This window comes from Littorina saxatilis, linkage group LG1 (genome assembly GCF_037325665.1).
Source record: "Littorina saxatilis isolate snail1 linkage group LG1, US_GU_Lsax_2.0, whole genome shotgun sequence".
Lineage (NCBI taxonomy): Eukaryota > Metazoa > Mollusca > Gastropoda > Littorinimorpha > Littorinidae > Littorina > Littorina saxatilis.
In genome coordinates this window covers 14,798,301-14,921,113 of record NC_090245.1, presented here as the reverse complement: position 1 = coordinate 14,921,113, position 122,813 = coordinate 14,798,301, and the positions used below count along the sequence as shown (strand labels likewise).

Genomic DNA, 122,813 nt, shown 5'->3' with positions numbered 1-122,813 from the left:
AAAAGACCTTGGTCATTCTGCCATAAGTGCAGGTGGCTGAATACACCTAAACACGCAGACACCTGGGTAGCGCGACTCCGTTGCTGCTAGCTTTCCACTGGGAGGAAGCGACCCGAATTTCCCAGCGATGGGACAATAAAGTAATGAAAATGAAAATGAAAATGAAAAATGGAGCATAAATTTGGAATTTCGTATCACACAGTTTAAAGTAAATTGCGTGCGATCTCCCACTCACTCTAAAACTAATTAAACTCAGTCTGGGATACCAGGAGTTGTGTTCACCAGAACCTAGTGCATACCACCCCAGATCAAACTCTATCGGGTCTCCGATTCCCTGCTGTCCTGCCTGGCCCTGTCTGGTTCCTGTTTGATTCCCTCTTCGTGTGGGATGCTAGGAGACCATTAAATTTGGTTCTAGCTTCGCTGCCACCTCGCCCCAGAATCAATTGCTCCCTTTTCCCTCATTTCCTGCTAAGGGCTGTCCTTGATTGCAAATTTGACTTCGCGAAGTCTTTTTCACAAGACTTCAGTGCCAAAGCTTTGTGCACCGAGCTTCGTGAAGTAGAAGTGTGTGTGTGTGTGTGTGTGTGTGTGTGTGTGTGTGTGTGTGTGTGTGTGTGTGCGTGTGTGTGTGTGTGTGTGTATGTGTGTATGTGTGTGTGTGTGTGTGCGTGAATGTGTCTGCGTGTGTGTGTCTGTGTGTCTGTGTGTGTGTGTGTGTGAATACTTGCCTCGATGAAACATGGTTAAAGGCAGCAGTCTCGGAGGACATCATGTTTGCAACGAGCTTTGCAGCGATTTTATTTTTCTTCTCTTTTCGCTCTGTGTGTGGTTTTTTTGTTTTTCTCTCTTTGTATTAGTTGTTCTTTTTTGTTTTGTTTAGTTCCCTTGGGTGTTTTTTTTTCTCCCTTTTGGCCGCCAGCTCCCTTCGACTTTTTTCATTATTGTTCTTTTGTTTGTGCGTATTGCGTCAGTGATTTCCATGTGAGAATGCAATAGGCCTGTGGTTTAGCCGCGTTAAAAGCCTTCGAGCCGCTCAAGGCCGATAGAAACTGAACCTGTGTCCTTTTTCCGCGGAAAAGACCGATTAGTTAACACATTGCGTTGACGCACTGTCTCTATGTGGGTGGGTGATAATTGTACGTCATACGTTTCTCACTTTGTTTTCTGCCAGGCCCGGTATTGCGTAGTTGTCAGGAAAAGCTTAGAGGCCCCCTCGTGAGGAAGTGCGTATATGAATGCTCGCAGGCGGTGAACACGTACACGCACAGATACAGATATACAGGCATTGAACGCACGCATGCACAAACGCATTTACGCCACGCGCGCACGAACCAATTCACACACACACACACACACACACACACACACACACACATGCACATGGAGAAACACACACACACACACACACACACACACATGCACATGGAGAAACACACACACACACACAAACACACACACACACGCAAACCCACACAAACACATCTCTCTCTCTCTCCGGAGTCTCTCTCTCTCTCTCTCTCTCTCAGTCTCTCTCTCAGTCTCTCTCTCTCTCTCTCTCTCAGTCTCTCTCTCTCTCTCAGTCTCTCGCTCTCTCTCAGGCTCTCTCTCTCTCTCAGGCTCTCTCTCTCTCTCTCTCTCTCTCTCTCTCTCAGTCTCTCTCTCTCTCTCTCTCTCAGGCTCTCAGTCTTTCTCTCTCTCTCTCTCTCTCTCTCTCTCTCTCTCTCTCTCTCTCTCTCTCTCTCTCTCTCTCTCTCTCTCTCTCTCTCTCCCTCTACCATAAAGAACACTTTGTCAAGAAAACAACATATCGAACATAGTAAATATATCGAGTGCCTGCAGGTAGTATATATTCTTAGTCATACCTACACATAAAGTGCAAATGAGTACTGGTTTGCGCCTGCATGTGATAACTTTGTTTTGTATAGATATTCCCTTCATATCTATATGTAGCTGTTGTAGTTGTAACATGTCATTTAAACAGCGAATAAGACATCCTGGTTTCCAGGAAAACATTTCCAACCGGGAAGAAGGATCAAGCACTGAAAAACAGTGATATGGAAGAGAAGTAGAGCAAGATCAGGTAAAACAAAAACAAGTCGCGTAAGGCGAAAATACAACATTTAGTCAAGTAGCTGTCGAACTCACAGAATGAAACAGTTGATCAGCAAATGCGGTCACCTCCACCTCTCAATAATACGATATGCGTATATCACTAAGCGTTAAATAAAATATCTACAGTCTAGGGCTACAGGACTCGGACGGGGAATTTTTAAAAGGGGACACGGATGTAAACCGAAATCTGACCAACGGGAACCCTCCCTGCACAACTTTATCCGGTTTGCATATAAATACCTTGACTGTTACCCCACCTCAAAACACCGCATATTGGATTCACTTTTGTCGTCTGCATGTGAGAGGAACAGACAACATTGTTCACTATTCGTTTTTGACTGAGACAGGCAACTCCTTCGGATTTAAGAAGAACAGATTGAAGAAGGTAGGCTATTTTATTTTGGTTTTTGTCCTTTTAACCAACTGTCAGTGTATTGTATTTGAAAAGAGTGTGTGTTTGCGTGTACGCAAGATTGTTCACGCCAAACAGAAAAATTATATTGCATTAGGTTTTTGCTGTTTGGCGAATTAAGTACTTGTTCTTGCTCTTTCGCTTTTGACAGAAACGCGTTTCATCTTCGGATAACCCGATCGAAGAAGGTATGTCACTGAATTTATTTCAAGTCGATTTTAACTAACTGTCAGTGATTTGTATTTGTAAGTTGTATAGGCGTGTGTGACAACTACTCACCTTCACCAGTTTACCAATAACATGTATGTTAGACCAATAGATGTTTAATTGAACTCTTGATCTTATTTTTCTCCTCACGCTTTTTTTTCAACTTTTTGTTTCACATCCTTTATAGGTCCGCTCTACGCTGTGGTAGAGTTCAAATTCAAGATGTCACGCAAGGAAACTCTCTCAGCTTCTCTTACTCTTCTGCAGCGAGTATTCCAAAAGCTAGGATATACCCCAGAAACGACAGGTAAGAAGGCTGATCAAACATGCGCACGCCTATAGAATGTTTTTACCCCCTATTTAAGACCTCCACACATCTGAGAAAGCCAGGTCTTAAAAAGGAGGGAGTCTTAAAATGGGGTAAGTTTACAGAGGTTATGAACAGAAAGTGGAAGACCAACCTGAAAACAGTGTCAGCTTTAGTGAGCAGAAGACAATCATCAAGGCATTGATGAGGCCAAGGACAAACAGAGATAATGACTACCACACAATGTCCAGAGAGCAGCAAGTCCGCAACCTCATCAGGCTGCGTACTGGCCACAACAGGCTCAATGCTCACATGAACCGAAAGTTCAAGCTGGCGCCATCACCAACCTGTGCCTGCGGTCAAAGACCAAACAGCGGAACACATCTTACAGCGATGTCCCTTACTAGATGAGGAACGAAAAGAAGTGTGGCCGTCACCGACTCCCTTGCAGACCAAACTATACGGCAGTCGACAGGAGTTGGAGAAAACGACAACATTTATCACCAGTGCTGGACTGATCGTGTAACCTCTGCGAACGCCAAGAAGAAGAAGAAGAAGATGAACAGATTAAAAGTCTGAGAAAACAAGGTCTTAAAAAGAAGGAAGTCTTAAATTGGGGGGTCTTAAAAGGGGGTTCCATTGTATGCCCTCGTGTCGTCAGTAAATAAGTACATCTTTTTTTCTTTATTTGGTGTTTAACGTCGTTTTCAACCACGAAGGTTATATCGCGACGAGGGAAAGGGGGGAGATGGGATAGGGGAAAGGGGGGAGATGGGATAGAGCCACTTGTTAAGTGTTTCTTGTTCACAAAAGCACTAATCAAAAAATTGCTCCAGGGGCTTGCAACATAGTACAATATATGACCTTACTGGGAGAATGCAAGTTTCCAGTACAAAGGACTAAACATTTCTTACATACTGCTTGACTAAAATCTTTACAAACATTGACTATTATTCTATACAAGAACCACTCAACAAGGGTAAAAGGAGAAACAGAATCCGTTAGTCGCCTCTTACGACATGCGGGGGGTAGAGAAATAAGGATGTGGAAAAGAAGACTTTTGGTAATTAGTGAAATAAAGGTGATGGATCCAGTCAGGTAGAAATAAGACAACAAGAAAAGAATTGGAAAACTGCAGGGAATAGTAGGGAGAGTTTTCTTGGAAGGAAATATAGGTGAAAGGACTGGTAAGGCAGAAATAAGACAAAAGAAGAGAAGTAAAGGGGTGGGGTAGCTCTGTGGAAACACTCCCGCCGCGTGAAGGCGACCCCATGGGAGCATTAATAAGTAGGCTACATGCAGACAAACGAGGAAGAACAGGCTGGCTAGGCCCATGTCATTTTTTTCGTAGCGGGGTAGCTCGAGACGGATGTAAAGAAAACAGTCATTCAGTCGTGCGCCTGTTTGTGTTTGTGTGTACTGATGTTCATGAGTGAAGCAACCTATCTGGACACTCTTTCTATATGTTTGTCTGTCTGTCTGTTTGTCTGTTGGTCTGTCTGTCTGTCTGTCTGTATGTATGTCTGACTTGTCTGTCGGTATGTATGTCTGTTGTTTGTCTGTCTGTCTGTCTGTCTGTCTGTCTTGTCTGTCTGTTTTTGTTCATGTGTGTATTTGTTCCGTTTGTTTGCTTTTTCAGTTGTGTAGTTAATTGCTCCATCTAACTAACTTTGATTTGTGTACTTTCTTTACCCGGGCCATTTTTGTTGTTGTTGTTGTTGTTGTTGTTGTTGTTGTTTTTATTTGTTTGCTGTTGAAGTTGTTGCTGCTGATTTAGTTCTTGTCAGTTTTCTAGGTCTTTGCTTTGGTAATTGTTGGTGTTTGCGAATGTTTAATACGATTCATTGTCTGTTTTAACATGCGCTCTTCATGTCTCTGTCACAAGCAGAGCAGGACGAGGAATCTGTTTTGTCAAAACTAAGCCCAGACATACGACAGTACCTGAAAGAAACCGAGTCAGGAAAATGGCCAGCTGACCCAGCCGCCAGTATCGCTCCTAATGCAAGGGAAACAACCCACTTGAAGGTAAGGAGCGAATAGAGAGAAAGCCCGATTTAAACTTAGCGCCCCAAAATTTGCGACAAATTACGCACCCTAAGTAACGCATTAATGTCCATGTCATTTCACTCAAAATTTCAATTTGTTCACTTGACACACCTTTTGGATCATCAGGGATCACGTGGCCGCCGCTCAAATAAGGGTATCCCCAAAAAGGGACCAATTGAAAATCGACAAAAATCATAATGGGCACAATTTGGCAATTTTCACATCCGAGGAGAAAGTCAAATCAATTTTCTACCCAGAACATGTTTTGTTTAGCCAGCTTGTGTATTTCGTGTGCTATGCTATAGTTCCTCTATACGCAGGTGTCGATCGCATGAGGGGTCAAAAAACGGGCGGAAAGATATTATGCCTACATACTAGACGTACTTCGAGTTAACTTTCGGATTGTTACAGGTATTTGGTCAGATGTTATGCAATGTTCTATAACAAGTTTTAAAACTCATAGGATTTTTCACTTACGTCCAAAACATTCCTGTCGTTTTGATCCCTTTTTTCTCTTTTCTTCATTGTGTTGTTGTTGTTGTTGTTGTTGTTGTTGTTGTTGTTGTTGTTGTTGTTGTTGTTGTTGTTGTTGTTGTTTCTGCTTTTGCTGCTGCTGTTGCTATTGCTTCTTCAAGCATTAAAGGCATATGTACGCGCTCCCGTGTTTACAAAGTGTAGTTTGCCCATAATCGATGTCAAACACACCATAAGACCATATAATGACGATATGTCACCATGCGCGGACCATAATACATGCATTACAGCTTGTTCTAGCCTCTGAAAAAGTGAGGATGTCAACAAAGCCGCGGTGTTAGCTCCCTTGCATCAACGTTACATGTGTTGCCAAATCTATAAATAGGACGATCCAGATCAAAATGAAAATTAACATATCTCAACATTGAAGGGGTCCTAGACCACAATATTTTGCAGGGAACTTAATTTAGCATGTCTTCAGCTGTTGGTAAAGCAATTAGCGTGTATAGTCATCGAGTACATATGCCTTTAATCTTTAGTTCTCGATCCTTATCCCAGGTTTACCTGGCGTGGACTCTTCAACACGATCAGCTCTGGAAAGCTATGGCTGCGATCCTACTGCTTGAAAACTCCCATGACGACGTCATGGAGGCCTCGTTGTTTGATGACGTCATGCAGCACATTGAGGAAAAGGTTCCCGGTGACGTCATACCACCTCAACTGTTGGTGACCTGGGCAAAGCATCTACAGGTGAAGGGTGACCTGCATGGGGCCATCAGAAGACTGAACGCAGCCAGAACTCTGATTGCAGGTAAATGTGCATACAGAATATAATAGTGTGTATCTTGATGAAGACACCGTTACACAAATTTAAACACGAACACGGCACACAGACAGACGACAGAGTAAGACAGGGGTACAGAAGAAGCACACAGACACGGAGATGGACCTCTGTCTCTTTGTTTCTGTGTGTGTGTGTGTGTGTGTGTGTGTGTGTGTGTGTGTGTGTGTGTGTGTGTGTGTGTGTGTGTGTGTGTGTGTGTCTCTGTTTCTCTTTCTCTCTTTCCTTCTCTCTCTCCGTGCGTGTGTGTGTGTGTGTGTGTGTGTGTGTTTATGTTTGTGTTCGTGTGTGTGTGTGTGCCTCTCTCTCTCTCTCTCTCTCTCTCTCTCTCTCTCTCTCTCTCTCTGTATGTCTGTGTGTCTGTGTGTCTGTGTGTCTGTCTGTCTGTCTGTCTGCCTGTCTGTCTCTCTCTCTCTCTCTCTCTCTCTCTCTCTCTCTCTCTCTCTCTCTCTCTCTCTCTGTCTTGGTCCCTGCTTCACTCTTTCTTTCATACTTTCATTCGTCGCTGAGTTGTGGACACTCGTGTTGCCTCAGCAGTTCTCTTAACAGTCATATTGAGACTCAGCACGCACGCGACCATTTATGAAAATGAGTCTCTTTCAATGTCGATGTGTCGGGCGAAGTCGACTTCGCGAAGCAGGGCGGGGATGTAGCTCAGTCAGTAGCGCGCTGGATTTGTATCCAGTTGGCCGCTGTCAGCGTGAGTTCGTCCCCACGTTCGGCGAGAGATTTATTTCTCAGAGTCAACTTTGTGTGCAGACTCTCCTCGGTGTCCGAACACCCCCGTGTGTACACGCAAGCACAAGACCAAGTGCGCACGAAAAAGATCCTGTAATCCATGTCAGAGTTCGGTGGGTTAGAGAAACACGAAAATACCCAGCATGCTTCCTCCGAAAACGGCGTATGGCTGCCTAAATGGCGGGGTATTAAACGGTCATACACGTAAAATTCCACTCGTGCAAAAAACACGAGTGTACGTGGGAGTTTCAGCCCACGAACGAAGAAGAAGACTTCGCGAAGGCTACTTTATGAAGCTGGCTGCATGATATGCTTTGGCTCCTGAACTTCCGGTCAAAAGACTTGGTGGAGTCTTCGCGAAGTCTACTTTATGAAGCTGGCTGCATGATGCTTTGGCTCCTGAACTTCCGGTCAAAAGACTTGGTGGAGTCTTTGCGAGGTCAACTTCGGACTCAATTATGGAGGGCCTTTACTTATGACTCTTGCTGAAAGTATACAATGTTGTCTGCAGATCATAAGTCATCCTTCCCATGTCCATGTGAAGTGGACAGGGTCCGTGGGGAGTGCACTCAGCTGGCCGGGCTGACTCTCAACAAGATGTGTGAGTACCAGTGTATAACAACAGGCTACGGTGGGTTCGGGGGGGGGGGGGGGGGGGGGGGGCAGGAGGGGTCGAGGGAGGTACGTCTGGTGATAAAAAAAACAACATTTGGTCTACTCCAAAAATGTCTACCCCTCCACTTTTGAATTTCAACTCTTAATGAATTCCGATTGTTTCTGCCCCCAAAATGTCTACCCCTCGACTTTTGGCTCTTTATGAATTCCCATTTGTTCTACTGAGTCTCAAACTGTCTACTCAGGTCGCTGACGTTGTTTGTATACAATGCAACACGCGCCTGTTCACGAAACCTTTGTTTCAACCTTGTACTGATCCTGTAAACATTCAGCTTGCACTGATCCTGTTTACAATCAGGTTGCTGACTCCGCTGTACACATACAAGCTTACACACGTATTTTCACAATATCTGCACAGATGCTTCAGCCTTGCACTGATCCTGAGCATCACGGCAACAACCTGGTCAGTCCAGCAAGGCAACGGGAACGCAGAAGAAGAAGAAAAAGATCCTGTTCACACTGAATTCAGGTTGCTGACTCATACACGCTTGCACTCATATTCTCACAATATCCGCACAGATGTTTCAGCCTTGCACTGATCCTGTCAACAGTTCAGTCTGCTGACTCTGTACATATCTACGCGTACACACGTATTTTTACAATAACTTGCACAGATGTGTCATCCTTGAACTTATCCTGTTTACAATTCAGGTTGCTGGAAGAACGCGGTGGAGCCTCTCATGGAATCCGTAGACATCTTTCGCGCATGCGCTGCCGAGGACCGAAACCTGGAAGCCATCGTGGTGTCCCTAGAAATGGCCGCCAAGTGTCTGTGTAACCTCCCCCATGGCGACTATCTGGAGCTCAAGGAAGAGCTGGGCTTCCAACATGGCGACAGGTGTGTGGACTTGATGTTTATCAATTTCTCGTATGTGTCAAATCTATTTCAATTTTGCGGTTTTTGCACAAATCATTTGAGACATTCTTTGTTTGTTACGGTTTTAACGAGACACTAAAGCTATTGCTTCTAGTTTGCACTTTCTGTGTGTGTGTGTGCTCTTTTTTCAACCTAACACGTTGATAATAACTATTTGTTTCACTCTTTTGTTTTCCTGCAGATTTTACCAGGCCTACACCATGTGCAAAGATGCTGCAAGTCTGGCTTCTTCTTCCCAGCTTTTGCTCGTTAGAGCACAGGTAGCCTATTCTGCATAATTATATTGTATCCTGCATTTATGGTCATGTTCTTTCTGTGTACATGTAATTGGGAGGAGTGAGTGAGGAAGAGATGTAAATGTGAAGGGGAGAGAGAGAGAGAGAGAGAGAGAGAGAGAGAGAGAGAGAGAGAGAGAGAGAGAGAGAAAGAGAGAAAGAGAGAGAGAGAAAGAGAGAGACTGAGAGAGAGAGAGAGGGAGCGAGAGAGAGAAAGAGAGAGACTGAGAGAGAGAGAGAGAGAGAGAGAGAGAGAGAGAGAAAGAGAGGAGAGACTGAGAGAGAGAGAGAGAAAGAGAGAGAATGAGAGAGAGAGGGAGTGAGAGAGAGACAGAGAAAGAGACAGAGACAGAGAGACTGAGAGAGAGAGATAGAGAGAGAGAGAGAGAGAAAGAGAGAGAGAGAGAGAGAGAGAGAGAGAGAGAGAAAGAGAGAGATAGAGAGAGAGAAGACATAAGATTTATTTCAACCACGTGCATTACACAGGAATATATCTTGGTTTGAGTTCATTCAATACATAGTACATTCAAACACAACAACCAAACAGTGTGCTAACAGAACTGCATACTCACACTCACTTACAAAAGAGAGAGACAGACAGACAGACAGACAGAGACAGAGAAAAGGGAAGAGATACCTTTTGTTACCACCTTTCGAACACTGCCTTTTTTCAACTCAGTACATTCAGCCTAAACAATTAAAAAAAAAAAAAGAAGCAAAAACAGTAACTGTTTGCCATTTTTGCTATGTTCAGAATCAAGCAGCGGAGTCACTGCTGAAGTTCGCCGCTCAGCACGAAGACGACGCCACACGCTACCAGTACCTAGAGCAGGTGGTGGCAGAAGTCCAGAAAAGCCTTCAAGCCCATACCTCCGCCTTCCACCTGTCCCGCAGGGAGCAGTTCTTTGAGTTCGTCCACTCTCTCTTCCTGGTTTCTCTTGCCCTCAACTTCTCCGACTCTTCCAAGGATTGTGCGTTCGCCGACACACTGGGTGAACAGGCGCGCTTTCTGTACGCCGAATACTGCAGGCAGCTGAGCGAGCACGACTTTCAGCCCGCCCACATCGAGCTGAGGGACTGTCCCCAGGCCGAAGGCGTTATCCACAGCGTTGCAGAAATGTTCAACCTGAGTCTGGATCTTCTGAAGAGCACAGTCAAAGCGGGCAAAGACGAGGGAAGAAAAGTTGGCAAAGGAGAGGACGTTGCTATTGAGAAGCTCGACACAAACGGGTGTGAGGTTGTCAACGGTCATGGCACAGGTCTCCTTGATAAAAAGGTGCAGGGATTGAACTTCAATGCAGATGGTTCACGGACATCGGAGACCAACGGCGAAGAAGACATCATGGTCCAACCAAACAGCAGCGGCAGAAGAAGCACGAAGAGAGAAGATGTCAATGATGAAGCAGAAAAGATTCCAACAGAAAATCAGCAGAATGGCCACAGCGGCAAATTCCTACTGCACGACGTCATCACAGCAGAAAGCCTGGTGAAAGAAAGCGAGCAAGCTGAGAGGGAACAAAGGAGTTCTCTGAACACCCAGGCGAAGGAAGCAGGCAGAAGCTCTCCCCTGGAAAATGTCGCACAGAATGACGAAGAACAACTCCCACCACCACCACCACGTCGCCAGCAAGAAGTCGGCCTGCCAGTCGACCCTGAAGACTACTCCATCCCGGTCTACGACGTCCCTCTCTCCATCTTCCAGGACCTCATCGGCTGCAAGTTCTCCGGTGTCACCGCCACCACCACCACCAACGACAACCCTAGCAACCCTCTGACTGCAGAAAACCCTGCTCTTGAAAAGCAAGACGCGCCCAAAGAAGATGAACAAAGAGACGGCACGAACGAAGAAGCTTCAATGCGCGGCATCACGGTAGACTCTGGCTTCGGGTCCTCGGTAGGTCTGGTGGACACTTGCCTCACCACCAAGCTTCTCACACACTCTGAGATGGATAGCCTGGGGAGCTCTGCAGCCGACAGCGGAATGGAATCGGATTTCTCCGCAAGTGCTGGAAAATCCGGAGATTCCCGCAACAGCAGTTCCTATTTTGATAGTGCCATCAGTAGCCCCAGCAAGCCGTCTGGGTCGTCGTTGTCGCTCGGCGGTTCCGAAGTGCATGACACTGTCAGAAGTAAGTAGATATCTTCATGACAGGATGTTATATATTAAGACTCTTTTTTCCCAAAACTGGATGCTTATTGAGATCTGTTTATCTTCGTGCAGTAACATTTTAATAATTGAAGCCTTTTCAAGTATCACTGTATAATCTTTGTGACGGGTTCGTGAATTAATCTATAACACTTATGAAAGTGATTCTCCTTACAACTGTATATCTTCTACGTAACATTTATGGGTATTTTTGATCAAGCCCTTTCTTCAATATAAATAAAAGACAAGAATGTACAAAGATCCCAGGTTTGATTCTCAGTATTTGTTTAGGATATGAGAATTCCGAGAATCATTCAATTAACTATTTTCAAAGGCTGTTTATGAAGTCGCTCATGTTAACGGATAATGGTGTGGTTAAGTTTGCTGCATGAGTCGTAGAAGATTTTTTAAAAAAAAAGCATAATATATACACGCAGAATACACATGAACAACAATCTTCCCAACTCCAAACTGGTGACCATTTCCAAAATAATTGCTTGCCGCAATTGCAAGTGTAAGACTACAGCGTATACGCATTTGTCTGCAAGCGTCTGTTCCTGTCTGTTGTCTGCGCTAATGTGTTTTACAGCATACACTGTGCAGCTCTGTTCCAATGGATGCCAAAGAATGCTATCTGTGTTATGTCTATCCATGCGCTGTGCAGCTTTGTTCCAATGGGTGCCAAAAAAGGCTATCTGTGTTATGTCTATCCATGCGCTGTGCAGCTCTGTTCCAATGGGTGCCAAAGAATGCTATCTGTGTTATGTCTATCCATGCGCTGTGCAGCTCTGTTCCAATGGGTGCCAAAGAATGCTATCTGTGTTATGTCTATCCATGCGCTGTGCAGCTTTGTTCCAATGGGTGCCAAAGAATGCTATCTGTGTTATGTCTATCCATGCGCTGTGCAGCTTTGTTCCAATGGGTGCCAAAGAATGCTATCTGTGTTATGTCTATCCATGCGCTGTGCAGCTCTGTTCCAATGGGTGCCAAAGAATGCTATCTGTGTTATGTCTATCCATGCGCTGTGCAGCTCTGTTCCAATGGGTGCCAAAGAATGCTATCTGTGTGATGTCTATCCATGCGCTGTACAGCTCTGTTCCAATGGGTACCAAAGAATGCTATCTGTGTGATGTCTATCCATGCGCTGTGCAGCTCTGTTCCAATGGGTGCCAAAGAATGCTATCTGTGTGATGTCTATCCATGCGCTGTGCAGCTTTGTTCCAATGGGTGCCAAAAAATGCTATCTGTGTTATGTCCATCCATGCGCTGTGCAGCTTTGTTCCAATGGGTGCCAAAGAATGCTATCCGTGTTATGTCTATCCATGCGCTGTGCAGCTCTGTTCCAATGGGTGCCAAAGAATGCTATCTGTGTTATGTCTATCCATGCGCTGTGCAGCTCTGTTCCAACAGGTGCCAAAGAATACTATTTGTGTGATCTCTATCCTTGTGCAGAAGCGCGACTTCTCAAGTTCAACCCTGTGACTGGTATCTGGAGCAGTCAGATGACCTTGGTGTATGTGGGTCAACCGCTGCAGCTCGATCCCAAGGTCAAGGGCAACTGTCGCGACGCTTTGCACGTGCAGTTCTTACATCAGGACGAGGTCCTAGGAAGGTAAGGATGCATTGCTCATGTTGATCCATCTCAGACCCACCAGCGATGACACCAGAGAGAAAATTTGGAGTTTCTATAATCATTGTGTCTTTCTGTACGGTAGAGTTTAAACAATTCAAGTAGGGAACTCTTCTAGATCTAGTAATCCACATCTAATAGAAAAAAGTATTTGCTGATATTTATCATTCATTTACCAGTAGTTTTGCAGTAAGATACTGAAGATTTGTTCCAAATAGGTATGAGACCTTTTGGCCCAAACTGACAAAACTGCCGCTCAGATTAAACTCGCTTTGAGTACGATTTCTTTTTAAGGTTCCTTCCTTACTAATCAAAATAATACTTGAGCCAAAACTTCGCGAGTTTTGTCACTATTTTATATCACCGGCAATGTGACTAATGAAATGTGTGTGTGTGTGTGTGTGTGTGTGTGTGTGTGTGTGTGTGTGTGCTTGTGTGTGTGTGTTTATGCACGTGCTTGCGTGCGTGCGCACATATGTGCGTGCGTCTGCATGTGTGCGTGTGTATGTGCTTCTGCGTTCGTGCGCTCGTGCGTGCTTGCTTGCGTATGCGTGCTTGTGGGTGTGTGTGTGTGACAGATACGTAGGCAAGCGGTACCGACGTCAGCGACCCCCGAGCCAATATCTGCAGGACGTGACATGTCAGAAGACAGCCAGGTTCCTCGTCACACTCTTCAACTACGCTCTCAAGGACCTCAGGTGTGTGCACTGTGTAGCACGTGCATGTTGAGAAAAATACCAGCTGATAACAACGTATACAATTTCATGTCAGTCACTCAATTTCGAACAATTCTCGCGATTGCTAGCATTTTATCACTGAATACCAATTTAAAGTACACTTCAGTGACAGCATATACGTAACCAGTATGCTTCCTCAAGTATGTGTGAGTAAAACATTTTTGGCTTTGATTCAACTATAGCTGCCAAGGAATCTTAAAGCCATATGTACTCGATGACTATACACGCTAATTGCTTTACCAACAGCTGGAGACAGACTAAATTAAGTTCCCTGCAAAATATTGTGGTCTAGGACCCCTTAAATGTTGAGATATTTGAATTTTCATTTTGATCTGGATCGTCCTATTTATAGATTTGGCAACACATGTAACGTTGATGCAAGGGAGAGAACACCGCGGCTTTGTTGACATCCTCACTTTTTCAGAGGCTAGAACAAGCTGTAATGCATGTATTATGGTCCGCGCATGGTGACGTATCGTCATTATATGGTCTTATGGTGCGTTTGACATCGATTGTGGGCAAACTACACTTTGTAAACACGGGAGTGCGTTAGTATGCCTTTAATCCTTTTGTGAACACGGGTATCTGTAAATACAGAGAGCAAAACAAACAAGAAAATGACAATAATAATAACAATAGCAACCCTTTATTGTTATTGTTATTATGATACCATAACAGTTTTTAACCTTCTTGTTCGTAGGTACGACATCCAAGTCGTGTACGTTCCCGTTGCGCATGTGCAACTGTTGTCACGTGACGGCGAGGAGGTGGAGGATTGGCTTAACGTGGAGCCCTACCTGGAGGGAGACTTCATTAAGCTGACCAACAACCTACACTTCTGCAACAGTCAAGGCAAAACACTGTCCACGGCTCTCACTCACTTCACACACTCCGTGTCGGATGGTAAGATCCTAACCAAGCATGCGTTTGAGCACTATAAGTGGATCATCTACTTGTAAGATGACCCACAAGATCTACTTGTGAGATGAACAACAAGATCTACTTGTAAGTTGAACCACAAGGTCTACTTGTAAAATGAACCACAAGATCTACTTGTAAGATGAACCACAAGATCTACTTGTGAGATGAACCACAAGATCTACTTGTGAGATGAACCACAAGATCTACTTGTGAGATGAACCACAAGATCTACTTGTAAGTTGAACCACAAGATCTACTTGTAAGATGAACCACAAGATCTACTTGTGAGATGAACCACAAGATCTACTTGTAAGTTGAACCACAAGATCGACTTGTAAGATGAACCACAAGATCTACTTGTGAGATGAACCACAAGATCTACTTGTGAGATGAACCACAAGATCTACTTGTAAGATGAACAACAAGATATACTTGTGAGATGAACTACAAGATCTACTTGTAAGATGAACCACAAGATCTACTTGTGAGATGAACCACAAGATCTACTTGTAAGATGAACAACAAGATATACTTGTGAGATGAACTACAAGATCTACTTGTGAGCTGAACCACAAGATCTACTTGTAAGATGAACCACAAGATCTACTTGTAAGATGAACCACAAGATCTACTTGTGAGATGAACCACAATATCTACTTGTAAGATGAACAACAAGATATACTTGCAAGATGAACAACAAGATATACTTGTGAGATGAACTACAAGATCTACTTGTGAGATGAACCACAAGATCTACTTGTGAGATGAACCACAAGATATACTTGTAAGATGAACCACAAGATATACTTGTGAGATGAACTACAAGATATACTTGTAAGATGAACCACAAGTTCTACTTGTGAGATGAACCACAAGATCTACTTCAATCAATCAATCAATATGAGGCTTATATCGCGTGTATTCCGTGGGTACAGGGATTTTTATTTTTTTATTTTTTTATTTATTTATTTTTTTATGCATTTTTATCACGCACATATTCAAGGCGCAGGGATTTATTTATGCCGTGTGAGATGGAATTTTTTTTACACAATACATCACGCATTCACATCGGCCAGCAGATCGCAGCCATTTCGGCGCATATCCTACTTTTCACGGCCTATTATTCCAAGTCACACGGGTATTTTGGTGGACATTTTTATCTATGCCTATACAATTTTGCCAGGAAAGACCCTTTTGTCAATCGTGGGATCTTTAACATGCACACCCCAATGTAGATGAGATGAACCACAAGATCTACTTGTAAGATGAACCACAAGATATACTTGTGATATCGAGATGAACCACAACATCTACTTGTAAGATGAACCACAAGATATACTTGTAAGATTATCCTCTGGTGGTTTGAGGCGCAATCTCGCAGGAGTTTTGGTGGAGACAAAGTTAAGCTACGTGTTAGCTTTTCAGCTATGAGGCTTTGACGCAACTGTAAAAACAATTGTTTAATCTTTGTATAAATATATGCACACCTGAGGAACTTCTGAACAACAAAAGAAAAATTGCTTCTGTATGAAGAGTTGGATCTGACTGTTGGGTCATTATTTGGAATTGCGGTAGAAAAACACATTACACAAAAATTATGGAATACGGTTCTCTTCACTCAATCTGTGTCAGCTGCTAAGCTCTGGTAGCTTAAGCTTCAGTCACACACGCGATTAGTAGTTAGCACTGGACTTGTGTTCCTGGGGTCACGTACAGGATGGTCTTACCCCGTGTGAAAGTCTGGCCAGAACTGAGACGGTAAGCCGAATCGTCTACACGTTCAATTCTGTGCTTTTAAGCGTATTGTGTTGTATTGTTACAGGTAAACTGATGCTGGTGGACCTCCAAGGGTGGCTGCCGCGGGAAGGGAGGGGCGTGGTGTACCTGACAGACCCCCAGTTCCACACAAACACCCCCACCTCCCTCAGTTCTTGCGACATGGGACCCAAAGGCATGCGGGCCTTCTGGGAAAGCGTGCACCCACAGTGCAACGCCATCTGCCACGCTCTTGGGCTGAAGAGGCCAACGGACCAAGAGGGTGCTTAGAAACTAGGTTGTTCAAGGTTCAGTGACAAATCTTGGGCTCTCCAAAGCTAATGGATTACAAAAAAGTCATAAGATACGTTTATTTTCAGTACCTACTGTTTTTGTTAGATGAATATCGTTTAACATAGCTTTAGTGCAATACAAAAATGAGTACATTTTATATACAGAAATCCTTTTAAGCCAATCCTTGGTACGGTATACGGCATGAGTGTTCGAAACATTTTGAATACATGTACCTTGTTTCTGACCGGAGCGGTTATGTTAAATTGTCAAAATCAATTTTTCATTGTGTCATCATTATTGTGTCCTATCAAGACACAATCTTGTACATATTCTCAGTGACAGCATCAATACAGTCTTGTGTCATATGTTGTGATAACTTGTACACATTTTTGAGTCACTTGAGAAAAAGTGACTCTATGTAATCGGTCAGTGTTAGTCTGTCCGGCCGGCCGTCCGTAGACACCACCTTAACGTTGGACTTTTCTCGGAAACTATCAAAGCGATCGGGCTCATATTTTGTTTAGTCGTGACCTCCAATGACCTCTACACTTTAACGATGGTTTCGTTGACCTTTGACCTTTTTCAAGGTCACAGGTCAGCGTCAAAGGAAAAATTAGACATTTTATATCTTTGACAAAGTTCATCGGATGTGATTGAAACTTTGTAGGATTATTCTTTACATCAAAGTATTTACATCTGTAGCCTTTTACGAACGTTATCAGAAAAACAAGGGAGATAACTAGCCTTTTCTGTTCGGCAACACACAACTTAACGTTGGGCTTTTCTCGGAAACTATAAAAGTGACCGGGCTCAAATTTTATGTGAACGTGACTCATTGTGTTGTGAATAGCAATTTCTTCCTGTCCATCTGATGCCTCATATAATATTCAGAACTGCGAAAGTGACTCGATCGAGCGTTTGCTCTTCTTGTTGTCTCCAGATTTAAGTCGTTGAATTCTCTTTTAGCTACTTTTATGCTTTCAGGGATGGGGTGGGGGATTACACTTTGTTTTTTAGCTTAAAGAAAAATCCAAGTAAAACACAAAACAGAAGAATTTTTTTTGGGATATTGTCAAAATTTAAAGACATATGACAATGATTGACCAAAAAATTCGACTTTGTTAATATTGTGTTATTATTTTGTCTGTGATATTTTCAGAGTGTGTTGAAACAAGTGTGAAAAAAGTTTCATGATACTCTAGTAAAATGATTGGCATAAAGACATTAACGTGAGTGAGCATCCATTTACAAGAAAGGATCCATCTTTTGATAAGGCCTAAAAAAAAAATAGGTGTGGTTACGGTAACCCGACCTACCCTATTTTTAGGGGCCGACCCTATAACTTTTTATTACATTTGTCAAAAAAACAAAAACAAAAACCAAGAAAACGAGTGCAGAAAACGCAATGAAAGCGAAAGCGCTCGAGTCGCACACTGATTACCCTGTCAAGTAGGTTTAATTTGTACACATTAGAAAAAAAAAGTTAAATAAAAAAAAAGTGATTGCCTACCTTCCTACCCTATTTTTTTTTGGCTATGTTACCGTAACCACACCTATTATTTTTTTTGGCCTAAGCCTTTTTTTCCATATTCACAATGTACTTGATACAAATGTATCATGTGGAACGACAATTTCTGTGAAGCACATTCTTCCATTAGCTTGTTTCCTGATTAAATGCACCCTTTGGTTCAATGAATTAGATTCGCTGTGTAACTCTCCCTCATCGTTGTCATGTGGGGCGATTATCTCCCTGTATCTTTATATTCGTAGGTCGGTTTTGTTGTTGTAATAGAGAATAATTGATTTATTTAAATATTCATCATGTACATGGCTTTTTATTTGTTTATTTGTGGATTTGTGTAAAGTGCTTAGAACTATGTTAGGATTTGCGCCAAATAAATACCCTTATTATTACACATGTATTTAAAGAAATTGCAAATGAATGTTTGAAACAACAGCTTTGTTGAGTACAATACTTGTTTCAAGTCCATCTGTCTGTCTCTATCTTTCTCTCTCTCTCACACACACACACACACACATATAAACCATCATTCAACTTAAATCATTTTTACACAATTTCTGTAAATCTCACAGAACTCTGTGACTTAATAGTTATATCTTCTTCTTCTTCTTCTGCGTTCGTGGGCTGAAACTCCCACGTACACTTGTGTTTTTGCACGAGTGGAATTTTATGGGTATGACCGTTTTTACCCTGCCATTTAGGCAGCCATACGCCGCTTTCGGAGGAAGCATGTTGGGTATTTTTGTGTTTCTACAACCGAACTCTGACATGGATTACAGTTATATCAATGCTGTCATTTTATTCCTATCCTCTCTCTCTCAGACTTTCCGCTCTTGCAAACACAAACACATATGCACACTCACACACACAAAAACACTGTGCATACACAACCGCACACAAATGCAAACACACACACACACAAACACACATCTACATGCAAACACACACACATTACACGTGTACGGACAGAGAATGAGAAAGATTAAAAATACACAGCAACGACGACAGCAGCTTATCTTCTGTTGTTTTTAATTTTATTTTGAAAACAAACTTTGAACAGATGGTGCAACCACAGTTTAAACGAATCAATACCTGCAATGTCTCTTCGGAGAGAATCTGTATTCTGTGTACAAATCATCTGACACTGACAGTGTCGTCACTGAAAAGAATCTATGTCTCTTCAGACAGAATCTGTATTCCGTCTACATATCATCTGACACTGACAGTGTCGTCACTGAAAAGAATCTATGTCTCTTCAGACAGAATCTGTATTCCGTCTACATATCATCTGACACTGACAGTGTCGTCACTGAAAAGAATCTATGTCTCTTCAGACAGAATCTGTATTCCGTCTACAAATCATCTGAAATTGTCTGCATTGGAGGGTACTCATATTTTCTTCCAGATATTACGTAAGATTGTTCTTACGGGTGAGTGACCGGTATACAGTGGAACCCCCCTTTCAAGACCCTTCAATTTAAGACTTTCTCCATTTCAAGACACTGTTTTCTTAGACTTTCTTTTCATGAACCTCTGTAAATTAAAGGCACAGTAAGCCTCCCGTAAACCATCACAGATACTGTCAGGCTTTTACACACAGTACAAACACCCTTCCATTTGAACGCTCACCAAACGGGAACATCCTAGGTGCCCAACGTAAAGAGCGAGCAATTTTCAAAGAATTTATTTTTGCGTGGTTTATCTTACCCCTGAGCCATCGTGAACCCGTGTGATCCAGTTTCCCTTTTTCACAATGCAGTCGTCAGTTTGTAATTTGAATGCAGCTCGCTGTGAGCTTATCTGCAATAGCACGTTATGTACCTCTGACTTTTCACGAAACAAACGAATGTGGTTCATAAGAACTCTAGCGATGGCTGTTGACTGCCTATAAACCGCCGTCTGCTACGAGAACCACGACCTTGCGTGACCCTGCTTCCCGGCTTTTCTTTTTATATTTAGTCAAGTTTTGACTAAATATTTTAACATCGAGGGGGAATCGAAACGAGGGTCGTGGTGTATGTGCGTGCGTGTGTGCGTGCGTGCGTGTGTGTGTGTGTAGAGCGATTCAGAATAAACTACTGGACCGATCTTTATGAAATTTTACATGAGAGTTCCTGGGTATGATATCCCCAGACGATTTTTTCATGTTTTTGATAAATATCTTTGATGACGTCATATCCGGCTTTTTGTAAAAGTTGAGGCGGCACCCTCATTTTTCAATCAAATTGATTGAAAGTTTGGCCAAGCAATTTTCGACAAAGGCCGGACTTTGGTATTGCATTTCAGCTTGGTGGCTTAAAAACTAATGAGTGAGTTTGGTCATTAAAAATCGGAAACTTGTAATTAAAATTATTTTTTTATTAAACGATCTAAAAACAATTTCATCTGATTCTTCGTCATTTTCTGATTCCAAAAACATATACGTACATATGTTATATTTGGATTAAAAACAATCTCTGAAAATTAAAAAATACAGTAAAACCTGTCTCTAACGGACACCCTTGGGGAATGGTAATAGTGTCCCTATTAGACAGGTGTCCCTTCTTCACAGGTGGAGGGGCCGGGGCAATATTTTACAAAGAGCACGTAAAATGAACAAGACACTTTTTGTCAGTCCTGTACAGGCTGTAGTATGTATTTATTGGATTGAACATGAGACTCACTGAAAATGTGAGTAAACAAATGATACATGTAGCAAACAACAACAACATCCCCCCCCCCCCCCCCCCCCCCCCCCCAGCTACCCCGTGCATTCAAACTTACGCAAGTCGGACGTCACAAAGCTAAAAATAGCTGACTCTTCATCAGTCATTCAACGGGAAATTCCGCAGTGTGTCTCGACCAAATTGGGTCAGCTCTTGTTTCATTCAGTTTTTCTAGTCTCAGCATAAATGCATGGAACAAAAATTTAGCTGTGTTAACTATTGTTTCCTTCGAACGATTGCTTACAAAGAGAGAGAGAGATCGAGAGAGAGATTAGTAGGAGGGGGGAAGGGGGGAGTGGTAAATGATAAATGGTTGCCATACCACTCCCATACGACGTTGTTCAGGTCTTCATATTGCGTTTTCCGACGTTTCACAGTTTTTTGGTCGATTCGCGCACCTGACTCCCACTCCTTCATCACGTCTTCTTTTTCCGATTTGATCCTTGCGATCTGCGTTTTACCACATCCCATCTCCTTCGCCACATCTCGGCATGATTGGCCGCTATCTAGTTTTTTCAAGGCAGCGACACGCTGCTCTAAAGTCAACGCTTTTCTTTTTCCTGCTGGAGATTCCATTTTCAAACACAGTAGTCTACTGTTGCTTTTGGTTGTGACTGTATCCGCAATGCGGAAAAGCGAAAGTGAGCGAAGCGAAAGTGAGTGAGCGAAAGTGGGTCTCCATCTAAACAAGCCACTGATTGGTCAGAAAAGGGACAGGACAACCAATCAACAACCATTTGTGCTACGGCTACGGCTGCCGAGCACTGACTGCATAACAGTCGAGTTTTCGAAGTTGCGTTTTTATGTCCGTTGTGTCCGTTTGTGACAGTGTTTACACTTCCTACGGTCCGAAAAATCGTGTCCGCGTCCGTAAGTGGCAGGTGTCCGCCCGTTAAAGGTTAGTTATTGTTGAAATCGTGTTCGTGCCATGATAAACTGTCCGTATGTAGCAGGTGGCCGTTACAACAAGGGTCCGCTAGACTCAGGTTTTACTGTATAAAAATTATGATCAAAATTAAATTTCCGAAATTGATTTAAAAACTATTTCATCTTATTCCTTGTCGGTTCCTGATTCCAAAAACATATAGATATGATATGTTTGGATTAAAAACACGCTCAGAAAGTTAAAACGAAGAGAGGTACAGTAAAGCGTGCTATGAAGCACAGCGCAACCGCTGCCGTGCCAAACAGGCTCGTCACTTTCACTGCCCTTTGCACTAGCGGCGGACTACGTTCAGTTTCATTCTGTGAGTTCCACAGCTTGACTAAATGTAGTATTTTCGCCTTACGCGACTTGTTTCAAACTTTCAAAACTTCGAATTGTACTGATCTTGTCTTGATGAAAAAAAGAATTCTTTTATGAAAGCTGTCAATTTATTATTTAGATTTTAAAAGTTAGGTCTAGCGCCAAAACGCACCACGGTCCGAATCATTCTGATAATCATCGCTCCACAGCTATCGCCAGTTGAAGGGAAGTAACTAATTTTTGACTTGAGTTCAGGATGGGTCCGATTGAGATGGAGACAATCCGAAAAATTATTTCTTTGAAAATTGCTCGCTCTTTACGTAGGGCACCTAGGATGTTCCCGTTTGGTGAGCGTTCAAATAGAAGGGTGTTTGTAATGTGTGTAAAAGCCTGACAGTATCTGTGATGGTTTACAGGAGGCTTACTGTCCGGGCGTGATTTCCGGTATCATAACAGCCGTCCAGCACCAAAACGAGGCCCCATTGTTGTAGAAGACAAAGTCCACGAAAATAAATTCTTTGAAAATTCCTCACGCTCGACAGAAAGCAGCCAGGATGTTCCCGTTCGGTGAGCGTTCAAATGGAAGTATGCTTGTACTGTATGTAGACGCTCGGGGAGCTCTGTGATGGTTTACGGGAGGCTTACTGTGCCTTTAACCCCCATTTTAAGACTCCCTTCATTTTTAAGACCTGATTTTCTCAGATTTCATCAAAAAGTGTCTTGATTGGAGAGAACCTGTATTTTCTTCTGCAACGTCTGTGGCGGGAAGAGAAACTGCCGTGAAACGGTGTCCAGCTGAACGAGGGCCATGTTGGCATGGAGACGCACGGCATCATCGCTGTCAGTATTGTGCACTCTCTTCAGCAGACGATACAAGTCCTTCAGCAATGAATCTAGAACCTGTGTGGTGAAAGGTCAAAACTTTATCAGTATAAAAAGAATGTTATGATAAGAAAACAAGATGTAAACTGGATGAATAACAATACAGTGGAACCCTGGTTTTGAGACCCGCCAATAGTCTCCTGTCCGCCCAGCGACCTTCCCCTTGACCCTGCTTGTGACCTCGATGTTTTTTGCCCCCGCAAGGGGTACGGTACTCTCTAAGCACCCAAAACCTCAAAGAGAGATAACTGGCGGAAACCTTCCTATTGTAGTCTCCTGTATGACGGCTTACTAGTGCCAAAACCTCATAATTGTAATTATCAAGGGAAAATTAGTAATTTTCCCTTGATAATTACCATTTTCACGTGTTAATTACTAATTTTCCCCGGAAAATTACAAAATTTTCCGGAAAAATTACTAACTTTCACCTGTTAATTACTAATTTTTAGTTTTGGCTCACTTCCTGACGGATTGCTAGTGCCGAAACTAAAAATTAGTAATTTTCCCATGAACTTTAGTAACTAACAGATGAAAACAGTAACTGACAGCGTTAATTAGTAATTATCACGTGATAATGGGTAACACCAGGTTTTGGCACTAGTAAGCCGTCATACTCCTGTCCGCCCAGCCGACCTTCCCCTTGACCCTGCTTGTGACCTCGATGTTTTTTGCCCCCGCAAGGGGCACGCACCCAAAACCTCAGAGAGATAACTGGCGGAAACCTTCCTATTGAAGACTCCCTCCTTTGTAAGACCTAGTTTTCTCAGACTTTCTGTTCATAGCCTCTGTAAATTTACCCCCATTTTAAGACTCCCTCCTTTTTAAGACCTGATTTTCTCAGATTTTTGGAGGTCTTAAAAGGGGGGTGTCATCTGTATACCAAACTAAATCACAAGTATCTGTATATGTCCCAAAATAGAACCGTGGTAAGTGCAATGAAAGAACACCTTTGGACCAGCTAAAAGTGTCCTGACATTGCACTGGCCTGTCTTTACCAGCATATTTGGCTCACGTAAGTGTAGCCTATGCGATCGTAACTTTGTCTGTCTGTGCGTGCGTGCGTGCGTGCGTCTGTGCGTGTGTATGTCTGTGGTAGAAACTCTAACATTTGAAGACGTCACATTACATTGACGTCACATTATGACGTAAGAGGGTTAGACGTCACGCGAAGGAAGTACTGACAGTCTCGGTCATTATTATTTTGAGCGCGCCGAGACTAGTTGGCAGTCGTGTCCTTGTAAGTAGGCTACATGCAGACAGACAGATTTAGATCTAGTGTCTCGCTTTCTTGCACAGTTTCACCTATGCTCTTTCTGTGTGTGTGTGTGTGTGTGTGTGTGTGTGTGTGTGTGTGTGTGTGTGTGTGTGTGTGTGTGTGTGATTGAGTTTGTGTTACTGTTTGTCGATTTCTTACGTGAGCCTTGATGGCTTCGCCTCTTGTTTGGTAGAGATAAAACAGACAAATAGACAACAGAAGGTGTTCTTTCAAGGGATACGTCCTCTCATCAGAGGGGGCCTCACATCGCAGGTAGGTCTGTACCACCACCACCACACAACAACAACAACAACAACAACAACAACAACAACAACAACAACAACAACAACAACAACAAAATCCTGGGTCTCCAATACATTTCTTTCTGCACTTACATGGTAAATACTGAGCAGAACAGAAAGCACAATACCATTAAATAAACAAGAAATTACAGCCACAACAAAATTCACTTCACATTTATTTTTGACTATCTTCTTCTTCTTCTGCGTTCGTGGGCTGAAACTCCCTCGTACACTCGTGTTTTTTGCACGAGTGGAATTTTACTTGTATGACCGTTTTTTACCCCGCCATTTAGGCAGCCATACGCCGTTTTCGGAGGAAGTATGCTGGGTATTTTCGTGTTTCTATAACCCACCGAACTCTGACATGGATTACAGGATCTTTTTCGTGCGCACTTGGTCTTGTGCTTGCGTGTACACACGGGGGTGGTCGGACACCGAGGAGAGTCTGCACACAAAGTTGACTCTGAGAAATAAATCTCTCGCCGAACGTGGGGACGAACTAACGCTGACAGCGGCCAACTGGATACAAATCCAGCGCGCTACCGACTGAGCTACATCCCCGTCCTATTTTTGACTATAAGACAGAATCTTGTGTATTCACTGAACTATTTTCAATTACACATCACAGATCTCCACAATGGAAGTGAAAACAGACAGTTCTGTGGTCTGTTCTAGGGGTGGCATCTCCATATTTTTGTATGTGTTTGTTTTTGTTGTTTTTGTTGGTTATAAATCCTAAATGTATAGACTTACTATCTTAACCAAGAAGTGCATTAATACAGTCAAGAAAAAAATATACACTCACAATCAATGCATCCTTGTCTAATCCTTCCAGTATTTTGGCCAAGGTCAAGGCTGCTGCTCTTCTCACAATTGCTTCATCAGTCTCCAAGAGACTCTTGCAGCAGCTAAACACCTGTTAATGAAAACGAAGGAATTGCTTTCAAGGAGAAATATGTGCAAAGAACATGTGTCTTACACAATACAAAAGCATGATTTTAGTCCTGAAAGTGCAGTGGAACAAAAATAATTCCTGCTACATGTTGCAACACTTTGTGCACTTTTTGAAACACTTCTACAGGACAAAATGGCTAAAACATCAGAAAATAATAAGTGGATGAAGTAGTTTTTCATGACGGAGCCAGGTTTTCTTGACAATCTGAAAGAAAGAAATGGCCCTTCCTATTTCTAAATCCCCTAATCCTCTGTCTGATCACTACCTCTAAACAGTAATTTCTTACTACATATAGTACATTCAAAGACTACAGTTGAACTCCTGATTTACACTCCCCCACCCCACCCCCACTCCCAACCCCTCTTTGTCAGAATGTTTATTTCATGACCTCTGTAAACGTACCTGCATTGTTAGCCTACCTCCTTTCTAAGAGCTGATTTCCTAAGATTTTTGGAGGTACACATGTACAGTGGTACCTGTAATCTTCTTCTTCTGCGGTCGTGGGCTGAAACTCCCACGTACACTCGTGTTTTTTTGCACCAGTGGAATTTTACGTGTATGACCGATTTTTACCCCGCCATTTAGGCAGCCATACGCCGTTTTCGGAGGAAGCATGCTGGGTATTTTCGTGTTTCTATAACCCACCGAACTCTGACATTGATTACAGGATCTTTTTCGTTCGCACTTGGTCTTGTGCTTGCGTGTACACACGGGGGGTGTTCGGACACCGAGGAGAGTCTGCACACAAAGTTGACTCTGAGAAATAAATCTCTCGCCGAACGTGGGGACGAACTCACGCTGACAGCGGCCAACTGGATACAAATCCAGCGCGCTACCGACTGAGCTACATCCCCGCCCGTACCTGTAATGAAAGGACACCCTTGGGACCGGCCAAAAGTGTCCTACATTCAAGGTGGCCTGTCATGACATGTATATTTTAGTAGAGATAACAAAGAAAGGGACAACAGGTGTCCATACAAGGTAGGTGTCTGCTCATTACAGGTACCAATGTATTAAAAGGGGTGTTTTCACTAAATCCAAAAACAAAGAGACTGCCAACGTTCCAAAATTCACAATAAAAAAACAAGGAACATAGGTTGTTGGAAGGTTTGTTATTGACAAAACAATATGTTACATTCACAAATATATATCGACCCAACGGTCTTTTAAGTGCACAGACAAACATAGTAACAAGAACTTGGCTTGATCCAATGTTTCGGCCGCTTGTTGGGAAAGTCCCAAGCAAAAGAATAAATGAATGAATGTTTTCACTGTACATTGAAATACTGACCTCTTGCAGGACGGAGCCCAGTGAGAAGTGTAGCAGGGAACACAGCTCAGCCAGGTTGGAGACGCTGCTGGCCCTCACTGTAGCGTCCTTGTCACGCGCCCCTGTTAGCACGGCTGCCAGGAGTAACTCACGGTACTTAGGGATCGTTTCTCCTGAAAATGCATGTACACAGAGTTCAATTTTTGTCCTTGTCACTCGCCTCTGTTAGCACGGCTGCCAGGAGTAACTCTCCATACTTGGGGATCGTTTCTCCTGAAAATGCATGTACAAAGATTTCAATATTTGAAGTTGCTGTAGTATCCTTGTCGCGTGCCCCCGTTAGCACGGCTGCCAGGAGTAACTCTTGATACTTCGGGATCATTTCTCCTAAAAATATGACACACTTATTCACTCTCTTGACGGGGTACAAAGATCTCAATGTTTATCAGGTAGCTGTAGCATCCTTGTTGCGCGCCCCTGTTAGCACAGCTGCCAGGAGCAACTCTCGATACTTGGGGATCGTTTCTCCTGAAAATACATGAACAAAGATTTTAATTTTTAAAGTAGCTGTAGTATCCTTGTCACGAGCTCCTGTTAGTAAGCTGTCAGTAGCAACTAGCGATACTTAGGGATCGTTTCTCCTGAAGATACATGTACAAAGATATTAATGTTTGAAGTAGCTGTAGTATCCTTGTCACGAGCCCCTGTTAGCACAGCTGCCAGGAGTAACTCACGATACTTAGGGATTGTTTTCCCTGAAAATGCATGTACAAAGATTTCAATTATTGAAGTCTCTGTAGCGTCCTTGTCGCGAGCCCCTGTTAGCACAGCTGCTAGGAGTACCTCACGATACTTGGGGATCGTTTCTCCTGAAAATACATGTATCATACACTTATTCACTCTTATTCATTTCACTCACAGACCAGTCATCATGTCACTCACCCAAATTTCTCGTAGCCTTCATCATTGCTTCCCCAACTTTCAACCTGTGCTCTGCAGTCAGGCCTGAGGTGGACTTCTGGGAGAAGCCTGCAAACTCTGCCGCCAAGGACGGCACCACAGACTCAGGAAAACGGTCTGACAGAGAGCTCATTCCTCTGATAGCGGCTAGGTAGAGGTAGGAATCACCGTGACGAATGTTCTCTTCAAAGACTTTCTGCACAACCTCTTTCTTGCCGAGCGTCTCTGCGTCTCCATCCTCCACGAGCTTGGCTAGAGATATTAAGGCGTGTCCACGGACGGGCAACAGAGGATCGCACAACTCTTCAAACACAGTCTGCAGTGAGGATTGTTCTGATGAGTTATGCGAGAAACTCAGTTCAGCCGAGCCTGTTCTGTCCTGTGATGAAGATTTTTCTGATGAGTTATACGAGAAACTCAGTTCAGCCAAGCCTGTCCTGTCCTGTGATGAGGATTTTTCTGATGAATTTTGCAAGAAACTCATTTCAGCCGAACCAGTTGTGTCCTGTGAGGACACACTTAGAGCCGCAGGGTGGCTAGAATGCACTGTACCAGGATGGTTAGAATTCACTGTATCAGGGTGGCTAGAATTCACTGTATCAGGGTGGCTAGAATTCACTGTACCAGGGTGGCTAGAATGCACTGTACCAGGGTGGCTGGAATTCACTGTATCTTCTGCAGGTACAAATGGCCCATCAGTGCATGAATGCTCTTGATCAACACCTGCACTGTTCGATCCTGAAGCAGAATCTGACGCTATCTGAGATGAAACTTTTGGCACCTGGTATGCTGAACTGGTCTCGTCAGGTAACATTTCTATCAAGGGTTTTGGTTGTACTGCGGAAGGCTGCTTGATACGGTCTTTGTCAGGGGTATATTGTGTTGGGTGATCTGACAAAACTTCTATCAAAGGCTTAGAAGCAGGCCTCTTGCCTGGCTGGATCTTTGCCTCCTGTTTTGGTGCAGAATGGGGAGTCTGGAACACAGAAATGTACGTGTTTCTCAAATGCTAATGAGAAAATTAGCCAGAAAAAGAAAAACCAACTTCGACCTACATGTACCGGAATTCACAACATTCTGTTTTAAAATTGTACAAAGAAACATGACCAAAGCTAACAAAAAGGAAACACATCAGCAAGAACAACAGCTTAAAACAAAGAAGTAAATCATCAACAACATAAAGCAAGCACAAAAAATTGTTAGCTATGAAGGAAATAGGTGTACCTGCTTTACGCCTGTTTTGTTCCCCTCTGACTTGTTTTTTTGTAGGGAGGACCAAACGGCTCCTCTGGTTGCTATGGCAATGCGAATGTCAGAGGCCATCTCCTGCATGAACTCATCAGGATGACCTTCACCAATGACCTCCAGTAAAGGCAGCATTTCATCCAGGAGATTTCTGTGTTTTTCTTCCATCTGAATTACATTGGACCAACAACAGAAAAAAGGCAAATCATTTTCAAAGAACTAGAAGAAAGAGTCCAGACATTACTAATTTAAGAAAATCTATCGGCATTTACTGAACTTTGGACATGTTACAGAAAACTGAAAAGCCCCCTTTCAAGACCTAAATTTTTGGGGAGGAAATCGGGCCTTAGAAAAGAGAGGGTCTTAAACGGAGGTAAATTTTACAGAGGTAATAAACAAAATATCTGAAAAATCAAGGTCTTAAAAATGGGGAAGTCTTATTGTTTGTTTGTTCGTTCATGGGCTGAAACTCCCACGGCTTTTACGTGTATGACCGTTTTTACCCCACCATTTAGGCAGCCATACGCCGCTTTCGGAGGAAGCATGCTGGGTATTTTCGTGTTTCTATAACCCACCGAACTCTGACATGGATTACAGGATCTTTTTCGTGCGCACTTGGTCTTGTGCTTGCGTGTACACACGGGGGTGTTCGGACACCAAGGGGAGTCTGCACACAATAAATCTCTCGCCGAACGTGGGGACGAACTCACGCTGACAGAGGCCAACTGGATACAAATCCAGCGCGCTACCGACTGAGCTACATCCCCGCCCGGGGAAGTCTTAAATCCAGGGGTTCCACTGTACCTGAAGAGCACCAGCCATGACGGCAGTCAGAAGGCCCATTGCCATGGACATTGTTTCAGTCTCAAAGAAAGCCATCTCCTCTTCTGTGGTTCCCTGACACACTGCCACACCCTGTTCTAAAGAAGCCTGCACACAGTAAAACACAGGTTGTCATGGTCCTTCTTTTATCTTTCACACCTTGCAGTTATACCAATACCAGTGAAACGTCTTATGCAAATGGAGCAAGCATTTCTTCTTATTTCCCTGGAAGGAAAAAACATATATAAGTACAGCAGTCCCTCTCATGAACGGACACCCTTGGGCCATAGCAAAACTGTCCGTACATTGCAGGTGTCCGGTCACGGGAGGGGTGACCACACCACCCCCTCCCCCATACACTCAGTCACACAGAGACACACAAACAGGATTGAGTCTATGCTAATCACTTCTTGTGGAAACAATAACAATAAACTCCTAATACTTCTTTAAACGTTCTGTAAAAATGATTTGTATGAAAAGTGTTGAAAAGAAGAGATAAAATAAATCCTCAAGGCAGTGAACACACTCACCATGCACTGACATACGAAAGCAGCCACACAAACACAGCACAGAGGAGCGTGTGCAGATGCTTTGCAAGAATAAGCTTGAAAACCAGTTTGAAGAAATAGCAGCAGATAGAGCTGCATGTCATCGTCATGTAATTTATTTTCTTCTTGTCTGGCTTTATTGACTGCATGCCGATCATGTGGCATGGCAGTGACTTTTCACTCTTCAGTCGGAAATACACAGTACATAACACAGCTCCCACTCTCCCTCACTAAAGGGCCGACCACATTTGGCCGCCGTTTTACGCTCTATGCGCCGCAGGCCGTTTTGTGCGTCGCGCGGGATTTTGCCGAGTGGCCACCCATCGACGACTTTGTTCACAACGCAGTATCAGTGGAGCGGAAGCGTCAAGGTCACCTGACAGGAAGGTCAACACGCTAGCGGTAATTTGCAAAGATGGCTGCGTACATACAAAACAGTGACAGTGAGGAAAGTGAAGATGAGATGATGGTGTTGGCAGCATTAGCTGTGCATCTCGACCAGGAGCGTCAAATTCATCGCACTTGTGTCGAAGAGAATCGGTAAGCAGCCGCCATGTTGTACTTAGAGTCTACCCACAATCCAACTCAATTTGACGGTTGACGTCATCGCTCTGGTTTTCTCTGATTGGTCAAATTTCCGTCGTTCTATTTCTGTGTCAGAGAAATTAGAACACGCTCTATTCTGTCTGCAGATAACGCTTCGCGATCATAGCCCGCCGCGGCGTGCCCCGCGGGATCGTTTTGAGCATAAGTCAAATGTGGACAGGGTCAGCCTGGAGTGTCTGGACAGGCCTTTATGCCTACCCCAAGTGACAACTGATGCTTGGAAATTGTGTGGAAGAGTACACCTCTCTATTTCTCTCCAATGCTCTTCCTGCTGACATGTAGTGACACCGGACACCCCACAGAGTTTAGCCAGCTACCCCTCCACCCCCCCCCCTCCCCCCTCCCTCTCTCTCACTCCCTCCAGCCATGTACTGTTTGGGGCTGTGGCCAGAGAGGCCAGCTGCACTGTTCACTCAGAGCAAAACCAGTTGACTGTGTCGTAACTTTTGACAAAGCAAGACAACTGAAGGGTTCACATATTAGGCTACGGACTCACTGGTCAAGGCTGAGGGAAAACAAGAGTATCTTGTCAATGAAAGAGGTTACACACAGACACACGATGCTGAGAACTGTGGCCCGTTTTTCACTCTCTTTCGCTCAGGACCTTCATCGACTGTACATGTGGTTTCTGTTGTTTACGTCCAACAGACAAGAATAAAGAGCACAGTGCAGTTTCATGTTGGCATCTTCGCATGTACTCCACTCCTGACCAAAACTACCCCCCCCCCCCCCCCCCCCCCTCTCCTGATGGGTACACGTGCACTCAAGTTATCAGTGACTGTCATCACGCCATTGCGGCTGTGATCTTTGTACCAAGAGCCGGACTGCTCTGTTATCGACTTTGTTGTGGTGAACATTTGACGATGGTCTGTCCGTACATTGGAGGTATGACCTGCTGTTGGGACCGAAAATGAGTGTCCGTGTCCACGTTTTGCAGGTGTCCGTTTAAGGGGGGGCAAATATAGAAGGAAAACACTCCGTGCCGAGCAAATGTGTCCGTACATGTCAGGTGTCCGCTCCCTGCTTTTGTTTGTTTGTTTGTTTGCTTAACGCCCAGGGCCATATCAGGGCGGTGCTGCTTTGACATATAACGTGCGCCACACACAGGACAGAAGTCGCAGCACAGGCTTCATGTCTCACCCAGTCACATTATTCTGACACCGGACCAACCAGTCCTAGCACTAACCCCATAATGCCAGACGCCAGGCGGAGCAGCCACTAGATTGCCAATTTTAAAGTCTTAGTTATGACCCGGCCGGGGTTCGAACCCACGACCTCCCGATCACGGGGCGGACGCCTTACCACTAGGCCAACCGTGCCGGTCAGGGACTGCTGTATAACCAAGTAGACTACACACTTAATAAAGTGCAGCAGACCCAGCACAGCACAGATCCAATTCTGGAATCTTAAGCTAAATGTGTCCCAAGACACACATTTTGTAGTCCTGGCATCCTGAAAGGCAGAGGCCCCAACCTACAGGTTTGCTACCATACCAAAAACGCCTCCAGACACGGGAACTTGGGAGCAGAGGCAACAGCTCCGCTTGAACCTCAGAAACCAAATGTGCCTCCAGACACACAGATCCCTTAGACGGCCGAGGCTGTGGCCTCTAAGGTTCTCTTGTACCAAACCGCCTCCTGACTCTGCATCAGATTGCTTGCGCTGGCATCTGCTTACATAGACCCACATTAAGTCACCACCGAGTGGTAGACACAGACGACATTTGGTAGCACTGACTGACAGCTTCACGGTAATGCGTACCCATAGCGCGGCTCTGCATGGGTGGGAATGTTCTTAGCAAAACACTATGTGTTACTCCATACCCCCCGCCCTCCATGGAACTTCTTGACCCCAACAAATTGGGGGGGGGGGGGAGTTTGCCCAGTCGGTGGAGGCGCTGGCTTTAAAACCGGTTGTTACTATCAGCGTGGGTTCAACCCCCAAGTTCGGCGCGGGATGTGTGTCCCAGAGTCAACTTTGTGCAGACTCTCCTCGGTGTCCGAACACCCCCGTGTGCGCGCATGCGCACGATGGAGATCTCAGGGTCACAGCGAAAGCCTCAGGCCTTGGAAACACGAATACATGCATGCAAAAATATGAAGCCCGTGTGTCCGTTCGGCCAACAGCCAAAAAAGTAACCATTTCAGCACTGACCCAAGACGACCCAACCCGGTCCCTAGCCCATTTCAGGTCTCCTCCAGCAGCCGGCAGCCAGCTGTCTACATCCCCCCCCCGCATTTTTATTTTTTATTTTCATACAAAGCCGGGTTTACCCGTGTAACATGCCCCTAATGGCTTTGCCGTGAGGGCGTAAAACTTTCATTTTCTTCTCTTAATAAAGAGCCTCATACAATAATCAAACGTGCACATACAGGAACTCCTTATTCAGAAGCCACCAAAAGATAAGTACAGTAAAACCTGAGTCTAGCGGACCCTTGTTGTAACGGCCACCTGCTACATACGGACAGTTTATCATGGCACGAACACGATTTCAACAATAACTAACCTTTAACGGGCGGACACCTGCCACTTACGGACGCTGACACGATTTTTCGGACCGTAGGAAGTGTAAACACTGTCACAAACGGACACAACGTACATAAAAACGCAACTTCGAAAACTCGACTGTTATGCAGTCAGTGCTCAGCAGCCGTAGCCGTAGCACAAATGGTTGTTGATTGGTTGTCCTGTCCCTTTTCTGACCAATCAGTGGCTTGTTTAGATGGAGACCCACTTTCGTTCACTCACTTTCGCTTCACTCACTTTCGCTCACTTTCGCTTTTCCGCATTGTGGATACAGTCACAACCAAAAGCAACAGTAGACTACTGTGTTTGAAAATGGAATCTCCAGCAGGAAAAAGAAAAGCGTTGACTTTAGAGCAGCGTGTCGCTGCCTTGAAAAAACTAGATAGCGGCCAATCATGCCGAGATGTGGCGAAGGAGATGGGATGTGGTAAAACACAGATCGCGAGGATCAAATCGGAAAAAGAAGACGTGATGAAGGAGTGCGCGAATCGACCAAAAAACTGTGAAACGTCGGAAAACGCAATATGAAGACCTGAACAACGTGGTATGGGAGTGGTATGGCAACCATTTATCATTTACCACTCCCCCCCTCCTACTAATCTCTCTCTCGATCTCTCTCTCTTTGTAAGCAATCGTTCGAAGGAAACAATAGTTTAACACAGCTAAATTTCTGTTCCATGCATTTATGCTGAGACTAGAAAAACTGAATGAAACAAGAGCTGACCCAATTAATTTGGTCGAGACACACTGCGGAATTTCCTGTTGAATGACTGATGAAGAGTCAGCTATTTTTAGCTTTGTGACGTCCGACTTGCGTAAGTTTGAATGCACAGTGTGTGTAGGGAACGGGGTAGGTGGGGGGGGGGGGGGGGGGGGGGGATGTTGTTGTTCTTGTTGTTGTTGTTGTTGTTGTTAGCTACATGTATCATTTGTTTACTCCCATTTTCAGTGAGTCTCATGTTCAATCCAATAAATACATACTACAGGACTGACAAAAAGTGTCTTGTTCATTTTACGTGCTCTTTGTAAAATATTGCCCCGCCCCTCCACCTGTGAAGAAGGGACACCTGTCTAATAGGGACACTATTACCATTCCCCAAGGGTGTCCGTTAGAGACAGGTTTTACTGTATGTTTTATGTACATCACTAACTGTTGTTTCTTATTAATTTTGGCAACAACAAAACTAACAGAAATAAAACCCTGCTCTGCTTCCAATGCACCTCCGATTTTCACCTGTAACAGACAGGCACACCGTCAGACAAAGGGTGCAGCCTACCACACCCACGCCACACTTCTTCTTTGTTCATGGTCTGAAGCCCCCAAGTGAGATTTTACTTGCAAGACCGTTTTAACCCCGTCAATTAGGCAGCCGTACACCTCATTTCAGAGGATGCATATGCTTGGTATTTTTGTGTTTCTATAACCCACCGAACTCTGACATGGATTACAGGATCTTTTCTGTGAGTACTTGGTATTGTGCTTGCATGTACACACAAAGGGGGATAAGGCACGAGCAGGTCTGCACATAAGTTGAACTGGGAGATGGGAAAAGTCTCCACAAGACTATCAATCAATCAATATGAGGCTTATATCGCGCATATTCCGTGGGTACAGTTCTAGGCGCTCTGCAGTGATTTTATACGGCCAGTAATTGCAGCCATTTCGGCGCATATTTACCTTTCACGGCCTATTATTCCAATTCACACGGGTATAGGTAGACAATTATTAACTGTGCCTAAGCAATTTTGCCAGGAAAGACCCTTTTGTCAATCGTGGGATCTTTAACGTGCACACCTAATGTAGTGTACACGGGGGGGGGGAGTTCGGACACCGAAGAGAGTCTGCACACAAAGTTGACTCTGAAATAAATTTCCGCCGAACCTGGGATCGAACTCACGCTGACAGCGGCCAACTGAATACAAATCCAGCGCGCTACCAACTGAGCTATATCCCCGACTATGTTATGTTAACTAATCGCTTCGGCTGATATTATATTAACTGTGCAATTGATGTAGCCAGGCATTCTCTCTCTCCCTCTATCTCTCTCTCTGTCTCTCTCTTCATCTTACTTGTATAAAATACAATTAAAGATTATCAAGATAAGTGTTGAAGCTATCACTTGTTCGCCATGTTTTGCTATCGGAATGTGTATTGATTATCATTTCAAGAACGCGTCCATAAGCAATCTGCTTGTTAACGTTCTTAATGTTGTTAATGTTTGAAACGTGTGTATGAGAAATTGAATAAAACATGCTTAAACCAAAAATCTCCACCCTTAACCCACCAGGCGCGGCTGGGATTGAACACTCCACCTTCCCCTTAGGAGGCCAGAGTCCTATCCACTAGGCCACTGCCACACAATCTACATACTATCTCAACAAAATATCATTAAAAAAGGGTTTCCTCTTTACCTTGACAAACAGGAGGATCTGCGTGTTGTCGGACAAACATTCTGATCCGAACGTCTCACAGATGGAAGCCAGCAGGTGCAAGAGAGTCACTCGTCTCGTCAGCTCGCCTCTCTTCTTCTCCCTGACCTCGGACCTCTGCAGGCTTGCTGGCAGAACAATGTCTGGTTGCTGTGTTTCTGTGGAAATCATTTCTGTCAACTCCTGCAAACACAAACCTAAACTGACATTTCTGAAACTGTTGTGGACTAAACACAGAAATCTTAAGCGGTGCCTATCGACTGCTATTCCATAAAATGTCAACAACCTGGGCTGAGGTGCTTGAGAAAGTTACCAAACGGGTGGGAGCCAGCCGTGGTCTTTGGTTGTTTGAAATTGAGCTTTAATTGTTCTGATTTCAACGAATCAGACCCCGCGATTTGTTCTAACCCTTTTGGGTGGCATCTTCTTCTTCTTCTTCTTCTGCGTTTGTGGGGTGAAACTCACACGTACACTCGTGTTTTTTTTGCACGAGTGGAATTTTACGTGTATGACCGTTTTTTACCCCGCCATTTAGGCAGCCATACGCCGTTTTCGGAGGAAGCATGCTGGGTATTTTCGTGTTTCTATAACCCACCGAACTCTGACATGGATTACAGGATCTTTTTCGTGCGCACTTGGTCTTGTGCTTGCGTGTACACACGGGGGGTGTTCGGACACCGAGGAGAGTCTGCACACAAAGTTGACTCTGAGAAATAAATCTCTCGCCGAACGTGGGGACGAACTCACGCTGACAGCGGCCAACTGGATACAAATCCAGAGCGCTACCGACTGAGCTACATCCCCGCCCTTGGGTGGCACCCACTTCTGCTTTGAGCATCTCAGCCCTGGTGAAAACAGATTCTATCCTGCAGGGTGCTTGTTGGTCATTTCTACAGCTTAAACCAGAACCAACCACAATTAGGCCCTTTCTTCCTGAAGGCACTTGGTTTTTATCAACCGGTCAGTTACATGCATAAACAAACCCTCCCAAGAAATCTCATTAAACAGAGTCCACAGCTAAAGGCCCGTAGCTTTAAATAAAAACCTGCCTGCAATTTTAGACCAAGGTGCTGGGTCACAAGACATTCTTCACAACTCTCAAACACACATGTATGTCACTAATATATATATACATATTTTTTTAAATACAAACAACTGATCTAAACAACTGCAGTTTAGCAATTTTGCCTGTACTTTTCTTTTCTTTTCTAAAGTCCCGAAGCAGCAGAAGAACGTAATAAGGAAGCAATTAGCACTACAAACCTTCAAAAACAAGACCAGCAAGGGAAGATAAAAAGGGAGTGTGTAACACAACAAACCTTCCACAAGGCCTGCAAGGGAAGATAATAAGGGGAGTGTTTAATGCAACAAACCTTCAACAAACAGACCAGCAAGGGAAGATAAAAAGGGAGAGTTTAATGCAACAAACCTTCAACAAACAGACCAGCAAGGGAAGATAATAAGGGGAGTGTTTAATGCAACAAACCTTCCACAAACAGACCAGCAAGGGAAGATAAAAAGGGAGTGTTTAATGCAACAAACCTTCAACAAACAGACCAGCAAGGGAAGATAATAAGGGGAGTGTTTAATGCAACAAACCTTCAACAAACAGACCAGCAAGGGAAGATAAAAAGGGAGAGTTTAACGCAACAAACCTTCCACAAACAGACCAGCAAGGGAAGATAAAAAGGGAGTGTTTAATGCAACAAACCTTCAACAAACAGACCAGCAAGGGAAGATAAAAAGGGAGAGTTTAATGCAACAAACCTTCAACAAACAGACCAGCAAGGGAAGATAATAAGGGGAGTGTTTAATGCAACAAACCTTCCACAAACAGACCAGCAAGGGAAGATAATAAGGGGAGAGTTTAATGCAACAAACCTTCAACAAACAGACCAGCAAGGGAAGATAAAAAGGGAGCGTTTAATGCAACAAACCTTCCACAAACAGACCAGCAAGGGAAGATAAAAAGGGAGTGTTTAATGCAACAAACCTTCAACAAACAGACCAGCAAGGGAAGATAAAAAGGGAGCGTTTAATGCAACAAACCTTCAACAAACAGACCAGCAAGGGAAGATAAAAAGGGAGAGTTTAACGCAACAAACCTTCCACAAACAGACCAGCAAGGGAAGATAAAAAGGGAGTGTTTAATGCAACAAACCTTCAACAAACAGACCAGCAAGGGAAGATAAAAAGGGAGAGTTTAATGCAACAAACCTTCAACAAACAGACCAGCAAGGGAAGATAAAAAGGGAGAGTTTAACGCAACAAACCTTCAACAAACAGACCAGCAAGGGAAGATAAAAAGGGAGCGTTTAATGCAACAAACCTTCCACAAACAGACCAGCAAGGGAAGATAAAAAGGGAGTGTTTAATGCAACAAACCTTCAACAAACAGACCAGCAAGGGAAGATAATAAGGGGAGCGTTTAATGCAACAAACCTTCCACAAACAGACCAGCAAGGGAAGATAAAAAGGGAGTGTTTAATGCAACAAACCTTCAACAAACAGACCAGCAAGGGAAGATAAAAAGGGGGTGTTTAATGCAACAAACCTTCCACAAACAGACCAGCAAGGGAAGATAAAAAGGGAGTGTTTAATGCAACAAACCTTCAACAAACAGACCAGCAAGGGAAGATAAAAAGGGAGTGTTTAATGCAACAAACCTTCAACAAACAGACCAGCAAGGGAAGATAATAAGGGGAGCGTTTAATGCAACAAACCTTCCACAAACAGACCAGCAAGGGAAGATAATAAGGGGAGCGTTTAATGCAACAAACCTTCCACAAACAGACCAGCAAGGGAAGATAAAAAGGGAGTCACGGCTGTTCCAAGCTTGTTTTTAAGGCCCGCGATGGGGAGTGGTAAAAATAGCCAGCGGCACGATATTACTGCTTGCAGACTGTCAGCCGGCGACTTTGTCTGCGCATCGCCGTTTGCGTTGTGCTGCGAGGCATATCAGCGCAGTTCAACGTTGCCAGAGACCAAAGAAGCGCTTTACTCTACCTCGCAGTGGCGGCTTACTGGAGGAATGTTCATTATCTGTGCTCGCCTGCCAGCAGACCACAGGCACACCCAATAAAGTTCGGACTTGTGCTGGCAGAGCGCGAATGCAAATTCTTGTAGGCGTACATAGACACAACATAACATATACAGACAATAACGCCAACAACACTTCAACAGCATATGAATGGAATACAAACAAATCCGCAAATCGCGCACAATACACCAGTTAAAAAAATAAGGATTACCAAAACGGCGTGCAGAAACTACACTGACTCGGAGAGGAGAAACATTTATCACACGATGTGGATAGCAAACATTAAAATAAAACAGACAAGTCAAGCATAAAATAAACACAAATACTGAAAACACAATAAACAAGGGTGAAACAAACAAAAATATGTGCTTGCCGACAGTCAGTGTGTGTGCGTGGTTTGTGCGTCAGCGGTGCGTGTGTGTACGGGCGCGCGTTTGTGCGTGCGTACGTTCTTGCCGCGCGTGCGTTTGAATGAGAAAGAAGAGAGAGAGAGAGAGAGAGAGAGAGAGAGAGAGAGAGAGAGAGAGAGGATTGAAGAATGAGGTCACGGTATCTGTCACATGAATATAGACACACACACACACACATCTGGTATGAAACACTGACTCACCGAAAGCTGAGTTCCGTTATTCTGTAACTACGCGTACGGGAAGTCAAAGGCTACTCCATCCTGGTTAGGTAATCCAATTGATAGAATCCGTGTATTAAACACTGGCACACAACCATTAGAGGGTCTCGATTGTCTGCTCCTCTGCTCCAACCAATACTAGTGTCAGTTCTCTGAACTCACAGCAAACAGAACAGTCAGTAACTTTCAAAGAAGGGTCAAATGGTGTCCAAAGATGTTTTGCATTTTCAATTTGGACGAAGGCTGCCTGGAGACTTACTTCAGACGGGTTGTCAGACGATCTGAGCCTTGTCAATCGCATATAACATTTGGAACAGAAAGTCCGCGAGAAAAAATCGGCATTCGTTTCTTCTGCGATGTTTAGGCCGTATAACCTTGCAAGATCCGACTCATACTTTATGCACAATTTTGCTGGGTTAGTGTCGTACTTCCTCTTCGATCTTTCTCCACATATTCTGCAGAGAGCTTGGAGTCTCTCAAAGTGAAGGCTTTCCTCATGCGCCTGTGAAGCCATACTCACCCCAGAGCGCAGCTACAAAAAATGTGGGAAGCAACACAAGCCAACAAATAAAAGCATAGAAATAAAACACACGGACAATCCTGCCGCATTTCACTTCTGTTGGATAGAACTACCATTCACTGAATGAAATCCAAAGTTTGAAGATAATTAAAACTTGAATGTTGATACAGGGTAACATTTTTGTAACACCACACACCGCTGATATCCAAGTCATATTATGAGTACAAAAATCAAAAAGCGGGAAGCAACACCTAATCACATCCTACTAGAAATAAAACACACGTGTGAATATGCACCATTTCTCTGTTACTTCAAGGAACAACCATTCACAGACACAATTCCAGAGTATGAACACAAACACATGTTGCAGTCCAGAGTGAAGATGATTTAAACACACCAAATTGTGAAAAAAAACCACACAGCACTTCCCCGACACATGCAGTGAGCCGCGGCTGCGACCTAGAGTAAAGCGCTTCTTTGGTCTCTGGCAACGTTGAACTGCGCTGATATGCCTCGCAGCCCAATGCGAACAGCGATGAGCAGACAAAGAGTGCAAAGGTGTTAGGTTACACATCCTGCATGCTGGAAGCGGTGGCTGGGTCGCTATATATATACACTTTGCACGGGCTGTACCCTCCTCGCCTGTAAACTAAAACAGCAGAAAAGGGGCCAGTGGAACAGCCGTGTGGTGTTTGATGCAACAAACCTTCAACAAACAGACCAGCAAGGGAAGATAAAAAGGGGGTGTTTAATGCAACAAACCTTCAACAAACAGACCAGCAAGGGAAGATAATAAGGGGAGAGTTTAACGCAACAAACCTTCAACAAACAGACCAGCAAGGGAAGATAAAAAGGGGGTGTTTAATGCAACAAACCTTCAACAAACAGACCAGCAAGGGAAGATAAAAAGGGAGAGTTTAATGCAACAAACCTTCAACAAACAGACCAGCAAGGGAAGATAATAAGGGGAGTGTTTAATGCAACAAACCTTCAACAAACAGACCAGCAAGGGAAGATAATAAGGGGAGTGTTTAATGCAACAAACCTTCAACAAACAGACCAGCAAGGGAAGATAATAAGGGGAGTGTTTAATGCAACAAACCTTCAACAGTGTGACCAGCAGTTCCCCAGCCACCCCGTCTTTCTTCAGATCATGGAGAACGTCAATGACAGCCTCCACCTGCTGTGTCTCACTCAGGTTCATCCCTCTGCAAGTAGAAAATGATGGTGAGCACACATGCTACAGAAAAAATATAACAAGACCCATCATACACAGACCCTTGATTAATCATACATTAATTCCTTCTTATTCTTAGTCGTTAATAAAGCAATGGAAACACACACACACACACAAACACACACACACACACACACACACACACACACACACACACACACACACACACACACACACACACATACACAGACTCCCTCCCTCCCCCCCTCCCCACCTCCTTCACACACACAAATGCTAAGTGCTTGTTTAGAAGCAAAAGGACATTACCAAAACCTCACCTCTCTTCTCTGGCATAAACAGCCTGCAGACCTCCCTTGCTGCCGGCCTCAAAGCGCACAGTTAACGTCGCAGAACAATTATCTGCTGTCTCTCCTTTGCAGTCCATATCACTGACACACAGACGTTTGAGGCACTCAGCAGCCTTGTCACGGCCAAGAAATTTCAGGTGTCTCGTTAGCAGCTCCTTGACAGAATGCCTGAAAGTCAACACAATACATGTACTTTGCTGTTGTAATTTCTGGACGGTACGAAAGAGTTGTCCTTGAATTTCAAGCACTTGTACAGTTTCACTCACAAATACAGTCCACTTAACAAACAGAGGGGAAACAACGTGCACATAAAACACACAAAAAAACCACAAAAAAAACAAGACAGACAAAGAAGTGAAACAGACGCAGTTTGACAAGACACAGGACATGGGAAGTAACTCTTGCTGTAGGTGACAAAGGAGCAAACTCACCATGTATGGTGAGTGTCTCACACATAATACACCCCTTCGGAGTTTCGAGTGCGCATGCCCGGCTAGTCACATTTTTGGCGGCAGGGGGCGCTCCGTTGTACCAAACACTCTGCAGTATACCGTACACAAAGAGCAGTGACTATCGTGGGACAAAAACCACAGAAATATCAAAGAGATAAGAGCTTACGAGGGAAAACTTGAACGCAATCGGCAATGTACCTCTTCTGAAGACCTCGTGTTTGGTACAATTTGCAATCCCAGCATGCAATGGGATTTGCTCTCGCCTGAGACTCCGAAAGGGTGTATTATTTGGTAAGACCCTTTTTATGGCGGCGCTTCTACAAACATTTAGATCAACAAGTGCGAGCAGAGCCCTTAAACTTAACACCCCTGAAAGAACAGATATCTGCCAAGACAAATTATGTGGTCTGGGTGGCCGAGTGGTAACGCACTTGCGCTCGGAATCGAGAGGTTGCGTGTTCGACCCTGGGTCGGACCGCTATTTTCTCCCCCCTTTCCTAACCTAGATGGTGGGTTCAAGTGGTAGTCTTTCGGATGAGACGAAAAACCGAGGTCCCTTCGTGTACACTATATTGGGGTGTGCACGTTAAAGATCCCACGATTGACAAAAGGGTCTTTCCTGGCAAAATTGTATAGGCATAGATAAAAATGTCCATCAAATACCCGTGTGACTTGGAATAAAGGCCGCGAAAGGTGAACATTCGCCTAACAGGCTTGAGGTTTGCTGGTCGATGTGAATGCGTGATATATTGTGTAAAAAATTCCATCTCACACGGCATAAAGCGCTTTGAACTTCGGATAAGGCGCTATATAAATAAAGAGAATAATAAATAAAGAGAATAATAATAATGTTCTTGTCTCATTTACATGCAATGTTATTGACATTTAAAAAACAAAAAACAAACATGTGTCTTGCAGTAGCACCCCCTTCAAAGAACCCCTGATGTAAGAGTTTCTCCATTTTGATATCTTGTTTTCTCAGATGTTCTGTTAATCAGGTCTGTTAATTTAAAATTGTATTAATTAAGACTCCCTCCGTTTTAAGACCTGAGTCTCTTACTTTTTTGATAGTCAAAGGGGATTCTACTGTACAGTTCAGTAGTTGAATTAAAAAAAATATAAGGCGAGCAACTTACTTGATGCTGTAGACACCGGTGCGTGTGATACAAAACAAACTCCAAAGTACATCCATCGCAGACTGCAGAACTGACAGAACGTTTGCCTGGGGCTGCTGCCCGCTCACATACACCTGCACACAGTAAGTATACTTTATTTACTATCTTATCATCTAATTATTTTAAATAATTTATTTATTTATTTACTATCTAGTGGAATCAATGCACACTAGCTTACAAAAGGGATGGAAGGGTTACAAAACAATGGCTTATCTAGGATGCCTAAAAACACAAAACACACGCTCACTGGACCGTTTCAAAACAATACTGGGCTAGTATTAGCAAGCTATCTTAACCCAGTTCATTAAGTATGTTTGTTTTTGTGTTGGCAAAAAGGTTACTCTACCATCAATTTAAAACATTTGAACTGGAATTAATTTTTCTGGAAAAACATCAGTTAGTATTATCTTTCTTTCTTTCTTTCTTTCTTTGGTGTTTAACGTCGTTTTCAACCATTCAAGGTTATATCGCGACGTGGAAAGGGGGGAGATGGGATAGGGGAAAGGGGGGAGATGGGATAGAGCCACTTGTTAATTGTTTCTTGTTCACAAAAGCACTAATCAAAAAATTGCTCCAGGGGCTTGCAACGTAGTACAATATATGACCTTACTGGGAGAATGCAAGTTTCCAGTACAAAGGACTTAACATTTCTTACATACTGCTTGACTAAAATCTTTACAAACATTGACTATATTCTATACAAGAAACACTTAACAAGGGTAAAAGGAGAAACAGAACCGTTAGTCGCCTCTTACGACATGCTGGGTAGCATCGGGTAAATTCTTTCTCGTCCCAACCAATATGGGACTCCCCCTAACCTGCGGGGGTGTTAGTATTATCATTTTAGACTTGAACTGAAGTGATTTTATCATAACGATGCTTTGTAGTCGTTATATAGTGGAACTCCCCCTTTTAAGACCTAAAAAAAAATGAGAAAATCAGATTTTAAAAAGGAGGGAGTCTTACAAAGGGGGTAAATTTACTGAGGTTATGAACAAAAAGTCTGAGAAAACAGGGTCTTAAAAGGGAGGGAGTCTTAAATTGAGGGGTCTTAATGTGACAGGGGAGGCTACTGCTCCTTTCACAGCAGACTCTGCACCCGAGTTGTTGGCCTTTAAGTCAACACCGGTGGATTGTGGAATTCTGTTTGTGATGGGGTCTGGTGGTTTCCGATTGTCTGTATGTTCATGGAAACCTTCGGGTTTGCATAACAGTTTTTATAGGGCTAAGAAATTAGCCCTAACATTTTCAATCCTGTTTGATTGCACTTCGCCTCCCGGGGTGATCGCAGTGTTACGGCACTCGGTTACATTAACAAGAAGGGCAAAGCCCATACGACTCACATGCTTGACCTTGACCTTTACATGACCTTGACCTTCAGAGTCAAGGTCAAATAACTAAACCTAGCAATGACATCATACACTAAGAACTGCTTTACACATTTTTCCTACCAAAATACATGTGACCTTGACCCAAGGTCAAGGTCATCCAAGGTCATGCAACACAAAGCTGTTAATTCAAGACATAGGAAGTACAATGGTGCTTATTGGCTCTTTCTACCATGAGATATGGTCACTTTTAGTGGTTCACTACCTTATTTTGGTCACATTTCATAAGGGTCAAAGTGACCTTGACCTTGATCATATGTGACCAAATGTGTCTCATGATGAAAGCATAACATGTGCCCCACATAATTTTTAAGTTTGAAACAGTTATCTTCCATAGTTCAGGGTCAAGGTCACTTCAAAATATGTATACAATCCAACTTTGAAAAGCTCCTGTGACCTTGACCTTGAAGCAAGGTAAACCAAACTGGTATCAAAAGATGGGGCTTACTTTGCCCTATATATCATATATACCTGAGGTATTCAATCTCAAAAACTTCAGAGAAAATGTGAAAAATGTGAAAAATAGCTGTTTTTTAGACAACATTTATGGCCCCTGCGACCTTGACCTTGAAGCAAGGTCAAGATGCTATGTATGTTTTTTGGGGCCTTGTCATCATACACCATCTTGCCAAATTTGGTACTGATAGACTGAATAGTGTCCAAGAAATATCCAACGTTAAAGTTTTCTGGACGGACGGACGGACGTCCGGACGGACGGACGACTCGGGTGAGTACTCACTTTTGCTTCGCATGTGAGTCAAAAAGGGGGGGGGGGGGGGGGGTTCCACTGTACACAGGTTCGACTGTAACTCCAACAGTACAAATCCTTACCTTGAACATACTTTCCAGACACCTGGTCAGCTCTTCCTCAGACACAACCATCTCACCCTCCACAGCTTCCTGGATTTCCTTCTCATGACACTCGTGCAGAGGTCCCAGCAAGGGCTGATGGAAATGCCGGTCAAACTGTTCCCTGTACTTGTCCCACATGGAACTGACCACTGCTCCCACCAAATGTGTGAACTGGCCGGAGTCTTTTCTGTCCGTGTCCAGCAGGCCTCTCAACTAGAGAAAAACAAAAACAAATCGGATATACAGAGGCACCTGCGATATGAGGCCCCTTCAATAAGAAGACACATCTAACAAAAGGACACATTGCCTTGTCTCTTTTCTTTTAAACTTGACTGAAATTAATCCTGTCATGAAAGGACACCTACAATTTAGGGACATTTTAGGTTGATCCAAAGGGTGTCTTTTCGTCAAAGTTACCGATGTCATTGGTCATGTACATGATCACCTAATATTTAAACAAAAGCAACTGCAAATTGTGTACATACATGTATTTTAAATTACCCTTGATTCTTGTGCTTTTTGTAACCAGAAAAGAAAACCACATGCACGTAATACACACACAAGCACGCACGCACCCACACTCACTTGTTGTGAAACACTGCTGACATAGTGATCAACTTGCTGCACAGGCATTGGGCACCCAGCAATGATCTTGGCCACCACACCACATTGCTTCCAGTGGGAAGGTGAGCTGGGATCTGAACCTAATTGCAAAACAAACAAAAAAACAAAAAATACATACATATGCATCTCTTGCAAAACAGTCCTGAGATTGTATAAACCAAGTAATACAAGTCTTCTGAACACCTTAATAACCAACATCATTAGTAACATCTTGCTGTTAGACATTGCATTCCAAGAATCAGCTGTGCAGATATAATGTGGGCAAGCGGGTTGACACAATGACCTACTTACTCGCATACTACAAACATCCCTGCCACTACAGTAAAAATAGCTATAGAAGAATGTTTTATTATTACATGTATCGCCAAGCAACAGCTTCACTGCATGCACACACTCAGGCATGCTCACACGCACGCACGCATAAACATGCACACACACACACAGACAAAACACACACACACACACACAGACAAAACACACACACACAGACACACAGCACTTACCAGTAGTGACTGCAGTGCAGAGATGAAGAATGCCCTCAGATCCTCTGACCAGTCTTAACAATAGCTGGCTGCAAGCTTTCCTCAGCCACACTGGAGGACCGCTCACTGCCAGGCCTGGGTTCCTCGCATTCTACAGAACCGCAAAATACGTACATTGTTGGTGTTTTATTTTGGCATTGGTAACCGTAAGATTGCAATATGTGTACTACATTTACTGTAAGGCCAAACAAAATAATAGGTGTGGTTACGGTAACATAGCCAAAACAAATAGGGTAGGAAGGTAGGCAATCACTTTTTATTTTTTTAACTTTTTTTTTCTAATGTGTACAAATTAAACCTACTTGACAGGGAAATAAGTGTGCGACTCGGGCGCTTTCGCTTTCATTGCGTTTTCTGCACTCATTTACTTGTTTTTTTGGTATTTTTTTGACAAATGTAATAAAAAGTTATAGGGTCGGCGCCAAAAAATAGGGTAGGTCGGGTTACCGTAACCAAACCTTTTTTTTTTTTTAGGCCTAAACAGGTAACTCAAACTTGAAATGAAATGAACAAAATGCATACAATTACGAGGTTGGTTTTTAATAGGCATTCCTTATATTATAGCAGAACATTTACTGTTAACGTGGGGGACATTTTAAAAACGAAAAACAAAATCAAACAAAATTATAATAACCCAGTGATAAGAAGATAAAGAGAATCAAGAACTACCCACTTCACTTGGCATTCAATCCTGACCACCCCTTCAAGTAAAAATACACCCCCCAAAAAACTAAAACCCAAATCCTAGATATTTTAACAGACATTGATATTCTTTTCAAAACTTCACAGCATGCAGCTCTGCTTTTCTGAATTTCAGAACAACTTCTGAAACTAGGAAAACAAATCATCCATTTGAAATAGTAGGACTGAACATTCACCTGAGCAGGCCTGGGTACCCCAGACTGTAGAACCATCAGCTCTCTGATTAACAGATCACGGCTAACGCTCGACAGGAGGCTATCCAGCATTTGCCTGTAGAGATGCCTGTTGTCTGCTGTAGTTGGCGCTGTTGTTCTTGGCCTTACCACAGCACCTTCTTTCTCCTCAGCTTTGTTTTGTGCTGTTCTGTCACTCTTGGATGCTTCGTCTTTTGCAGGCGTGGACAAAGTACTGGACTCACAATCTTCTTTTCTAACAGAACTATCAGCCACAGTAGAGGTTGCATGCTGTGCATAATGAACTCCTTGTTTGTTTTTTGCAATTTCTTGATTGGTTTCTTTGGCCTGCGTGGCACTGATCTTGCTTTGCTCTGGGTTAGCATGGAGCAACTGCAAGAGTGCTGCCAGTGTGTCGTTCAGATGCGCTCCAGTAATGAACGACTGTAGCTCTGGAACCTTCAGAAATTCTCCAAACACGGTGACACAAACTGAAAGTCTGACTCTTTTTGATTCAGATGATTCTGTAATGTCTGCAAGTGTGGCAACATCAATCGGTGCTAGCTTCAGGATCTTGCTACGATGCTGCATGGGAATTCCTACACCTGGGATGAGGTTGGGACATATGCCAAGGGAGGCAACAAATTGAAGTGCATTTTTCAAAGTGTTTGTCTGAGCCATACTGAGCGAAGAAGCAGACAAAGGAGGAGCATCTTGAGGTCTCTTTGGTTTGGGTTTGGCAGCTGATGAGTCTGAGTCCGTGGATGGCTCTCTAGAAATGCTTCCTGCTGGTTTCAATAAGGAAGCCTGTAAATGGAGGAGCTGAAGAATGGTGCTAACAAACTGCCACTCCACTGCAGTTGTGGAAACATCACGGTTTAGTTCTAATTCTGTGTGAGTTTCCTCCAAAGCAGCAGCGAGGGAACGAAGCTGGTCAGTTGACAGCCTTGTTTTCAAGTTGGTCAGATTTTGTTGCAGCACATCCAGAAAAGGGTCCTTTTCTTGTTCTGAAAAAAAAGCATCCATAACTTTACTTAGTTACTACATAAAATAAATAGATTTTGAATTCATTCCACATCTCAAGAAGTTTTGATTTATTATTTTTAATCTCCCTGTTTGCCGGAGCTAGCCACTCTCGGTAACAGTGACTCAACCGCAGGACTCTGAGACGTTCCCAAGAACCTAGTCCTCTACGGAAGAAGGAGAAGAAGACTTTTTATTTAATAAAATGATAAATCGATCATATTCGGTCCTTACAAATACTGTATTACTACTACTAGTACTAGTTTAAAGTTATAAAACTGGATATTTTCCAAATATTGTTTTCTACTTTTTCCATGTGCAGTAGCCTATAATTATACAGAGTCAGAGTCTCCTACTCCTTCCATTTCGTTCAACCACAGGCGGAAGGTATCGTCCACTGGACTACTACTATCACAGAAAGACTACAAGTAGTCTTTCTGTGATAGTAGTCGTCCACTACAAGTAGTCTTCCTGTGATAGTAGTCGTCCAGTGGACGATACCTTCCGCCTGTGGTTCAACAAACACACACACAATCTGGTGCGAACGTGGCATACAAATTACAATGCTCCATGCTGGTGTCCCGCTTATTCAGTTATTGTGTTTCACGAACATTAATATGATCAAGCTTACTAGTAAGTCGGAGAGAGAGAGAGAGAGAGAGAGAGAGAGAGAGAGAGAGAGAGAGAGAGAGAGAGAGAGAGAGAGAGAGAGAGAGAGAGAGAGAGAGAGAGAGAGAGAGAGAGAGAGAGAGAGAGCAACATCAAGCTCAGCAACAAGAAGGTCAAGGCGGCTGCATACAAGGCACTAGTACGACCCATCCTGGAGTATGCCAGCCCAGTATGGGACCCACACACCGCTGAAGACAGTGCCTCTCTCGAAAAGGTCCAAAGAAGAGCAGCCAGATGGGTGTCGCATCGCTTCCGCCAGACCTCCAGCGTCAACAACATGCTCGAAGACCTTGAGTGGCCTACGCTTGAGAGCAGACGGAGGCGAGCGAGACTAACAACTTTCTACAAAGTCCACCACGACCTTGTCGCAGTGAAGAGTAACCACGCACCAAAGCCAAGACCACCCAAGTGCACGACCAGGCAGACCCACGCTCTGTCCTACGAAATCCCCCACTCCAGGACAGCCTACAGGCAGAAAACATTCTTCCCGCGCACCATTCCAGAGTGGAACCGCCTGCCTGTAGAAACTGCCACAGCGCCATCCCTGGCATCCTTTCAGGCCAGGCTGGCAACTCTCCACTGACCCATCATCCCTCCCCCCCCCCCTACCCCCAACCTCCCCCCCCCCCCCCCTGAACTTCACCCCTGACCAAGCAATAGACCGGAACCACCATCACCCAAGCGTAGCAGATTCATCACCATGCTGATGTTGGCTACCTATCACTAAGAAGAAGAAGAAGAGAGAGAGAAAACTCGAACAATATGTCTCACCTACTCCTCTACCTTGACTGTTCAAATTGGGTCTAAGAAGCAGTTCAAGTGCCTCGATGACATCTGCCACAGACAACTTATTGTTTTCGTTCGCCATTGCTCCTCGAAAACAATCACAGTTCGCTCAGGGATATTGTAGCAGATCTCTGGTTCGCTCAACACCATTTCGCAGAAAAGGCACGCACTTTGAACGCCATGACACTTTCGTTTGCAATGTTCGGTGGAGTGGTGTCCCCTGGCATGTTATTGAGGCCACGGTCAAGTTGCTGAGAGTTGCGTCCCACGTCGCGAAAGACGGAGAGAGAGAGAAAAATGACAACTTCGTTCCAGCGTCTTCAGCGTTTGCTGAGGTACATATGGCAGATCGAGGTCTATCCATAGAATGAACACACCATCATTGCTAGATAACTGTGTGTCATTGACACGCCGTGTCCCGAAAGTCGGTCCTTCGTTTGGCAATGGATGTAAACAGCTTGTTACCTGTCTACTTTCATGAGTACATTTCATGACCTTACGAGGTTACTTTGCTTGTTCTGAAGAATTTTGGTGAGAATCCTCAGTTTCCTGTGACCATGCATAAGCCACTTCTAATATAGTTGCCAATGTTTGGTGTATGTCACTTGATTATCTTCTTGTACTCGTGCAAAATAAATAATTGAATTGCACATTCCTAAATGAATGAACCATTGAAAGAACCATAACTCCCATGTTGAGCATTTAGCTAATAATTTACTAATACTCTAACCGTTTACTGTTAATGCTTTCATCACTGTCATTGTTTGTACATTCGTCACTGTTGTAACTACTATTTTAGTGCAACCAATAACCTGTCGCTCATTTCTTGGACGCGAAAATTGGTAAGTGCATGGGGCGAGGAAGTATAGTGTAGCCAGTAGGAACCGTAGGATTTGGCGCGTGTAGGCGAACATGCCTTGGAGGTGCTTGCTACGTGAAAAAATGGCAGCTGCACCGCTGCCAATCTGATTGGCTGTACATGGCTGTTTAGCAACCAGTGCAGACGACCTTTTCGGTATCAACCAATGGTGTTTAGTTCTTGCGTAGCTAGACATCAAACCGTTTCATATACACTCTCGCTCTCTTGCATAGCGAGAGGCTAGCCCCAAGCGATGCTTGCTTGAAAGTAACAGGGGTAAGATTTAATTCCCTGAGAGGTTCGGCAGTGCCATCAAACTGATTGAATCCTAAGGTTCAATCTTTCGTTCTTGTATCGGTGAGTACAGTATTCCTTTGTTTTTTAACTTTGTTCATCTTACCACAGTCACTTCGTTGTTTAGCTTTCAGGATGTGATGTCACTTCAGCGGGGCTCATTCTGGGGTATGCCTTACTAATAGTGTTTTGTGACAAGTACTGCTATTAAACATTTAAGATATTCATGCATGGCCTATGTTGATTGTACATTTCATTTTTAGGGCATACCCGTCGCTGAACCTGAGGATAGAGGTGGACAAACAGCACCATGAAGCCCATGTCAATCTGCCAGGTCTTCGCTATGATGACATTGATTACACAGGTACGCATGCAGCAACCTTCAGCATTTAATCAGCAAATTTGTTGGCTCTGTTTGTTTTGTCTTCTAAAAGAAGATACTTTTTGGAAGTTTCTGAACTAATCCAGACAAATGGATGGGCATGTTTTTTGGGGTGTTTTAAAAAAAAGAAAACCTGCATCATAGAAAAATTTTTTATGTACCTACGCACAATAGTGCTCAAGCAATTTTCTTGCCAACGCCAGTTTTTTTCAATTTGGATTAGACTGGTTTATTTCTCATAACAAAGCCATGCATATGGAATCTTGTGTACAAAAAAGGAGCACAAGTTTCTTTTGATTAATCAAGGTGTGTAGTGTTCACACAAGCAACTGAACATTACAAAAAAGAATTGTGAAACATCCTGATCGGAAATCAAACTGAAGCTAGTGTGTAGCATGCGCACAACCCAGTAGACCCTACGACTCCCAGACCTGTAATTTGAAGCTACATTTTTGCTAAATTTCAGTACAAGTTTCCTTTCAAGACCTCCAAACATCGACCCAAATCAGGTTGTAAAAGAGGAGTGGGACAATGGAGGTAAAATTAAGGTGTTAATAACAAAAATAAACACACCTGAAAAAGTAGTGTCTTATTCTTCTTCTTCTTCTGCATTCGTGGGCTGAAACTCCCACGTACACTCGTGTTTTTTGCACGAGTGGAGTTTTACGTGTATGACCGTTTTTTACCCCGCCATTTAGGCAGCCATACGCCGTTTTCGGAGGAAGCATGCTGGGTATTTTCGTGTTTCTATAACCCACTGAACTCTGACATGGATTACAGGATCTTTTTCGTGCGCACTTGGTCTTGTGCTTGCGTGTACACACGGGGGTGTTCGGACACCGAGGAGAGTCTGCACACAAAGTTGACTCTGAGAAATAAATCTCTCGCCGAACGTGGGGACGAAGTCACGCTGACAGCGGCCAACTGGATACAAATCCAGCGCGCTACCGACTGAGCTACATCCCCGCCCTCAGTAATAATAATAATAATAATAACGGGCATTTATAAAGCGCCTTATCAGAAGTTCAAAGCGCGTGACAACAATACATGTATATAAAAATCATACAATCACTGTCAGATTCAAACAACACATCATGCACATCTCACATCCCCAGACTCTATACTAAGGAACTATCCGTAGTGTTGTTGGAACAAGTGAGTTTTCAAATTGGACTTAAAAGATGAAATGGATGGAGAGTGACGTAATTGAAAGGGGAGTGAATTCCATAACTGAGGTCCATAGTACGAAAACGTGCGGAAGCCATGAGCCTTGCGTTTAAAGTGACCTTGACGGAGAAGTCGAGCATCATCAGAAGAACGAAGGGTGCGAGAGGGAGTGTAGAGGGAGACCAGTAGTGTCTGAAAAGGGGAGTTTGACTGTGCCAAGACATGACAGGTCCTGTTTTCGGTGAACTTTTAATCCTGCCCAACATTTCTTTGCAAGAATGCCCTCGGTAGTCGCTTTCTGTGCTTGGGAAACAACATGCTTTTGTGCGAGCGGGGTCAAGATGGCGGACAAATGTCAGCCGATGAGCATGCGATCGAGTTTGACAGACGAAACAGGCATTGATTACAAGTGAAGACATTTTTGATGACAACGTCGTAGAATACGATTGTTATAGGACATATTTACAATCAAAGATTTCTTCAAAAAGATCTAGAGTTAAAATACTTTTTCATCATCCCTTAATTGGTGCAATTCATGCGCTAGAACAGTCGTATTAAAGAAGGTACCATCGTCGAAATGAAACCCATACCTGTCAAGTCCTACGCATTCTGCGTAATTCTTACGGATTTTCGGTGTTTTTTGAATCCTACGTCGTATACCTCAAACCATACGCATTTTCAGCATTAAAAAAAAAAAAATTGTTTTTTTTGTTGCTGGCATGGACTGCCGTTCATTCATTTCTGAGGAGGAGCTTGCACCAGCCACACAACAGAAGTTCTGGCATGATGTGCGCCAGTTCTACATGGCCTGTGTGAGGAAAATGTTGAATAAATTTCCATTTGGCAGTGAAACCCTGCAACACCTTCAAGTGCTGGATCACAGTCTGGGAGCTGACACACTGACTGCCTTCTTACAGGTCAAAATTAACTCTGATGCATGCTGCCATGATTTTAAGGTGACTGGCAGCATGATTGACAAAGCAAAGATTTGCACAGATGAATACAACAAAGAACACAAGTGACAAGTGACAAAAAAAATGAACGAACAAGAGTGCAGTGTAAATGTATTACATGTAGTGGTAAATAAAGAGCAGTTTGTGTAGAAAGGAATTTATGTGTTTTACTTTTAGTTTGCGAAAAACAATCTGATTGGTTTAGTGTGTATGCGTGAGAAGTTGAATTTGTGCGTTTAACCACATCCTGATCCACGCATTAACTATGGTTTTTGATCCCAACTATGGTTTCTTATGCCATTTACTATGGTCAGAGGCCAAAAGTACTTGACAGGTATGGAAACCCAAACACTACCGCTGCCATTTTTGTTTTCATGCGCACTAGCTTTTGAGACCCTGCGGCAGCATTGACAGCGTCCTCGGTGGGTGAAGGGTTTCTTAGGTGCGGCAGTAAAATGTTCTGGGACGTCTTACGCCGCGAAACGGCCTGCTGGACAGAGGAGGGAAGGTCAAGTTGGTAAGATCAATAAACTGTTTAACATGAGTTTCATATGCTGTGAAGTGGAAGTCGCGGGGTAAATTTTGCTTCATAAATAATGTCATGTTAACTGTTGTCTTCTAGGCCAGCCCAGCATGTGGCGTTTGCTTAACACGATCGGCCGAGCGGAACATGCTGCATTTTACAACGAAGAGTCGTTCCTCAGGTACACCAAACTGCATAATCAAGGCATTGGGACTTTCTCTTCTGAGATTACCATGGAGGTAAGATTTTGAATAGACGATGTTCGGAAATAACTCTGTTGTGTTTTTATGGATTGTGAAAGAGTGAATACTATGGCTTTTATTGAGGCAAACGTGACATTATAGGCCAGTCACTAGTGAGAAGTGACAGGGATTTAATATAAAAGCGTTGAGGCCAAAAACAAGAAAAGTTGGATTCGGGTAATATGATTTTGTTTTTTGTAATTTTTATATATATACGACTTGTGTCTGTCTGTGTGTCTGTGTGTGTGTGTGTGTGTGTGTGTGTGTGATTGTTCGCCATGCACGGCCAAAGTTCTCGATGGATCTGCTTCAAATTTGGTGTCCATATTTAGATACACCCTGCACAAAATCTGGTCGATGAGATATTTCAATACGTGCTCTCAGCGCGCAGCGCAAACCGATTTGGTGTTTTTTTGGGATCAACTTCCATAACTCTTCCTTATCTTCTCCATGTTTTCAGCGTTTACCTCCCTTCCTTCGTATGGTGCAGTACGGTATTAGGGGCATCTTCGGATATTCCCGGCGTTCTGTTACTATTTTTAGAAGGTCACCGCAGTGTCCAGAACGCTTTCCTTGGACCCGTAAGTTGTCCTCACTGTAAAAGTGCAAAGGTCGAATCAATTTATAGCCACGCGAAAAATACACTGTCATCTATCTCTATATATTTATACATATAGATATATATATATACTGCTTCTGTGTGTGTGTGTGTGTGTGTGTTTGTGTGTGTCTGTCGAAAACACCTGTTTGTGATGTGGTATGGCTGCTTTTCTGAGTCAGTATGTTCTGACCTTCCTCTGAGAAGCCATAACAGACTAAAAAGGGCTTAGAGATAAGCTCTAAATGTTTCATTCCTGTGTGAGTGGACTTCGCCTCCAAAGGTGATTATGGTGATTCGGCACTCGATTACATTCGGCGTCGTCAACATGAATGGGACTCGACATGATATGATCATGAATGGCATCATGGTCACTGAATCATTTTCGTGCTGTTCCCATTCCACGAATCTGGGAGGGACCTAAGCTTGGAGGATCCATGGTTCGGTTCATTCAAACGGGGGGTGGGTGTGACAGGGAGACTACCGCCGCCCTTCACAGTAGACTCTGCAGAGTTGTGCGCCTTAGAAGTTGTGAGATATTTATAGCTCTTTATAGCTCGCAAAGCAACACCTGTGGATTGTAGAGTTCTGTTTGTGATATCGTAAATATTCTGCATCAAATTTGGTGGGCATATTCAGGTGGACCCCGGGCACAAACTGGTGGATAAAAACCGGCGAAGCCGGGTATTCCTCTAGTTATCATATATTTTTTATCGTGCACACTTCATTGTTCAAGCGCTAAATGTCCCATGGTCCGTGAACCTTAACATTTTTTCAGAGTAGTTAAACATGTTTTAGGGTCGGCAGAAAATGTTTGGGTAGATCAGGGTACCCTAATCCAACATTTTGTGTGTGTGTGTGTGTGTGTGTCCTTACAAGGTTAAAAAAGAAGGCAAATACATGCATGCTCTTGAAAAATATGATAACCAGGACTAGATTCTTGAAAACGTAGTTTATTGTTTGGATTTAAGGTCAGACAGTGTGACAAATTTGTACGGTATGTGTACCTCATCTACAGATTATCAAAGCTTGTTTTGAGATATGAATTATCAGCAGATTGTAAACCTCTGACACCAAAACTGTCAATACTGTATCGCAGCAGTAAGCTCACTGCGTCGATCTTTACAGCTCATCTTGTCCTGCTCAAAGAACAATCCTACTTCTTCTTTGTCTGTTCCAATCTTGGACCAGCGAATCTTTTCGCAACAACAAAACAAAGGCGAGCGTGAAACACAAGTTTTAGCGCAGCTTTTGAAATTGTTGTTTTCTTAATTATGAGATGAATGGTTGATAAAAAATATGTCTGTGGCATCTCTTTGCAGTTCGGAAGGCATTTCTATGAGGTGACGACCCCCAAGTCTCCCATGCAGGTCAAGCTGAACGTGATCGGCATCTCGGACACCTCCTTCACCACCTGCATGTCCGTCATGGTGGGCGGGCGTCTCAAGCCGTCGGTGCAGGTCAAAAGTCTCAACGTCTTGCGTCACAGAGATAGTGGGCTGGTGGAGCAGGTCCCCGATTGGTTTCAAATGCACTTCTCCAACTTCCTGCCCAGGTTTCCGGAAAAGCCTGCGGTGACCGACCCCCCTGAAGAAATAGGGCAGACGTTCGCGCACCACCTGACTGTGCCGTTCAGCGACACGGACACCAGCGGGAACACCCGCCATCCCATGTACGTTCGCTACCTCTTTGACAATATGTCCATCGCCTCTCACCGCTTTTTCTACAAGAAGTTCACAGGGGATCTGGATCACTTACTGGTGCGCAAAATGTCCTGCATATCTTTCGGAACCACTCAGTTTGGCGATGCTGTCACCGTGGAGACGTTCGAAAACCCACTGGAGGAGGAGGAGCTGAAACTACACTGTTTCGTGGGCAAGAACGGGCAGATCCAGTGGTACGGTTGTATCGAGTTCTTCCCCCTTGCTCCTAACACTAAGAGTAACACATGAAGCCGACTTCAGTGTCATTCAGAGCAGCCGAGCAGTCCTAAGTAGCCCACTTCTTCGGACTAAATCATGTTGTCTGAGCCTGGATGCCGTTTCCCACACTCTGTTCGACTTGGATGTATCTTTAGCAGCAGTTTGAAGTTTTCAAGTGCAGTGCTGGTGACTTTGGACTGCTGTAAAACACCAGCAGTATGTGAAATCTCATTTGTGTAACTGGTCGAGGCCACTGCTAGCTTTGAATTATATATATGCTAGTGAATGGCTTGCGTTTTTGACCGTTATGGAAAGTGTCTGCTTTGTATAGAACATTTTATACTGGAGATCAGGGAACCCCAGTTACAAAGTTTGCAGTATCCAAGAACAGTTTGCATCTTTGTGTGTGGAATGTATGCGTTTGATTTTTTTTTCTGTAAATATAAGTTCACAAGAGATTAACTCGGCAAGTATTGTTAGTTACAAGAGATTAATATGGACAAATCCTTAGCATTAATTTTGGAGTGAGAAGCACCGTCAGTATTGATCTTGACATAGTGCTTGTTTGTGTCATTTCCTGGCGTAATCCAAAGATTTGTGTTTAAATGATAGTTGGATGTTCATAAAATATCAAGTTGTGAAATGCATGTGTACGATAAGGTATAATAGGGAACCATTTGCGATATTATATGATTTAGCTGTTTAGTTTGCACATAGCTGTATATTAGTATTGATTAACGAAATATGCATAATCTAAATCATGACATACATGGAGTATAAAGTGTGCATAACAGTTCATCTGATATTTAGTGCCTTTCTGACAATTTTTATGTCATATTCTGCATTTTTGTTTGTGTAGTTCTAAAGTAGTCCAATGAATGCAGAACATTTATCATTGCGAATTTGACTGAATTGTCCATAATTGTGCTTGGAACTTGCATTTACAAGTGCAAATTGTTCATGCTGCAAAATTTTTACCAGTATGAACTGTAAAGTTAAAATAGTATGCATTTAAGAAAATGGTATGCATGCTGAACTTTTTGTTTTAACTCACTGTTCGCCCCCCGCGGGTTAGGGGAAGAATTTACCCGATGCTCCCCAGCATGTCGTAAGAGGCGACTAACGGATTCTGTTTCTCCTTTTACCCTTGTAAAGTGTTTCTTGTATAGAATATAGTCAATGTTTGTAAAGATTTTAGTCAAGCAGTATGTAAGAAATGTTAAGTCCTTTGTACTGGAAACTTGCATTCTCCCAGTAAGGTCATAATTATATTGTACTACGTTGCAAGCACCTGGAGCAATTTTTTGATTAGTGCTTTTGTGAACAAGAAACAATTAACAAGTGGCTCTATCCCATCCCCCCCCTTTCCCCGTCGCGATATAACCTTGAACAGTTGAAAACGACGTTAAACACCAAATAAACAAAGAACTCGCTGTTCAAGAGAGCTTTATTTAAAGGTAGCCTTGGTAAAAGCTCATGATAGTACAAATAGAAAACATTTAAATTGCTTCAGAATGTATTTGAACATTGTTAGATCAAGCAGATTGTTAATGTTTTCTCCAAAGTAAGAGTGTTGAAAAAAGTAGCAGGTCTATTTATTTGTGTAGAGTACTTTTTTTGGCTGAAAATGTGATGGTTTTTTTGTGTGTAAAGCCTGCTGCAAATAGGTGAAAAGAATATCGTGTGCAAAACGTTGAGATTTTAAATAGATCTGATACATCACCAGGTATTTTTTCTTGTTCTCGTCAGGGGATTGTTTCAATGCTTGGTGATGTTTAAAGTGATGTTTAAAGTTCTTCATTCAAATAATGTAAACCTGCAGAGCATTTCTATTCTTGAAATCATCTTTTACTAAAAACTGTTTACATAAAATGTACACTGTTTTTCATGGACGTCATGTGGTGACATGTTGCCAGTTGCAGATTATGCTTCTGTTTCATATGATCATTAAAACTGACACAGCTGTCTTTATGATTTTTTGTTGCTCATTTATATTACAGTCTTGAGCAATTATATTGTAGTCTGCGTTGTTACTTTCTGATAATAGTAAATGTGTGCGCATTTTACACACAAACACTTGCACTTCTTCTTCTTCTTCTTAGTGATAGGTAGCCAACATCATCATGGTGATGAATCTGCTACGCTTGGGTGATGGTGGTTCCGGTCTTTAACATACATGTACAAGCAATTCAAGAATCTAGTCTTACTGTGAAAGTCTATTAAGCCTTTCGCTAGCAGCCGCACATCTACGCGCGGCTGTGAGGTCACTGTTCTAAATACAGCCCTCACGCTAGTCACATGATCAAATCACATGACTTTTATCACATGGTCAGTCCCGCAGTGGGGCACTGCGGTTATGAAATTAAAGGCCCCTCCTGTTTTTGGAACCGCAGGAGCTTTCTAGTTTGCTGTTAGGTAGATTTTTGGTTCCTCTTTCCTGTCATGCTCTCTTTTTCTTCATGAATTCTTTTCTTTTTTCTGCCTTCTTGCTCATTCACCTGTATTTTTTCCAAAAATCTCTTCTCTTGCCGCTTGTCTCGCGATTCATGTATAGTTTAATCTGTTAGTGTTCTGATGTAAGTCCAGCAGTAGATAGGTTAAGCCTATTTTAACATACTGGAAACTGGTAATCTTCCAGTAGGTATTAATTTAGTTTTACTAAAGCCTGCTGGGACACAGGTAATGGGTTAGTGCATTTGTAAACAGGAATCGCTTGACAAGTGGCCCCCTTCATTGTCCTGATATGGCTCTGCGTAGTCGGCTGGACGTTAAGCAACAAATAAATAAATAAAATCACATGGTCAGTCACGTGAGTTTACTACAAATGGCTGCCTCCATGCGTTATTGAAAAGCGATTTTAAAGTGTGTATTTTGAGGTTTTTCTCCGGGATTTTTTCATGTGATCCAAGATGGCGTCGAGGTTTGTGCGTAGGTATGATGTGGAAGACGTTCATCGCTTTATATTTGATGTGGTAATGGAGATGTCAGCGATGAGGAAAACAGTTCCGACGAACAACCTGACAACGGTGAGTCTGATTCTGACTATTCTGAGGAGAATATCTTCGACAAGTACATCAGTCCCGAGAGGGCGTGGTCGTGTTCGTGGTGGTCGTGTTTGTGGCCGTGTTCAAAGCAGAGGTCGTGGTGAATGTGCTAGACATGATAGGGTCGCAGAAAGTGTTGATTTAGGACCTATGGATGAACATGTACACAAGGACTATCCTGTTTACATCTGATTGGTCTAGATTAATTGATATGATTTTTCTAATGAAGTACCCCAGATTTGGGGTAATTTCCTTCTGAGTGCTGAGGGTCAAAGGGTTAATTAACACACTAGCCAGCCAAGAATCTGTTTTCACTGTAAAAGCCTTTCATTTCACATAACACTCACAAGTCAAAGTTGATGAAGTCCAAGTCTTGTGAAATATTTCTGCAATTTTGTCCCAAGCCTTTTCTTTATTGTCCAGTTTTTGCAGGTTGCATCAGGTGTATACAGTCTGCTACCTGATTTAAGCCAGCACACACACACACACACACACGACTTCAACACTGATAATCGAAACTTGATCAGCCAGTTTGACAAGACGTCTTTAAAACATCACCCAAAGTCCATTGTTTGTTCTCTATGAACTTAGCCAAGTCAACATGCACACACTTTAAATCAAACACTGACAGTCCCTATTTGATCAAATTTTTGTTACCCTTTAATTTGGTTCAAAGCCCATCCTTTGATGTACACATCTCGCCAAATAGTACTAGGCGTCCATAGACTCCTACCAGTTCATGACAGTTTGTACACGCATACACACACACGCACATGAAAGCTTGCTTTCACACACACACACTGACATGCAAATGTCTCATAGCAACGCCAACATGACAAAACTTCAATCCATCAGTCTGGCTGATCAGCTTGTCAATGCAATTTGCTTCAAAGCGAATTCTTTGTTTTCCAGCTCTTGCTTCAGACGTCCGTATTCCTCCGCAAGCTCATCAAATCCATAGCCCACAGAGGTATAGGCACGCAAAGCCAGGTTCACACGGTCACGATCTTTTTCCTTTCTTTCTGACGCCCCCTTTATTTCTTGCCTGTGAAACAGAGATTGAAAACTTCAGTTCAAGAATCTTCAACATTAAATAAATTATTCCAGGTATTACCTTGACCCTTTAGCACCATCAGTTCTTCCTCCAGATTTCAAGCAGACTTTTGTTTTTCTGTTAAGTCCTTTGAACTGGAAACTTGCATTCTCCCAGTAAGGTAATATATTGTACTACGTTGCAAGCCCCTGGAGCAAATTTTTGATTAGTGCTTTTGTGAACAAGAAACAAATGATGACAAGTGGCTCTATCCCCTCTCACCCCTTTCCCCATCGCGATATAACCTTCGTGGTGGAAAACAACGTTAAACACCAAATAAAGAAAGTGACCCCCTCCCTTTTGGAACCTTGCTTTTTGAGTAACCGTTCCCCCCCCCCCCCCCCCCCCACCTCCTTTTGAGGACCTTGCTTTTTGAGTAACCGTTCCCCCCCCCCCCCCCCCCCCACCTCCTTTTGAGGACCTTGCTTTTTGAGTAACCGTTCCCCACACCCCCCCCCCCCTCCTTTTGAGGATCTTGCTTTTTGAGTAACCGTTCCCCCCCCCCCCCCCCCACCTCCTTTTGAGGACCTTGCTTTATGAGTAACCGTTGTCCCCCCCCCCCCCCCCCCCCACCTCCTTTTGAGGACCTTGCTTTTTGAGTAACCGTTCCCCCCCCCCCCCCCCCACCTCCTTTTGAGGACCTTGCTTTTAGTGTAACCGTCCCCCCCCCCCCCCCCCCCACCTCCTTTTGAGGACCTTGCTTTTTGAGTAACCGTTCTCCCCCCCCCCCCCCCCCCCCACCTCCTTTTGAGGACCTTGCTTTTTGAGTAACCGTTCCCCCCCCCCCCACCCCCCCCCCCCACCTCCTTTTGAGGACCTTGCTTTTTCAGATTTAAGACCTTGCTTTTTCAGATTTTCCTGTACATAACCTCTGTGTGTGAATGTACCCCCATTTTAAGACTCCCTTCCTTTGCAGACAGTGCTCTTCTCACATTTTTGAAGGTCTTTTAACTAAGGTGGGTTCGTCTGTACCAGCAGCTCCGGAAAATCTTAGATTTGGTTTCTACCTGCTTATATTGTTTTACCAGAGGGTCAAATGACCCAATTTTTTTTTTTTTAAAGATGAAAGCTAAAAAGCCATTCTTTCATTTAATAAGTGAATCAAGTGATGCCTAGCTGAAATACGCTGTTGCTAAATTGTGAGGGTTAAGCTGTAAGGGTTAAGAAAGAAATCACTCAGATAGGGAGGGACATGGGGGGGGGGGGGGGGGGGGGGGGGGTGAGGGGTGAGAGTAAAAGGGGAATGATAAAAGGATAGTGGATTGGGTGAAAAAGTTATCACAAAAAAATTTGAATTTAATAATGAGTTCATCAATTGTGAATACAGATATCAAATTGCATACAGATTATTTCTCTGGGGTAACACTCACTTGATCTTTTTCAAAGCAGCTACAGTTTCAGCAGTGTAGGTGTCACACAAAATCTGCATCTCAACGTACCTGGGAGAAAAAACAAACAACAACAAACTTTAGCAGTTACAAACCTCGTTTTATAGCTTCGAACAAAACTGAATGCACGTACGGACATGCTGTAAAACAGTTTAAAATGTCTTGAAAGACTCGGCTTGTTGTGATGCGATGAATTTAAAGACAGTTAATCTGAAAAGAACATTGTGGCTTCAGAAGTGTAATAACATTACCATAATTCAATTCAGCATCCCATGTCTATCGAGTTCATCGTAACATTAAAACAAGCAGTTTTTCTAACCATGACTATGATATTCACATTCAACTGCCTTGACATAATTTGTATTAATTTCTGCCTCACAGCTGTAAAGGCTGTCCTTAATCAAACCCGCAGCCGACTACCATGCCGGCGAACTTCATGAAGTAGACCAGGCAAAGTTGACTTTACTAAATTAATATCAGGCATAACACACACCTCACACACATAAATTCACACTGCCCCTCTTCCATCCACACACACTGAGCTGATGCTCTTTTCTCTCAGTGAGAGAGAACTTGCCAACCAAAACCAGGAAGGGGAAGCTTTAGAAGAGTACAGTGGAACCCGCCTTTTAAGACCCCCCGATTTAAGACTTCCTCCCTTTTAAGATCCTGTTTTTTTCTGACTTTCTGTTCATAACCTCTGTAAATGTACCCCTATTTTAAGGCTTACTCCTTTTTAAGACCTGATTTTTTCAGATTTTTTGAGGTCTCAAAAGGGGAGTTCCACTGTACAACACTCATAGACAGGCACATGTTCCACAACACTCATAGACAGGCACATGTTCCACAACACTCATAGACAGGCACATGTTCCACAACACTCATAGACAGGCACATGTTCCACAACACTCATAGACAGGCACATGTTCCACAACACTCATAGACAGGCACATGTTCCACAACACTCATAGACAGGCACATGTTCCACAACTCATAGACAGGCACATGTTCCACAACACTCATAGACAGGCACATGTTCCACAACACTCATAGACAGGCACATGTTCCACAACACTCATAGACAGGCACACGTTCCACAACACTCATAGACAGGCACATGTTCCACAACACTCATAGACAGGCACATGTTCCCCAACACTCATAGACAGGCACATGTTCCCCAACACTCATAGACAGGCACATGTTCCACAACACTCATAGACAGGCACATGTTCCACAACACTCATAGACAGGCACATGTTCCACAACACTCATAGACAGGCACATGTTCCACAACACTCATAGACAGGCACATGTTCCACAACACTCATAGACAGGCACATGTTCCACAACACTCATAGACAGGCACATGTTCCACAACACTCATAGACAGGCACATGTTCCACAACACTCAACCAAACACACAACAACTTTAAGTGCTCACCTAATTTTGAGACACATGGCATCACATCGAGCAGCATGAGACTCAGCTGTGATGTTGTTGTTGCGGGACTGCTTGCCCAGACGGTACTCTTTCACGTTCTGCTCCAGCATACCCAGCGAATCCAACAGCGTCTGAAGAAATACAGAACATTGATAAAGAAATATTGATAAAGAAAGACCTTACCTGGTTACTGCCGTGTCCTCTTTTTGTTGAAATATGTAACAGTCTGATTTAGAGTGATTTGTGTCATCTGATGCAAAAAAGAGACTATTTTTAGCACATACAGTGGAGTCCAGCTATAACGAACCTGGGTAACGAAATCCCGCTTTTAACGAACTGCCATTGATTTCCCGGCAGACAGCCTTCTATTTCTTACTTGTTACTTTCCGGCTACAACGAACCTTTTGAACTCATTTGCATAACGAACCCCTCTTATAACAAACAGGTTTTCATCGCCCCAGAGCCGTTTTGTCTCTAAAAGTCACAAGGCTACAACGAACTGATGTCAATAATTGTCTCCAAAGACAAAAATACACAAACACAAGTGCACATCGTGTGATGAGCGAACTCTGAACAAACAGCGGGAGGTGCATGGAACAGCCACCGCCGCTGTGTTTTCACTATTCCAATGAGCTGCTAAGCTATGACTATGCTCTAAAAAGTCACAAGGCTACAACGATCTGCCTGTGAGGCGAGATCAAAGGCAGGTCCATTGTGATAGCTGGGTGGCCTTGTTTTTTGACACTGACCTTCTTCTCAGGGGTCATTGACCCAGTTTTAGCTATGAGAGGTGGTTCCCCTTTCATATGAGAGAGGAAACACTTCCTGCACCCGGGTCAGTGACCCAGTTTAACCTATGGGGAGTTTAACCTATGGGGCGGTCTCTTTGATGTCTTGAGAGGAAACTTGGCCAGGGTAGTACATGCACCAGAACTGGTGGACACCATGAAATCGGAGATTGATCAGAATGTACATGTACATGCTATTACAAGTCTTTTTAAATTTTACCTCTAAAATTGTGACAGTAAAGTGAACATTTGAACTATGCCTCTATGGATTATATTATGAAGCTGTTGAAAACATGCAGAGATTGTACTCTCCAAGGAAAGATCGATGGGACGATCATTTGAAGGTGAGTGGGAAAACTTGTCTTAAGGCCATTTAGGGTTGAAAACTCTACAGCGAATTACTGATATAACGAACTAAAATGTATCTCCCTTGAGATTCGTTGTACCCGGACTCCACTGTATATCAATAAAATACGTACAACACCCAAAGAAAACAATGTTTACCCAACATTTTTCAATGAGCGCGACCCCTGGAACATCGAGACTTTGTAAACACAATTTACAATTCCGTAAATTAATTCCAACGCACATAGTGTGATTACAGACTCCTTGCTTCATTGTTATTGCAAGAAAATTTGAAAAAGCTGAAAGATCCCTAGAACCCATAGAAATAAAAGAAACCACTAAAAACTTACGCAAAATTGATGAACGACAGATCAAAGAGAAAACATAAATCACTTGAAATTAATTTGACAACAGATCCAAATCTATTACAGTGTAAAAAAACAACAGACCTGTTTACCCCTAAAACATTGCTTGTGTATTTTCTGGGAGCAAAATGAGGCAAATGTGTAGTTTTGTAATTGAATGTGTAGAATTTCTCGTCGACCTATCACAACAACAACAATGATTGCTACTTTGTACATGTATTGATTGACTGACGGAAAAATGGGAATTGCAGACAGTGCAATGAGCATGATGTTTTCCTTTCCGCGAAGACAAGGCATGGGTAGTCCTGATGATATTTTGGCAGAAAGACTTGGTTCGGCGCATTGCTCGTCTTTTTCTTTTTGGTCGGTGGCCTTTCGGAGTCATTTTCTTCACAGTTCTCATCTTCACTTTCGTGTGCTCTGCGTTCAGCCATTGTGTCGAAACGCCCGCATGGTTTGGCAGTAACGCTTTCAGTTGTGCCCGGCATTTGCTTGGAGAAGCCTATTCGGCATTAACAAGCTACAACGCAACGCCCGTGGGCGCTTTACGCGCTGCACGCAGCAAACGACTGCTGGCCGAAAACATGGATTGGAAAATGGATTGGTCAAGGGAGATGAAGAAAATTACGGATTGTGATATGCGTAGCCGAAACAATACCGTTTGCGTGCAGGGACGGGGCGGTGTGAGAGCACAACGGGACAAGGAACAGGTGTAAAGACGAAAAAGAAAAAGAAAAAAAAAAAAAAAATTTATTTATTTATTTAATTTTTTTTTTTTAAAATACCGTTTGCGTAGACAACGACAGACTTGTGTAGTTGCGTAGTATATTATTCAAATTCGTAGTTTACTACGCTCAATGTGTAGTGTAAACAGGTCTGAAACAAGAAAGGTAAGTTATTGGAAAGTTTAATTTTTGACAAAACAAAACAATAACTAACCTTTTTTTTAATTTTTAATTCTGGATTTTGAAACGCAAGTTTTTGGATTTAAAACAAAAGTGTAAACTTGGTCATAAAAGTATTAAAACTTGATACATCAGCTGTTACTTGAGAAAGAGACGCAACTGGTCAGTATGTTTTGAGGATTGCAAGTTGAAAAACTCACTGGGGTCAAGGTAGGTATCTTGAAAACAATATATCTCTTCAAACCTGCATTCTCTAACTTCATCTCTTCTTATTGTACCTGAAAGTAAACCCAGAATTGTTTTTCTCGTCTCTCTCTGGTGTCTTTCAGCTGCTGTTTCTCTTCCTCCAGAACTCGCAGTGACCTCTCAACCATACCTGGTAACTGAGACGCTTTTGCCAGCGCCAGACTGCTGCTGTCTGTAAAACAAGATTGGGTGTTTCAAGTACAGAAGACACCCCCGACCCCCCACCCCCTATTTTTAATTTGTCCAGATGTTCTATGTGTAACTTTAGCTCCATTAGTAATGTTAAGATTCTTTTCCTTACAGATGTGATTTCTTAGATTTGTTCGTGGGCGGAAACTCCCACGTACACTCGTGTTTTTTGCACGAGTGGAATTTTACGTGTCTGACCGTTTTTTACCCCGCCATTTAGGCAGCCATACGCCGTTTTCGGAGGAAGCATGCTGGGTATTTTCGTGTTTCTATAACCCACCGAACTCTGACATGGATTACAGGATCTTTTTCGTGCGCACTTTGTCTTGTGCTTGCGTGTACACACAGGGTTGTTCGGACACCGAGGAAAGTCTGCACACAAAGTTGACTCTGAGAAATAAATCTCTCGCCGAACGTGGGGACGAACTCACGCTGACAGCGGCCAACTGGATACAAATCCAGCGCGCTACCGACTGAGCTACATCCCCGCCCTGTTTCACTGTATAGACATAGACATAGAACACTTTATTATCTCAACGAGGAGAAACTTAGGTGTGGTGTATCACAGCATTACAATATACAACATAAAACGTAAGAACATAAATAAAATATTGAGGCGCATCTTGGCAAGTTAACAATGTTTTTATACATGTATACTTCTTCTTTGTTCATATCTTTGATCATGGGCTTCTTTTTCTTCTTCTTCGTTCGTGGGCTGAAACTCCCATGTACACTCGTGTTTTTTGCACGAGTGGAATTTTACGTGTATGACCGTTTTTTACCCAGCCATTTAGGCAGCCATACGCCGTTTTCGGAGGAAGCATGCTGGGTATTTTCGTGTTTCTATAACCCACCGAACTCTGACATGGATTACAGGATTTTTTCGTGCGCACTTGGTCTTGTGCTTGCGTGTACACACGGGGGTGTTCGGACACCGAGGAGAGTCTGCACACAAAGTTGACTCTGAGAAATAAATCTCTCGCCGAACGTGGGGACGAACTCACGCTGACAGCGGCCAACTGGATACAAATCCAGCGCGCTACCGACTGAGCTACATCCCCGCCCTGATCATGGGCTGAAACTCCCACGTACACAGATGTGCCCCACCTTCCTGCCATGCAAACCACACCTGAAAATAATACTGACCTGTCAGCGTAGGTGTATGGAAGATGCTGACAAAATTTTCACACCTCCTCCTCATTCGGTCTTCCAGCTCTGGAATCAGCTTCTGTTGCATTGATGGAATGTACTGCAACAAGGAACAAGTCGCGAAAGGTGAAAATACAACATTTAGTCAAGTAGCTGTCGAACTCACAGAATGAAACTGAACGCAATGCCATTTTTCAGCAAGACCATATACTCGTAGCATCGTCAGTCCACCGCTCATGGCAAAGGCAGTGAAATTGACAAGAAGAGCGGGGTAGTAGTTGCGCTAAGAAGGATAGCACGCTTTTCTGTACCTCTCTTTGTTTTAACTTTCTGAGCGTGTTTTTAATCCAAACATATCATATCTAAATGTTTTTTGGAATCAGGAACCGTAAGGAATAAGATGAAAGTGTTTTTAAATTGATTTCGACAATTTAATTTTGATAATAATTTTTATATATTTAATTTTCAGAGCTTGTTTTTAATCCAAATATAACATATTTATATGTTTTTGGAATCAGAAAATGATGGAGAATAAGATGAACGTAAATTTGGATCGTTTTATAAATTTTTTTTTTTTTTTACAATTTTCAGATTTTTAATGACCAAAGTCATTAATTAATTTTTAAGCCACCAAGCTGAAATGCAATACCGAAGTCCGGGTTTCGTCGGAGATTACTTGACCAAAATTTCAACCAATTTGGTTGAAAAATGAGAGCGTGACAGTGCCGCCTCAACTTTCACGAAAAGCCGGATATGACGTCATAAAAGACATTTATCAAAAAAATGAAAAAAACGTCTGGGGATTTCATACCCAGGAACTCTCATGTCAAATTTCATAAAGATCGGTCCAGTAGTTTAGTCTGAATCGCTCTACACACACACACAGACAGACACACACACACACACGCACGCACGCACGCACATACACCACGACCCTCGTCTCGATTCCCCCTCTACGTTAAAACATTTAGTCAAAACTTGACTAAATGTAAAAAGGCCAAAATAAACTGCCAATATATGACACACAAATGACGAATCTTCTATTATTGAAAGTAGTTAGTACTCATTCTTTCTTTCTTTATTTGGTGTTTAACGTCGTTTTCAACCATTCAAGGTTATATTGCGACGGGAAAAGGGGGGAGATGGGATAGGGGACAGGGGGGAGATGGGATAGAGCCACTTGTTAATTGTTTCTTGTTCACAAAAGCACTAATCAAAAAATTGCTCCAGGGGCTTGCAACGTAGTACAATATATGACCTTACTGGGAGAATGCAAGTTTCCAGTACAAAGGACTTAACATTTCTTACATACTGCTTGACTAAAATCTTTACAAACATTGACTATATTCTATACAAGAAACACTTAACAAGGGTAAAAGGAGAAACAGAACCGTTAGTCGCCTCTTACGACATGCTGGGTAGCATCGGGTAAATTCTTTCTCGTCCCAACCAATATGGGACTCCCCCTCATGTTACCACTCAACTGCAAACAAATAAGGATTACAGTGTACACAGACACAGACGAGCGCAGACACAAACTGGATGCACATTGCCTTCTCCCATCAGTGCATGTACTACAGCACTGTTGCGGTCTGAATTATCTTACATCATCATGCAGCTTTTATTATTTGCTTCACAAAAAGCACTTTATGCAGCTACAGTAAACCTTCACCTTTATACTATTATTTGGAGTGTACTTCAATACAAACCTTTTTGTAGGGGTTGTTTTCGTGAATGTCACCTGGAGTTAGGCCCAGTAAGCTGACCTTGGAACTGGGGTCAGGGGTGAAGGACAAATAATCTCCAGCTTCTGCATAGTTTAGACACTGTTCCAGAATGTCCTTGAACTGGACACACAAAGCACAACACAAAAGCAATCACTGAACCAGCTTTAGAATGAGTAGAAAATATTACTACATGTACTCTGATACATTGGAAACCCATTATTATGATTAAGACCTTCAGCAATCTGAGAATACAGAATGTCTTAACAAGAAGGTAGTCTTAACATGAGAGTCAAGTTACAGAGGTTAGGAAGAAAGTCTCAGACACCAAGGTCTTGAAAAAAAGGTGCTGGTGGTGGGGGGGTGTTCCTAAAATCTACTACCCTTCTTTTCTCTATGCGTTAAGATCAGCCAATTTTAATGTCACAGTACAACCACATTTAGTGATTTACTGACTGTAAGTGTAATAACAAAGGTAAACAGGGAATTGGGTTGTAAATTTGAGTCAGCTGACCAGCAATCTATTCAAATTAATGACCCTCAGTTTTTCTGCGAATGTTACTTTAGCAATTAACACCATTAGTATTACCTCCTTATCTGCAGTAGAAAGTGATGTGTCTCGACTCCTGAGGTCATAGTCCAGAATGACTTCCTGCAGTTCTCGATGCAAGATGTGTGACTGTAGCCATCCTTGTTTCTCCTGGCGAAGCGTTTCTTCTGCCTGCAAAATAATAATTAGATTTTAATAAAAGTACACCCACAAGCACCAACAGCAATGCTTTTTTATTTTTTTAACCCAAGTAGCAACGTTTGCCCAACATTCAACTACACAAATAGTGTTCTTGAGGTGAAATTAAAACAAAGACCATGTGCCCTGCATGCACTATTATTTTAATCAAAGGTCATTCATATTATTTACAAAACATGGTAACCATACAAGTAGGGTGTATGATAGGCCTATCCTGTTGCCCAATGGTGCTAGTTGATAAACGATTTTTTTAAAATAACTCAGTAGGGTTTATATGGGGTGTGGAAGAGTGACTTTTTCTTGCAAAGCCTTGTATTTATAAACATTGGAGGGGTCAATCACTAGCGAGGGGTGTATCGAAACACGGAATTGGTCTATTACAACTGCACGCCTTTCTCCAAACCAAAAAGACTCAAGACACTCTGACAATGTACCTGCCGCAGACGGGCGCAATGGCTTGGTGGTAAGATGCCGGCCTTCAAAGCAGAAGATCATGGGTTCAAATCCAGGCCGCGCCTGGTGACTAAAGCTGGAGATTTTTCCGATCTCCCAGGTCAACTTGTGTGCAGACCTGCTAGTGCCTTATCCCCCTTAGTGTGTACACGCAAGCACAAGACCAAGTGAGCACGGAAAATATCCTGTAATCCATGTCAGAGTTCGGTGGATTATAGACACACAAAAATACCCAGCATGCTTCCTCCGAAAGCGGCGTATGGCTGCCTAAATGGCGGGGTAAAAACGGTCATAGACGTAAAAATCCACTCGAGCAAAAACATGAGTGTACGTGGGAGTTTCAGCCCACGAACGCAGAAGAAGAAGAAGAAGAAAACGAAGAAGTACCTGTTGCAAGTCCTTGTGTACCTCCACTGACACGGCATCAGATGTGAGAAGCTGGCCCAGTTGTTGAAGCAGTGAAACAAACTGTGGATTCTCTTCTGCTTCCTTGGCTGACAATGTCACCGGGAGCCTGGGTGGTACTGCAAGTCACAGATGTCCAAGAGTAATAGCTAAAGTTAAATATTTTTTGTAGAACTATGCAAGTCACACAAAATACTGTAGCACTGTTACTGTGAGAATGGCATGGACGGTGTCAATCGTTAATTTTCCATATTTCACTAGTTGCAATATATTTTTTACGTCACAGAGAGCGTATTCTTACGCCCTTTGCCATAACGAGGCTGTGCCCCTTCTTTCGATGAGAAAATTCTTCTCATCCTCCGTGTTAATGACAATGTAGCTTATCTTCTCCACATTACCAAATGATGCCTAATCCTAAATTTCCCGCGGCAAGATACTTCTGATCCGCCGTGTTAGTGGCATGTAGCTTATCGTCTCCACATTAAGAAGCAATGATGCTTGAACCTAAAATTTCCCGCGGCTAAAAGCAGAAGTGTTATTTTTTAACAGATTTAGAGGTAGACCATGCCATTTAGGAAGTCGATTGACTGTCCTACGTACATAAAGCAGACGACAGCGACATTTTAGTACTGAAATGAATGGTTTTCGCATATTTCAAGACAACTATGATGTAAACAGAACACGCGAAGGCGTCAAAACATTCTTATTATGTAATCATAGCACCAACCTCCCACATGAATGCAGGTACATTGCGAGAAATAACATGCCAACTTTATTTGTTTCGAATGAGCGATCCAACGAGTCACGTAGACATCAGGGGACATCACTCAGTTGCTTGGGAGGTGTTAATTTTTGGGGAGCATAAAAACTTCTCATAGATGTTTTTCTACCAATAATTAACTGAATATAGAATGTAATAATGGGGTAAAATCGATCGTATTACATCACAAATCTGCTTCAGTTGCAAGATCTTGACATGCTTTTCTCCCTTAAGATAGTTGTACCGCTTGAAATGGGCGGAGAAACATTCAGTCTGAAGTTAATTTTGGCTGACGTCCTCCCGATAGCTGCATGTCATCATGGCAACGTAAAACAAAAACAACAACAAAGTTACAAACAAACAATTAAAGACAAGACAGAGAGATTTAACTTGGTTTCATGTATACATCAGAAAAAATCGAGAGTAACAAATTCCTAAAAGCAAGCTGCAATTATGTTGTTCTCAAGGTGCTTGGCAAGTTCAATCTTAAAAGAGAGAGAGAGAGAGAGAGAGAGAGAGAGAGAGAGAGAGTCTGAGAGAGACACACACACACACACACAAACACACAGATGGCTACGTACACTTGTCAGTATTTTGCGTTAAAAACTGAACAGATAATTTCCGTGGGGTTGAAGACATTTTGTATCATTCAAATCGATTCATGAGCTCTCATGGCTACAGTCTTGAAAGCTTCAGTTTACATACTAAGTCCAGTGCTAAAAGTTTCCAAGTTCCCGGGAACCTCGACCGGAAATGTTCTGCAATTCCATGGGTAACGCACTCAATATAATCTTGCTCTGCGATTAGTCACAAATAATAAATGATTATCACTCAAACGGTATACGGGAACTTATTCGTACACATTTTGATTACGTATATTACATTGACTTCGGCTTATGTATTCTTTTGCAGAAAAGAAAGTACAAGAGCTACAGTGTTGAGTTTTGACTAATCAACACCAAGCCGCTTCGTTTGTCCGTCCTAAACATTTAAAACGAAAATGGCGGCCACATTGAAAGGTGTCTTGCAAGGAAGCCTTGCAGATAATGTCAAAAACAGCAAAATTCTAGTCGTGGGTGCCGGTGGCATCGGCTGTGAAGTTTTGAAAGATCTTGTTCTTACTGGATTCAAGACTATTGAAGTGGTAATTTATTAATTAAACAAGGTTTATTCAGCGATTTTCTTCAGTTGATGAGTTGTCTGCTACAGCTGCAGAACGAAGGAGCACACGCACTCAAAGAGCAGACAAAATAAAGTTGTGTTCCCTTCCTTTGAATCGCGTGTGTGACTGCCCTCTTACTCAAGACAGGATTTACTACTGCTGTTAAATTAATCAATATTGACAGTTGTTTCAATTGTTATTTAAGCTGCATGCTACTTGTTGGTTCTGTTTCCCTTGGTCTTTAAAATGTGCATGTGGATAAGGAATGGGAATGTACGGTACAAGCTCTCTCTCTGATGCCCTTTTCATACGGGCAAGAAAAGCTAGGAAGCTTGTCGCTTACATTGCGAATAGGTGACTTTAGAATTAGAGAGGTCCAGAAACCGATAAGCCACTTATTTAGAACTACCCTTTGGTTATTTATTGGACAGCTAAGTTTCCTCCTGTGGATGCAACATAATCACTGCAAACATTGCCCTGTTTTGAGTGTTTCCGATGACAGAATGAACAGTTCTTCAGTGACAATGACTGTGAGCCAGGATTTATGAAACACTGGTTTGAAAAAATTAATGATAAGAAATAAGATAAGAAGATAGTAGTAGTAGTATATAGGGGCGGCTATATTTGTTAGCCGAAGGCCGCGAGGCCTTATTGGTGCCCCTTCTTTGTCAGATACTTTGCATGCCTAAATCCCTATTCTTTCAATGCTTTCAATCAAAGTCGTAAAAATGGTTAAGAAATTTTGGAGAATTGTCCAAGAAGTTTTTGAAGGCGTCTAGATAAGAAGAATACTTTAATCCATTTTCATTGTACATTAACAATAACATGGAAATTTTCCTTACGTGATCACACTCACTGACTGAGTGTGGATTCCACAACCTTCCCTAACTGTATACTTCAACACTGATATAGAATGTCATATGTGCTCGTACACATACATCGGCTGTTTCTTGACCTGAAGACGCTTGTTCAGATGTCCTTACAAAAAAGCCACAATAACATGGCACAACAGTGTTTGCCATCTCTCGCAGGCATCTTTTACTTTTAGTGTTTCAAACTTTGGGATAATCCAGAATTACGTGTGGAAGCAACATCAACATGAATCATATACTGAAATTTGAAAAATAAGAGCGAACATTTTGAGATTCATTCAGTGACAATGAACCTCACATAAGGCTGCTCTCTGCAGGCAGATGGATTACAATTTTGGAATTAGTCAGTCGGTGCATCACTGGATAGATCAGAGTTACACGCAACCTGTAATGACACCTCCAGACACAATTTACTAAGTGATAAAACTTGACATGTACTAGGTAGTGAGTCAGTGTGGTCTTCTTACGTCTGGTCCTCCACTGCACATGGACAGTACATGCTCTGATCACCTACAGAACATGCACAAGATAAAATAAGTACAAGCTCTCTCTCTGATGCCCTTCTCATACGGGCAAGAAAAGCTAGGAAGCTTGCCGCTTACTTTGCGAGTAGGTGACTTTAGAGAGGTCCAGAAAGTGCGTTTTAAGAATGTGTTCATGTACAGTGTGGCATCATCAAATGTATTTTTTTATGTCACATGCTTGCCAAGTTCTACACATTGTGTTACTGTTACTTGTGTTAGTCACTGTGACACGTGGAATGGACTCTAGAGAGTGGCCACGTTCAAAATGGATGCATTTATTTCTAAATGTTTCTTGTGTGTAAGATTTTAGCAAAGGGAATTGTCTTGAAAAGGCGTATAGGGTTCGTAATGCTGGAATTGTATGTACCGACCAGTTGTTATTCTATTTCCAGGAGCTCAAAATTGAGTGCATGGGTGGGTTTATTTGCGCTGGAGATAACATATTCCGGCATACTTTTGAGTCTAAGTGAATCTAAAAATTTGAGTTTAGAGACTGTGGCATTATTCAATGTAATGCACTGCCTTGGCATCACATGCATCTCTCACATTATAACTATCATTAATGAATGAAATGAAAGCGAGACTGACAAATGTTATATTTTTCTTCCACTTCCAGATCGACTTGGACACAATTGATGTCAGTAACCTGAACAGACAGTTCCTGTTCAGGAAAGAGCATGTTAAGAAGTCCAAGTCACAGGTAACTGTTTACAAGAAATCTGTCGTTGTGAAGTATTTCTACTCATTTTTGGCTCACGTAAGTGTAGCATATGCGATGCTAACTTTTGTCTGTGCGTGCGTATGTATACGTGTATGCATGTCTGTGGTAGAAACTTTAACATTTGACTGAACACCGAAATACTAATTTTACCTGGTTATTATTCAAGCAACAGCTTGAAAGTATTGGAGCAATGATCAACATTTTGTCGGCACGTATGTAGTTAAAGTGTGTATCCAAAGAAAACGGGTGGTGGGGGGGGTAAAAACAGGTGACTGGTTTGTGTCGTGTGTGGTATGCAGACCAGGTCGGGGGTCAAGGTCTTTTGATATTAGTTACAAAAACATCATTTCCGCTGTTGGTTGTCACCACCCTGCAATGGACATACTTTTAAATGTGAACATTTACAATGTAAAAAAGAAACATTTTCCTTCAAATATATATTTTTATCACCACCCATTGCCTTCTTGTATCATTTCAAGTTTGTTATAAATGTTTATCTGCAGTGTAACTTTAAGGGAATTTTTAATGAGCCAAACACATGCAACCATGTCCCTGAAGTATGTCCAATGAGCAGAAATCGAAAGAGGATAACTCTGTTATTAAAACACCACAACAACAGGGTTGCACGCTCTGCAGACGCCTCTGTCACTGTTTTTGATTGGTATTTAACAGAAGCTCTGAAAAGTGTCTAATCTATGATTAATAATAATAGTTAAAGCAGTAGTTGGTTGTGACGATTCTGTCGGTCGTGATGTTATTAACAAACTAGAATCAAACGGACATACTACCTTCATGTGTTTGTGTGGCCATTTTTGGAACTGAAAGCGAGGCTCTCCTTACATCCGGCATGTTCCGGTTTATGCAAAAGCTAAGATCGGACCAGCTACGCATTGTGTAGTGGAAAAATCGGTGAATCTTTGGTCGTGACGTTCGGACAAACTATCAGCCACGGCACACATATTTTCAAAATACCGGTGATGTTCAAACTTTCCAATATGCAGATTAAATTACATATTCCTACTCCGAATCACATGTAGCAGTTGACTCAGTCTAAAGTGCTAGGTCTGAAAAGGCTACCCGTCTAAGGGGAGCAACCCCAACTAAAAAAGTGTAAACGTAGCTATGGTAATGACGACGCACCCAGGGAGTTACCTCCCCTCCTGCGTACTACGTCACTACTGCTACTGACCACGTGACCCCTATCATTCGACACTTCAGCTTTCTAGGGAGCAGGTCGTGAATTTTTTGGCTCTAGTGGAAGTTCGCTGTTTGGTGTTTGCTTAGACACCCACCGGCACCCACACCCGTCTCTTCACCCGCTGCACTGGTAGTTGGTGAGCTCGTTCCTTTACTTGTATCGAACGTAATTTTCTGTTGCTACTTGAAATTTTCGGCCACGTGTTGGTCACGTATTTTGTGGTAGCCATTTTGGAATTTTGTGTCTCCATTTTGTTGTCAGCATGTCTGACGGAGACAAAAAGCGCGAGCGCGGCAAGGCTGATGTGAAAGGGAAAATTAAACCCAAGTCTTCCACTTCTGTCCCTAAGCCTATTTTGGTTGTTGTTTCTGACGCGGCTAACAATACTGTTATGACGGTCCCTATTTCTGCCCCGAATGACCAGCCGGTTGTGGGGCAGTCTAATCAACCTACGCGTACCGTTGTTTCTCGCTCGTCTTCTCTGCCGCTTGCAGATTCGACGGCGCTGGTTTCATCGTTGCTTTCTTCGCTGGTTCCCGAGCTTCGCACGTTGGTGAGAGAGGAGATGGTGCGTTCTCAGCCTTCGACTTCCGTTGTCCCGTCGATGGCTTCCTTTCCGCTTCCGGCTGTGACGCTGTCCTTGACCGAGGCGGTTGCTTCTGTGCCTTCTACCGCTGTGGTTGGCGACGCAAGTAAGTTGGGCTGGTCCGTAGGTCCTCGTGAGGCCGCTGGACGCTCCCTGCTGGGAAGCAGCCCTTTTCGGCGGGTTCACGACCCGCAAACCCCTGTTCGTTCTCACTTTGGCTTCACGGAAGACCATCGTGTCGATGAGCAATGGCGGCATTTGGTTCAGGCTTCGACGCTTCCGGCACTCGCCGGAAGCGTAGGTCCTCCGACGTACGCACCCGCTGGGGTCGTTTCCGGAGTCGACCAGCCGGTTCCGTCTGCTGCGCTTCCGGCACTTGCCGGAAGCATAGGTCCCCCGATGTACGCACCCGCTGGGGTCGTTTCCGGGGTTGACCGGACGTGGCCCTCTGGGCATTCGGCCTTCCGGCCGCCGTCCACAGTGTCTGCGCTTCCGCTTTTCGCGGTCGCGTCTGATACTTTTCCGGCTCAGACCGGATCTGCTGCTTCTTCTGCTTCCGCTTCCTCTCAGGTGGCGGTCGCGGGGGGGCATCACCAGCCCTTTGTGCAGGTGTCTCAGCCCTGGCCGGGGCAGTCAGCGCTTCCGTCTTCGGTTGTTGCTTCGACTGCGGTTCCGGTTCCGGCGGCTGCGGGCATGCCGTCCTCTTACTCTTTCCCTATTCAGGGCATGAGTTCGGATGGTATTGGAGTGGACGGGTTTCCGGTTTCCGGTTACGGTGTTCACCGCCCTTCTACCAGCAACGTGGACTTCGGTCCTTCGCCGGATGTTTCGGATATTCAGTCCGTCGCCAGCGAGGCTGCACGTGTTGGTTATCCGGAGAGACTCAAAGTGGCTCTTGAGGCCGCTGCTGAGGTCACTTCGAGATATTTCGCGGAAGGGGCTTCGGTCTCTTCGGCTGCCGCTTCGACGGCACCGTCCGCGATGGCTGATTTTCGCTCTGGGAAGGAGGATGACTCATACTTCGGAAATGGCTTCGTTTCCGGTGGGCAAGTCAGGTTTACCAGTTTCGCGCCCTTCCTTTCGGCCTGTCTCTCGCCCCTTGGGTCTTCACCATGGTCGTGAGACAGGTCTGCGCGCTGGTGAGGTCGCGGGGTGTCCGGCTACGTGCCTACCTGGACGATTGGCTCATCCTGAGTCAGAGTCAGGCGGGGTGCGAGCAGGATACCCAATCGGTTCTTCGGGAGGCCAACTTGTTTGGCTTCTCGATCAACCGATCAAAGTCGGAGCTGACGCCGTGTCAGACGTTCACCTACTTGGGAATGTCTTTCGACACGGTGGCTTGGACTGTTCAGCCCTCTCAGAAGAGGGTGGACAAGCTCCAGGCGTGCATACGCTCCACTTTGCCTCTCCCGAGGGCCTCCCTGCGGACTTTGGCCTCCATCTTAGGGCAGATGGAGTCCATGGCTCTCCTGGTCCCCTTGGGGAGGGTCCACAAACGTCCCTTTCAGCTGGCGCTGAGGCCGTTCGTGGACTCTCCCACGGTGGATTGGAATGCCCTCATCCCTCTCCGGGGATGGTTCCAATCCGCTACCCTTCCGTGGCTGGACACGGAGTGGGTGTGCAGGGGCGTGCCGATAGCCCTTCCTGCCCCAGACTTGGACCTGTTCACGGACGCGTCCTTGGTGGGGTGGGGGGCTCACACAGACCAGCTGACTGCGTCAGGTCTGTGGTCGGCAGATCAGAGGATGCAGCACATCAACTTGCTGGAGCTAGAAGCCGTGGCTCTAGCTCTGGACAAGTTCCGGCCCTCCCTTCAGGCCAAGCATGTTCGTCTGTTTACAGACAACACGACAGTGGCAGCTTACATCAACAAGCAGGGAGGGTCGCGGTCTCCGTCGCTTTCGGTCAGGGCCTGCGAGATCCTGATTTGGTGTTCAGAGCATCAAATCAGGCTTTCGGCCAGGTACCTGCCCGGAAGCTTGAACACTCTGGCGGACGCGCTCAGCCGCTCCGACAGAGTGCTTCAAACAGAGTGGACCATCACTCACGGAGCGCTGGATCGTCTCTGGTCTCTTGTGCAGAAACCTCAGGTGGACCTTTTCGCCACCAGGTTCTCGAAGAGACTACCAGTGTTCGTCTCACCATTCCCGGATCCCGAGGCGTGGGAGACGAACGCGATGGACATTTCCTGGTCAGGCCTGGAGGCTTACGCGTTCCCGCCATTCCAGTTGCTCACGCGAGTTCTCAGGAAGGCGGAGCAGGAGGGCCCGTCCCTCCTGCTGATCGCTCCTCTTTGGCCGTCTCAGCCGTGGTTCCCGGACCTGCTGAGACTCGCCCAGGGCCCTCCCATTCCTCTCGCTCTCACGCGAGGAGAACTGGTACAGCCTCACACCGGCAGCCTCCACGCAGAGCCTCAGATGCTGAATCTTCACGCGTGGAGGTTGTGCGGTCTTCTCTGAGGCGCAAAGGGGCATCAGATCTGACCATGGACCTGGTAGGACGCTCGCACAGAGCATCTACCTCGGCCGTTTATGAGTCACATTGGAGGGCCTGGGTTACCTGGTGTCACGAGCATCGGCTGGATGCTACGGCGCCCCGCACGATGCACGTGGCGAACCATCTTGCTTTCATGTCCTCTCAGGGAGCTTCCGCTGCCTCGTTGAAAGTAAGAAGATCGGCCATCTCGGCGACCCTACGCCAGATAGGTCGCTCTATAGATGTTAGTGGCGTGATCGCTGGAGTCATCAAGGGCGCTTCCCTTTCTGACGTCAAGTCTCGTACGCCCGTTCCTAAGTGGGATCTCTTATTGGTCATGGAGTTTCTGCGTTCAGCGGATTTTGAACCTCTCAGAGATGCCAGTTTTGCGAATCTTACACGCAAGTCCCTTTTCCTTTTGCTGCTAGCATCGGCACGAAGGGGCAGTGAGATTCACGCTCTTTCCGGTAATTCGGACGACATTTCCTTTGAATCAGATGGGTCCGTTACCTTGCGGTTTCGACCTGAGTTTCTTGCGAAAAACCAGGCTCCCGAGCGAGCTTCTCCTTTGGTTCATGTCAGGCCGTTGTCCACTATTCTGGCTCCGAATGACCCAGACTTAGTAAATTGCCCTGTTAGAGCCCTTCACATCTACCTTGCCCGTGCTCAGTCTCTTAGATCCGCAGCTCAAAAGCTTTTGTTTATTTCTCTCAATACGGAGAGACATAAGGATATTACTAAGACGACTCTGGCCCGGTGGGTGTCGGCGCTCATTAAGCATGCTTACGAGTGGAGCCGCCGCAATGAAGGGGGGACACAGCCTGTCCTTCCTCTGGAATCAGCTCGGGCTCACGAGACGCGAGCTTGGGCTTCCTCCTTGGCCGTATTACGATCAAGAAGACTGGAAGAGGTGCTACACACCGCATACTGGCGTTCCGAGGATGTCTTCATGAATTTTTACCTGCGTGACATCTCGGCCCTTCGCCAGGATGGATCTAGAGCTTTGCCTGCCATGGTGGCAGGGGGTCAGCTCTTGACAAGGATTTGAGAGTGAGTTTGAACTTTTTCTTGCCCACCGCCTTGTTGTTTCAATCTGCTACATGTGATTCGGAGTAGGAATATGTAATTTAATCGAAAATTTTATTGTAAATTTTCATTTAATAAATATACCTACCCGAATCACATATCGTAGTCCCTCCCACCTACCCCGCTTATGATTTGGAGATTTTATTCTTCGAGTCGAATGATAGGGGTCACGTGGTCAGTAGCAGTAGTGACGTAGTACGCAGGAGGGGAGGTAACTCCCTGGGTGCGTCGTCATTACCATAGCTACGTTTACACTTTTTTAGTTGGGGTTGCTCCCCTTAGACGGGTAGCCTTTTCAGACCTAGCACTTTAGACTGAGTCAACTGCTACATGTGATTCGGGTAGGTATATTTATTAAATGAAAATTTACAATAAAATTTTCGAATATAGTTTTATCGTTATTACTGTTGTTTATAAAGGAAAACATGTTTAAACTTGTCCAGGAAGCGATCAGGTGAAAACAAACAAGAGGCGAAGCCTTCAAGGCTCACGTAAGAAATCGACAAACAGTAACACAAACTCAATCACTCCGTCACACATACACACACACACACACACACACACACAGTAAGCATAGGTGAAACTGTGCAAGAAAGCGAGACCCTGGATCTGCCAATTAGTCTCGGCCCGCTCACAATAACAATGACCGAGACTTTCAGTAATTCCTTTGCGTGACGTCTAACCCTCTTACGTCATAATGTGACGTCTTCAAATAGTTTCTATCACACACGTCAAACACTTTTGACCGAGACGTAATCTTCTTATGCGAGCTTTATCCATAGACTCAGAAATGTTAAAGTTTCTATCACACACGCACACACGCACACACGCACGCACGCACAGACAGACAAAGTTTATCATCGCATAGGCTACACTTACGTGAGCCAAAAAAGATAAATGGGAAACACATCGGTGGGACATACGCAACTCGCAAGTCACAACCGACTGACTGATTCTTTTGGGTCAAAATCATCCGAATTTACAACAGCTTAACCATAATGTTGACTGAGGTGTATTTTTCAAACCTCAGTTGTGTGGTTACTTGCTAAAATTTAGTGCTTATGATTTTGGATTAATTTTTTTTTTATCAACAAAGTAGGTGAACACACCGGACACGTTCTCAGGAGGGAAACAAAGAATATATTTATACTTTTTTTTTTTTAAATAACATCCAGATTCACAGACATCAACATGTTGTCACATATGTATCTCTCATGGGTATATTCAAAACAACAAACGAACACAAAAATAGTAAAGCTTTTGTGAAAACATTTGATTTTCTTTGCAAATGCACAAAGGTATACCGAACGACCTTTTGTCACAGGCTCATGTAGTGATGTACATTTTACTATTGGGAATACATGTACAAATTTGTGTCTGATTCTGAACCTTTTGTTTCTGTATTCAGGTAGCAAGGGAGAGCGTTCTGAAGTTCAATCCAGACGTGGATATCAAGGCTTATCATGACAGTGTGATGAGGTAAATGTTCACACTCATACATGTATATATATTATTATTATGCATATGAGGCAATAGAAATTGGAGGTTATGAGCAGAAAATCTGAAAATCAAGGTCTTAAAAAGGGGGAAGTCAGGAGTATGCAAAGGAGGGTTCCACCATAAACATGAAAAGAAACATATGTTGCTGTATATTGTGTCGTTTGCACTCTACATTGTTTTATTATTGTGTTACAGTCCAGACTATGACGTCAACTTCTTCAAACAGTTCACACTGGTTTTGAATGCTCTGGACAACCGAGGTGAGACAAACCTAGCGGGAATTTACAAAAGCAAATTTTTTTTCTCTCAAATGTTTGTCTACATCTTTGTTGTTCATGTATTACAGTAATCAGCGCGGCCATTCTAAGGTTTTTCATAAAAGTAGAGCTGAGTAGAACGCTAAGTTATGAATAACAAATAACTCTTGCGGTAGGATGATGAAATATGAAAAGCATCCACCTATTTGAAAGACGGTAATTAATGCAGCATTTCTACTTCCAATGTCATTTTTCAGGTGTTATTGAGATGATACAATCAAATAGGTTCAAGTAAGATTAAATTGTTTCTTTATGGGTTTATTATAATAATTAGCAAATTTGCGTGTGTCAGTGCATTTCGTCGCTGAAATTCATAAACCTCGTATCTCAATTTTTGCTGTTTTGAGAAAAACTGTTTTGAAAATGCACCTTAACACTCATACAACTGGGTATCTCATCTAAAGTCGGGGTAGCACCCTGAAACATCCCCTTAATGGTTTCAGCGTTAGGGTGTAAAACAACCTTTATCTCTGTGACAGCGGCCAGGAACCATGTGAATCGCATGTGTCTAGCAGCAGACATCCCACTGGTGGAGAGCGGGACTGCAGGCTACCTGGGACAGGTCACTGTCATCAAGAAGGTCAATGCATGACATACATGTTCGGTAGCAAAACAGTAAAGTACAGTGGAGCCTCTCTCCCCCCCCCCCCCCCCCCTTTTTACATTTAGTCAAGTTTTGACTAAATGTTTTAACATAGAGGGGAAATCGAGACGAGGGTCGTGGTGTATGTGTGTCTGTGTGTGTGTGTGTGTTTGTGCGTGTGTGTGTGTGTAGAGCGATTGAGAGTAAACTACTGGACCGATCTTTATGAAATTTGACATGAGAGTTCCTGAGAGTGATATCCCCGGATGTTTGTTCTTGTTTTTGATACATGTCTTTGATGACGCCATATCCGGCTTTTTTTGTAAAAGTTGAGGCGGCACTATCACACCCTCATTTTTCAATCAAATTGATTGACATTTTGGCCAAGCAATCTTCGACGAAGGCCGGATTTCGGTATTGCATTTCAGCTTGGTGGCTTAAAAATTAATTAATCACTTTGGTCATTAAAAATCTGAAAATTGTAATTAAATTTTTTTTATAAAACGATCCAAATTTATGTTTATCTTATTCTTCATCATTTTCTGATTCCAAAAACATATAAATATGTTATATTTGGATTAACAACAAGCTCTAAAAATACAAAACTTATGATCAAAATCAAATTAAATTACATATTATTACCCAACTCACATATAGCAATTAACTCTAGTTCAGTGCTGGTAACGCTGTACGCGTTCCCCTTGGTAACAAGGGAGACCACCCTAAAAAAGAGTGATCCATCCCATAATATCAGACCGATGTCCGGTCCAACATCCGTATGCGTGCGCATACGCCGCCATTTGTATCATTCTCTCTCAGCGGTTCAACTGGGAAGGACGCTTCTGATGTACGCTCCTGCTGTTTGCAGTTTTTCGCCTTAGTCCTTGGCTTTGGCATCTCCCCTTGGTCGTCGCCTATCTGTTCACCTTTACCTAGCTGTGTGGTGAGATCTTTCCGTTTTGTTATAACTTTAGCGACGTTTTCGTCGCTCGTTTTGTACTTGTGAAATTTTTCTGAAATTGTTTTTCTTTGAAATTTTTCGTGAGTTATTTTGCTATGGCGGAGGCTGCGCTTGTTGATAGCGTGAAAAGGAAGCCGAGTTCGAGGCAGGTGCCTGACGATTCGCCTCCTAAACGAAGCTCGAGGAGAGAGAAGGGCGCAGGAAAATCCGCGTCTGTTTCTTCCGATTCAACTTCTGTTAAATCTCCCGTGTTAGCAGACGTCAGTTTAACTTCCGGTCAGGCTTGTTTACGTTCTGGCAAGAGTGGTGTTTCGGGCAAAGCTTCTTCTTCTGCTTCTGCTTCTGCTTCAACTTCAGATGGCTGCCCTGGGTTAGCGCCAACTGAAGTTGCGTCTTTATTGTTGACTTTGAGCGCTCAAGTTTCGACACTTGCGTCGGAATTATCTTCCACTAGGGAGGAATTACGAGCGCTTCCGTCTGGTGTTTCTGATGTTCTCTCCTTAGCACAGGTACGGCAGTCTCCTGCAGTTCCGGCTTCGACTTCCGCTAAGCCTTCGGCGACTGTGACTCGGGCGGATGTCCATGCTTCGCAGGATGGGGGTACCAAGTTGGTGTCTCTCCTGAATGTGACACCAGTACAAGGTATGTCTACACCGCTTGCCGGTGTGCGAGCTCAGGGGGCTCTCTCGTGCGTTGGAGGCCGTGAGAGTTCTTATGAGCAGCGAAAGGACGAGCGCCTCCGTACGTCTCTTTATGAGAATATCGGGGACCGTTTTAGTCCTTGCCTGGGGGGCAGGAAGTGGTCGGTTCTGCCGACGATAAACTGTCTGATGTTCTGCCTCCTAGCTCCGAGCTTGATCTCGAGTCGGAGGGTAGGGCGGAAGACGGGGATGCCTCAGTGGTAGAGGATTCCCAACTGAATTTGCCCGTGAAGCTGTCAGCCGCAGTGGCGCTGGCGGCGGAAACGGCGTTCAGATATTTTCCGGAAGGGGTGGTGAAGGACAAGGCTCAGCTTCACCCACCTCGGTCTGCTTTTGACGATTTCCGGAGTGCACAGGAGCAACGGCCTCGCTTCCGCTTCCGGGAATCGTCAACTATTGCCTATGAAATGGCGAACGTCTTGTGTGGTAAACGCAAACCGGCGGTGCCGTTGTTGGTTCAGCACGGCGATGCTCCGGAAGACGTTGTCTCTTGGCTGGCTCAACCTGGGGCTCGAGCAGCTTCCGGTGTTCCGAAGTTCAAGCTCAACCCTTATCCTGTGAGTCTGATTGACACTTTTGCTCTGCCGTCAGGGGCACTTCCGGTGACGCCGGAACTTGCTGCTTTGAGAGAAGATGGGTACAATAGGGATAGAGTTGTCCCATGTACTGACGGTTCTCTCTCAGCCTTGGAGGAAGTTGGAAGGTCTTTGCTGGAGCTCACGTCCTTGTCGGAGTCTCTGCAAAGGTCTTTGTCCAGATCGATTGCCACATCTCTTGATCCTTTTGAATTTCGGTTTGATGCGTCGCCGACAGATGTTTCGACACTGCTGGCTACTCTGGGCAAGGTGACTAGAGAACAGGTTGCTTTGTCTGCCCGGCTGTATACTCACACAGTGCTTTCAAGGAGGTCAGCCTTCTTGACGGGGTCCAGATTTCGGGACACCGCGACTGTGGAGAGGCTGAAGGTCTCCCCTTTTGCTGAGGGGTCTCTCTTAGGGCAGGCGTCTTTCGATGCACTCCAGAAAGAGACGCAGGACGCGCGGGATGTAGCGATCGCGCGTCTGGCTTCACAGGGCTTTCAGAAGCCTCAGGGCAAGTCTCAGACTCAGGCGTTTTCTTCTGCTAAGCCTCAGACGTCTTCGTCAGGTGGTGGGAAGGCCCAGAAGCAGTCATTCTCCTCCAGGGGTAGGGGGCGTGGAGCTCCATACCCTAAGAGGGGTCAGTCTTTCGGGGGTTCCAGGGGGTCGGGGCGTAAGCCTCACCCCCAATGAAACTTCCCCGAACAACACATCCCGGTGGCCCCCGCGCTAGTTGTAGCGGGCGGCCCGTCCAGGGCCCTTTCTTCCTGGCTGCAACTGGTGGCCAGCAAGTGGGTCACGGGGATAGTGTGTTCGGGGTTCCGGCTTCTCTGGTCAGGGCAGAAGGCTCCCCTGGTCAGGATAATCCCGCCCTGCAGGGCGCCAAAGGATTTGGTGGCACGGAACACGGTCCAGGAGGAGGTCTCGGCTCTGCTGCTCAAGGGAGCTATAGAGGAGGTCTTGGACGCGCGGTCCCCGGGGTTTTACGGCAGACTTTTCGTAGTGCCGAAAGCCTCGGGGGCGTGGAGGCCGGTGTTAGATCTTTCTCCTTTGAACAAGTTTCTGAGAGTAATCAAGTTTACCATGGAAACTCCAACTTCGGTTCGGGAGGCCTTACGGCCGGGAGATTGGGCAACGTCGATCGATCTTACAGACGCTTACTTTCACGTCCTCATACATGTCGCGGACAGGAAGTGGCTTCGCTTCCCTTGGGGCGGCAAAGCTTACCAGTTCAGGGCTCTGCCGTTCGGCCTGTCTTTAGCCCCGTGGATTTTCACGATTGTGGTCAGGCAGCTTTGCGCTCTTGTGAGACAGGAAGGCATCCGTCTCAGAGCATACCTGGACGATTGGTTAATCCTTCACCAGAACAGGGGGCTTTGCGAGGCTCATACGCACAGGGTGCTGAGCCGGGCGGCACAGCTGGGTTTCTCTGTCAACCTGACAAAATCCGAGTTGGAACCATCCCAGACGTTTACTTACCTGGGCATGGACTTCGACACACTTCGGTGGTCTGTCCGTCCGTCTCAAAGGCGGATCGACAAGCTTCAGGGTCTGATTCGGTCTCTCTACGGAGAGAATCACGCCAGTGCAAGGGTTCTGACTTCGGTTCTGGGTCAGATGGAATCCATGGCTTCCCTCATTCCGTTGGGCAGGGTTCACAAGAGGCCTTTTCAGGCCTCCCTGCAGTCAAGGTGGGATCAGACATCCCAGGACTGGAGTGTTCCGATCGCTCTGGGAACTTGGTTTCAGCAGACCACAGGTGTTTGGCTTCTTCCGGATTTGTTCCGGGGTGTTCCCATTGTTCGTCCACCGCCGGAGAGAGAGTTGTTTACGGACGCATCTCTGACGGGGTGGGGTGCTCATCTGGACGAGCACATGGTTTCGGGACTTTGGGATTGCTCTCAGGCCTCCCTACATATCAATGTACTGGAGTTGGAGGCCGTTTCCCTGGCGCTTCTAGCGTTCAAGCCTTTCCTGGAGGGCAGTCATGTACGTCTTCACACCGACAACATGTCTGTGGCGTCGTATGTGAACAAGCAGGGGGGGACTCGGTCTCACAGTCTTTCCGACATTGCATGTCGCATTCTCAAGTGGTGTCACGCCCAGCACATTCTGTTGTCAGCAGTGTACTTGAAGGGCAGTCTGAACGTCCTTGCAGACACTTTGAGCAGAGGGGACAGGGTTGTTCATTCAGAGTGGACTCTCACACACCAGTCCTTGCAGCGGCTTTGGTCGCAGATCGACAAGCCCAAGATAGATCTCTTTGCGACGAGGTTTTCGGCGAGACTTCCTCTCTTTGTGTCCCCCTTCCCGGATCCTCTGGCCTGGAAGGTGAATGCTCTGGAAGTGGATTGGTCAGATCTTCCGGCGTATGCTTTCCCTCCGTTTTGCCTCTTAGGCAAAGTCCTCAGGAAAGTGGACTTAGAGAAACCAGCGCTGGTTCTGGTCGCTCCTCTGTGGCCAAGCCAGCACTGGTTTCCTGACCTACTGCGTCTAGCAGTTCGGCCCCCGATCCCTCTCGCCCTGAAAAGAGGAGATCTCGTGCAGCCTTGGTCAGGCGTTCAGCACGAGAACCCACAGATCCTGGCCCTTCACGCATGGATTCTGTCCGAAGCGCTTTGCGTAGGGCAGGGGCCTCTTCCCCTACTCTGAGGTTCGTTGGACATGCACATAGAAAATCGACGTCTTCGGTTTACTCATCGCACTGGGCCTCTTGGGCTAGGTGGTGCGCGCTTAACGGGGTTAAACCTCTTTCACCTAGGTCTATTCATGTAGCCAACCATCTGTCTTGGTTGGCTGATCAGGGGGCTTCTCCCTCTTCTATTAGGGTCCGGAGGTCGGCGATCTCTTCGACCCTCGCGCAATTAGGCCACAAAATTTCGCTCGGAGGGGTTATCGCTAGTGTTATTAAAGGGGCTGCCCTTTTAGCAGCTCGTTCAAAATCGCTTCTCCCTGCATGGGATTTGTTCCTGGTCTTACGTTTCTTAGCCTCGGATGAGTTCGAGCCTCTTTTGTCAGCCAGTTTGGCCGATTTGACGCGTAAGACTGTGTTTTTAACGCTTCTCTCTACTTCGAGGAGAGGTAGTGAGGTGCATTCTTTGTCGGGTTTAGACAAGGATATTGCGTTCGAGAAGGATGGTTCCATTTCTCTCAAATTTGTTCCCGGCTTTCTCGCGAAAAACCAGAAACCTGGCCAGCTTTCTCCAATCTTGCGCATCCCACCCTTGAGCAAGATTTTGGCTCCTGGAGATCCTGATATTGCAAATTGTCCTGTGAGAGCTCTCCGATGTTACCTGTCTCGAACTCGGCCTGTTAGGTCAGAAAGTCAAAAGCTTCTTTTCATATCTTTAAACACGGCTAGGTGTAAGGATATAGCTAAGGTGACTCTGGCCAAATGGATCTCCACTCTGATCAAACGAGCATATGCCTGGTGGCAAGTGCAGTCGGGTGATATTAGGGCAGTGTTGCCTCTCACCGCGGCTAGAACCCATGAGGCGAGAGCCTGGGCATCCTCAGTGGCAGTTCTTCGGTCCGGCAAGCTAGCCGAGGTACTGGAAGCTGCGTACTGGCGCTCTGAGGACATCTTCGTCAATTATTACCTCAGAGACGTCGCTTCTGTAAGACAGGATGGGTGCTCCGCGCTGCCTGCCATGGTAGCGGCGGGACAAGTCCTGCATGCCTAGTTTTTGGTAAGTACCCACCACCTATAGTAGCAATCTGCTATATGTGAGTTGGGTAATAATATGTAATTTAATCCAAAATTTTAATAATAAATTTTCATTTAATTTATATACTTACCCAACTCACATCGTTTAAACCCTCCCGCCTCCCCGCTGTGGTGGTATTGGGTTCTAAAAAAGTAGTGAGTTGGGCTTCGTTCGAATGATACAAATGGCGGCGTATGCGCACGCATACGGATGTTGGACCGGACATCGGTCTGATATTATGGGATGGATCACTCTTTTTTAGGGTGGTCTCCCTTGTTACCAAGGGGAACACGTACAGCGTTACCAGCACTGAACTAGAGTTAATTGCTATATGTGAGTTGGGTAAGTATATTAATTAAATGAAAATTTATTATTAAAATTTTGGATTTCCTAAATCGATTTAAAAACAATTTCATCTTATTCCTTGTCGGTTCCTGATTCCAAAAACATATAGATATGATATGTTTGGATTAAAAACACGCTCAGAAAGTTAAAACGAAGAGAGGTACAGAAAAGCATGCTATGCAGCACAGCGAAACCACTACCGCGCTAAACAGTCTCGTCAGTTTTACTGCGTATTGCACGAGCGGCGGACTACGGTCATTGTGAAAAAATGCAGTGCGTTCAGTTTCATTCTGTGAGTTCCACAGCTTGACTAAATGTAGTAATTTCGCCTTACGCGACTTGTTTTTTAATTCACCAAAAATCTGAGAAAATCGGGTCTTAAAAGGGAGGGAATCTTAAATGAGGTTAATTAACAGAGGAATAAAACAGCAAATCTGATTTTCAAGAGTGTCTCCCTGAAGGAATAGGGGGTATGTCTATACTTGAATAATTTTTTTTTTTTTTTTTTTTTTTTTAGCGAACGACGAAGAAGAAGAAGAAGAAAGAAGAAGAATAAGTTTTTTGTTGCAAAAGTGGCAAAGTTTCTTTCAAAAACAAAACAAGTAAAATAAGAAGAGGCTCAAGACAGTAGTGGAAACCCCTGAAGTTTCTGTACTACTGTGAGTTATCCAAAATAATAATTGCTCAAACATCACAGAAAGCCAGTACAAATGGAAAGAGATATGCGTAAAAGCATAGACCATTTATCCTGGACCGCTAACTAGCTCTCTCTCCGCTCTTTCTCTCTATTACGAGGTAGCAGCCTCTCGCATTTAGGAACCTACGCTTACAAGCCTTTCAGAAATCAGGGGGACGTGATATCCGGTGTCGATTGTAAACATGGACGAAGTTGCCGAGGTAAGTTCTGAAAATGCTAAAATAAACTCAGCAAAAGTGCATATGGAACATGTTTTTCGATGAGTTTTGTTAAGTTTAGTTTGGAGTTTTGGAAAATTCAGTTCATTGTCACCTCCCATTGTCACAAATAACTGGAGCGTGCTTTCTTTTCACTGTCTTCGAATCGCTGGCCTTGAAACCGGACGTGACGCGCCCCTGAAAGTCGAGAGTCGTAACCTCGAAGGGTCACATGACGAGTTGGCGGTCTAGGCTATTTGGTCTATGGTCATAGGTAGCATTGTGTAAAGAGGGTGTTTCAGAGATCTGGACATGGGAGCTAGAGCAGGCGGTATTGGGCGCTGTGCTGGGAAAAGGAGTAAATTGATTTCACTGAGAAATCCAGACCTGCAGTATTTTAAGGGAAAATCCTCATTGAAATTCAATTTCTTAGAATCATGCCTTGTTTACATATATATACAGGTATGTGTATAGGTATGTGTAGATCCGAAGGGTGAAGAACACTGTGAGCAGATGTGATATTGATGACCTTGTCAAATGCTTGCAGGGTTTGACCGAGTGCTACGAGTGTCAACCTAAGCCACCGCAGAAGACATTCCCAGGATGCACTATCAGAAACACGCCATCAGAACCAATCCATTGCGTTGTTTGGGCAAAGCACTTGTTCAAGTAAGTTGTGTTTTACAGGGACTCAGGCGGTGGCTCCTGCTTTCGTTAAGGCACACTCCCTCATGTGCTGACCATTGGGCTGACCATTGGGCTGACCATTTCAGATTGTCCAGGCTTTTACACCATCCCGCCACTTGGACACACACAAACAATCAACCGCTTGATGCTTTCTGTGGCACGGTGGCCTAGTGGTAAGGCGTCCACCCCGTCATCGGGAGGTCGTGGGTTCGAACCCCGGCCGGGTCATACCTAAGACTTTAAAATTGGCAATCTAGTGGCTGCTCCACCTGGCGTCTGGCATTATAGTGTTAGCGCTAGGACTGGTTGGTCCGGTGTCAGAATGATGTGACTGGGTGAGACATGAAGCCTGTGCTGCGACTTCTGTCTTGTGTGTGGTGCACTTTATATGTCAAAGCAGCACCGCCCTGATATGGCCCTTCGTGGTCAGCTGGGCGTTAAGCAAACAAACCAACAAAAAATGCTTTCTGTGCAGTCAGATTTTGTAATTTGTCAAAATCCATCAGTGTCAATCTGCTAGGTTACTTCATAAAACAAATCTGACCCAATACCAGAAGCAGTGAGCATGTTAATGTTTTAATATGTGTCCAAGACAAGGGGTCGCATGCCATGTAAAAGCCTGGGAAGATCTGAGATAGTGAGCATAGTGAGCAGAACTGCTTTTCACAGGAAGGATTGTGCTTTTGATATCCCTACCCCCTCCTCTTTGGTTGAGCAAAGTCTTAGCTTGTTTTTTTTCCCTTAGCCTTAAATCTTAATCCTTGTTAAATAAAGTTCAATTCAGTTCCCTCAGTGTGTGCGTGCTTGTTTCCTTGTGTGAATTTCTGTCTGTCAGTTGTAGGGTTTTGTGTTTGTGACTGTGCGTGTGTGCATATGCTGATGTGTATTCTGTTTTTTTCTTTTTAATAATGCTGCTGTAGTGAGTTATGTAAACCCTGATGTGTTGCAGTCAGCTGTTTGGAGAAGATGACCCTGATCAAGATGTCTCACCTGACACAGAAGATCCAGAGCTAACAGGTAATGAAAAACACACCTGGTGTTTAACTATAATAAGTTATACAGAAGATCCAGAGCTAACAGGTTATAAAAGACGCACCTGATGTTTAACTGTATTAAGTTCACGACACACTTTTCAGAAAATTCCTTTTTATGTTAGAAGGTAAAATGTTTGATCAATACCTTTCCCGCTAAGAAGTCGAGAGTAAAACTAAAAGGGCTAAACACTTGGGATTGACAAAAAGAGTTTTTAAGTTTTTCACTTTGGGGTGTGCATAAATAGAAAATACATTTGATCAAACTTGAATAAAAAAAGGAAACAAACAAGCAAACAGAGTGAAACTTATACACACCGTCCTCCTCCTCCACTCCCCAATTACAGTGACGGAGAAGGGGGGGGGGGGGGGGGGGGGGAGGGAGGGGGGGTAAAAAGAATAGGTACACTTCACTGCACATGCACAATCAGGGTATATAGACATGCAAAATGGGGTAATTCTGTCTGTGTGTGTATTTGCTTGTCTTTTATACTTTGCATGTGTGTGTTGCCTTGGTTTGTCTGCATATATGTGGGTGAGCACTTTTGCTAAGAGAAGGCGAGAGTGTTAACTGACTCTGTGATCATTATGTGTAGCGGAAGCTGGGCAATCAGCTCTGCAGTCAGAAGCCAAGACAGATGAGATTGGTGGCATTGAACGCAAATCCACACGTGTCTGGGCCATGAACACAGGATACGATCCTGAAAAACTCTTCAACAAGGTACAGTAGTGGTTCACCTACTTTGTCTTGTGTTTTGTTGCTCAGCATGGCTTACACTTAGTTTTGTGTGTGTGTGTGTGTTTCTTGTGTCTTTTTTGTTGTTGCTTTATTTTGTGTATGTGTATATATTCATTATTGTTGTGTGTGCAACTTTTTTCTGTTTTTTTTCTTGTTGTTGCTTTATTTTGTGTATGTGTGTTGTATTGTTTGATGGGGGTCAGTTGCCAGTATGAAATTCCCATGACTTATTGTTCAATCAGTCATTACCACAAAACATGACAGAAGCTACGGTTACCAATACTGATTGCCTCTTTTCTCTGCAGCTTTTTCGCGATGATATTAAGTACCTGCTGTCCATGGAAACGCTGTGGAAAAAGCGACGCCCTCCTCAGCCACTGAACATGACTCAGCTGCCCTCCGATACAGACGGTCAGTCCTGCCGTTTCACTTTCCTCGGAGTAATCTTTTGTTCATCTCCTCTTTTGGTCTTTGTTGTCCATCTGCCTGGTATTCCTCTCAAGCTAGACAGTTTTTCAATAGCTGTTTCGTGATTGTCAGAAATTATATTACCAGTCCTGCTGCTAAACTTTGTTCTTACCTTTTCCACTGAATGTAAATTAGTACTTACTTCTTCTACTGTAAGTAGGACTGATAAAAGCACTCGTCCTGTAGTATAAGGAAATATGTTCGCTATGAACTGCACATTGCTCTGGGGACCAATTGCATCAGTGTCTGACATAATGGGGATTTTCACGTCTACTTTGATTTTTTCCTGCCTGGACAGGCGCAGATCTCGCAGTAGACTGTTGCATTGAACTTGGTCGTATTTGTGCTGGCAGGTAACTCCTCGGCAATACGAGATCAACGCCAGTGGTCGGTGAAGGAATGCGCCAACGTGTTCAGCGATTGTCTGGGCCAGCTGAAGAAAGAACTGGCAACTCAGGGAGATGGAGGCATGTTGGTTTGGGATAAGGTGATTTTTTTGTCTTCTCCTTTGTTTTTGCTCTTTTGATGCCTGGTATCATAACAATAACAATAACAGCACTTTATTGTCCATTAAAATATTACATAAAAATGGAAAATTTTCTTCGGCACACCCTGCCTGCCTGTCATTTACTCATGGGTGCATATGACTATATCAGAAGGGGATTTTTCGGCACACTTTTTTTTAGGAAGAAAAGAAAAGTTTGCATACAAATGAAAAGTAATGGTCATCCCATAGTACTCTTGGCACTTGGGAGATTTTCAGGCAGAGTTTTGGTACCCAACTTGCACCCATGCTCACTACACTGCAGTTTGAAAGAAGAAACAAAGTCGTAGACAGACTTTCATAGACAATTCCTGAGGCAAAGCTTTGTCGCTTTGTAAAGCTGTTCAGTTAATAAACCAGAAAACAAGATAGGTAAGTTTATAATAATAATAATAAGAAGAAGAAGAACATTTATATAGCGCTAAATCAAAAACTTTCGTTAAAAAGGCTTGCTCTAAGCGCTTGACATCTAAACTAAAACGTCATTCACACTCTTTACAATGATGTACAAGAACTTCATGTCACACTCTTTCATTCAGTATAGCACCATTCACACAGTTGTTATTCTGTACAAGACAATAAGTTAGTCTAACATTTAGAATATTCATAAGATGAAAACAAGAGAAAACCAGACTGATTAAAACAACTGCTTAGTGCTAACAAAGCATGAATCTTAATAATAACGTAATACATGTTTAACTGTTAAGACCATAAAAAAAACTATATGCTAAAATAACTTCAAACTTTTAAGAACTTCTTATAAGATACACAGCACATCTAGATAAACACCAGAATGATAAAACAAAAGGCAACTCGTTAAAACTATTAAATGCATCAATTATGGAAGGTTTCATTCCAAGCATAACGAAACACCACTGTTTTGAGACCTTCAATTAAATTACATATTCTTACTCCGAATCACATAAAGCATTGTCACAGACTCATATGCTAGGTACTGAAAACGCTAACCCATCAAAACCCTTTTAAGGGAAGCAACCCACTCTAAAAAGGCTGAACTAGCCATGGCCATGGGCCCCGGGAGTTACCTCCCCTATGGCTACTTCCCATCAGCCCCCACACACCCTATCATACGTCTTTTCAGCAGCGTGGTGTGAGGGTGCTCTGAATTTTCGCTAGACTGCGGCTGACTGTGTGAGCTTTTTTGCCTGCCAGCCGCGTTGACCTGTCGTTCTCCCGTGCGGGCGCCAGTCTTGGTGAGCTCGTTCTCGTTTGTTTCAACTTTCCTTGTTGTTTGTTGCTGATATTTCGTCCCTAGGACGTAGTTATCAGTTACTGTTGGTGTTGCCGCCATTTGCATTTCGCCAGCTTGCTGTCGTTTTCATTGTTTGGCATGTAACCGGCGCTTGCTTCTGTTATTTGTTCTGCAAGCTTGGTTTTCTTGTTGCTAACGTTCGTTTTGTTTACGGAATTTTCAGTCCGTGTTTGCTACTTACGTTGTTTGCATTTTTATTTTCTTTCCGTCTTACGCTTGTGCTTTTGTGTCAAGTCATTATGGCTGACTCCGACGGGCGTAAGAGTAAGGGCAAGGGCGACGCGAAGGGCAAAGTTAAGCCCAAGTCGTCGTCTTCTAGGCCAGTAGTACTGGTTACGGATGCGGAACGCAATACTGTACTTTCGGTTACGATTTCACCTCCGAGGGAGGCTACGGAGGCTCGTCCTTCTTCTTCTGTTGTTTCGGCTCCTTCTCCTTTGTCGGCGCCGGAACAGGGGGCACTTGTGTCCTCTTTGATTAAGTCATTAGTGCCAGAGATCCGGTCTTTGGTGCAACAGGAAATGCAGCGTTCGTCGGCTTCCGGTGTTGCTGCTGTGCCTCCTTCCGTGGGGGGGGTACAGTCCCTCTCTTCTCTGGTGGCTTCCGGTTCGGGGGTGCAACTTCCTGCCTCTGCCTTTACCACTTCTGTCAGCGGACATCCAAGTAAGTCGACTTGGTCCCACAGCCCTCGCCAGGCGTCGGGACACTCCCTGCTGGGAGACAAGTCAATTGGGCAGAGTCGCTCTCTGCATTCTCCTGGTGACTCGTCCTCCCGTTTCGGCTTGGATGTTGGTAGCCAGTACGCTGATGTCCGTCCCCGCCAGCTTGTCTGGGATCGTGACTCTCAGCAGCAGCTTCCGTTTTCGGTCGCCGCATTTCCGGCTTCGGCCGGAAGTACACTTCCTGTCCTCACTTCCCGCTCAGCCGGTTGTGAGGGTATGGATTACAGGCTGGCCTCAGGGCCTTACGGCCCCCGGCCACAGCCTGCTCCGGTTTCGGCCGGATATGCTGTCCCTCTTCCGAGTTCATCTGCTTGGATCCCGGAGAGGGAACAACAGCGTTCAGCGGCGGCACATGCTGTGCAACAGCTGGGGCGGTCGTCTTTGTCCCAGGACGTGACGGCGACTTCCGCTCACCCACTTCCGGTCGTTTCCGATTCGTTTTCGGCTTTCCCTTTGCCTGCTGGCAGTGGGGTGAGCCGAGAACAATTTCGGCGTCACGACTTTCCGGTCTCCGGACAGGTCGCGGACGTTTCGGCTTCGGCGGTGGATGATTACGATCCTCAGTTTGACCAGTCTGAGGTTCAGTCTCTGGCAAGTGAGGATCCGCGTACGGGCTTTCCGTCTCGGCTTCGGACGGTTCTGAGTGCCGCGGCGGAAGTGACATCCCGCTACTTTCCTGAGGGGGCTTCGGCGGCCGGAGTTTCGACTTCCGTTCCTCCCTCAGCGTGGTCCGACTTCCTTCCCGGGACGGAGGACTCTTCCTCCTTCCGGTTTGTGGAGTCACCGGCAGTGGCCTACCACCTTTCTCAGGTGCTTGCGAAGTCTTCGCGCCAGAGTGGTGGTTTGCCTCCCGTGCCTGTCCCGCTTCTGGTACCGTACGGACCAGTTCCGGAGCAGGCACAGGCTTGGGTTGCTTCGGGGGCTCAATCTTCTTCCGGTGGCACTTCCGGTCATCAGAAGTTGGTTCTGCCTTCGAACAACCGGAACCTGATAGCGTCTTTTTCGCTTCCCCGGTCTTCGTTACCGTTGACTAGGGATCTGCTGCCTCTTTTGTCAAAACAGGTCAAGAACGATTCTGTTTTGTCAGTAAAAGAGTCGACGCTAGTCAGTTTGGAGGAGATCGCACGCCAGCTTTTGGAGCTTGCGTCTATCTCCGACACTCTGGTTCGCGCTCTGTCTCGGTCTCTGACCGATTCTCTCGTTCCGTTTACCCTTAGCGAGGAGCAGAACGCGGACGACGTGTCTGTCCTTCTCGCTGCTCTCGCGAAGGTAAACGAGGAACAGACGCGGCTTTCCTCCTTGCAATATGCACATGCGGTGATGAGCAGGAGGGACCTGTTTCTGGACCATTCTCACTTCAGGGACCAGGCTACCCGGGATGCCCTTCGGGTATCCCCGGTTGTGGAGGGGTCTCTGTTCGGCCATATGGCGGTAGACGCTCGGCAGAAAGAGATCCAGTCACTCAAGGACACACAGTTCTGTGACTTTGCTCTACAGGGCATGAGGCAGGCTAAGCCTTCACAGCAAGTGAAGGCTCAGTCGTCGTCTCAACCCAAGTCTGGGACCAAGAGACCTGCACAGCAGTCGTCTCGAGGTGGCAAGAAACGGACTGCGTCGGGAAGGGGGCGCGGCGGCTCTGGTAGCAAGCCTCACCCCCAATGAAGTGCTCCCGGTCTCACCCCCCTTCCGCCCTCCACACCAGTGATGGCGGGAGGCCCCTCCCGGGCACTCTCCAATTGGATGGTCTCTGTAGACAGCCAATGGATAGTGGGAGTGGTGAGATCGGGCTTCCGTCTGCTATGGCGGGAAGAGAAGGCACCTCTTTCCCGGCGGCCGCCGCCCTTCAAACCCCCCTCCTCGCAGGAAGCAAAGTCCGTTCTTCAGACGGAAATTGTCTCCCTGGTGCAGAAGGGCGCGGTAGAGAGGGTCCTAGACCAAAGCTCTCTGGGATTTTACGGGCGTCTTTTCGCCGTTCCCAAGGCTTCAGGGGCCTGGCGTCCCGTCCTGGACTTGTCTCTTCTCAACACGTTCTTGAGAGAGATCAAGTTCAAGATGGAGACGCCAGCCACGGTCAGGGACTCTCTCCGCCCAGGAGATTGGGCGACCTCTATAGACCTGACGGATGCATATTTTCACATTCTTATGCATCCGTCCGACCGGAAATGGCTTCGTTTCCGGTGGGGCGATCAGGTCTACCAGTTCCGCGCACTCCCCTTCGGACTGTCTCTCGCACCGTGGATTTTTACCATGGTGGTGAGACAGTTGTGCGCACTGGTGAGGTCGCAGGGTATCAGACTGCGGGCTTATCTGGACGATTGGCTCATCCTGAACCAGTCCCAGATAGGTTGTGCGCAGCATACCCAATCGGTTCTTCGAGAGGCCTCCCTGCTGGGGTTCTCGATCAACCGATCAAAGTCGGAGTTGATCCCGTCTCGGACATTCACTTATCTGGGGATGTCTTTCGACACAGTGGCTTGGACTGTCCGCCCTTCCCAGAGCAGGGTGGACAAGCTCCAGGCCCAGATCAGCTCCACTTTGCCTCTCCTGCAGGCTTCCCTCAGGTCTCTGGCCTCCATCTTGGGGCAGATGGAGTCTATGGCTCTGTTGGTTCCCCTGGGCAGGGTCCACAAACGGCCTTTCCAGGCAGCTCTGAAGCCGTTTGTGGACTCAGCTCGGGTGGACTGGAACGCCCTCGTTCCTCTTCAGGGATGGTTCCAGTCCGCAACCCTTCCGTGGCTGGACACGGAGTGGGTCTGCCAAGGAGTGCCGATTGCTTTGCCACCCCCAGATCTGGATCTCTTCACGGATGCTTCCCTACGGGGGTGGGGAGCGCACACGGACCTACACACGGTGTCAGGTCTGTGGTCGGCAGAACAGAGCCAGTGGCATATCAACTTGCTGGAGCTAGAAGCAGTAGCCCTAGCTCTAGTCGAGTTTCTGCCCTCCCTGCAGGCCAAGCATGTTCGTCTGTTTACAGACAACACGACTGTGGCCGCTTATCTCAACAAGCAGGGAGGCTCGCGGTCCCCGTCTCTCTCGGACAGGGCCTGCGAGATTCTGAAGTGGTGTGCTCGGCACCACATCATAATCTCGGCCAGGTTCCTTCCAGGGAGGCTGAACACTCTGGCGGACGCTCTCAGCCGGTCCGACAGGGTGCTTCAGTCAGAGTGGACCATCACTCACGGGGCACTGCTGCGCCTTTGGGCCCAGGTCCAAAAGCCTCTCGTGGATCTGTTTGCCACCAGGTTCTCGAAGAGGCTTCCGGTGTTCGTCTCGCCATTCCCGGATCCCCAGGCTTGGCGGGTGAACGCTCTGGACATTTCCTGGACGGGCCTGGAGGCGTACGCCTTCCCGCCTTTCCAATTACTCAGCCGAGTAATTCGAAAGGCGGAACTGGAGGGGCCGACTCTTCTTCTGCTGGTCGCCCCTCTCTGGCCGTCGCAGGTCTGGTTCCCAGACCTGCTTCGGCTCGCCCAGGGGCCTCCCATTCCTCTCTCCCTCGGGAGAGGGGAACTCGTGCAGCCCCGAACAGGCGTTCCACACGAGGAGCCCAGTTTTCTGAAGCTTCACGTGTGGAGGTTGTTCGGGACTCACTGAGGCGCTCTGGGGCGTCTTCTCTGACGCTAGACCTGGTGGGCCGTTCTCATAGGGCTTCCACTGCGTCCGTCTATGCCTCTCACTGGAAGTCCTGGTCCACCTGGTGTGCTGCTAAGGGGATTAGTGCGGTTGCGCCCCGCTCTATGCAGGTCGCCAACCATCTCTCCTTTCTCTTCTCACAGGGCGCCTCTGTTTCCTCCTTGAGGGTCCGGCGCTCTGCGATTTCCGCTACACTCAAACAGATTGGCCGTTCAATCAATGTAGGGGGAGTGATAGCGGCCGTGATCAAGGGCGCTTCTCTTAAGCAGGTCAAGTCCAGATTGGCCACCCCTAAGTGGGATCTGTTCCTGGTGTTAGCCTTTCTACGCTCTTCGGATTTTGAGCCTTTGAGAGAGGCTAGTCTTCACAACCTTACTCGGAAGACTCTGTTTTTGATTTTGTTGGCTACGGCCCGGCGGGGTAGCGAGGTCCACGCTCTGTCGGGTCTGCCTGGCGATATCTTGTTCGAGTCGGATGGTTCAGTGTCCTTACACTTCCGACCCGATTTCTTGGCTAAAAATCAGGCTCCGGGGCAGGCCTCTCCGTTGGTTAGAGTCAAGGCTCTGACCAACGCGTTGGCTCCGGATGACCCTGATTTGGTCAACTGCCCGGTTCGGGCCCTGCGTACGTACTTAGCCCGCACTCAGGCGGTACGCTCTAGCACGCAGAAGCTGTTGTTTCTCTCTATTCTTACCGCTCGGGAGAAAGACATCTCTAAGGTCACGTTGGCACGGTGGGTGACTTCGCTCATACGACAAGCTTATGTCTGGAGTCACACGAACGGGGGGGGGGCGCTGCCTGCCTTTCCCCTGGACTCTGCGAGAGCCCATGAGACTAGGGCTTGGGCGTCGTCACTTGCGGTGCTTCGCTCCAAACGTCTGGACGAGGTTTTGTCTACTGCGTATTGGCGTTCCGAAGATATTTTCATTAATTATTATCTTCGGGACGTCTCTGCTCTTCGCCAGGACGGCTCACGCGGGCTTCCTGCCCTGGTGGCAGCCGGCCAGGTTCTGGATAGAATGTGATGGTGAGTTTGGTTTATTCTCTTGCCCACCGCCATGTTGATGTTATCTGCTTTATGTGATTCGGAGTAAGAATATGTAATTTAATGGAAAATTTCCTAGTAAATTTTCATTTGATTAATATACTTACCCGAATCACATAGTGAATTCCCTCCCGCCTGCCCCGCGTATGGTTTTAAGTTTCTTTAAAGCCGTATGATAGGGTGTGTGGGGGCTGATGGGAAGTATCCATAGGGGAGGTAACTCCCGGGGCCCATGGCCATGGCTAGTTCAGCCTTTTTAGAGTGGGTTGCTTCCCTTAAAAGGGTTTTGATGGGTTAGCGTTTTCAGTACCTAGCATATGAGTCTGTGACAATGCTTTATGTGATTCGGGTAAGTATATTAATCAAATGAAAATTTACTAGGAAATTTTCCATTTTTTTACTCGCTCTGAATAAAGACCCTGAATTTAGTTTTTTGACTTTTTCTTCATGGAGTCTAAATTTACTTCCGTTACAAGACTCCCTCCCTTTTAATGATCTACAGTTTCAGAGTTCAACAGGTACCGCTGTGCTGGAGAAGATGAAAGATTCAAAGGTGTACTGATTTGTGTGTTTCAGGATGACGAGACGGCATTGGACTTTGTGGCGAGCGTGGCCAACATCAGGGCTCATATCTTCGGCATTGCCATGAAGACCAGATTTGACATTAAATGTGAGCGCACACTTTTTTTTTGTTCTTTATTTGTTTTTCCTTTCTTTTAAGTCTGCATGAGAGGACTTTCACAGAAATGACTGTTTTTTCCAACAGCCATTTACGCAGTCATACTCCTTTTTCAGGGGAGTTAATATTGTTGTTGCTCGTTTGTCTTTCCGTTTGATTGGTTTGATGTTTCTCTGTATTTTTGTTGCATTTTTCTCTCTCTGCAGTTTGTATTTAGTCTTGTATATGAGTTGTTCTTCAGTACTGGTGACAGAAAGGGGGAAAAGTGGTCAAAATTCAAATCTCTAGTTTTGTTTTTGAAATATTGCTTTTCATAAAGCAGAAATACTGTAGTATCTGTTGTACATAAGAAAAAATCACTGGTTCACATGGTTCCTACATAATCTAACTTTTAAAGCTGGTTCTTGTGTGTCTGTGTGTATGTTTGTATGATGACGATAGGACCCGAAACGGCTGCACAGACTGAGACAGGAATTGCAGAGAATGTTCTTTGCCACTCGAGTCGTGTCATAAGGTACTTTTGGAATAGCAAATTTGAAAGGATTCTTCAAAAAACGGCGGAAAACATTATATACCCTGTGAGCTATCGAGGATCCTCCCCGTCTTGGCTGTCGAAACATGGTCTTGTTAAAAGACGTTTTCAAATGCGGTTAACGGAGAGATACACTCGAAGCACATTTAGCGAAGTTATGTTGCCAAATCATCAAAGATCAACATTTCACTACACGGATCGATGTGCACAGTCGAAATAGATGTGACTTTCACACGACCGAAGACTACTTACTAGCAGACTAGCAGACGACAAGATCTAAATATTTAGATCAGTCAGAGCAATCCGTTGAAGAACAGTTACTCCGCTTATTCGTCTTCAGTTAAGCTTATTTCCCCTGCCATAAGTTTCCTTGCAGATCTGCAGTCGCGTAGTGAAATGAACTAGTGTCATCGGAAGATTCTTCTCAGTCAATGATCAAAGCACAGTAAGTTCTATGCTGACAAAAGTCACTTTCGGACAACACGACGATTGACTTAATTTATGAGCCCAAAGGTAACAATATCGACAAGAATGTACGCATTTGACATTAAATGAAACATTCATAGACAGTTTCCAACTCACCAGATCTGCCAAAGAGCCGTCATTCGTGAAAAAACGATGATTTTAAACAAACAGGTATCGGAAACAAGCCTTGGTCACCTGCGTTATTCCTTCCAAGGCGACGTGACGGCGCCACATTTGTTTGTTTATGGCTGTTTATCGCGAAACAACACAGTTGAAATTTGTGTGTAAAATACCACAAATTTGTGGTGAATCAGTTCGTCATCTGCGTTTCGATTGTAATTAAGTCAGATTGGAGTTACTTTGAATCGAAGGCGAGGGTAACCTGCGTTATTTGTGGGACATCGTGAACAAATTTGATTGCAATATTTTATACAGAAAGTAAATTTCAATGATTCTGGCTCAGACTTGTAGATCTGTTATGCAGTGTGTTGGTAGTGTATCTGCTTTTCTGCTATGAAGCTCATTTGGAGTGATACGCTGATCGAAGTGGGGTACCCTATGTGGGACATCAGCCGTATGCAGATTACGCCTCAGAACACTCTCGCATTTCACAAAGACAACAATAATTTGCAACATTTCAAGAACTGCATCAGTTTTATTAGATACTATTTCGACAACAACAGCACAAACACGACTATTATCAACAACACAGAACGGGAGGTAAGTCTTCAAAGACGCACCAAGTGTGCGTTCCCGTTTTTGGACGCCATTTTTGCTGGCATTTTCACAATAAATCTTAATATTTCCATATCTATTGAATGATTTTGGTATTTTCTTTGATTGTGCCGATTCTCCTATCTCTCTGGCATGTACTGGGTGCTTTGTGACCAGTTTCTCCCCTAGACTGTATTGAAAAATGCGTCCGTGTGAGCTGACCCCCACTTGTGACCAGTAGCAAAGAACAACTCATATATTTGTTTTGATCCACGTGAAGCTTGCTTGCAGTATTTTGATAGGTTGAAATTAGTTTCAACACACATATGTACTTAATAAAAGAGATAAGAAAGAGCCAATAATAGGCTAATCGGCATGAAATTATGAAATACAAAAATAGAATAACATAAATGGCCTCCCCTCCCCAACAACCAAGAAATCCTCGAAAATCAAAGAAAGCGGTGCAATCTGGGAATCTAAAGAAGGATAGCTTGAGTTTTGAAAATGCTGGACATCTCATTTCTCATGAGTAATGATTGTTTTGTGCTGTGGATGGGTTTTTTCAGCCATGGCTGGCAACATCATTCCTGCTATCGCTACCACCAACGCCATCATTGCTGGTCTTATCATCATGGAAGCCATTAAAATCCTCTCAGGGAAAATCAAGTCATGTAAGACTGTGAGTACTATTTCATACCATGCCATTTTGTGTGTGTGTGTGTATAAGTAGAGGGAGAGAGCTAACCGTACTAAGATCTTTCTTGACAATGTGCATTGTAAGGCCTAAAAAAAAAAATAGGTGTGGTTACGGTAACCCGACCTACCCTATTTTTAGGGGCCGACCCTATAACTTTTTATTACATTTGTCAAAAAAACCAAAAAAACAACAACAAAAACAACGAGTGCAGAAAACGCAATGAAAGCGACAGCGCTCAAGTCGCACACTTATTTCCCTGTCAAGTAGGTTTAATTTGTACACATTAGAAAAAAAAGTAAAAAAAAAAAAAAGTGATTGCCTACCTTCCTACCCTATTTTTTTTTGGCTATGTTACCTTAACCACACCTTTTTTTTTTTTTTTTTTGCCTAATAAAGACAATGGTATATTGATTTCAAGAAGGTATATCAAGTCCTGCTGCAGAAGCAAAGGCAGGGGAATATGGGTAACTTTGGTATTGAGTGTGACCAAACATATAACATGTTTCAAACATTGTGTGAGATTTTTAGTAAGTATTCTGAGAGTATACTTACAATACATTCTAATCTTCTTCTTCTGCGTTCGTGGGCTGAAACTCCCACGTACACGTGTTTTTTGCACGAGTGGAATTTTACGTGTATGACCGTTTTTTACCCCGCCATTTAGGCAGCCATACGCCGTTTTCGGAGGAAGCATGCTGGGTATTTTCGTGTTTCTATAACCCACCGAACTCTGACATGGATTACAGGATCTTTTTCGTGCGCACTTGGTCTTGTGCTTGCGTGTACACACGGGGGGTGTTCGGACACCGAGGAGAGTCTGCACACAAAGTTGACTCTGAGAAATAAATCTCTCGCCGAACGTGGGGACGAACTCACGCTGACAGCGGCCAACTGGATACAAATCCAGCGCGCTACCGACTGAGCTACATCCCCGCCCCATACATTCTAATGATTGCACTCTATTTTGAAGAAATGTTGGGGTGATTTTGAGAATGGATGTGATGGGTGTTGTTTGAGATTTGAATGCTACAGAAACAGTCTGATTAGTTCTGCTTTATTTCATGCTATGGTGTCTGTTTATAGGTGTATTTGAACCGAGTACCCAACGATCGCAATCGTTTGCTTGTGCCCTGCACCCTGGATCCACCCAACCCCAAGTGTTACGTGTGTGCCCCTAAACCAGAGGTCACTGTTGTCGTCAACTGTACGCGCTTCAAAGTTGGGGCTCTTCAGGACAAGGTAGAGTGTGTGTGTCTCTCTCTCGGTCTGTTTCTGCATGTGTATTGGAGAATAAGAATAAGAATACTTTATTATCTCATAGAGAAATTCAGGCGTGGTACATAACAATAATACAAACAGGACATTGTTTTTACATAAGACATATAGCACTATATAACAGGGCAGGTTATAAACACACCTCCCACATACCTCTCTGTCCATTCCTTGCATTGTGCTTACGCATTCAGTCATCAACACATCCATGTCTCACTTACACATCGCACACATGGACATTCTTATACGCTCAACTTACCCATTCACACATGGACATTCGACCACGCTCCACTTACACATTCTTATACGCTCCACTTACACATTCACACATGGGCATTCTTATATGCTCCACTTACACATTCCCACATGGACATTCGACTACGCCCACTTACACATTCCCACATGGACATCTTTAAAGCACTGCGCTTACATATTCTCGCACACCTACGTGTATAACGGACTATGGCTAAACATCATTGCAAAAAAAAATCATAGCATACAATATATCACAGAAAATATACGGACGTACATAAAACCAATACATACATGTACATTACTACTGATTGCACTGGCAGAAGAGGGGCTGAGTCGGGTATGTGGATAGTTAAATGTTGTGTGTTATGCGTATTTTTGTTTTTATGTTGATATTTCTTATGTTCGGGTAACACACAAGCAAGCATGTACGCACATATGCGGATACACGCATGCACACACGCACGCTCTTTGTATGCACCTATGCAAACACTTACACACACACAGACACACACACACAGACACACACACACATGTACACATGTGCACCCCATCAAAACAAAGCTATGATCATGCCTCTTTTACACAGACATTGGTAAATTGCTTTGCTCCTCAGATGTTTATTATTAACAGTGATGCGTTTTTCATGTGCAGGTTCTGAAGTCATACCTGGGAATGGTTGCTCCAGATGTTGAAATAGATGATGGCAAAGGTGAGTCAGAAATTGATTAGAGTGTGGTGTATCATTGTCTTTCAACTTTTCAGTTAAAAATACAAGATACAAGATACAAGATATTTATTCACCAATTTTGCAAAAGGATTTCATCTTGGCACGGCACGGTAAAAATAAAATAAAAACCAACCAGACACATATGCAGACACACATCACCATGCATGCATACATACGTACATTACACTGTCATGCACACACAGACACAACTCACACACACACACACACACAATTATTTACATACTCACACATAACCAGCCACATATCTACATCACAAATTCACATCGTCGCCTTGTAAAGGTAAAAACCATATCAGTTTAAAAGGGGTGCCAGTAATATCAATGCAACATTAGTGAATACTAGAACAATACCTAAAAATTATAATCCATTTAAAAGTAAGTATATCGTTTTTATTCAACTTTTCAGCTAAATGCTGTATCATTTTCCTTCAACTTTTTGATTAAGTGCTGGAAACACCAACCATCAAGCTGATTTGAGGATTGGTCCAGTTTTGTGTTTCGGGAGTAAGGTTCAACGAATATGAGTTTTGAGTTCACTCGCTTTTGGATTGTTTTGTATTTATTTTCCTCTTGTTGCAACTCTGTCATTGCTTTATTAGTAAAGATCATGCCTTTACTCAGATGGAATTGTCTTTAAATTTGAATTTCATGTGCTGATGTTAATTGTTATTCAGGAATGAAGTCATCTTGTAACAGAAAGGATGTGGCTTACAAGATTGTATCATAATGAAACTTTGTTTCTTCGTAATAGGAACAATCATCATTTCAAGCGAGGAAGGTGAAACAGAAGGTATGTACTGAGGTCTTCTGTGCAGAATGAGTTCACTAATGTGAAAGGGCAGTTGAATTCAATCAATCAATATGAGGCTTATATCGCGCGTATTCCGTGGGTACAGTTCTAAGCGCAGGGATTTTTTTTTTATTAATTTTTTTTTATGCAATTTATATCGCGCACATATTCAAGGCGCAGGGATTTATTTATGCCGTGTGAGATGGAATTTTTTTTTTACACAATACATCACGCATTCACATTGGTCAATAGATCGCAGCCATTTCGGCGCATATCCTACTTTTCACGGCCTATTATTCCAAGTCACACGGGTATTTTGGTGGACATTTTTATCTATGCCGATACAATTTTGCCAGGAAAGACCCTTTTGTCAATTGTGGGATCTTTAACGTGCACACCCCAATGTAGTGTACACGAAGGGACCTCGGTTTTTCGTCTCATCCGAAAGACTAGCACTTGAACCCACCACCTAGGTTAGGAAAGGGGGGAGAAAATTGCTAACGCCCTGACCCAGGGTCGAACTCGCAACCTCTCGCTTCCGAGCGCAAGTGCGTTACCACTCGGCCACCCAGTCATTAGTAAAGAGCATGCCTTTACTCAGATGGAAAAGGTGAATGATATAGGGCAGGGATGGGCAAATCGTCCACCCGATCGCCAGGGGCGAGTAAAATATCCACCGGGCTAGTAGAAACTGCCCGACAACTCGCCCGGCTGACCAGTGAAAATTCTGGTCAAATGCAACACTTGTGGTGGTAACAGCGAGTTTCAAAGCCTAAAACACTGCAGATGCAGCAACAGTGATATGAACTGGGCCAGGGAAATCTCGGGCGGGCTAGTGACTTTATTGAAGTTACTCGCCCGGCTGGCGAGTTAAAATTTTGAGATTTGGCCGTCCCTGAAGGGGAAGATGGGTTGGCAGATGCAGTGAATTTTCTGTGTAAGATGTGTGTACTTTTACGGCTTGGAATCACTGTAGCGTTAGCACCCTTAATGTGTAGATCATCACCCATACCATGAGGGATCTGTTCAGGCTTTTACATCCTTCCACTTTGACATATACAGTCGACCCTGCCCGGAACAACCACCCCAAAGGATACCCTATATCATTCACCTTTGTTTATTTTTATTTACACCCCCGGTATAGGGGTGTGTAAATGTTTCGGTCGATGTGTTTGTTTGTTTGTTTGTGTGTTTGTGTTCGCATATAGATCTCAAGAATGAACGGACCGATCGTCACCAAACTTGGTGAACAGGTTCTATACATTCCTGAGACGGTCCTTACAAAAATTGGGACCAGTCAAACACACGGTTAGGGAGTAATTGGTGGATTAAGATTCTACAAGGACTTATAGAGAAACATATTCATGGTCAAAGGGAAATAACCTTCTCAGTTGGTGGCAGTGAGAATGGGTGCAGTGAGAATGGTTATTTCCCTTTGACCAACGGGGGTGTTTTTCCTACCTCGAAGGAATTTCTTGTTTTTTAAATTTTTTATAATATACTCACAAAAACAAAATACATGTACATTCATTTGACAATCTTGTCAGAAACAGTAGAAATGTAGAAAATATAGATAAGACAAATACAACACATTCTACAAAAGAAAAAAAAAGGTTGACACAAAGACAAAGTGACTAAATGGAGCGCATCAAATCACATCATTCACCTTTCAGTAACGACCACCTGTCTGTAACGACCACTTTTGGTCCGTCCCTTAATTGGCTGGTTGTAATATGTTATATGAAGTCTTATATCGCGCGCGTATCTCCAGACTCAGACTCTAGGCGCAGGGATCTATTTATGCCGTGTGAGATGGAATTTTTTACACAATACATCACGCATTCACATCGACCAGCAGATCGCAGCCATTTCGGCGCATATCCTACTTTTCACGGCCTATTATTCCAAGTCACACGGGTATTTTGGTGGACATTTATATATGCCTATACAATTTTGCCAGGAAAGACCCTTTTGTCAATCGTGGGATCTTTAACGTGCACACCCCAATGTAGTGTACATGAAGGGACCTCAGTTTTTCGTCTCATCCGAAAGACTAGCACTTGAACCCACCACCTAGGTTGAGAAAGGGGGGAGAAAATTGCTAACGCCCTGACCCAGGGTCGAACTCGCAACCTCTCGCTTCCGAGCGCAAGTGCGTTACCACTCGGCCACCCAGTCCTTAACAGACATAATAGACATGTTTGACTGTACCAAAAATCTCCATTCAGGTTGCTTCCTTTGCAGAGTGGGCATTTTGTGATGAATCAATTTTGCAGATTGATGCTGATGTCGGTAACAAAATTAATTCATCAAGAAATGTTGACGCCGCAGTTGTAGCAGCAAGGCAGTTCATGTTTGGTATGTATACAAGTGGAGGGATGGTATATTTCTTTTCATGGCTATAGTCTATGAATTTTGATGAAAGATTGTGCATGGGAAGTTGAATCAAACTTTTTTTTCTTCATCTTTCAGACATCTGTTTCCATACATCTAATTCGTTCTGAACTTTTTTTCTCAGAAAACAATGACAAGTTTCTGTCAGATTTTGGCATCAGAAATGGAACTCGGCTGAAGTGCGACGACTTTCTGCAGGTCTACTCGCTTGTCGTCACAATAGCACATGTGTAAGTAGCCTTGTAGAATGGTGTACGGTGGTACCTGCCATGCGAGACGCCTTCCAAGAAAGGACACCTCCCACTTTCCCTGTGTCTATTATCTTGACCAAAATATACCTGTTGTGATTGGTTATCTGCAATTTGTGGGAAACTTATGGTCCCACAGGTGCCTTTTAGTTGCAGGGACCACTTGAATTGTAATTGTGTGTCTGAGTGTGTGTGTGTGTGTGTTTATGTCTATGTTTATTTGGTTTACCGTTTATTTGTGTGTGCGTGTGTACCCATCTTTTGAGTTTGTCAGTGAAGTAAATGAGCGCTTCTGTAGAAGTTGCAACCCATCAGTCATTTTGCAAGGTGGTGTCAGTGATAACACACACAGGCGCATTGTCCTTTGTCTCGGACACACACACACAGATCATGGCGTGAAGCGTTGACAACTCAGCTACTTTTACCATGACTGTGTCCTCTATAGCTTGCGCTTTCTAAACCCCTTAGCTTAGCAGAAGCGCACATTGTGACGGTCATCGTTGTTTTGTGTGCAGAGAGAAACTGGAGGAAGAGAAGGAGTTTGAGGTGGTGGGGGACCTGTCAGAACTGCAACCTCAGGAAGAGCAACAGCAGGCAGCCAACGGCAGCAAGCCGCACAACGGCGGCGACAAGGCTGATGGTCAGTGTACTGTCCCTTGCCTCAACCCATGGGCCGTGCTGACTTTGAGTGATTTGTGATACAAGTCCTAATTTACGCAGCACTCACTTTCAGTGATTTACCTAGGTTTATGCAATACAAGACCTTATTTATCCCTTTCTACCCCACCTATGTTGACCAAGTTTTTTTTTTAGCCGAGACAGCTGGTCACTCGGAATTGTAGTAACTGTGTAGCAACTGTGCATCAACACGCTGGAATGCAGGCGTTAGATCGATGTTACAGGAAGCGACTGAAGCTAACAGTCTGAGCGGATATATCCGTACCTAGTCAGATACACTTTAAAAACCCACTCATGCAAAAAATAGAAGTGCATGTGGGAGTTTCGGCCCATGAACGCAGAAGAAGAAAAAGAAAATTCACGGAGAATGTTGCAATGAGCATGACCCTTTGTTAAGCTCAAAAGGATTAAGACTGAGCGGTGGTGTAGATTGAAGGAGAGTAGAGGGGAGGGGGGCGTCTAAAGCAGGCAAAGGTGGGTGTTGAGAATTAACTCTGAGGCCTAAAAATAATCAGTGCATTTTGTTGTTGTGAGAGATAGCTGAGTATGTTTTCGACCAGTCAAACATGGCTTGACAATGACATCAAAAACTTGATTGTGGGTGTGCCTAGGAAAACAGTATGTCAATATAACACTTACCTCGACAGTACTATTCTTGCACATTATCTATTATAGGCCGAAAAAATTGGACAAAACGCTGCGTGGGTACAATTATCTCCCATAACCATGCGCCACCGTGGATCCCAAGCACTGTCTGAGTGCTTCCCCCTTACAGGATGTAGGTGGCGCGTCCTCTTTCTTTTTTCGCGCGTGACAGTAGGCTGTGTTTCTGCTGCGCTCCCGGATTATTTTGGATTCTAGAGTCTTCTTTTCTGTGTGGATTACCACCTGTTGGATTTTTGTGTGTTATTCCACTTCTGGCTTGAGGCTACGTTGTTTTTCTTCCAACTTGTGCCTCCGTTGTTGTGTGGCGGACTCGGCGTGCCTACCGTCCTACTTCGTGGTGACCGGTCGTCTGCTTCTCGTTTCGCCTCATTCACTTGAGTATTGACCTAATTTTCTTTGAATTTTGTTAATTCTCGATTTTTTAAGGGTACGTACAGGGCGAGGTAGGATGTCTCGTCTTGTTTTGGGCTCTGGTTCTACGGAACCAGAGTCTGCCGGGGGCAACCCTTCTCCGGGCGCACAGCGTCATGTTTTGCGCACGGACAGGGGGACCTTTCGGCGCTCCGACTCTCCCTCCCCAAACGCTTTGCGTTTGCGGCGAGGGAGGGCGGAGAAAGCCTGTTTGAGCAAGCTCAATGCGAGCTTGCTCAAACAGGCTGGGCTTGAACCTGGGACTTCGGGCGGGGCTGCGCCGTCGAAGGTTCGGGGAAGGTCGAGGGGAAAGAAAAAGCGTCTTTCTCCTTCTCCTTCCGTGGAACACGCTTCCCCCCCTTCGACGCCGTTGTCCGGCCCTCAGTCTCAGGCTTCAGCTCCTCCCGGTTTCAAGCCTGGGGGGAAGGTTTCCTTCTCCTCCCTGGCTCGAATCCGGGGGCGGGTCGATTCCCAACCCTCTTTGGGGGTTGGTGAATCTGATCTAGGGGCTACGGGAGAGACTCAGGTTTCGACTTCTTTCTTTTCCGGTGCCTCTCCTGTGCCCTCCTCGGTTTCCACCGCTGTGGAAGCCAGGAGGGACACGGGTCCTCCTCTGAACTCCCTCGCTGGGTCGTCTACTGCTGTTTCGACAGTAGTCTCGGACTCATGGGGGGGGAGATCGGAGGAGATGACGGGGTCTATGAATTCCCTCCCCGCTGGGGTTGGGATGCGAATTGACCCCGTTCAGGGCGGTCCTGTGGGGGCAGGGGTTTCAGGCATCGTGCCTACGACCACTGCTACTACGGTTCCCTCTGACGTCCGTGTGACTGGTGGCTGTCCCTCTATGAAACGCTCCGGCCGACTAGTTACTGGACGTGGAGGTGTTCGACAGAACGTGGTACTTCTGTCGAATGGTCAGGGCGACGGGAACATTGTTTCTGTTGCTCAAACCGACACCTCCGACCGGACCGTCTTGACCCCACGCCATTCCTTAGCGTCTGGTGTTCGGGTGACGGATGGTCCGGACCAAGGGTCCGGAACGGTCCAGGCTTACGGGTCGGGATCGAACCGGACCCACGGGTCCCGACTGGACTTGACCTCCGGGTTTGGTCCGGACGGGACCCATGGTACGGGACCGTACCGGACCTTAGGGTCCGGTGCGGGACAGTACCTCTGGCCCTTGCCGGACCCCCGGACCTACGGGTCCGGATGGTACGGTACGGGACCAGTGGTCCGGTCGGGACCGGACCACCCGACCACCTCTGTTGGTCCGGGTGGTCTGGCACCGAACCGGAACACACCGGACCACCGGACCTACGGGTCCGGATGGTACGGTACGGGACCAGTGGTCCGGTCGGGACCGGACCACCCGACCACCTCTGTTGGTCCGGGTGGTCTGGCACCGAACCGGAACACACCGGACCACCGGACCTACGGGTCCGGATGGTACGGTGTTTCCACGTCCGGACCGAACCACCCGAACACTTTTGTGGGTACGGATGGTTCTGTGCCGAACGGGACCTCCGGATGGTACGGGACCGGACCGGACCACCGGACCGGACCGGACCACCGGAACACCGGACCACTCGACCGGACCGGACCGGACCACCGGAACACCGGACCACCCGACCGGACCGGATCGGCACCCCCGACCGGACCGGACCATTTCTTTTCTGATCAGACCCGATGGGTCCCTGTTCAGTCTATAAATGGCGGGGGTTCGTTGGCTGGACTGACCCAACAGTCGCAGGGTTTTTGTTGTTCTCTCCCTTCGGCTGCTGGAGACGTTTCGTCTTTGGGGCAGGGGTCTTCGCGGCCTCTTGCTTCAGTGGGCGTTTCGTCACAGTCTACTTCATCACTTTCGGCTCCTCCCCCTCAAGCTTCCTACACTCCTGCTGTTGAGGAGTTGTCGGGAAGTGAAGAGGAGAGTGAGTCAGAGGACGATGGGGAGGAGGATCAGGGTCGCCCTGAGGTTAACACTGATCCTCTACCCTTGCCGGTTTCTGATGGAACTTCCGAAGCTATGCTTCGTACTTTCCAACAGTACATGACAGACATCACGCGGCGTCTTGACGCCACGGATGCCTCTCTTAAGCGTCTGTCGTCTAGTGTTCCCAACCCTTCGGTTGACACACAGGACGTGGAGTCTGAGGACGAGAGGCAGGAGGCTCTCCCTCGCACAGCTAGAAGGACGTTTGAACAGTTTCAGGACGTCCTTCCCTCCGACGCCCTCTCGTCCTTGGAGTCCGCTTCGGCCCGGGCGCGGGAGGCACACGCCGCGTCTGCCGGCGGCTCGTTTTATGAACGATCCGGCCGCCAGCAATTCGCGTTCCACCCTAGTCTTAGTGCCACGGTGGAAGCGGCAGCACATCGCCTGAGGAGTACAGATTCACGTGCGAACGCGACCTATGTTCCTCGGGAGGACGCGGATTCAGTGCCGTGCTTTCCTTCGGGAGGCGCACCTCCACTGTTTCCTCGTGTCCAATCTGTTTCGTCCCTCCCTTTTCCCTTTGACTCTCGAACTCTCCCTTTCCAGACTTCGAGTGTTCAGGGTGGGGCTGACGGTGATGTGTTCGTTGGGGAGGTGCCTTCGGTCAAGAAGGTGGAACTGAGCTCTGCTTCGTTCCACAATCTTGAGGCCACCGTTTCTTCCATTGTCGAGGCCCAATCACAGGCCTTGACATGGATGAGCACGCTGTCCACACTGTTGGACCCTCCCGATCGGGCAGAGTCCGATTCCACTCGGGTCCTTGACACGGTTCGAGTGGATCGGGCTTTGCATGCCGTGCGATCGTGCGTGACGACTGCGGCAGAATTGGCCATTGGAACACGGGTCCACTTGTTGGCCCTGTTCCGTGATCATTTTCTGGCTACTTCTTTAGTGCCTCCGGATATGAGGAAGAGTCTGAGGAACACGTTTCCTCAGCCTTCTTCCCTTTTTCATCCGGGCACTGTCCGTTCTGTGGTGGAGTCCACACGCCAGAGGAACACTGATTCTCTGATGGTTGGCCTCGCTGCTTCGGCGACGTCGGCGGGGAGTAAGAGAAGTGCTACAGTCACCTCCAGCTCCCAGCCTCAGAAGAAGAAGAAGAAGAAGCCAGTTTCACTGCCTCCTTCTTCCTCCTCTCAGGCGCCTGTCGCTTTCCCCCCTGCGGCCCCGGCTTCTCGTGCTCCCAAGCGTAAGAAGAAGGGTGCTCAGACAGGTAAGGGTAAGCAGCACCACCAGGGGGGTGGTCGCAAGCCTGCGCCTGCCCGCCAGCAGAATTTTCAGTGAGTCCCGGCCCTACGTTGACGCCCCCTCAAGTTGCCCCTCTTTCGTCCGTCGGTTCCCTTTTTCGGGCCCGCGACATGTGGGGCAGACTGGTCTCCAACCAGTTTATCTTGAGGGTGGTGGGGTCGGGGTTTTCTCTACCGCTGTCGTCACAACCTCCATTGTCCGCTCTACCTTTGACGTTCCCCCCTCCTCGAGACCCTGCCAGATGGCAGGCTCTTCAAGACGAGGTGAACTCGTTGGTCGAGAAGAAGGCTGTCTACCCCCTTTCTCAGCCTTCTCCGGGGTTCTACTCCCGCCTGTTCACCGTCCCCAAAAAGGACGGCAGGTTCAGGCCGGTGTTGGACCTCTCCACCTTGAACTTGTACCTTCGCAGGTGCAAGTTCAAGATGGAAACCCCTTCGTCGGTCCGGTTGGCCATCCGGCCAAACGATTGGGCCACGTCTGTGGACCTCCAGGATGCTTACTTCCACATCCTGGTGGCCCCGGGGTACCGACATCTGCTCCGGTTTGTTTGGGAGGGCACAGTGTTCGAGTTTCGGGCCCTCCCATTCGGCCTGTCCTTGGCCCCGCTGATTTTTACAAAGGTGGTCAAGGAGCTGGCGGCGTTGGTCAGAGCTCAGGGTGTGCGTCTGCGTCAATATTTGGACGATTGGCTCACCCTGGCCCAGTCTCGCGATCAATGCCTCCAACACACCCGGCAGGTCCTGGAACGGACCCATGCTTTGGGGTTCCAGATACAGTGGCACAAGTCAGACCTCGTGCCAGCCCAGCAGTTTTGCTACTTGGGGATGGCGTTCGACACAGTGCTTTACACTGTGTCTCCCTCCCCGGACAGAATCCTCTCCCTGAGGCGAAAGATCCTCTCCATTCAGGCTTGCCGCGCTGTTCCTCACAGGCGGCTGGCGGAACTGTTGGGTTCCATGGAGTCTGTCGCTCTGCTGCTGCCCCTTGCAAGGCTACACAAACGTCCCCTGCAACGGGCAGTAGCAGATCGGACTTCCAGGCCTCTCGATTACACCGAGTTGGTCCAGATCGGGCCTTGGTTTCACGAGGCTGTAGTCCAATGGCTGGACCCGATCTGGCTCAACTCTGCGGTGCCTATCCAACCGAGACGGCCGTCTCTCTTCCTGTACACCGACGCTTCTACGCGGGGTTGGGGGGCCCACCTGGACCTGCACGAGGCCCAGGGGGTCTGGACCCAGGAGGAGTCCCTCCTACACATCAACTTTCTAGAGTTGGAGGCGGTTCGTCGGGCTCTGCTGGAGTTTCGCCTCCTGATTCGGGATCAGGATGTGTTGGTCCACGGGGACAACACCACATGCCTAGCTTACCTTCGCCACCAGGGGGGCACCAATTCTCGGTCCCTCTCCCTGTTAGCGGAGGAGATTCTGCTCTGGTGCCAGACCAATCAGGTCCGGATGTCAGTCCAATTCGTTCCGGGGAAACTGAACGCCCTGGCCGACATTCTCAGTCGGGGCGATCAGGTTCTCCCCACAGAATGGACCATCGCTCACAACGTTCTACGGCGTCTGTGGGCAAGGTGGGACCGTCCTCTGATCGATCTGTTCGCAACTCGATTCAGCGCTCGGCTTCCCAGGTACGTCAGCCCCTTTCGAGACACGAATGCGTTCCACGTGGACGCATTCACTCTCTCGTGGAGGCTCCTCGATGCTTACGCCTATCCCCCGACATCTCTGATTCCGAGGGTACTGGCAAAGTATCTGCAGGAACGGCCAAGACTGATTTTGGTCGCGCCTTACTGGCCAACAGCTCCGTGGTTTCCAGATCTTCGCGGTCTCACCCACGTAGACCCTCTACCTCTGAATCTGGACGGGGGAAGTCTGCTCCAGCCTCGATCAGGCCTCCCTCATCCACGTCCAGAGAGTCTGTGCTTGACCGCATGGCTCTTGTGCGCTCCAAACTGCTTGCACTAGGATTGCACAAGAGTTCAGTAGAGTTTTCCTTGAACGCTAAGAGGCGATCAACTAATCAGCTCTATGACTTACGCTGGAGAGCTTGGGCCTCCTTCGCCTTGTCCAAGGGGATAAAGCCGCTTTATCCCTCAACACAGGACTTGGCCAACTTCCTGGTGGAAGTGTATCAAAAGAAGAGTCTTTCTTCTAAGACTCTTCTTGGATACAAATCTGCCATCACTTCCACGATTGCGGCTGCTACTGGTCGCAGACCTGAACACTTGATCAGTTCCTCCCTCATTGCTAATGTCCTTTCGGGTATTAGCAATGCAGCGGTGTCTAAACCTCGGGTTTCATTTCCCAAGTGGGATGTCTTCCTGGTTCTCAAACTCCTGCGTAGCAAGGAGTTTGAACCCCTGGCAGGCATTAGTATCAAGTTCCTGACTTTTAAGACTGTGTTCCTCATCGCTTTAGCCACTTGCCGTAGACTCAGTGGTATTCAAGCTTTGAGTGGCCTGGAATTTGACATTGAGTTCACCACACATCAGGTGACGTTGGCTTTCCTACCAGACTTTCGAGCCAAGAATCAGAATGCCTCGGAGTTGTCCAAACCAGTAGTCATTCAAGCCTTGGCTCCCACTCTTGAACATGATGACCCTGATCGCTTCCTCTGCCCAGTACGTGCCCTTAGAGTGTACCTGGATAGAACACGTAGCTTTCGGTCTTCTAAGCGGTCACTGTTTGTCTCGCTTAATCCGAAGTACCAATCGGATATTTCTAGACAAACTTTAGCTCGTTGGCTGACCTTGCTTATCAAACAGGCTTATGTTCATGCTCAAGTGGATGTGGTCCCTGACATCAGGGCACACGAGATTCGGGCTATCGGCTCCTCGTTGGCGCACGTGCGGGGTGCCTCGCTCCAAAGCATAATGGCGGTCGCGTTCTGGAAGACTCCAGCCACGTTTATTAACCACTATATGCGAGACTTTTCCAGTCTCAGGCTTGACCAGTCGTATGGCATTGCCAAAGCAGTGGTTGCCAGCATGGTCACGTCAGTCTAAGGTATTTTTCTTGGGTATATTTTCTTTTACAGTAGTACTGTTCGAAAATTGCCTGGGTATCTTAATCCTTGGATTTAAGTGATTTTGATTAAGGAGTTTAATACTCTACATATCACCCTCACACCACTCTGGTATTCTGTGCAAGAATAGTACTGTCGAGGTAAGTGTTATATTGACTGTAAGGCTTCTTTTTAAGCCTACTGTCTATATGATACTTACCGAGACAGTACTATTAGAGTTTCCCTCCCGCCTCCCCTCTTGATATGTTATGGGCTTTTTGAGGGTCTGCAGCTCATAAAGAAAGAGGACGCGCCACCTACATCCTGTAAGGGGGAAGCACTCAGACAGTGCTTGGGATCCACGGTGGCGCATGGTTATGGGAGATAATTGTACCCACGCAGCGTTTTGTCCAATTTTTTCGGCCTATAATAGATAATGTGCAAGAATAGTACTGTCTCGGTAAGTATCATATAGACAGTAGGCTTAAAAAGAAGCCTTACATTTTCTATCAGATTGAGTAATGTAAAACACATTTCTTCTGACCTTATATCCCTGCTTTGGTTTTGGACAAATTGCAGGCCCAAGAAGTGAAAATTTGGCTCATACTTGTAACAAAAATGAAAAGCAGGTGTGTGTAAAAAAGTAAAAGATTTCTTTCTTTTTTTCAACAGAAAAAGAAGAGGAGGATGATCTGATGTTGATTGAGGAGGAGGAATTCGAGGAAGAGCAGCAAAGGATGGAAGAAGAAACACGCACAACCAGGAAACGCAAGGCTTCCAGCGAAACAGAACCAACGACCAAACGCAGCAAAACAGCAGAAGCTCAGGCCGCAGCAGGTGACAACGATGTCATCGAGATCTCATGATTTGTGTTCAGGGTGGGGAGGTAAACGCATTTGGAGGGTGCCCGCGGGTTTTTTTCATCATATATTAAGTCATCTGTGTTTCATCAGTGAATTCAGAAGGCATACACATTGTAGTGTATGATTTTTTTGAGGTGCTCATTTATGTTGTAAAGGTGACTCATCGAGTGTTGAAATTGGTTACAATGGACACAAAGTTTGCCCCCGAGCAAAACGAAATGGATGTATAAATGATGTTTTATTGTGACCTCATTTGTACGCTGACATGGCTGTCATTCATCTCATGAAAGTCCCATTTGGTTCTCCTTCCGTCTGTTTTTGTTTGGTTTTATATGTTGTAAAAGTGTTGTGCTTGTTCTAGACTGCATTTGGATCACACACACACACACTTTTTTGCTCTCTCTCACCTTCCCTCTCTCCCATGCACACACAGACATTCACACACGTCACTACGAAAACACACATTGTATACACTACACACTCCAAACTGTATCAAGAGTATTGCTGTGGATGTAGATGACGCTATGGTCATACACATTGTATACACTGCACACTCCACACTGTATCAAGAGTATTGGTGTGGATGTAGATGACGCTATTGTCATTTCTGTTTGTGCATTTGTTTCTGCATTTTCAGTGACATGTTTAGTACATTTGTGAATCATAGCGGGTCAGTGCTTGACAATATAACTCTTGGAGAATCTCAAGAGAATTGGTTAACTTTAAGGTAAGAGGAGTTGTTCACAGGTTCAGAGAAGAAATACCAGCAAGTGGTAGGACAATAAACTACATGAAATCTACTGTTTTCTTTGAGTGTGAGAGAGGGTGTGTGTATGTGTGTGTGTGTCCAGTGAAATTATGTATGTTCTTAGTCTGTGATGTGTGTGTACAATCAATGAAATCTGATCTATGTCTGTGTGCGCGCACAAACTGCTACAGTGATTACTTGTTCAAAGTTTATAAAGGTACGATCCTTTTCGTGGAAACGGTTAATGCTGGTTCTGCTTAATCGGATGTGCCCAGCTTTTACATGGGACTTCTTCTTCTTCTGCGTTCGTGGGCTGAAACTCCCACGTACACTCGTGTTTTTTTGCACGAGTGGAATTTTACGTGTATGACCGTTTTTACCCCGCCATTAAGGCAGCCATACGCCGCTTTCGGAGGAAGCATGCTGGATATTTTCGTGTTTCTATAACCCACCGAACTCTGACATGGATTACAGGATCTTTTCCGTGCGCACTTGGTCTTGTGCTTGCGTGTACACACGAAGGGGGATAAGCCACTAGCAGGTCTGCACATAAGTTGACCTGGGAGATCGGAAAAATCTCCACACTTAACCCACCAGGCGGCCGCGACCGGGATTCGAACCCTCGACCTTCCGATTAAGAGGCCGACGTCTTACCACCCCGCCACAGCGCCCGTCTTTACATGGGACAAGACCATGTCTGCACTTTGAATCATACCAACAGTCAACATTCTGACTGCTTCCTGTCCTGAGTTGGATTTTGTTTGTATTTCGGTGGGTTATAGAAACATGAAAATACCCAGCATGCTTCCTCCGAAAACGGCGTATGGCTGCCTAAATGGCGGGGTAAAAAACGGTCATACACGTAAAATTCCACTTGTGCAAAGGGAGTTTCAGCCCACGAACGCAGAAGAAGAAGAAGAAGATATATTTCTTTAAAGCCACTTGTGGAGGGATGGTCTTATTCCACGTTTTCTTTCTTTCTTTGGTGTTTTACGTCGTTTTCAACCACGCAGGTTATATCGCGACGGGGAAAGAGGGGGAGATGGGATAGAGCCACTTGTCAATTGTTTCTTGTTCACAAAAGCACTAATCAAAAATTTGCTCCAGGGGCTTGCAACGTAGTACAATATATTACCTTACTGGGAGAATGCAAGTTTCCAGTACAAAGGACTTTTAACATTTCTTACATACTGATGGCCAGATCTGAGATGGTGAGCCAAATCATATACACAATCAATCAATCAATCAATGAGTCTTATATCGCGCATTTTCCGTGGGTACAGTTCTAGGCGCTCTGCAGTGATGCCGTGTGAGATGAAATTTTATACGGCCAGTAGATTGCAGCCATTTCGGCGCATATTTACCTTTCACGGCCTATTATTCCAAGTCACACGGGTATAGGTAGACAATTATTAACTGTGCCTAAGCAATTTTGCCAGGAAAGACCTTTTTGTCAATCGTGGGATCTTTAACGTGCACACCCAATGTAGTGTACACGGGGGGAGGTTCGGACACCGAAGAGAGTCTGCACACAAAGTTGACTGAAATAAATTTCCGCCGAACCTGGAATCGAACTCACGCTGACAGCGGCCAACTGAATACAAATCCAGCGCGCTACCAACTGAGCTATATCCCCGCCCCAAGAAGGACTGTGCCTTTTTGAAGAGACCCCAAATTCAGTACATCTATTCGCATCCACCACATTTGTGCAAAATAATGTGGCAGTATTGTAAATCAGAAAAACAAGAAAGGTAAGTTGTGGTAGTACAGTATTATGTTAATTCGTGCATTGTACACCCAAGATATAAAAAGTGCTGAGCTTGTGATCCCACAGTTGGACATTTTTGGAATCCGTGAAAAAACTTCATTACTAAGAGCTAGTCTCTTGTAGCAATGACGACCACACACAAAGAACATTTTTGTTCAAAAGCTTTTATTTTCATTCAATACGCAATACATGTATATATATACAAATATTTCGCCATGGTAAGAATATATCACACATCTCACCATGGTAATATATCACACAGGTCAAAACTTCCGTACTGCTTGTGCTCAAGAAACACTCCAAATGAATATTCTAAACTGACAAGCAATAAGTACATGTACGTCCTGCGTCTCTGAAAATGACAAGGAATCTGTAAGGACGTGTTCTGTACAGTGTAAAAGGTGATATAAAAAAAAAATTTAAAGAAAAACTCAAAACATCAATTTTCTATAGTCGTACCTGTTGTGAGAGGATACCCATGGCACTAGCCAGAAGTGTTCCTGGATAAACGCTTTCTCTCCCAACAGGGATAGTTATCGGACAAAGCAACAAGAGAAGGCTTTCTTTACTTTAAATTAATCGATCCTCTTGCAGGAGGGAGGGACCCCAACATTACAGTGTAAACCTGCCCTAGCGACCACCTCTCGATAATGTCCATCTGACCATTACTACCACCCCAATAGACCAGCCCTATCAGTAATCCACGCTCTCCAAGAACGGAACAAGAAAGGTATTTCTAACTCAAAAGCTGAAAAACAATCCTAAATGAGAACAGAAGGAAAAAGTTAATACTTTTTTTTACAACTGCTGCAGATGAAGAGTTACAATACTGATACAGCAGTCCCTCTCATGAACGGACACCCTTGGGCCATAGCAAAACTGTCCGAACATTGCAGGTGTCCGGTCACGGGAGGGGTGACCACACCACCCCCTCCCCCATGCACTCACACAGAGACACACAAACAGGATTGAGTCTATGCTAATCACTTCTTGTGGCTACTAAACAATAACAATAAACTCCTAATACTTCTTTAAACGTTCTGTAAAAATGATTTGTATGAAAAGTGTTGAAAAGAAGAGATAAAATAAATCCTCAAGGCAGTGAACACACTCACCATGCACTGACATACGAAAGCAGCCACACAAACACAGCACAGAGGAGCGTGTGCAGATGCTTTGCAAAACACTCCGTGCCGAGCAAATGTGTCCGTACATGTCAGGTGTCTGCTCACACCGGGGGCGTACATTGCAGGGACTGCTGTACATAACCTTTTTCCAAGCATTATGTGGATTTCATTAGTGTGTCAACTGGGAAGACTCATACTAATAAATGTTCAGCTAAGCTTTTGCAACACTTGTGGAAATGAAGAGAATACAAAGAACGCCCCTTCATTCAAAGACACCCCCCCCCCCCCCCCACCCACTCCTCCGCCCTTTAAGATTTTCTGTTCATAACCTCGCGGTAAGTTCGTGCAAACCGATTCCTACTCCACATCTAGGGATGTTGCTAGGATATATTTTCTTTAGCAAATCTGCTGAAACAGACACAACATTTTTGGCAATTTTCCAAAGTTTAAGGCAGCCTTTGGCGTCCTCTTTCCCCCAGCATGACAAAATGTACAAGCATGGGAATTGAAAAAAGTAAAAAAGGCTGAAAATGTGTAAGTAATAGCAAAGTCGACTATGCGAAGCGCCTAGCCCTGCTAGGGGTTTTCGGGGGCGTGCCCCCCCCCCCCCCCCCCCCCCCCGGAATTGTTTTTCTCCAAAGAACCCAAATGGTGTAATTTGGTGTCATCTGAATTCAGTTTTTAGAACCATTTTTGCCTCCCCCATTTATTTTTTCGGCGGACACTTTTGCTTTTTCGGCGGAACAAAACAAACAAATCAGCGAAAATTTGCCTTTTGGCGGACAATTCCCATGCCTGAATATAATGGCGGCAAAGTTTTAAGCAATTTGAAAGAAATTTCAGCATCCTTAACATCAAGATCCGTTGTCACACCAATTTTTTTTTTTTTTTTAGGAGGAAAGGGGGTTAAGGCGGGGTATAATTGTTCTTTTTAAATGACACAAATGACAAGTTCAAAGCTAAAAGTAAATACATTCTACAATGGTGTGATCCAAACCATACAAAATTGCATACATTTATTCAGTGTTTTTTCTCCATTGTATAAGAATTGATCAAGAAAAATATTTGCAATGAATGTTATCACTTGGTTTAAACAAGTTTATTCAATAAATTCCATTGGTACTATTACCGCATACATGAAATAAGGAACATGGAGCACAACAAGCTAGGCTTATGAGCGTACTCTTAAAAGCAAATGAAATTTGGCGGACGATTTTAATATAACAAATTTGAAATAATGTCAAAATACTTGATGAAAAGAAAAGACAGAATGTTCATATTTTCACAGTATAAAGCTGAAAGCCAATAGTTTGTGTGTATATCAATGT

The 122,813-nt window shown here is 44.9% G+C and overlaps 5 protein-coding genes and 1 long non-coding RNA gene across 7 annotated transcripts; 4 read left to right on the top strand and 2 right to left on the bottom strand.

Moving 5' to 3' along the window:
* The first annotated feature begins 2,339 nt into the window (after nucleotides 1-2,339).
* Nucleotides 2,340-16,840, top strand: LOC138962658 (uncharacterized). Of its 2 annotated transcripts, none has more exons than XM_070334562.1 (12): nucleotides 2,340-2,500; nucleotides 2,922-3,041; nucleotides 4,930-5,066; nucleotides 6,120-6,372; nucleotides 7,652-7,741; nucleotides 8,467-8,653; nucleotides 8,874-8,952; nucleotides 9,722-11,096; nucleotides 12,566-12,725; nucleotides 13,322-13,441; nucleotides 14,181-14,383; nucleotides 16,224-16,840. In XM_070334562.1, exons 2-12 carry the CDS (start codon nucleotides 2,957-2,959, stop codon nucleotides 16,445-16,447), a joined length of 2,913 nt encoding a protein of 970 aa, XP_070190663.1. In that variant the 5' UTR covers nucleotides 2,340-2,500; nucleotides 2,922-2,956; the 3' UTR covers nucleotides 16,448-16,840. The 2 variants fall into 2 exon arrangements, with proteins under 2 accessions (XP_070190663.1, XP_070190672.1); XM_070334571.1 differs by lacking the exon at nucleotides 2,340-2,500 and adding an exon at nucleotides 2,589-2,715.
* Nucleotides 16,841-17,374: 534 nt separating this feature from the next.
* Nucleotides 17,375-18,407, top strand: LOC138962671 (uncharacterized). The gene is made up of 2 exons (XR_011454574.1): nucleotides 17,375-17,724; nucleotides 18,026-18,407. It is a non-coding gene; the product is annotated as an uncharacterized lncRNA (long non-coding RNA).
* A 3,808-nt stretch (nucleotides 18,408-22,215) lies between these two features.
* LOC138962709 (transport and Golgi organization protein 6 homolog) lies at nucleotides 22,216-50,024 on the bottom strand. The gene is made up of 15 exons (XM_070334635.1): nucleotides 49,829-50,024; nucleotides 47,369-48,372; nucleotides 46,452-46,581; nucleotides 45,910-46,028; nucleotides 45,304-45,537; nucleotides 43,046-43,158; nucleotides 41,428-41,625; nucleotides 41,015-41,120; nucleotides 35,707-35,907; nucleotides 29,597-29,722; nucleotides 28,772-28,960; nucleotides 27,530-28,523; nucleotides 26,609-26,760; nucleotides 25,168-25,278; nucleotides 22,216-22,823 (listed from the first exon to the last, which is right to left on the bottom strand). Exons 1-15 carry the CDS (start codon nucleotides 49,923-49,925, stop codon nucleotides 22,632-22,634), a joined length of 3,966 nt encoding a protein of 1,321 aa, XP_070190736.1. The 5' UTR covers nucleotides 49,926-50,024; the 3' UTR covers nucleotides 22,216-22,631.
* A 48-nt stretch (nucleotides 50,025-50,072) lies between these two features.
* Nucleotides 50,073-58,750, top strand: LOC138962751 (uncharacterized). The gene is made up of 4 exons (XM_070334703.1): nucleotides 50,073-50,178; nucleotides 51,260-51,360; nucleotides 54,121-54,260; nucleotides 56,184-58,750. The coding sequence occupies exons 1-4, from the start codon at nucleotides 50,141-50,143 to the stop codon at nucleotides 56,811-56,813; spliced, it is 909 nt and encodes a 302-aa protein (XP_070190804.1). The 5' UTR covers nucleotides 50,073-50,140; the 3' UTR covers nucleotides 56,814-58,750.
* Nucleotides 58,751-60,355: 1,605 nt separating this feature from the next.
* Nucleotides 60,356-72,597, bottom strand: LOC138962649 (HAUS augmin-like complex subunit 4). The gene is made up of 9 exons (XM_070334550.1): nucleotides 72,411-72,597; nucleotides 71,052-71,188; nucleotides 70,053-70,184; nucleotides 69,449-69,586; nucleotides 67,737-67,839; nucleotides 66,434-66,573; nucleotides 63,753-63,883; nucleotides 62,291-62,359; nucleotides 60,356-60,872 (listed from the first exon to the last, which is right to left on the bottom strand). The coding sequence occupies exons 1-9, from the start codon at nucleotides 72,466-72,468 to the stop codon at nucleotides 60,692-60,694; spliced, it is 1,089 nt and encodes a 362-aa protein (XP_070190651.1). The 5' UTR covers nucleotides 72,469-72,597; the 3' UTR covers nucleotides 60,356-60,691.
* Nucleotides 72,598-72,823: 226 nt separating this feature from the next.
* LOC138962639 (SUMO-activating enzyme subunit 2-like) lies at nucleotides 72,824-118,642 on the top strand. The gene is made up of 18 exons (XM_070334543.1): nucleotides 72,824-72,973; nucleotides 75,004-75,087; nucleotides 81,862-81,932; nucleotides 82,149-82,213; nucleotides 82,750-82,850; nucleotides 90,587-90,708; nucleotides 91,676-91,743; nucleotides 92,354-92,478; nucleotides 92,802-92,907; nucleotides 93,318-93,451; nucleotides 100,761-100,854; nucleotides 103,141-103,253; nucleotides 104,355-104,510; nucleotides 105,450-105,507; nucleotides 106,297-106,335; nucleotides 108,854-108,959; nucleotides 109,493-109,617; nucleotides 117,652-118,642. Exons 1-18 carry the CDS (start codon nucleotides 72,830-72,832, stop codon nucleotides 117,843-117,845), a joined length of 1,905 nt encoding a protein of 634 aa, XP_070190644.1. The 5' UTR covers nucleotides 72,824-72,829; the 3' UTR covers nucleotides 117,846-118,642.
* The last annotated feature ends 4,171 nt before the right edge of the window (nucleotides 118,643-122,813 follow it).

Coding starts and splice junctions, on each gene's coding strand:
- LOC138962751 (XM_070334703.1), top strand. CDS start 50,141: ATGACAACTTCGTTCCAGCGTCTTCAGCGTTTGCTGAG. Junction 50,179..51,259: donor CGTCTTCAGCGTTTGCTGAG/GTACATATGGCA, acceptor TTTCATTTTTAG/GGCATACCCGTCGCTGAACC. Junction 51,361..54,120: donor TGATGACATTGATTACACAG/GTACGCATGCAG, acceptor GTTGTCTTCTAG/GCCAGCCCAGCATGTGGCGT.
- LOC138962658 (XM_070334562.1), top strand. CDS start 2,957: ATGTCACGCAAGGAAACTCTCTCAGCTTCTCTTACTCTTCTGCAGCGA. Junction 3,042..4,929: donor ATATACCCCAGAAACGACAG/GTAAGAAGGCTG, acceptor TGTCACAAGCAG/AGCAGGACGAGGAATCTGTT. Junction 13,442..14,180: donor TACGCTCTCAAGGACCTCAG/GTGTGTGCACTG, acceptor TCTTGTTCGTAG/GTACGACATCCAAGTCGTGT.
- LOC138962649 (XM_070334550.1), bottom strand. CDS start 72,468: ATGTCTTCAACCCCACGGAAATTATCTGTTCAGTTTTTAACGCAAAAT. Junction 66,574..67,736: donor CCATACACCTACGCTGACAG/GTCAGTATTATT, acceptor CTTGTTTTACAG/ACAGCAGCAGTCTGGCGCTG. Junction 62,360..63,752: donor GCCATGTGTCTCAAAATTAG/GTGAGCACTTAA, acceptor TTTTTCTCCCAG/GTACGTTGAGATGCAGATTT.
- LOC138962709 (XM_070334635.1), bottom strand. CDS start 49,925: ATGGCGAACGAAAACAATAAGTTGTCTGTGGCAGATGTCATCGAGGCA. Junction 26,761..27,529: donor GAAGGCTACGAGAAATTTGG/GTGAGTGACATG, acceptor ATGCATTTTCAG/GAGAAACGATCCCTAAGTAC. Junction 22,824..25,167: donor TAGACAAGGATGCATTGATT/GTGAGTGTATAT, acceptor TTCACCACACAG/GTTCTAGATTCATTGCTGAA.
- LOC138962639 (XM_070334543.1), top strand. CDS start 72,830: ATGGCGGCCACATTGAAAGGTGTCTTGCAAGGAAGCCTTGCAGATAAT. Junction 82,851..90,586: donor AGGTCACTGTCATCAAGAAG/GTCAATGCATGA, acceptor AAATGCTTGCAG/GGTTTGACCGAGTGCTACGA. Junction 91,744..92,353: donor AGAAGATCCAGAGCTAACAG/GTAATGAAAAAC, acceptor CATTATGTGTAG/CGGAAGCTGGGCAATCAGCT.